We start from the raw sequence: 144,179 nt of genomic DNA on the forward strand, positions 1-144,179 counted from the left end.
TTAGACCGCTCGGTTTATCCCGTCCTGCTATGTGAAGATTGTTCTTAGTTCAGTTCACGGGTCAGTATCGATTGTGAAGGATAACCAAACCTCTGGCTTATAATATTTGAAGATCGTTCTTAGTTCAGTTCATGGGTCAGCATCTATTATAAAAGAAAACCAAACCTTTGGCCTATAAGATGTGAAGGAGGACTTTTCAGGAACACACAAATGCAAAACTGTACCATCTGATGATGGGCTCAGACCTGAAACTAGTAATGGCGTAATAAAATCATTTCAAGAAATCTTGTGGCTGGTTGCAGTATTTCCCACAGTCTAAAATATTTTAAAAGTACTCATGAAATTTAATTTATGGTATATATCGTATTAGTAAAATGTGTATATACGCGTACACAGACGGAGAATTAGAAAGTAAAACTGCAAGGAATAAAGTCTGTCGAGACAGAACAAAACGGCTGCACAATACCTGCTCCGACGTTCTTCTCTTGCTGATCCCAAAGAAATGAGCTGCAGACACAAATCACTCACCACTGTGTGCGAGGTGCAATAGAATAATTGCGAATCGGGTAGGTATTTGGGTCAAAAGACATTTCTGTGGGCAGCAGCGAGCCAAGTGCTGTCTGGCAGAGGTCCCATACATGATTACCGCACACCGCGTGGCCCCAGGCCCGGAAGACGCACACGGGGACTGAGTCGGTTGTCGGAGACGATTATCACCCGACGCCACCGTAATTAAGTCGTCGACATTTTGTAAGGAACGTCGTTTACACAGTTTAATACATAAATTGCTGTAACGTTCCATGTGTTGGTTAAATAACAGTTAACACAGTTGTGTTTCTGTAAATGTATTGAATGAAGTTAGTGTTTATCAGTATCTGCATGTAATAGATACCTGTTATAGGATCCCGTGCCTAATCCTTATTACAATCGAGTATCGCAGGGTTGTCGTAATGACCCGCACACATTCAGTGTTGAGCGAAGACGTTATGACCATTGAAAACCACCGGATTATTTGCTGCCTGCTGGCCTTGTTGCCAGCTGACACGGTAATGGAAGTAAGTAAGCGCAGCAGAGATACACTAGTGAAGACAGAGGCCGCAAATAGGGAAGTCCACAGTCATAAAGACATTGACAAATTGCAGATTGTTAAAGACCGGCGGTTGGGAACCAGCTGCTCGGAAACGCCGAAGTTGGTCTGCTGTTGGCCGGCCGCGGTGGTCTAGCGGTTCTAGGCGCTCAGTCGGGAACCGCGCGACTGCTACGGTCGCAGGTTCGAATCCTGCCTCGGGCATGGATGTGTGTGATGTCCTTAGGTTAGTTAGGTTTAAGTAGTTCTAAGTTTTAGGGGACTGACGACCACAGATGTTAAGTCCCATAGTGCTCAGAGCCATTTGAACCATTTTTTGGTCCGCTGTTGGCGCGCTACTTTCGTGACCATTAGAACATGGCTGACGGATGTTGGAACCACGAATAGGCGGCAAGGTGTTGGACGTCGACGCCTCATCGCAGACCAAGGGGATCTGGTGCGTGACCACTATCTAAAGAGTGAAAGACCATTATCCCTGGTAGATCTGACGACAGAGTACAATGCTGGTGTTTCGGAGCGCACCGTTCAGCGAATATCGCTGGACACTGGACTTCGCAGCCGGCGACACTAAATGTTCCCATCGTGACCTCATGACGCACTCAGTTACAGTCACACTCGGCACGGGATGGTATGTAGGGTGGTCCATTGATAGTGACTGGGCCAAATATCTCACGAAGTAAGCATCAAGCAAAAGAACTACAAAGAACGAAACTCGTCTAGCTTAAAGGGGGAAACCAGATGGCGCTGTGGTTGGCCCGCTAGATGGCGCTGCCATAGATCAAATGGATATCAACTGCGGTTTTTTTAAATAGGAACCCCCATTTTTATTACATATTCGTGTAGTAAGTAAAGAAATATGAATGTTTTAGTTGAAGCACTTTTTTCGCTTTGTAATAGATAGCGCTGTAATAGTCACAAACGTATAAGTACGTGGTATCACTTAACATTCCACCAGTGCGGACGGTATTTGCTTCGTGATACATTACCCGTGTTAAAATGGACGGTTTACCAACTGCGAAAAAGGCCGATATCGTGTTGATGTATGGCTATTGTGACCAAAATGCCCAACGGATGTGTGCTATGTATGCTGCTCGGTATCCTGGACGACATCATCCAAGTGTCCGGACCGTTCGCTGGATAGTTACGTTACTTAAGGAAACAGGAAGTGTTCAACCACATGTGAAACGTCAACCAAGACCTGCACCAAATGATGATGCCCAAGTAGGTGTTTTAGCTGCTGTCGCGGCTAATCCGCGCCTCAGTAGCAGACAAATTGCGCGAGAATCTGGAATCTCAAAAACGTCGCTATTAAGAATGGTACATCAACATCGATTGCACCGGTACCATATGTCTATGCACCAGGAACTGCATGGCGACGACTTTGAATGTCGTGTACAGTTCTGCCACTGGCATAAGAGAAATTACGTGACGATGACAGATTTTTTGCAGGTGTTCTATTTGCCGATGAAGCGTCATTCACCAACAGCGGTAATGTAAACCGGCATATTATGCACTATTGGGCAACGGAAAATCCACGACGGCTCCGACAAGTGGAACATCAGCGACCTTGGCGGGTTAATGTATGGTGCGGCATTGTGGGAGGAAGGATAATTGGCCCCCATTTTATCGATGGCAATCTAAATGGTGCAATGTATGCTGATTTCCTATGTAATGTTCTACCGATGTACAAGATGTTTCACTGCATGACAGAATGGCGATGTACTTCCAACACGATGGATGTCCGGCACATAGCTCGCGTGCGGTAGAAGCGGTACCGAATAGTATATTTCATGACACGTGGATTGGTCGTCGAAGCACCATACCATGGCCCGCACGTTCACCGGATCTGACGTCCCCGGATTTCTTTCTGCGGGGAAAGTTGAAGGATATTTGCTATCGTGATCGACCGACAACGCCTGACAACATGCGTCAGCGCATTGTCAATGCATGTGCGAACATTACGGAAGGCGAACTACTCGCTGTTGAGAGGAATGTCGTTACACGTATTGCCAAATGCATTGAGGTTGACGGACATAATTTTGAGCATTTATTGCATTTGTGTGGTATTTCCAGGTAATAACGCTGTAACAGCATGCGTTCTCAGAAATGATAAGTTCACAAAGATACATGTATCACATTGGAACAATCGAAATAAAATGTTCAAACGTACCTACGTTCTGTATTTTAATTTAAAGAAACCGACCTGTTACCAACTGTTCGTCTAAAATTGTGAGCCATATGTTTGTCACTATTACAGCGCCATCTATCACAAAGCGAAAAAAGTGGTCCAACTAAAACATTCATATTTCTTTACGTACTACACGAATATGTAATAAAAATGGGGATTCCTATTTTAAAAAACGCAGTTGATATCCGTTTGACCTATGGCAGCGCCATCTAGCGGGCCAGCCATAGCGCCATCTGGTTTCCCCCTTCAAGCTAGACGAGTTTCGTTCATTGTAGTTTTTTCGTGTGATGCATATTTCGTGAGATATTTGGCCCGGTCACGATCAATGGACCACCATGTATATTGTGGTGTCCTAAGTTATCTATACGACGCCAGAGAGAACGCGTCCAGAGGTTGGCAATAAACCAGGTTAAGGCTTCGTCAATCCGCGGTCGGTTTTAAGCCACACCTCCTGATGTGCGCGCGACTGGCGCCACCACCGAGACGGCTTATGGAGGACGCAGCACCGATCTCCCCCAGTTTGTAGCTGAGTTCCTCGAGCTTCATTAGCATCGTAATCCACAATTTCTCTGTACTGTGATTGTTTAACTGTTTTCTGGAATACAACTGTACTTGCTGCGTTAAAGTTATGTAAACACTAGTGTCACACTGAGTACGTGAACTTCTAATTATACAGGGTGTTCCCGTCAGAGCGCGCAAAAATTTAACAGAACGTAGAGAATGCTCCACTGAACAATTTTAGGTAGTGAAGCTGGGGTGGGAGAAGCCAGCTTAAGGAGATAATAGGGATAAAATCCCATTACTGTGTGCTTTTTCATTGACAACTGCAAATCTCATCATTGACACAATGAACGTACCGTTTGTACTGCGTCTTACAAAATGTGCTGGAACTGACGGCCATCAATCTCAATGCAAGCATGACATCGGCGAACAAGACTCTGGCGCACCCTGACAAATATTCCTAGTGTGTTTCGAATCGCATCACAGGCAGCTATAATTCTGGCAACTAATTCCGTCTCCGCATCCACTGGGGTCTCATATACAAGTGACTTTAGATATTGCCATTGGAAGTAATCAAGGGGATGCGGGTCAGGTGACCTCTCAGGCCATGGAATAGGACCTCCCCTTGCAATCCAGCGACCAGGAAATAGGGCATTGAGGTGGTTGCGGACATCCACACTGAAATGAGGCGGTACACCGTTATGTTGTATCCACATCCCCTCACGAACGGCCAAGGGTACGTTCTCCATCAACTCAGTAGAACTCTTTGCACGAACCTCAAGTACAGGCGGCTACTTAGACGGCCAGGTAGAATGTATGGCCCAATGAGATTGTCGCCTACAATACCGGCTCAAATATTCACACCAAAGCTTGATGGTGTGACTCTACTACAGCGTGAGAGTTTTCCTCATCTCACCAATGGCTGTTCCTGTTGTTGCAAATACCGTCACGATCAAATGAGGCTTCGTCAGTAAACAGCACGATCTGGAGGAAACCTGGTCGATCAATCCACTGTTGGAGCAGTCACTGACACAATGCGACTCTTGGTGCATAGTTAGTCACAAGCATTGCATGGACTCGTTGAGAGTGATATGGGTGTAATTGTGCGTAGAGTACTCGCCACGCGCTAGCATTTCACGTGCAATACGACGGTCACTTGTCGTGGGGTTCGCTGTAGCACCTTCCAGCAGCCCCTCTTCAAAACTGGGCGTGCGAAAGGTCCTCGTGTTGCCAGGTCCCCCGTTTCTTCTTTCCATTGAATCAGCCTCTAGCATTCGTCGATCGAGATAAGTCAACACTAGTCGTGACGGATGATCCCTGTTAGGAAATAGTTGCCTGTACGACCTTTCAGAAGCGAGAGCATTGCAACGTACTTTCCCGTGCACAAGATGCATGTCAGTGAGTTCTGCGAAACTGTACCGGTACTGATCCATCGCATCGTACTGAAGTCTCTGAAGAGCACTGAGTAATGAATGTGTCTGTCGTTGATTCATTGCACGTTCTGACGTGAGATCGTGTAAATACGATAGAACAGAGCCACCTTATTGCCAAGTAAAATAAAGAAAACCTCATCATGACTTCCTAGTAATCAGGCTCGTTCTCCTTGTTGCCTTGCAAGAAATGAAGAATGTACACGTAAATTAACGGCACATTACATGTAAACCTGCACGCATATTAGTCGTAAATAAGCTGGAAAACAGTAATGTTAGAGAAAGCGGTGGACAAGTTTACTTCCATATTTCCTTGACCTGGCTTCTCCAACCCCAGGTTCCCTACCTCAAATTACTCAGTGGAGCATTCTATGTGTCCTATTACATTTTAGCACGGTGATACGGAAACATCTTGTATATGCTTTCTATCTAAGCATGCATCTACTCCTCAGCACCTACCTCCGGCGGATCGAACAGATATTGGATCGTGGGTCAGTGGAAACATGTCCCCTGGTCGGACGAATCACGTTACTTCTTACAAGTTGATGCTTCCCGCGCATTTCTTCACCGCCTTGCAGCCGAATGGGGCAACTTTCTGGACTCAATTGTCATGGGTGACGAAACCTGGGCGTACCAATTTACACCTGAGACCAATCAACAATAACGCCAGAGACGGCATCCTTCTTCGCAGCATGGCGGCGAGCTGGTATGACATGGGCATACAAAAACTGCCACAGAGTCTACAAAAATGCATCGACAGAAATGGTGATTATGTCGAAAAATAAATAAATGTTCAAGCTGTAAACTGATGTAAACCAATGCAGAAATAAATAGATCTATGTACTTATAAAAAATAGGAGACTTTACTTTTGGGATAAGCCTCGTACACCAGATAGGTTGTCGTGTCCGGATCACCTTCATCCCGGAGAAGAGCTGTTCGAAACATGCACTGCACCTCGGGCTCATGCCACTTGGAGCCAGTATTACGCTGTGGGGGACATGCACCTGGACTTCCGTGGGGCCTGTGGTTGTAATCGAAGGCACCATGACACCTATGGATTACGTGAACGTTTTTGCGGACCACTTGTGTTCCTTAATATTTGAAGTCTTCCCCCACGGGAATGGCATTTACAGTAGTGTAATCATCCGTGTCACAAGGCCAGAATCCCGCTGCAAATATTTGAGAAGCATGATTGTGAACTCTCATTGATAAGTTAGCCACGAAACTCGCCCGATGGAACATATCTGGGCCGCTACTGGGGGCCAGGTCGTTACCCGCAAATCACCGGCCTGTGATCTGCTGGAATTGTGTCAGCTCTGCGTAGACATACACAACTTCGAAAACCACGCAGAGTTCATGCCGTGTTGAATTTTAAAACTGACCCAACACTCCGTTAAAATGGTGCTCATCAGTGCCTACACGAAAGAAAAGAAAAAATAAAGAAAAAAACGACGCGCCACGAAGGAATTGTCCGAAGAGGATGGAAATCGGTAGATATGATGTACATGTACAAAGAAATGGGATGATTTATTCCAGAGAAAAAGCTTTACAAAATCAGAAAGTCAATAACGCATTGGTCCACATCCGGACCTTTCGCAAGCAGTTATTAACCTTGGCATTGATTGAGGGCGTTGTTGGATGTCCTCCTAAGGGATATCGTTCCGAATTCTGTCCAATTGGCCCCTTAGACCGTCAAAATGCTGATCTGCATGAAGGGCCCTGCCCATAATGCTGCAGGCTTTCTCAGTTGAGGACAGATCCGGCGACCTTGCTGGCCGAGATAAGGTTTGGGAAGCACGAGAGAAAGCAGCAGAAACTCTCGCCGTGTGCGGGTGGGCATTATCTTGCTGAAATGTAAGCAGGGGAGGTCTTGCTATGAATGGCAGCTAAATGGGGCGTATAATGTCGTCGACGTTCCGCTGTGTTGTAAGGGTGCCGCGGATCACAACCAAAAGTGTCGTTCTATTAAATAGAAATGGCGCCCCTGAAAAGAGCATTCCTGGTGTCGGGCCGTATTTTTTTAATTAATTAATTTATTTATTGATTTATTTAAGTTGGCAATACTAGGGCCATCAGGTCTTCTCTTACATCTAACCAGGCATTCTACTTATTTTACTTTCATATGTTTTGGTAGGCATGTTAAACAACATGTAGTACGAAAAGTGAAATAAACGATTACAAATGGAAACATACAGAGACAGATTTTAGATAGGAGTGCTAGCAGCAGGGAGTATGAGGGAGACTGATGGTGAAGGGAGGAGAAGAATAGAGAGATAATGAAACATAATTAAGGAAATACAAAGGAAAAGAAGATTGCGTGGGTAATAGAGATAGATGAAGAGGTGCGTGGGTAATAGAGATAGATGAAGAGGAAGAAGAGAAAGGAGCAAGATAGGAGACACTAGCTTTGCTATTTGACAGAGGGGAGGATTGGCCTAGTACATTAATTTTGTGGAAAACGTTATGAGAATGATAGCAGAAAATGCTTCAACTTCTTCTTAAAAGCAGAAGGGGATTGAATTTTTCGCAAGTTAAGGGGCAGTTTGTTCCAGAGGCCGACAGCAGCAACTGAGAAGGAGCTTGCAAAAGTTTTTATTTTGTGAGTGGGCACATACCAAATAACAGTGACCTCGTGTTACGATTCTGATGGCATGAAAGGTGTTTAATCTCTGAAAAAAGGTACTGGGGTGCTTGCACGACGAGGAGTCGGTAAAGTAGACGTAGAGTGTGGTAGTCACGCAATTTGTCCGGCCGCAGCCGCCCTAGCTGGGAATGTTGCAGGTGTAACGCACACAGGCATCCATGATTAGTTCTAACCGTCTTTTGTTTTCAATACTCATGTCTTGTTGAATGACATCACAGTAGTGGAGGTTCGGTAGAACGAGTGCTTGCACGAGCTGGCGTTTCACGTTCTGTGGAAATACGTTCCGAAACTTTTTGAGAACATAGAGACAAGCGGACGTCTTCCTCCATGCTGCGACTGTATTCTCTGCCCAGCTGATATGCTCATCCAAAGTTACACCCAAGCTCTTAACTGTTTTCTGATGTTGTTGTTGTTGTGGTCTTCAGTCCTGAGACTGGTTTGATGCAGCTCTCCATGCTACTCTATCCTGTGCAAGCTTTTTCATCTCCCAGTACCTACTGCAACCTACATCCTTCTGAATCTGCTTAGTGTATTCATCTCCTGGTCTCCCTCTACGATTTTAACCCTCCACGCTGCCCTCCAATACTAAATTGGTGATCCCTTGATGCCTCAGAACATGTCCTACCAACCGATCCCTTCTTCTGGTCAAGTTGTGCCACAAACTTCTCTTCTCCCCAATCCTATTCAATACTTCCTCATTAGTTATGTGATCTACCCATCTAATCTTCAGCATTCTTCTGTAGCACCACATTTCGAAAGCTTCTATTCTCTTCTTGTCCAAACTATTTATCGTCCATGTTTCACTTCCATACATGGCTACATTCCATACAAATACTTTCAGAAATGACTTCCTGACACTTAAATCTATACTCGATGTTAACAAATTTCTCTTCTTCAGAAACGCTTTCCTTGCCATTGCCAGTCTACATTTTATATCCTCTCTACTTCGACCATCATCAGTTATTTTGCTCCCCAAATAGCAAAACTCCTTTACTACTTTAAGTGTCTCATTTCCTAATCTAATTCCCTCGGCATCACCCGACTTAATTAGACTACATTCCATTATCCTTGTTTTGCTTTTGTTAATGTTCATCTTATATCCTCTTTTCAAGACACTGTCCATTCCATTCAACTGCTCTTCCAAGTCCTTTGCTGTCTCTGACAGAATTATAATGTCATCGGCGAACCTCAAAGTTTTTATTTCTTCTCCATGAATTTTAATGTCTACTCCGAATTTTTCTTTTGTTTCCTTTACTGCTTGCTCAATATACAGATTGAACAACATCGGGGAGAGGCTACAACCCTGTCTTACTCCCTTCCCAACCACTGCTTCCCTTTCATGTCCCTCGACTCTTATAACTGCCATCTGGTTTCTGTACAAATTGTAAATAGCCTTTCGCTCCCTGCATTTTACCCCTGCCACCTTTAGAATTTGAAAGAGAGTATTCCAGTCAACATTGTCAAAAGCTTTCTCTAAGTCTACAAGTGCTAGAAACGTAGGTTTGCCTTTCCTTAATCTTTCTTCTAAGATAAGTCGTAAGGTCAGTATTGCCTCACATGTTCCAGTGTTTCTACGGAATCCAAACTGATCTTCCCCGAGGTTGGCTTCTACTATTTTATCCATTCGTCTGTAAAGAATTCGTGTTAGTATTTTGCAGCTGTGACTTATTAAACTGATAGTTCGGTAATTTTCACATCTGTCAACACCTGCTTTCTTTGGGATTGGACTTATTATATTCTTCTTGAAGTCTGAGGGTATTTCGCCTGTTTCATACATCTTGCTCACCAGATGGTAGAATTTTGTCAGGACTGGCTCTCCCAAGGCCGTCAGTAGTTCCAATGGAATGTTGTCTACTCCGGGGGCCTTCTTTCGACTCAGGTCTTTCAGTGCTCTGTCAAACTCTTCATGCAGTATCATATCTCCCATTTCATCTTCATCTACATCCTCTTCCATTTCCATAATATTGTCCTCAAGTACATCGCCCTTGTATAGACCCTCTATATACTCCTTCCACCTTTCTGCTTTCCCTTCTTTGCTTAGAACTGGGTTTCCATCTGAGCTCTTGATATTCATACAAGTCGTTCTCTTATCTCCAAAGGTCTCTTTAATTTTCCCGTAGACAGTATCTATCTTACCGCTAGTGAGATGGGCCTCTGCATCCTTACATTTGTCCTCTAGCCATCCCTGCTTAGCCATTTTGCACTTCCTGTCGATCTCATTTTTGAGACGTTTGTATTCCTTTTTGCCTGCTTCATTTACTGCATTTTTATATTTTCTCCTTTCATCAATTAAATTCAATATTTCTTCTGTTACTCAAGGTTTTCTGATATGGTATTGGAATACCGTCGAACAGACTAGGAGGCAGCCGTGCGCTGAAATCTGAACTTATTCATTTCTGATGGGCTATTAAGATTACTTGTGTCTTTTTTGCCCGCCGGCGTATGGCAGGCGACAGTCGTATTGCTATCCCACCGCTGGCCGGGACGTCTCCAGACATGTCTTAGGCCTGGAATCTCATTGACAGACGTAGAATTGTCTTCAGTGATAATTCCTGCTTCGAACGGAACTCCGATGACGAGCGAAGAGTTATCTGGAGACGCCCCGGACAGCAGTGTGATGCCAATATGACTGTCGCCTGCCATACTGCGAGACAACCAGGAGTGATGGTCTGGCGTGCTCCTTCTTTTCATAGCAGGACCCCTGTGTTGTTAACCGCGGCACCCGTACAACAGAGCCGTACGTCGATGATATTCTATGTCCCGTTTTGGTGCCCTTCCTGGCAAACCATCCTGGGCTTAGATTTCAGCAAGGTAATGCGCGCCCGCACACGGCGGGAGTTTCTATTGCTTGTCTTCGTACTTGCCAAATCCTGTCTTATCCAGTAAGGTAGCCTGATCTCTCCCCAATGTAGAACATTTGGAGCATTATGGGCAGGGCTCTCCAACCAGACCTGGATTTCGACGATCTAACGCGCCATTTGGACAGAATTTGGCACGACATCATTGGGCAGGACTTTCCACAACTCTGTTAATCAGTGCCACGCCGAATAACTGCTTGCTTAAGGGCCAGAGGTAAACCAACGCGTTCATGCGTTATTCATTTTGTGAAGCTCTTTCTCTTGAATAAATCATCGAATTTTTCTAAAATGTAATCATTCGTTTGTCCGTACATGTGCATCACATCTACCGATTTCAGTCCCATTCGGAAAAATCCTTCATGGTGCATTTTTTTTTGTCTTTGACTGTAATATGTAAATGAGCTAGTAAATTTGTTTTCAGCAATATACTGAAGGCTTTCCCGGTTAGCCGTGCGATCGAACGCCACGAATCCGCCCCGCGAACTTGGGTCGAGGTCCGGTGAGCTGGCCAGTCTGTGGAAGGTTTTTAAGCGGTTTTCCATCTGCCTCGGCGAATGCGGGCTGGCGATTGCTGCGCAAACAAGTTCTCCACGTACACGTTCACCACCATTACTCTACCTCGCAAACATAGGGTTACAATCGGCTTGTGTGAGACGTTCCCTGGGGATTCCACCGGGGACCGAACCGCACAGTAACCCTGAAAGAGTGGTTCGGTTTGTGGCGGCAGAGAGGTGAAGTGGACTGCGGTAGTCGTCGTGGGGTTATGGACCACTGCGGCTGCGGCGGGGACGGAGCCCCCGGTTAACATACAATACAATACAATATACTGAACGTAAGTTTCATGATCAATGAGCTGTCTTAGCAGTTAAGGGTTTTGCTAAAGGCCTTCAGTCCAGAGCGTTATTAGTAGTCAGCTCCTTAAATAAATTTATTTACTTTTCCAGCAATTAGTATAGCACGAAATTTTCGTGTTGTCTAACTTAACTATTGTATCTGTGAACAGGACTTTATGTGGCTTTGTACAAAGTATCCCACTGTTGAATTGTGATTTTCATTGCAAAGATGTTTCTTGTGTCATTGATAAAAGCTGTTTTTACAGTTTCAGTCAGGTTAGAAACAATAAAATTGTATCGATAAGCGATATTGAGCAGCATTTGGATTTCCATTTATAAGAAAACTGAGTCACTGTAATTACGGTACATATTATAGCAGCAGCCTTCTTTCAAAATAAGCAGAAGTAGTATTTCTTTAAATTAAAGTAGCTTCATATCCTGCAAACTAACTCGTTCCACGCCATTTCGATAAGAAAAGTCATGCAAATGCTCTTTCGAACATCTAACCAACCAATTACCTAACGAAATCAAACAAAGAAATTTTCTCTTTGTATTTAAGACGCATGTACGTAATAATAAATGGGTGCGCCTAAATTGACGTTGAAATACACTGTTGGAAAAAATCCCAGCAACATGAAATATATAATGCAGAGTAATGAAATTTCAGGAATGGTTGTTCAATAGAGGGACGGTTAATGCTAATTGTGGGTGAGCTGGTCCGATGATGTTTCTTTGGACATATGACCATGTGCAAAATGGTTCAAATGGCTCTGAGCACTATGGGACTCAACTGCTGAGGTCATTAGTCCCCTAGAACTTAGAACTAGTTAAACCTAACTAACCTAAGGACATCACGAATATCCATGCCCGAGGCAGGATTCGAACCTGCGACCGTAGCGGTCTTGCGGTTCCAGACTGCAGCGCCTTTAACCGCACGGCCACTTCGGCCGGCTGACCATGTGCAGACTTCGTCACCTACGTCAGTTACAACACACTTCAAAATTATTTAAACTCTTTTTAAATTGTCTCTGAATGGTTCTTGAACGAAACTGTAAAACATCATTTGAGTCGTATGCGCAGAATTACGTCACTCAGGCCAATTGGTTTGCACAAAGTTTTTCAATTTAGATGTCGTTTGTTTCTTCTCAGAAATTATATTAACGCAAGTTCTCTGATTTAATAAATATTAGATCCACATTGCATGAACTTTCAAGACTCAAACTCGCGATGAACGTTGTCAAAATTAATGATCTTGTCAAATATATTATTAATTCATTCACATAATTCTTCATAAATAAATTCTCGGAACACGTATTTAAACTTTAGTAGCATCCACTAGTTTATTATCTTCCTACATACAGACGTGAACCTGAGCCTTGACAAGATAGGACTGAACATTTACAACAAGATTAAACTTTCTATGACGTTATTGTTGTAGAAACATTAAAAAATCTCAATTTTTCAATTTTCAGAAGCACGACGCAACAACTCGGTTTCAGGATCTTCTGTTGCTCTTTGGCTGTCGACCCGCGACGTATAGTGGCCAGCAAATTTCTCTCTGGTCCCGGCAGTGAAGATGCTGTCTCCGTTCGTTGCGCCGCCCTCTCCGTACATGAAACATAAAAAATAAATACAAAACTTTAGACAGTTCACAACCATTACAAATATTACAAAAATACATAAACAGAAAAATAAATTAAACGTATATTCACCTACAAACTGGGCTGACACTGGTGGATGGGTGACGCTTCAATTTCGCTTCAATCCCACTAATGCTAATTGTGGGTGAGCTGGTCCGATGATGTTCCACGTGTGCAGACGTGCATATGGAGCCAGATCTGGCGATCGTGCAGGCCAAGGAATCACTCTGCAGAGCATGTTTGGCTACAATAGCGGTGCATGGGCGAGCTTTAATCTGTTCGAAAACACCCCCTGGAATGCTATTCATGAATGGCAGTACAACTTGTCGAATCACCAGACTGACGTACAAATTTGCAGTCAGGGTTCGTGGGATAACCACGTGAATGCTCCTGCTGTCATACGAAATCGCACCGCGCTCCAGTTGTATATCCGGTATGTGTACGCCAGTTGTACGCGTATATCCGGTGTGTCTACGCAGCAGACAGATTGCTTACACACGATCACCTGGGCTCCTTCTAACCAACACAGAGCAATCACAGGCACCGAGATAAACCACCTTTTACCAGAAAACGCAACAGTCCTCCACTCCACTCTCTAATGAGCTATCGATTGACACCACTGAAGTCGGAAACGGCGGTGGTTTGGGGTCAGTGGAATGCACACGTCTGGCTCGAAGCTGTTCTTGAAGCATTCGATTTGTAACAGTCCATTGTGTCACTGTAGTGCCAACTGCTGCTCAAATTGCTGCTGCAGATGCAGCACGATGGGCCAGAGTCATAACCAAACACGATGGTCTTTCCTCTCTATAGGGCCACGTGGCCGTCCTGAACCCGGTCTCTTGTGCTCGTCCTTCCCGTGATCATCGCTGCCAGCAACCAGGTTGGGTGGCTTCATTCCTGCCAAGTCTTTCTGCAACATCGCGAAAGGAACATCCAGCTTCTCGTAGCTCTATTATACGACCTCGTCCAAACTCAGTCGGCTGTTGGTAATGACGTCTTTGTCGTTTTAAAGGCATTAATCACTGTCATCAACTCACTACGTCCAATATTAAAGGTAACTAACGCTCACTACCATTACAGTGTGTATTTAAGGCAAAGCTCTTTTGCATCCTCGTAATGGCGCTACGAACGCCACTCTCATGCGACTGGCCGAAATCCGAGTAGACATCATCTTTCAGATGTAGAAACACGCCTACCAACTTTTGTTTATCTCACACAACTCCTTGGTGATGGGACTTTTTTGCTGCCAGTGTAAGTAATTACTTACGAAAGGGAACTGTCTGTAGTAAGCTGGTGACCGTATTCTTTGTTATTATTCTCTGCAAATAAGTCCTGCACTACAGTCTGGAACCGCGCGACCGCTATGGTCGCAGGTTCGAATCCTGCCTCGGGCATGGATGTGTGTGACGTTCTTCGGTTACTTAGATTTAAGTAGTTCTAAGTTCTAGGGGACTAATGACCTCAGAAGTTGTCCCATAGTGCTCAGAGCCATTTGAACCATTAGAACCTAAGCAGTTTGGTCCCTTAGGAATTCACACACATTTGAACATTTGAAACCTCGTATGGTGCGCATTCCCAAGCCTGCGTGATCGACAGTGACCGCACCGACATTTCCGTCGGCGTGGCAAAATCGTAGTCCGTGTCTGGTGTCAGGAAGTATTCTTTCGCTCACCGCGTCATTGACGACTTTGACGTACACCGTACTGATTAACATGGACAAATGGATGTCCAAGATGTCGGAAGCTGGGATCTTGGCAACGTCGCGTAGGCAGCGCTCCACTTCCAAGGCCTTTGTTCGTGTGTAGTAGTTCCAGAAGCTGAATCGTAGTGTTGATTTTCTAAAACGGTTGGCCATGGTTCTACTACACGTAAGCGACACGTATGTGACGGCCGCTGAAAAGTAAACAGCGAGCGCGCTCGCTCCGCAGGCGGAAATAACAGCAGGTCCGCACTACACGGCTGCGAAAGCCGCACTACCATTGGCTATCCGTGCACGACTCACGGCCAGTCCATATATGATTGACGACATGTTGAAGTTTGGTTCTGGTTGTGAGTAGTGCACGGATAGCCAAATGGCGCCGACATAGATGGCTTGTGAGGCAGGTAAGGCAGTCGCTCGCAATAAGCGGGAAATCCGGGTTCGAGTACCAGCCTGGCACAAATTTTCATTGTCGTCATCCTATTCCACAGCTGATGGTAGTCATTATTGATTCAAATGGCTCTGAGCACTATGGGACTTAACATCTATGGTGATCAGTCCCCTAGAACTTAGAACTACTTAAACCTAACTAACCTAAGGACATCACACACATCCATGCCCAAGGCAGGATTCGAACCTGCCACCGTAGCACTCTCGCGGTCCGAGACTGCAGCGCCTAGAACCGCACGACCACTTCGGCCGGCCACGTAGTCATTATTCCCAACAGCGAATTCACTGATGTCATTCCTATAAAGTTGGGTTCCCATACGGTAAATAGTTTTCCGTCTATGCTGACTCAAGCAGAGAAAGCTTAATGATAACCACCCTGTACAGTGTTTGATTTCCTGATTGCTTCTGAGTCGCTATTGTTGATCTACAAGTTTGGGCCTAGAATTTTTCTTACGATTTTGCATTCCTCTTTCTCATTGTTTTTAATGTCAGTTTTACTGTTCAAAATTAGTGTTCCTGATACAGAAAAATGTCCTGTTTTAACTACTATACTGTCATGTCTTTGTCACGTGTGCTTAAAAAGTGGTTCAAATGGCTCTAGGCACTGTGGGACTTAAAATCTGAGGTCATCAGTCCCCTAGAACTCAGAACTACTTAAACCTAACTAACCTAAGTACAGCACACACATACATGCCCGAGGCAGGATTCGAACCTGCAACAGTAGCGGTAGCGCGGTTCCAGACTGAAGCGCCTAGAACCGCTCGGCCACACCGGCCAGCTATGTGTGCTTAGAGATACATTTCTTGTTGTTAACATTTTGGGGAAGTCGTTATGCATTTTCCACCGTTTCTCATCTAATTATGCTTGCTTTTGTTTCGATTCAATTTTCACCGAAATAATTAAATTGTGGGACTCGTTTAATTTTGCCATACTTCGTCTACATGAATTTCGGCGCTTCTTAATTGTAGGTCATGTATTCCGTCTTTTCAGAAGATTTCTGGAGACTGCCTTTTTCTGTGGTTTCTTCCGTAAGTTCAATCTGATTTTTGGCTGAAGAAATGTCGCGAGTTAAAACTGATGAGTCGTCTGCAAATGCTTAGTAATCTATAGATAACTAGCCTCTGCCTAAAACGATTCGTTGGTCAGTTTTTTTGACTGATTTCTATTCTTGTGTCACTTTCAGTGACACAGCTGAAAAGTAAAGGCGGCAGCCCATTTCCTTGAGTTACCCCCGTTTTGATTTGGAAAGGACGTGAGAGCTCCTGCATAAATATAAACTTGGACTCGCATCTGTCAGCGTCTGTTTTATGATTAAAAATGTTTCAGATCTACATATTATTGTTGTAATATCTCGAACAATGATACGAGGTCAATTGACTAATACGGTTTCTTGAAACCGACAAATGTGCAGTCTAAATTTTCCTGTTATTTGTATTCTTTATAATAATTCTTTTGTTCTTTTTTATTTCGGCCATTAGTGATGACTTCTGCTGTTTCAGAATCGTAGTGATTTGCATTACATTTATCAAAATTACCGCAGCAGTTTTGCTTCGAGGAGAGTAAAGGAGGAGACTTTAATTTTCGGCTCTTGGCGTACATTTCCCAACCTCGTTTTCGCTGTGTTTCAAACCCATGTTTCTTTTCCCAAACTGTTGGGCTTACAGTCACACAGTAATTGTGAAGAAACCGATCCGGCTGTGGTTGTGTAGCAGCAGTGCATTATCGTTGTGACCGCATTTCCTCTTAGCTGCACCCTTGTGTCGCGCAACGCCTATAATTCTTTTTAAGAAATTTATGTTCATCCATGGTGACATGATTTGCTGCTTTTACTTCGGTGCCTGTCTACTCTGCTGTGTATCGTTTTTCTCGCCTGCCCCATTCATTATTCGCGCACATTCTTGACACCTCGGCTCCCTAGAGCTTAGTGCCAGTAGGAAGACAACACCTACGTGTCATGCACTTTCGGATATTTATGAAAATTGAAAACAGTGAAATGGGAATATATACGAGGGGTCACTTCAACAAGGTACACATTACCATGGCAGGTCAACGCAGCACTAGATGCCAAAGTGACAGATGCGTGACTCCATTTTTCAACATAGTTAACAAGTCTGTAAACAAGGATCACAATGTTCTACCAGTCGTTGAATTCCTCGACGACATAGATCGCCTCCTCCACCATGGAGCCATTCAAGAACGGCTGGGTGAACTTTCTCTTCGTTGGAAAATTTCCACACACCCCCTCTCCCGCCCAGATGTTTTTTTTTTTCAGCATACCCAAAAAATGTAAATCTTGCGGTGCAAGATGTGGACGCAGCATCACCCACGTTTTGTGGCCTTGGCCGAACTTTTGACACCATTTCACTACGACTGGGCGCGATACTGCATTTGGTCCACATACTGCTAGAATTTCACGGTGAATCTGTGTCTGGAATTTAGACCTTTGCACTCAAGAATCGAACCGTCTTGCGTACATCCACTTTGGAGTACGTTTCCAGTTGCCACGCCATTTCAGTTGCGCACTATGGTGCACCTGTTATCTGAACCGCACCAGAACGGTGTCTGCAGGAAACTGGAAACACGTACCCTTTTCTGTCAATGTGTCACTCTTGTGTCGCATGCATAACTCACTTTGTAAAGTCCCTATATATCAGTACACTGAGCCGGCAAAAGTCATGGGATACCTCCCTATATCTTGTCGGCTCTCCTTTTGCTCGGCGTACTGTATTCAACAGCTCGTTGGAAGTCCCCTGCAGAAATAATAAGACATGCTGCTTCCGCAGCCGTCCATAATTACGAATGCGTTGCTGACGCAGGCTTTTGTACACTAATAATCTCTCGATTATGTCCCATAAATGTTCGATGGGATTCATGTCGGGCAATCTGAGTGGTCAGATCATTCGCTCGAATTGTCCAGACTGTTCTTCAAACCAGTCACGAAAAATTGTGGCCCAATGACCTGGTGGACTGTCATCCACGAAAATTCCGTTGTTTTTTGGGAACATGAAGTACATGAATGGCTGAAAATGGTCTCCAGATAGTCGAACATAATGAAATGAAATGATCGTATGGTATGGTTGGCCTAGAGGCCCCATACGGGGAAGTTCGGCCGCCGCAGTGCAAGTCCTTTTTTTTTAATTTTACGCCACTTCTGCGACTTGCGAGTCAATGATTATGAGATGATGATGAGGGACACACAACACCCAGTCATCACGAGGCAGAGAAAATACCTCACTCCACCGGGAACCGAACCCGAGACCCTGCGCACAGGAAATGAGAACGCTACCGCAAGACCACGAGCTGCGGACATTGAAAATAATCATTTGCAGTCAGTGATAGCTTCAGTTGGACTAGAGGACCCAGTCCATTCCATGTAAACGTAGTCCATACAGTTATGAAGCCAGCACCACCTTTGAAATTTGGTATTCTTGGTACGCTCTTGACACGGAGGATCTGGCAATATCGAATTTCCTAACGATTACCGACGTGATATTGCCCATGCGTCTAGGTCCAGGGGTCAGGGATTTTCAGCTGCCTCGAGATGACTGGGTTTTTGTGTTGTCCTCATCATTTCATCATCATCATGAAATTGGCGAGATTGGGCAGAGCAAAAGTTGGGAATTTGTACGGGCGCTGATAACCTCGCAGTTGAGCGCCCCACAAACCAAACATCATCATCATCTAGGTCCAGCTACTATCCTGCGTTCAAATTGCGTTAATTCACGTCGTACGGCCATAATCACGTCGGAAACTTTTTCACATGGGTCATCTGACAACAAATGACAGCTCCTCCAAAGCACTGCCTTTTTAAACCTCGTGTACGCGATACTATCGCAATCTGTATATGTGGATAACGCCATCCCACGGCTTTTATCATCAGCCATTTGACATGATCAGCCATCTGACATCGACTGCCATATAAAGGCATCCTCCAGTTTCTCCATGCACTGCGGACTTCAGCTGTTCGCATCAGTACTGCTTGTGCAAACTTTCCAACAGAATCTACCTTTAGTAACGCTCTGCCCATGTATGTGAGTACCACGAGTCGGTTGCTGTGACAACGGCGAGAGACCGAAGCAGTGAGTGGTCCACGTCAAAAATCGTACACAAATCCGAAAGATCATACTGAAAATATTCCAAAACGTGGAAACCAGGAATCTACAACAGCGTACAGACAGGTCAAAACAGGAAAACGAGAGAAAAACCAAGACCTAGCGAGTAACTGTTTAGGAAGTAACATCGGCGATCGGAAACCTTCGAAAAATCAACACAACTGGACAAGGAAAGCGCGCACACTTTCGTCTCAGCTTACGAAGAAAGAAGTTCTTGCCAACTGACGCTAAGTCCAATGCCGCCTGCTCTGCGAACGCGAAACCAAACAACTCTGGAAGGCCAACGCTGGCGTGTCCATCTCCATCTCGATGTGAGAGTCCGGCGGGTATACGCAACCACCCACCTTCAGTTAGACAATCTCGGTTTTCCTTCATATTTTGGTATCCATCAAGGAAATTACATGGCCTATTTGGCATTCGATCGTGTGGCGTTTCCCACCAACTTTCATTTCATTTTTACACAGGTATTATTACGTCTTCCATTCTGCTCTCATCTCTGGTCCATTAGCTCCCTTTCTAATCTCTCTTCGCAGTTCCCAACGCATGTGTCATAATGAACCGAAATTTACAGGAAACTTCCAGAGACAACCGACATTTACGATGCCAAATCCTTTTTCAGCAATGCTTTAGTTAAATTTTATCTTCAAATTAAGTGATTCACATTTTACAGATCTTTATGTTATACGCTGGTACATTTGATAAAACTTTCCATCTTTCCAAGTTGGTACACAGCATAATGGTAATTTTGCACATTTCTGTGAATTAATCTCATGCTAAGAAAATCAGCTAGGCTACAAATTCTACCTAACACGAGGTACCAAAAGGGCACATATTGACAATAGATCAGTTATGCTGTTAGTAAAAACTGTTTATTCTTTAAGTAAAAATTTGTATTGTATACCAGAAGCAGTCTTAAATTCTCATAAATACTGTCACAAGGAAGGAAAGCCCAATACTCCAAGTCTTGAGCACATAGCAGATTTCGAAATCTAAAAATTTGTTTTTAAATTGTTTAAAGCAAACTAAGCTGCTAAATTTATCCTCGCATTTTTGTAAGCTTCAAACGATAGAGCTTCGCTTAAATTAACCACTACTGAAAAACAGCATATGGAAATATTCTGTAACCTGAATCATTACCGTTCGCGGGACATTCTAGAAAGAACTGTTGTAAGAGACAGAACAAACAGCGCACCACCATCGTCAGTCGTTGCACGGTCGTTGTTGAGGCAGCATGTAATTTATCAGTCAAGCACTTTTTCTTCATTTCATATAGACTTCGGAAACGTGTACGTGAAAAGATTTCTTCTCTTATTTGTGTATTTGATTTCGTGAACAGACGTTAAGATAAAAAAAAAGCTCTATTTAGAGCTCTCGAGTGACCCATCCTCGAATATTGCTCAACTGTGTGAGATCCTACGAAATAGGAGTTACATGGGATATTCAACGTATACAAAAAAAAAGGGGCAGCATGGATGATCGCAGGTTTGTGTGAGTCATGCGATATGAGGCCATTAACTAGCAGATGCCTGAGGACTGCGCGAAGTTTCAAGAATTAGTTTTAAGCGAGAAATCTATTAATATTTTCATCCGTCGATATCACTCGCGTAAGAAACGCGAAAACAAGTTTAGACATATAACAGCGTACACAGAGGCGTTAGACCGATCATTCTTCCCGTGCTTCACAATCGAGTGGAACGGGAAGGAGCCTTAATACACTACTGGCCATTAAAATTGCTACACCAAGAAGAAATGCAGATGATAAACGGGTATTCATGGGACAAATATATTATACTAGTACTGACATGTGATTACATTTTCACGCAGTTTGGGTGCGTAGATCCTGATAAATCAGTACCCAGAACAACCACCTCTGGCCGTAATAACGGCCTTGATACGCCTGGGCATTGAGTCAAACATAGCTTGGATGGCGTGTACAGGTACAGCTGCCCGTGCAGCTTCAAGACGATATCACAGTTCATCAGGAGTAGTGACTGGCGTATTGTGATGAGCCAGTTGATCGGCCACCATTGACCAGACGTTTTCAATTGGTGAGAGATCTGGAGAATGTGCTGGCCAGGGCAGCAGTCGAACATTTTCTGTATCCAGAAAGGCCCATACAGGACCTACAACATGCGGTCGTGCATTATACAGGACCTACAACATGCGGTCGTGCATTATACAGGACCTACAACATGCGGTCGTGCATTATACAGGACCTACAACATGCGGTCGTGCATTATCCTGCTGAAATGTAGGATTTCGCAGGGATCAAATGACGGGTAGAGCCACGGGTCGTAACACATCTGAAATGTAGCGTCCACTGTACAAAGTGCCGTCAATGCGAACAAGAGGTGACCAAGACGTGTAACCAATGGCACCCCATAACATCACGCCGGGTGATACGCCAGTATGGTGATGACGAATACACGGTTCCAATTTGCGTTCACCGCGATGTCGCCAAACACGGATGCGACCATCAAGATGCTGTACACAGGACCTGGATTCATCCGAAAAAATGAAGTTTTGCCATTCGTGCATCCAGGTTCGTCGTTGAGTACACCATCGCAGGCGCTCCTGTCTGTGATGCAGCGTCAAGGGTAACCGCAGCCATGGTCTCCGAGCTGATAGTCCATGCTGCTGTCAACGTCGTCGAACTGTTCGTGCAGATGGTTGTTGTCTTACAAACGTCCCCATCGGTTGACTCAGGGGTCGAGACGTGGCAGCACGATCCGTTACAGCCATGTGGATAAGATGCCTGTCATCTCGACTGCTAGTGATACGAGGCCGTTCGGATCCAGCACGGCCTTCCGTATTACCATCCTGAATCCACCGATTCCATATTCTGCTAACAGTCATTGGATCTCGACCAACGCGAGCAGCAATGTCGTGATACGATAAACCACAATCGCGGCAGGCTACAATCCGACTTTTATCAAAGTCGGAAACGTGTTTGTAAGCATTTCTCCTCCTTACACGAGGCATCACAATCACGTTTCACCAGGCAACGCCGGTTAACTGCTATTTGTGTATGAGAAATCGGTTGGAATCTTTCCTCGTGTCAGCAGGTTGTAGGTGTCGCCACCGGCGCCAACCTTGTGTGAATGCTCTGAAAAGCTAATCATTTGCATATCACAGCATCTTCTCTTGTCGGTTAAATTTCGCGTCTGCAGCACGTCATCTTCGTGGTGTAGCAGTTTTAATTACCAGTAATGTACAATGAGTACTATCCCGTATCACTTCACATTGGTTGGCAAAGTATTAGATTTAGATTCAGTTTCGGTGAACTGTCTTCTTCCGCAGAAATTCCCAAAAAAGATTCCTCTCTAAACGAAATATGTTAACATTAGATGAAAAAAATAGTAATTAAAAACTTTCGAATCAAAATGACGGATAAGAGCAGTGCATGTGTCCTTGTCAAGTATCAAAGTTATGTAAGCGTAGTTGTCAATGATGCAGCGAGAAGCTAGTATATAATCCCCATTCAGTCGTAATTGTGCTACTTACCCATGTTATTACACGGGTAAAGGGAGTTCTGTTACAATTAAATCATGATAACTTGAAGTTAATGTCATTACTTGCAGCTGAAAATACTGACGTACATGATTCTACAAATGATTGACGTACGTTGATAATTTTTCTGGATATTAGTACATTGCAGTTTCCAGATGACAGTCAACATCTCGAACAAAGGTCACGCACGGCCGAGTACCGTTGAGTTAGCTGCATGTACCGAGGAAGCTGCTTCCTGTCCTCGACTGCCGCGTTGTGCATTCAGATTCACGACGAAGATTACTGCGGCAGCGCGGAAAACGCAAAAAGCTTTTCCCTGTGCGTGGGCCTAAGTAATCTCTGCTGCAGCCAAGTGATCCTCGTATACTGTGTATGGAAAGCAGGCAGGCGGTCAGCGAGTTTTAAAAACTTTAGCTAGAGTCCGGGCAAGCTCACGTATAAATGTGGCCCGCGCCGCTCCTTATGTTTTTGCCCGTGTGGTATGTTGTTAAAATGCTCCCGCCTTCGCCAGTTTTCAATCTAATACAGGTGGGCCGAAGTATAGCCCACGAGTTTTCAGCAGTCTGCCAAAAATATTGGCTGATGTTTTGATACTGCATACTCGTTGTTATAAGAAATTATTATTATTTTTTTATTGTTATTGGCAGCTTGCATGACTGAATGGGAAATCCTGTCTGATTGCCGCATGATGGTTTAAGTCTCCGAGGTCATCAAGAATTCCTATTTAGTGGGAGATGCGAAGCTACTTGAAAAAGGAATAGCAGCGCCGATTCGAAAAACCGACTTTGGTGAGTGGGAGAACGATGAGCTGACGGCATGCCACTATCATAATAGCATTATATGGTTCCTTGTGGCAGAGGGTTAGCAGATAATCGGTTGGCAGACCAATGGGTTTGGGATGTTTGGGGAAGGAGACCAGACGGCGAGGTCATCGGTCTCATCGGATTAGGGAAGGATGGGGAAGGAAGTCGGCCGTGCCCTTTGAGAGGAACCATCCCGGCATTCGCCTGGAGTGATTTTAGGGAAATCACGGAAAACCTAAATCAGGATGGCCGGACGCGGGATTGAATCGTCGTCCTCCAGAATGCGAGTCCAGTGTCTAACCACCGCGCCACCTCGCTCGGTGGCAGACCAATGAAACGCAGGGAAGTTTTCATCGTGGAGTTTAATCTAGTTTCGGTTTTTTATTTTAAACTGCTTTGCATCGTGATTTACGGTGACTCATTATTTAACTAGCCTATATTTGATGTCATTTTGACTATTTTTCGACCGTGGCTGTCTCAAGAAATATGTAAGGTTTTTTTTTTTTTTTTTTTTTTTTTTTTTTTTTTTTTTTTTTTTTTTTTTAAATCCACTACCAGTCACAAACTTTGTCAACTATTGTATTACTTGAAACTTCCTGGCAGATTAAAACAGTGTGCCGGACCGAGACTCGAGCTCGGGACCTTTGCCTTTCCCGGGCAGCTGCTTTACCATCTGAGCTACCCAAGCACGACTCATACGCGGTCCTCACAGCTTCTGCCAGTACCTCGTCTCCTACCTTCCAAACCTTACAGAAGCTCTCCTGCGAACCTTACAGAACTAGCACTCCTGAAAGAAAGGATATTGCGGAGACATGGCCTTGCCACAGCCTAGGGGATGTTTTCAGAATGAGATTTTCAGTCTGCAGATTAGTGTGCGCTGACATGAAACTTCCTGGCAGATTAAAACTGTGTGCCGGATCGACACTCGAACTCGGGACCTTCGGCAAAGGTCCTGAGTTCAAGTCTCGGTCCGGCACACAGGAAGTTTCACATCAGCGCACACACCGCTGCAGAGTGAAGATCTCATTCTGAATTGTATTACTTATTTATTTAGCGACATGTTTCGAGGTAATACCTCATCTTCAGGCTAAATGGCATTACAAAGATAGCTTTAAAATAAGACCATACTGATGTTACATAGTCTTTTCGTAAATTCTGTGGTCATCCTGTGGAAGAATAGAAAACTTAGTAAGGGGTGATGCCACTTTGGAAGCTGGACTGATTTTTGCCTGAAAATGTTTTGTAAAAAAAAAAAAAAAAAAAAAAAAAAAAAGTGAGTGACCATTACAAAACATGTTCGTACAAACATCAGTCCAGCTTCCAAAGTGACATCCCCCCTTACTAAGTTTTCTCTTCGTCAACAACAGGATGACCACAGCATTTTCGAAAAGGCTATGTGGCATCAGTATGGCCTTATTTTAAAGTTGTTTCTGTAATGCCATTTAGCCTGAAGATGAGGTATTACTTCGAAACATGTCGCTAAATATATAAGTAATACAATAGTTGACAAAATTTGTCACTGGTAGCGGTAATTTAAAAAAAATCTTTACTTACAGCCTATATTTGCTCGGGCTAACTTCAATCAACCAGTTGCCACTGCAATATTCGCAAATTGAGGCGTCTACTGTAGCAGCTGCCAAGGTGCAACAAGCAGGCACCAATCAAAATTTCTCCTAAACCTAAGGTGATACATTGTGTATGAAACAGAGGAATGGAAAGGAAACGGATAGGGTGGGTGGGAAATTGGTGACTTCCAGCCGCACAGGACATTGTGAGAATGCAATGGCGAAATTTCAAAATTTGTACTCGACCGGGATTCGAACCCGGATTTACGGCTTCTCATCGCGGCACAGTCTCTGACCATCCCAATTTTGTAAACTTATCGCACACCGAAATAATGCAACATTAACCCCCTTCTCGCTAACTATTGATTCCAGTAGGAGCAAATGTCATGGACCCTTCACGCCGTAACTAAATAATATATATAAGAGTAGTGTCCGTTCTGTCTACGGGACTACAGCCCACATTTTCGTGTTCTTGTCTGCAAGGATCTTGGACACTCCTTAGCTTACTAGAACCAGTACTAGGGACGTGAAGCGTCTTGGGACACAGTGCTTTGCTCAAAACAATAACATTTTTGAAGATATTCAAAAAGATATTAATAATGAACAAATCAGCACTGGTTTCATCCCACAGCAGCTTCATTTTGCATAAATTTTCCTTTAATTCTTTTGATAATCTCCACTCGACTTTAATTTCATTACTCATGATATTACAGAACTTTAATTAGACGGTGATGAATAGTACTTTTCTTTCTATGCTTTCGTCACAAATTTATTCTCTTTATGCAATATATTTGCTACCAAACGTTAGAACAGCGGCATATGATCACTATAACTGGCTGTACTCGTCCATCATAAATGTCTTCAAACTCTTTCTCCATTACTGATCTGTACGTCTAGTAAAAGGTCATGTACCCCAATCAAAGCAACGTTGCGTTTAAATACAGCTGAAGTACTTCCATCTATCACACTACTACCTTCCCTCCCCAAAATTATGGCAATGGCCATTTTTTTTCCAACGATCAAAAAAATGCTCGTTTCTTCTTCCAGTAATACATCTTTCTCTTTTCATTTTTTAATCACTCACCTCTTCCACTCACTATGAAATGAAATGATCGTATGGCATTGCTGGCCGGGATGTCCCAGTCGGGTTCGGCCGCCAAGTGCAAGTCTTATTTCAGTCGGCACCACGTTGGGTGACGATGAGGACAACACGCAGTCTCCGAGCGGAGAAAATCTCCAACACGGCCGGGGATCGAACCCGGGCCCAGTGCATGGGAGGCAAGCACGTCACCACCCAGCTAAGCAGGCGGACTTCCACTCACTAGTGATATTCCACAGCTTCCCCACGTTGTTCTGTGTTTCTCCTTACCATAGTTTTCACCGCTTGCGTTGCTGTCACGACGAGAGTCCTAAGTCCACCTACCTGAAAGATATCTCGATCACGATGATGTTGAAGAAGTAGTACGGCCCGGTGCCTGGTGTGTCATTGTAATTGATGCCACTTCTTTTCTTCCTATTCTTAATCAGGTGTCTTCACTAGATCGGCGTATGTCCCCCCCCCTCCTCCCCCCCCTCCCGACACCCTCCGTCTCCCTCATCATTGTCCTGTTGAAAAATATCACCACGATACTTGTTGTATTTCAGATTTTATAAGCGAAACACCGTAGGCCTTTACCGTCCGAATGACGTCAGGTAAGGTGAAATTATTTATTTTTAAGTATTACATGGTATTCTGTATGTGTCTTTTCTGTTACAATTATAATTTACGAGTTGCTAACAAGGTGGTCCGGTGATGCTCTCCCGACGCGAAAAGAGGCAATGTAGCCGACAGATAGTGCAAAGAATACATACTGGAAGAGATTGTCATGAATTGTCTGAATTGCTATTGCGTAAAGAACTAAGTGAATGTGTACTGAGATAGTAAGACTTCTGTACGAGAACTCGAAGTGTGCACATCAAACCTCTGTCAAGCGTATATGTTGTCACGTACGTTACCGAATGAAACTTCTTGGTAGATTAAAACGGTGTGCTTGACCGATACTTGAACTCGGGACCTTTTTACCTTTCGCGGGCAAGTACTCTATCATCTGAGCTACCCAAGTACGACTCACGACTCCTCCTCACAGCTTCTTTTCTGCCAGTACCTCGTCTCGTACCTTCCAAACTCCATAGCAGCTCTTCTGCGAAACTTGCACAATTAGCACTCCTGGAAGATGTCTGGAAGGTAGGAGACGAGGTATTGACAGAATTGAAGCTGTGAGTACGGGTCTTGAGGCGTGCTTTGGTAGCTCAGATGGTAGACCACTTGCCCGCGAAAGGCAAAGGTCACGAGTTCGAGTCTGGGTCCAACACACAGTTTTAATCTGCCAGGAAGCTTCATATCAGCGCACACTCCGCTGCACAGTGAAAATCTCATTCACGTTCATGCCTGTCTTGAGAGCTACGAACCCAGCAGCAAATGAAATGGCTAAAGAAATATTCTGAAATTTAAATTTTTGCTCATGCACTCGTTTTTTTGCAGATGACATAGAATGAAAGCGTTAGTTAGTCTATTTTGACTGCTGTCAAGTAATAACTGAAGCTAGTTGCAACGAGAATTACGCTAAAAATAATTGCGAAAATTGGTATGCAGTAATATCTTTGAAAGATATCGATACTGAAGACGACGTTTGTTTGTTTCTCAAATACTAACAATTTGAACATTTTAGAGGTTACAAGACGAGTGTCCAGTCTCTTCAGACTTAGGGAAAAGGGTTTGCTGTACATTATATTTTATTGCAAGATTAAGAATTCAATCTGCTAAACATCAAGTGAGATAAGAAACAGAGAAAACTGTCATGAATGTGGCGGAAAACGTCAACTGTCTAACTGCTTTGAATTGAAGATACCCTTGGCCTCTCCCCCTGAAGCAAGAGTTTCCTAGTAACACCGCATGATGACGCAGTGTGTTCGTGACGTTCTTTTATCCCGTTAGAGTTCCCTCAGTGCCGGCAGTTGTGGCCGAACGGTTCTAGGCGCTTCAGTCTGGAACCACGCGACCGCTACGGCCGCAGGTTCGAATCCTGCCTCGGGCATGGATGTGTGTGATGTCCTTAGGTTAGTTAGGTTAAAGTAGTTCTAAGTCTATGCGACTGATGACCTCAGATGTTAAGTCCCATAGTGCTCAGAGCCATTTGAACTAAGTTCCCTCAGTGACCATTAGGTGTGACCTGCAGTCATACCCGATGGCTCCCCACACCATAACGCCAGGTGTAACACCGCTGCGCCCTCCAAAACATTGCAAGAATCAGCTGAGACAGATCAATGTTATCTGGGTAGCGCAGAACAGCAATTCATCGCTGAACATATTGTGACGCCATTCATCGCTGGTCCACGCTTCCCAGTCACGGAACTACTCGAAACGAATCCGTCTGTGCTGTGACAACGGCAGTCTAACCATGGGACTAGAATTCCCTGGTCCATCATCTGCTAGCCGCCAGCCGATGGCTCTGGATGACAAAGAATCTTGAAAAGAGTTCATTATTTGTTCCAGGATGGCAGGCGTAGATGTGAAAGGGTTTAGCCGTGCACAATATGGCAGTCCTCCCCTGTGGTGGTCAGACGTGGTCGACCGATACCTTGGCGGCGAGTAAGCCTGCCCTCTTGTTCCCATACAGTCCATCATTGAGCCATTGTCACATCGAAATGTCCCACAATTCTGGATATTTCACGACTGGATAAACTGGTCAAATGGAACATGAGGCTCCATATATGAAGGGATGCTGATAGGTTCTTGACTTTATACAGAAAAAATGCTGTTAAGCATTTGAAAAATATTTATTTATTCAACATATTCCCCTTGAGGTCAATACATTTATGGCATCTTTGCTTCAGCTTCTAAAACTCACCTACAAAAATATTTCGATTGTGCTATAAACCAGTCATCCTCAGCCGTTCTGGCCTGCTCACTGTTCAGAGCTCATTTTCGCTTAAGATCTTTCTTGGTGTTTGGGAATAGATAATAGTCTGAGGGCGCAAATTCAGGTGAATAGGGTGGATGTTTGAGAATTTAAAAGTGAAGATATGCCAATTTTGGCTGCGTGATGGCCGCCTTGTGAGGTGGGACATTGTCTTTCAGGAATAAATCCCTTTTCTCAGCTTTCCTCGGCGTCTGCAAACCAACTGCTGTTTCTGTCGAGAAGTTCAATATATCACTCTGCCGCGATGGTTTTTGGATGTTGTGAATAGTCAACAGCAGGATTCCATCCTTATCCCAGAAGACGGATGCTAGCAATTTTTCTGATGACCTTTGTGTTTTGTTCATCTTTGGACGTGATGAACCACTGTGTCTCCATTCTTTGGACTGTTCCTTTGTTCCTTGTATATCCACGTTGGCGAGACGATCCATAAACCCCACAGAATCCCAGCGAAATTGGACCAAAATGAAACCATTTGTTCACACTTGTTGTCTGCATTGAGAATTTGGGAATCCATTTGGCTAAGAGGTTTTCCACGTTCAAAATCTCATGAATAAGATGATCCATACGTTTTCGGGATATGTTCAGGGTCTCTGCTTCCTTTTTAGCAGTCACCCTGCGATCGTCCAGGATCATGGAATGAACAGCATCGACGGTTTTCAGAACTTTGGTTTCAATTGGCCTTCCAGGACGCTCTTCGTCTTCAGTGATGAAACACCCTGTTTTAAACGCACGAAGCCAATTCTTGGTAGCGGAGTAGGAAGGCCAGTTATCACCTAGTGTAACAGACATATTATCATACATTTGTTTGGGCGAATTCCCGTTTAAAAATATTCAAATGTGTGTGAAATCTTACGGGACTTTACTGCTAAGGTCATCAGTCCCTAAGCTTACACACTCTAGCATTCTGCGTGGTTTCTGTTGTTCTATGTCGTGTCTCCCTACCACTTTCGCGCAACGACGCTCTGAGCGTGTTTTTTAGGGAATTGACTAGTTTGAACCTGGTATCTGTTGCTGGTAAGGAGACGACAGACCACACATGACATGTAGAGTTCAGAAGAGTTCAGTGAGACTAGCGATGATATAACCAAATACTTACTGATTTCAGCGTCAGCTCCACTGCACTCCCTGTAAAAGAATCTTAATACTAACTAAATTCAGTGGAAGGGGTTCAAGGCTTTCCTATTTTTAGTTAGCTGGTAAAATAACGTCGAAAAAGCAGTTAAGTTTACCATTGGAAATTTTATTCTACTCACAAAACATTGTTTATAAATTGCACTATTGATAAAAGGAAATGTTTTAATACAGGATGATAAAAACCAACTGCGTTCAACAAAAATGTGAACGAATATTCCCTGAATGGGTTTCCAAGTTCTACAATGGATCGAAGCATGACCTATGCCATATCACATCTATAACCTAGGTTTAAATTAAGTTTCACAAAAAAGATAACTATCAAATGGTCTACAGTGACCCTCAATTATCTTTCATTACTTATCTAACTTGTCATAAATTACAGTGGCTGATGTGGCTTCTCAATAACCATATAACAGAAAAATCATCGCGTTTCAGATTTTAACTTACATAGCAAATGTGAAAACCATGAGCTTCAATTGACGGTCGACACTAGTATTACGTAAAAAGGGGATGTAACAGATGAGACCTCTGCAGTTCTGAGTGAAGCCTTATGCGCTCAAAAACGCGGCATCGCGTGCGTTCATTACCTTGTCAGTGTTCGTCAGGGGGCGACGGGCAGCACAGCTCCGCTCACCTCGCCGTCTCGGAAGCAACTCTTTTCTAACTTCTCCTTACTACAATTTACCGAAGTTAGTTTAAAAAAAGACTATCTGGCTTTGTTTTCATCTGACCATGAGGGTCTCAATGTTAACCTTAAGCTCGGCCTACAAAAATTCTGTCTATCCAATGAGAAATGTTATACGTTTCGTGGTGGGGCAATGTTTTTAAAGTTTGCAACGTAACAGAGGCGCGAAAAAGTCTCACGCTAAAACTTGCAGCTGGTGTGGCCCTTTTAGTGTTATCGTAAGATCTATACTGTTTTTCTGGAGGGCTCTATCTTTTAACATGGCCTGTGGGGATGGTCCTGTCGGTTACTTTTCGTGGTGGGCAATGTTTTAACGTTTTCAACGTAACAGAGACGCGAAAAAGTCTCACGCTAAAACTTGCGGCTGGTGTGGCCCTTTTAGTGTTATCGTAAGATCTATACTGTTCTTCTGGAGGGCTCTAGCTTTTAACATGGGCTGGAGGGTGGTCCTGTCGGTTAGCTGGCGACGTGGGTGTCCGTCCCTTATCGTAGGGCCTTCTAGCTTAACACGGTTCTGCTCTCGGCTTCTGTTCTCGTTTCTCCCCTCGGAACTGCGTCTGTCTCATGGTGGGAAGGTATGACATGCATTTAGGCGTTCTTGTGTTAGTCTGTGGTATTCCATTTGCTCACTCGTTACTCGTATTACTTTGGTTAATTTAATGTCACGATTTATTCGGAGCTATGTGACGTACTACTGGATTTGCTTATCATGTCAGGGTTTTCATGGAAGGTGTTGGATTTGCCTGACACCTTGCATATCACCACCCTTCGAACTTAATTATTGCACGGAAGTTAGGCAATGATTGAATCGTTGTCTATGTCAGTCAAAAATTATTCCTTTATCTAAATTTTGTTGCCTACTGTTCAGCCACGTTATTCTGGTTCTATGCTAATTTGTATTACTAATTTATATTTTTATATTCTTCCACATTATTCTCAAAAATATGTTTATATTGACAAGAGAAGAATATTTTTATATTATTATTATTATTAATTTTTAATTATTTTCTTTCTTTATTTAAGTGTGAAGTTCGTTTTTTAAGAAGTTTGCTATCGAAAGTGAGGAGTCTTTCACATCGATTTTCTTAGAAATATTTTTTTTATATAAATGTAGTAATTAAGTAAAATCTATTCCTAACACATTTTCTAAATATCATGTACAAGTAAAATGTTTTTGTTTCTAGTCAGATGCTGATAACATAGTCTCACATGAGTGCGCGGCGTCTCTGAGACCTTTCACGCTGATCAGTCAACATCTGAAGCTGTTCACATTCCTTATATACACAGTTGGGTCAGGTAACTACACTAAACGCGAAGAACACTAGTGCACTCGGGATACCATTTACCTGTGATTTCCCTAAATCGTTTCAGGCAAATGCCGGGATGGTTCCTTTGAAAGGGCACGGCCGATTTCCTTCCCCATCCTTCCCTAACCCCGAGCTTGCGCTCCGTCTCTAATGACCTCGTTGTCGACGGGACGTTAAAAAACACTAACCTAACCTAACGATACCATTTACCTGTTACAGAAAATTGCAACTCTAATCAGTGACATACCCGCCGATGATGTGTACATGCACTTACTTACATTGGCATCTGGGTGCTTCAACTCACCTCGAAAACTTAGATCCAAAAACTTGACGTAGAATTTAAACGTCAAAACTCATGTTATGTATTTTCGTATACTGTCTATCGTGAAAAAATTATTTTTTGTTGTAGCATTAGTTGTAATCAACATCTGCGTTTTATACAATTTTAGCACTAATATCCTCTTCCAAATAATCGTTCACCCCGAATTTCAAGGTATATCAACGTCAATAAACGTACATTTTTTTAGAAATTTTCCGGTTACGAGGGTTTTGCACAACATATTTCGTAGTAAATCAACGTTTGTCATTTAGTTACTGTAGCAAATATTATAACTAATAAATCATGCTACATTTAGTTCTGTTGCATTTATGGAAATCTCATTTTGTTTGCTAACTTCTACGTTAATCAAGTGGATCAATAATACTTTTAACTTAACAGAGTGGTAAATGGAAAGAGAACCAACAAGCTTACTTTAATGTTATTTATTTTCTGTTCTGTGAAACGCTCCACCAGCCACATTCCAGCCTAACTATGAATGCTGTTCTCGAGCCGGGGATAAGTTAGTCAACGTTCGTAAGTAGCTGGAAAAGCGCTCTGAATACTGTCGAACAGTTGGAAGCTACTGTGAATGGATCTATGGGAAACAGTCCCGGGAATCATGTACCAGATGTACCAAAGGTACCTCAAGTATTATCCTGTTTACCTAGTCTCCTCTACAGGAAGTATTAGACCTACCACTGCTCGTCAACTTGACTGAGTGGCATGTCGCTGGTAGGGCTAGGCGCCCAGTACAGACCAGGGAAGATTCAGGGTGTTACACCCATCTCTCTAACCATATCCTCGAGGTGCCGACTTCCACTGAAGCCTAAACTGAACCAGTGAGACTCACTTCACCTGTTGGGAAAGCTACTGTACCCTGTATCAAGAGGAGGCAAACACAAAAGAAACAACAGCTCAAATGTATGGTGAATAATGGCACCCTTTAGGGAACTGGCTGCAAGGGATGGGAAGCAACATCAGCTGCACTCATTGCGTATGTCTGGGGGCCTCATTCAACATACTGAAGAGGTGATTCCAGCAGCCATTGAGAAAACAGGATGTAACCAATTGCAGATTGTAGCGCACGTTGTAACAAACGATGCCTGTCGTCTAGATTCCGTGGTCATACTGGTATCATTTCGGAGACTGACAGAGAAGGTCCAGAAGACCAGCATTGCTCATGGAATTTCAACGAAATTCACAATTTTCAGCATTGTCCCCAAAAGAGGAAGTGGCCCTCTGGATCTTGAGTCGAGTGGAAGGACTGTACCAGAGACTTCGTAGGTTCTGTGACGTCCTGGACTGAGCAATAGAACTGTAAGCCCCCTAAATTGGTCAGGTGTGTACTACATATCAAAGGCTGTTTCCGAGTTAGCTGACTGTGTGTGGCTGCGCAAAGAATTTTTTAGATTAAGCAACTCTCCATCCAGTCCAGATAACGATAGTTGTAGCGCACACCTGGAAGCATCAATATAAGATAAAAAAAAGACTCTACGGGCGAAAGTACTAAAATACGAGTGATTAATGAAAAATTTAAGAATATGCTAACGGGATAGGGCAGGGAAAATGGAGGTTTTGTACTTGTCGCAGTACACAAGAAACTCAAATTTATCGAGACATAAGTTGAATCTGAATGCGAGATTGCCTGGGTGAGACTCAGTATAAAGGGTGTACAAAAATTATAATTGGGTCCTTTTATCGACCACCAGACTTACCTACAGATATAACCGAAACTTAAGAGAAAATCAAAATTCAGTAGTACGTAGATTCCTTGATAATACTACCACCACAGCAGGAAACTTCAGTCATACAACAAACAATTGGGAAAATTACCCTTTTGTAGGTTATAGGCGTTACAAGACATTCTACGAAACATTACTACATCCGTTTTAGGGGAACTACCTAGGGCAGATTGTTAGGAATTCCTTTGGATAGAAATATATTGGATCTAATAGCAACAAATAAACCTGTTCACTTTCACATGCAAACTGGTGTCATTCACCATGAAGCAGCTGTAACAAAAATAGTTACCAAAGTACAAAGAGTAACTAAACCAGGTAGAAGAATTTATATCGCCAGAAAATTAAATTAAAAGTCATAGTGAATCTCGATGAGAAATTCGAAACATTTATATTTGGAGACCAGCATGTAGAAGTATGGCTTAAGTTCACGATGGGAGGGTCTCTCCACAGCATAAAGTCGCCATAAAAAAGCTTCTGAAGAAACAGACTATTGCATAATAGATGTTAAACAAAATATAGGGCTATAAATAGGGATATGCTGAATGAAACGTGTTTTGCTATCGAAAGCTCTGTCACGAAACCCAGAGAGATTTTGATCATATGTAAAGGCTGTCAGTGGTACCAAAGTTAGCGTCCAGCAAAACCAGAAACTCTAAACTCCATTTTCAAACATTCCTTTACAAATGAAATTCCAAGGGTATTTCGATCATCGCACCACTGCAAAGACGAGTGGTATAAATATTAGTGTCAATGGTGATGAGAAACGACTCAAATTGCTCAAACTGAACAAAACTCCATGGCCAGATATTATTCCTGTCAGCTTCTATACCCAATTTATGGTTGAGTTAGCGTGTCTTTTAGCCATAACCTAACGTAGGTCCCTCGAACAAACAACGATGCCCAACAGTTGGAAGAGTGCGCAAGTCACACCCGTCCACAGGAAGAGTAGCACACAAAACTACCTCCAGAATCTATTTCTTGTAAAATCTGAACTCAAACGTAATGAGATGACTTGAACAGAATGACTTCCTCCATTCCAACTAACATGGTCTCCAAAATCATCGATAATGTGGAACACAACTCGCACGTTTTTCACTTAACATACTGAAAGCCATGGCTCAAAACCGTCGGGCACGTGAGGTACTTCTCGATTTCTGAAAATCATTTGACTCGGTATCACACCTCCGCTTCTTATAAACTTGTTTCTGAATTGAGTATTTATAGATAGGGAGGATATAGCATGTCGTCTCGGGTAGAGAGTCATCGACAGATGTTGAAGTAAGTTCAGGTGTATCCTTGGGTAGTGTGTTGCGGCCCTTGCTCTTCGTGGAGTATATTAAAGCCCATGCACACAATATTAATAGCAACTTCAGACTTTTCAGAGGTGATGCAGCTGTTTATAATGAAGTACTTTCTGGAAAAAACTGTGCAAATATTCAGCCAACTTGGTAAAAAATTTCAAAATAATGCAAAGTTCGGCAACTTCTTTTAGATGTTCAAAAATAAAAAAAATATGCTCTTAATAAAACTAATCCGGCCTTGTAACGTCGTCCAAAACTGCATAGCTGTGCTGGCAATGCGAACGGCTGATAGCAAGGGGAGACTACAGCCGTTATATTATTTTTCCCGAAGGAAAATGGTTTTTCTGTATGGTTAAATGATTATGGCATCCTCTGGGGTAAAAACTTCTGCAGTTAAAATAGTCCCCCATTCAGATCGTCGAGCGGGGACTTCCCAGGAGGATGACGTCATCCTGAGAATCAAAACTGGCTTTCTACGGATCGGAGCGTGGAATGTTGTATCCCTTAATCGCACAGGTAGGTTAGAAAATTTAAAAATGGAGCTGCATTGGTTGAAGTTAGATGTAGTGAGAATTAGTGTAATTCGGTGGCAGAACGAACAAAACATGTGGTCAGGTGAATATAGGTTTATAAATACAAAATGAAATAGGAATGCAGATAAGCTATTATGAACAGCATAGTGAACGTATTATCGTAGACAAGATAGATGCGAAGTCCACACCTATCACAGTAGTACAAGTTTACACGCAACTAACTCCACAGATGATGAAGAGATTGAAGAAATGTGTCATGAGATAAAAGAAATTATTCAAATGGTTATGGGAGAATACTCTGTTCAAGAATCACAAGAGGAGGAGGTTTACTTGGAGGAGGCGGGGTGATACGGGAAGATTCAGTTAGATTATTTCTACGTCAGGCAGAGATTCCGAAATCGGATACTGGACTGCAAGGCGTACCCAGGAGCAGATATAGACTCAGATTACAATGTAGTAGTGATGATGACAAGCTGAAGTTTAAGGGATTAGTCAGGAAAAATCAATACGCAAAGAACTGGGATACGGAGGTACTCAGGAATGACGCTATAACGCTTGAAGTTTTCTAAGGCTACAGATACAGCAATAAGGAATATCTCAGTACGTAGTACAGTTGAAGAGGAAGGGACATCTCTAAAAAGGGCAATCACAGAAGTTGGAAAGGAAAACATAGGTACGAAGAAGGTAAATGTAAAGAAACCATGGATAACAGAAGAAATACTTCAGTTGATCGATGAAAGAAGGAAGTACAAAAATGTTCAGGGAAATTCAGGAACACAGAAAAACAAGTCGCAGAGGTACGAAATTAATAGGAAGTGCACGGAAGCTAAGACGAAATGGCTGCATGAAAAATGTGAAGAAATCGCAAAAGAAATGTTTGTCGGAAGGAAAGTCAGAAGAACCTTCGGTGAAATTAAAAGCCAGGGTGTAACATTAAGAATGTAACGGGAATTCCACTGTTAAATGCAAAGGAGAGAGCCGATAGGTGGAAAGAGTACATTGAAGATGGAAGATTTGTCCAGTGTGATAGAAGAAGTAACAGCAGTCGATTTAGAAGAGGTAGGGGATCCATGTAATAGAATCCGAATTTTAAGAGAGCTTTGGAGGAATTAAGATCAAACCAGGAAAAAGGGATAGATAATATTCCACCGTAATTCCTAAAATCATTGCGGGAAGTGGCAACAAAACAACTTCTCACGTTGGTGTATAGAAAGTTTGAGGCTGGTGACATACCATATGACTTTCAGAAAAATCTCATCCACACAATTCCGAAGTCTGCAAGAGCTGACAAGTGTGAGAATTCTCGCGCAATCAGCTAAACAGCTCATGCATCCAAGTTGATTACTAGAATAATACACAGAAGAATGAAAAATAAAATTGAGAGTGTGTTAGATGACGGTCAGTTTGTCTTTAGGAAAGGTCAATGCACGAGAGAAACAATTCTGCCGTTGCGGTTGATAATGGAAGCAAGACTACAGAAAAATCAGGACACGTTCATAGGACTTGTCGACCTGGAAAAAGCGTTCGACAATGTAAAATCGTGCAAGATTTTCGAAATTCTGAGAAAAATAGGGGTAAGCTGTAGGGGGAGACAAGTAATATATAATATGTATAAGGTTTATGAGGGAATAATAGAGTGGATGGCCAAGAACGAAGTGCTCGGATTATAAAGAGTGTAAGACAGGGATGTAGTCTTTCGCCCCTACTGTTCAATCTGTACGTCGAAGAAGTAATGATGGAAGTAAGAGACAAGTTCAGGAGTGGTATTAAAATTCTAGGTAAAAGGATTTCAATGATACGATTCACTGATGACATTGCCATCCTGAGTGAAAGTGAAGAAGAATTACATGATCTGCTGAACGGAATGAACAGTCTAATGAGTACAGAATATGGATTGAGAGTAAATCGAAGAAATACGAAAGAAAGAAGAAGCAGAAATGAGAACACCGAGAAACTTGACATCAGGATACGAAAGAAAGAAGAAGCAGAAATGAGAACAGCGAGAAACTTACCATCAGGATTGATGGTTGCGAAGTAGTTGCAGTTAAGGAATTCTACTACCTAGGCAGCAAAATAAGCAGTGACAGGCAGAGCAAGGATTACATCAAAAGCAGGCTAGCAATGGCAAAAAGGTCATTCCTGGACAAGAGAAGTCTGCTAGACTCAAACACAGCCTTCATATGAAGAAGAAATTTCTGAGAATGTACGTTTGCAGCCCAGCATTGTATGTGTGTGTAACATGAACTGCTGGAAAACCAGAATAGAAGAAATCGATCATTTGAGATGTGGAGCTATAGACGAATGTTGAAAACTAGATGGACTGATAAGGTAATCAATGAGGAGGTTCTGCGCAGAATTGGAAAGGAAAGGAATATGTAGAAAATACTGACAAGGAGAAGGGACAGGATAATTGGACATCTATTAAGACATTAGGGAATGACTTCCATGGTACTAGAGGAAATTGTAGAGGGGAAAAACTGTAGAGGAAGACAGAGACTGGAATATATTGAGCAAATAATTGAGAACGTAGGTTGCAAGTGCTACTCTTAGATAAAGAAGTTGGCACAGGGGACGAAATCGTGGTGTGCCGCGTCAGACCAGTCATAAGAGTGATGATTAAAAAAAAAAAAAAACAAAAACAAGACAGACGAAAATGGGAGTGTGATGCGGGGATGGAACTCGATAGTAGGAAGAGAAGGAAGAATAGTACGTCGTTATGAACTGGGGGAAAAGAATGAAAGTGAAAGCTGCCCGGTAGCATTTTGCACAGAGCATAATTTAATCTTGAAAGAGACCTGGAGACACCGAACGGTTTCAGATTGATTAAATAATGGTAAGAGAGAGATTTTGGAACCTCATTTTAATTTTTAAGACATTTCCAGCGATGGCTATGGAATCTGACCACAACTTATTGGTGAACTGTAGATTAATACCGAAGAAACGGCAAAAATGTAGAAAATTAAGGATGTGGGACCTGGATAACTTGGAAGCAACATCGGTTGTTGAGAATTTCATAGAGAGCATTAGGCAATAGGGGAAAGAAATACATTAGAAACCGAACGGGCAGCTTTAGAGATGAAACAGTGAAGGCAGCAGATGCTCAAACAGGTAGAAAAACAAGGGCTAAGAGAAATCCTTGGATAATACAGAAGAAATTGAATTTAATTGACGAAAGGAGAAAATATAAAAGTGCAGCAGATGAAGCAGGAGAAGAGGAATGCAAACGCCAAGAAAACGAGACTGACAGAAAGTGCAAAACGGCTAAGCAGGAATGGCTAGAGGACATCTAAGTATTTAGAATTATATTTCGATACGTGGAAGATAGATGGCGCCACAAGAAAATTAAAGAGGCCTTCGGAGAAAAGAGAAGCAGCTATATGAATATCAAGATCACAGATAAAAAATTATTCCTTAGCAAAGAAGGGAGAGCTTCAAGCTGGAAAGATTATATAGAGGGAGATGAACTTGAAGGCAATATTATAGGAATGGAAGAGAAAGTAGATGAAGAGGAGATGGAAGATATGATACTGTGAGAAGAATTTGACAGAGCGCTGAAAGACCTAAGATGAAACAAGGCGCCATGAGTAGATGACATTCCATCAGAACTACTGATAGCCTTGGGAGAGCCAGTCTGAAAAAACTCTTCCACTTGGTGTGCAAGATACATGAAACAGGCGAATTATCCTCAGACATCAAGAAGAACATAATAATTCCGATCCCAAAGAAACCAGTTGCTGACAGGTGTGAAAATTAGCGAACTATCATGGCTGCAAAATACTAACATGAATTCCTTACAGAAGAATGGAAAAACTGGTAAAAGCCGACCTTGGGCAGGATCAGTTTGGATTCCGGAGAAATGTAGTAACACGCGAGGCAATACTGACCCTACGACTTATCTTAGAAGATAGTTTAACGGAAAACAAATCTACATTTATAGCATTTGTAGACTTAGAGAGAGCATTTGAAAATGTTGAATGGAATACTCTGTCTGAAATTCTGAAGGTAGCAGGGGCAAAATAGAGGGACCGAAAGACACCAGACGGCCGTTTTAAGAATCAAGATGCTTGAAAGGGAAGCGGTGGTTGAAAGGGAGTGAGACAGGGTTGTAGCCTATCCCCTTTGTTATTCAATCTGTATGTTGAGCAAGCACTAAAGGAAACCAAAGAAAATTCAGAGTAGGTATTAAAATCCATGGAGAAGAAATAAAAACTTTTAGGTTCGCCGATTACATTGTAATTCCGTCAGAGACAGCAAAGGACTTGGAAGAGCAGTTGAACGTAATGGACCGTGTCTTGAAAGGAGGATATAAGATGAATGTCAACAAAAGCAAAACGAGGATAATGGAATGTAGTCAAATAAAATTAGGTGATGCTGAGGTAATTAGATTAGGAAACTAGACACTTGAGTTTCGCTATTTTGGCAGCAAACTAACTGGTGATGGTCAAAGTAGACGGGTCTAAAATCTAGACTGACAGTAGCAAGAAAACCGTTTCTGCAAAAGAGAAATTTGTTAACATCGAATGTACGCTTAAGTTCTAGGAAGTTTTTCTGAAGGTAATTGTCTGGAGTATTGCCATGTATGGATGTGAAATGTGGACAATAAACAGTTTAGACAACAAGAGAGTAGAAGCTTTTGAAATGTGGTGCTGCAGAAGAATGCTGGAGATTAGATGGGTTGATTATGTAACTAACGAGAAGGAACTAAACAGAATTGAGGAGATATGATATTTGTGGCATTACCTGACTAGAAGGGGGGGTCGGTTGGTAGGACAGATTCTGAGACATCAAGGGATCACCAGTTTAATATTCGAGGTAAGTGTGGACGATAGAAATCGTAGAGGAAGACCAAGAGATGAATGCATAAGGCGGTTCAGAAGGATGTAGCTTGTATTAGTTATGTAGTAGATGAAGAAGCTTGTACAGTATAGAGCAGCATGGAGAGCTACGTCAAACCAGTCTTCGTACTGAAGGCCACAACAAAAAACAGCAGTATGCAAGTACGAGGGTGTAGCACTCTGAAGAGATATAAAATAGAATGATCACATTGACCCATTGGTAGATAAAACAGGTGGTAGACTTCAGATCATTGGTAGCATAGTAGGAAAATGCAGTCAGTCTGGTAAGGACATTGCTTATAAGTCACTAGCATCCCCTGTCCTATAATATTGCTCTATTCTGTGGAACTCGTAACAAATAGGATTAACAGGGGAAATTGAACACATAGAGAGTAGGGCAGCACTAATGGTAGCACGTTTGTTTGATAGTGGAAGAGTGTCAGAGATGCTGAGGATATTTATTAGGCAGACACTTGAAGATATACCCAGACTACCCTGGAAAAGGTTACTTAAAAGGTTTCAAGAACCAGATTTTGTGATGAGTATTGGAATGTACTGAAACTGCCCATGTATCACCCCTGAAGCGGTTGTGAAGACAAGATCAGACTTATTGTAGTGTGAACAGAGGCATTTTAACAGTCATTCATCCCATGTTTCATGTGGTAAATGGGACTCGAAGAACAGAAAAGCGGTAAGTATCCTCTGCCATGCACATTTTGTACAGTATGGATTGTTACATTACTGGTTTTTACAACTCTGTCCCAAGATATAAGACCCTTTAGATTGGAATATTTAATCAACACCGAAAAATGAAATCCGTATTTAGTACTAGTGATTGTCAGTCGCTAGTTAGCTTTATTTACATTTTTATTTGTATTTACATGTTGGATGTAAGTATCAGGTCATTTGAGAACACAATGGACTGAGCTGCGAGCCCTCCGGTGAGCAGCAAGGTTCCAGGGGAGCCCCGGATCCCTGCCCTCTCCCCCAACCCCAGGGGAATTCTCATGGGGGTGCACTGGATAGACCATAGACCAATGCCACTCAATTGATCCGATTTCTATTTCTGAGTTGCCTCAATTCAATACCGGGCATCCCATAGGCAACATAGACATAATCTCCCATGCCCTAAGGCATTCAGCAACGACTGTCTTTACGACTCAAATGTGGAAAGAGGAGAGAAGCTGTTTTTGAGCCAGGTCCAGGAACGCACTATTGTGAACGAAATGTAGAAATCTGTGTTTCTTTGGAACGCACAGGATGCCACAGACAACAGCTAGAAAACAGAGTCAGAGTCTGCAGTCTGAGACCTCTTTGTGGTCGTGGGACGCTGCTGAAAGTTAGGTCCTCAAAAACGAAATGTTTACACAATATAAGAACTGCCGGGATTGGCCATGTAAATAAACTGGAAGTTACAGAAACCCTTCTCTGCTGCCGAGACTCAACTTCATTGATCGCAGAGAGAGACAGAGAGAAAGTGAGATGCCTTATTTCAGCACTAAATGGTAGTAAGCACGTTACTAGTTAAGCACCTGAAGAAAAACTCAGGGAAGAGAAGTAGCACATTTGAAGGAATATTTTTACTCGTCGGGGCTCAGAACGTTCGTAGTTCAGCCAGTATGAGCAAAATGAAGAATGCAAACCCAGGAATACGAGTTTCCTTTTTAAGAATCAGGCAGTACAAATTCATTCGATTTTCAGCATTTGATTCTTCGGCTTTGTCATCTCCGGGAGTCTTCACCACCAGACTTCTCCTATAGCGGCCTGCGACGCCGTCGGGGTCCATCTCTGAGCAGATGTGCTGTGGGACATAGGAAGATTTCTGGCTGATTTGAACTTAGCGACAGGCGTGGCTCGTTAGTGTGCCGCAAATAAAGACTTCTGCAGCCGTTACAGGCTTCGCATACAGATTGATTCGAATGACCAATTTGCTTCCAACTCCAGCCATAGATGCAATGCATTCCCTTCTCTAGTACTACCTGTCTTTTACACTAACTTCACAACAATCACACTACAATTTCAGGACTGCAACTGTTTCATTTTTATATGTGTTTATTTCAATATTGTCCCAGATCCTTTTGTCAGATGTGCCAAGGTTCTACTTTAGAATTGTTATTGCTTGTCAGATGATTCTGAGTCACTTTAATGTAATAAACCGAACTAATTGTGAGTGTTGTTTCATTTAGCAGTCACTGAATTCCTAATCCATTATTTTGGAGGATGTCTAATTGATGCATGTCAGGTTACAGGACCAGTTACATACTTAAAGATTAGACAACACGACGTCCTTTGCAGGATGCAGATGGAGGTTGTATTGGTACTTAGGAGAAACCAAGGATAACATGTAAGCGCCCGTAAAAGATGTATTTTGATACGCCGGAAGGCGAGAACAAATGATAAACACCTCATTCAATTTTTTGTCACCTTATGTCTTGAGTTCTCATGGAGAGAGGATGTGTTTAGATATGAGATCCGTGCAGTAGCTTTCACGGTATTTGAATAATAATTTCTCTCAGTGCAAAAATATGAGTCCTTTTTATTCTCTTCCGCGCACCACGAAAATTTGATGTCATACATGCTGCCTGCATATGAGGAAGAAGTCCGATAAATGAAAATTACTTTACCTACACGGTCAAGAATCAGAAGTTTTGCGGCGTCGGAAGAAGAAACACCTAACAGAAGTCTGTAGATCTCGACAACATGGAGGTAAGTTCAACTTAATTCGGACTCAAGGGAGAGAAGAGATAAAGTTACAGAATTTGGCCAGTAATTGTAAAACAAAGTAATTGACTTCTGGTTACACAAAAAATTAAATTCCTTATTTAGGAATTTTTATTATTACTACAATAAAAAAATTGCACAAGGTCAAGCATGAAATTACTTTAGGTCCGCAATAGTGTTGACGTAGTCCAGAGTTGTCGTGATGAAGCATAGGTGAGGTTTCCTTCCGTGTACTCAGTCGTCTTCATGACCCTTAAAAAAAAATAAAAAATAAAAAATAAAAATAAAAAAACCTACCTCATCAGCTGGTTCCATGACTTCCTTGCTAATTAGTTGTGAGTATATGCTATCTTAACCTGATTTGCATTCCCACTGACAAACTCGCTGAAGTAATTTATTCCACTAAGCTGCTGAAGTCAGTCTTGCCCAGAGGTGAGTAGTATGTTGCCATCAGAAACTAATGTTATTCCACACAGAAAATATTGTAAATATCTGGGTTATTCACTGCTTGGTATTTTACAGCCCCAGGTGAAAATCCACTGCATCGTGACCACTTTTACATGCATCGGTCAATCTACAAGATAACTGATCTTCATTAACACTGGTTTGGCAACTCCGACGAATAGTATAAATGATTTATTATACGCAGATGCAGAGACCTGTATGGCGCAATGAATATGTTCTACAGGAAGTTTTATTAATCTTAGCACATTATAAGGTCTGACTTGTTACTATGTTTAACTTTATACTGATTAGTAATGTACTGAACTACGTTCCTTCCGTGCAATAGGATACTTGATAAAAGTGTACGACCAAAATAGTGCAGCTGTGCGATTAATAAAGAAAAATAAGACACCTGCATATGACATTGAGTACAAGATAATTCAAATAAGGGAAGTGCAGTTGTATACTGGGATGTGAAATGTTTGCGTAATTTTGTTTCCGAAGTTTTTTTTTTTTTTCCTCAAGCCTGAGTGCCTCTATTTAAAACGCTCGTTTCATTCAGACGTTTACACAGTTCGCTAGCAATCACTATGAAATACGACTACGGAATAGCTCCATTTTATATCTCTGATAGCATTTCTGTTACATAAGACGTGGCCTTGACTTGGGCGTCTCTCTGTCAACCGTGTTAGGATAACGAGCACGGGCATAAGGTCCGCTGACTTCTCATCAGAGCAGACTGCGCGTAATTACGTCCTTTACGAACCGGTCTCTGCAGGGTCAAAGAAAATGTTTTCAAACAGTGCTCCGACAACCAACTGCTTGCTTTTTTTTTTTATATAGTCAGAACTGCTAGTAAAGGAAATGCATTGAATACAGTTACGCTAAGACTGCATTTAATAACTTGAAGACGAATGAAGTGATTTATTTTTTTGTAAAAATGTATTTTCAATCAACTATTTAGTCTTCTGGGATGAGTGATGTGAAATGACACAAGAGACACTCAAAGCGACAAAGAGTGGCTGCATTATACGACGAACTTGTCTTGTTGACTATGTGTACATAAAAGTGATGGATTTTCCCAGGAGAACGACCTATTTGGTAATTCGTGTCGAAAGGAGTTGTGTAGTTCCCTCTGTTGACACACACGCCGCATGCTTAATGTGCTCGCACAGCAGTAACCTGGTGATTTTAAGGAGCTACCGGATTGACTGTGAAAGTGTGGAATGACATGTATGTGGACGTCAGTATATTAACGTTACGTGACTTTACTTCTCCCGTTCATTGATGCGACGGAGCAGCTGGAGTAAAGTAAGGTATTGCTGCTTACCTCTGTAGTTTCAACTTCCAATCTTCAATTTCAGTGCCAGTAAACATTCTACTTCCACTTTTCCCGCCTTACTTTGTACAGTACTGTAGAGAATATTAACTGAACTGTAAGCGAATTACGAAGCTGCTAATAAATTCACTTGCGGATCGTCTACTATTGGTAGCTCGCATGGATCACAAACCTATCGTAATTTACTTAAATTTACTATAGTTCACCCTGTTCAGCTATTGTTGGACCAGTTATATAAACCTTGGATTACTGAAGTTGGAAACAGAAGCGTCATTGTCGTATTGTGGAGACAATCATCCAGGAGTCGGAATAGCACTCATCTCGTTTCCGCTAAATGAGGAGAAAAACAATGCAACAAATAACGTTTTTCCGACGTAAAAAAAAAAAGTACTTGCGCGATCGCTTCAGCAGGCTGTGGTGTTTTGCTCCGAGTTTTGCTTTTGCATTTGTTTTGTTCGCCCAACGATTTTGCATTTTGATAAGAGTTCTCTCATTTGCTGTTCATTTCTGTTAACGATGAGGATAACTAAGTTTGGACTCTGTAGGCATGTGCGTGTGCGAGCGCCAGCCCAGAATCTACGATATTTCCTAACCCCGGGGCAAAAAGTTAAGTTAATAGTGGCTCCTCCCCCTCCCCCCCCCCCCCCCCCCCACCCTCGAACGTTTGCGATAGGACGTCAAAAATAAAAAATAAAACGATTTTTCAAAAATATGTTGATTTTGTAGCGCACATCTTTCCGAAAAGCTCGATATATAACACATATATGTTCGAGGAAATGTGAGACGGGTCTTTAGTCTGCCAAAATGCAGTGCCATGCCTCTTCACATAGCATTCTTTTATCGCACGTCACTGAACTTCGCTCTGTTGAATTCAAACGTGTGTATTTTGTAATGCAAGCCATCAAGCCTATATTCAGGGCAGTGGAAATTAGTGTCCTGTGGTGCCTTTGTGGTGCTTCTCCTGCTCCCAGTCGGTCGGTCTTACATCTTCCCCCTTTAAGAAAAAATTCACAATTAATACTGGATGGGATTATTTGTGACCGGGAGGATAAAAACTCGTCAGAAAATTTCCACTCTTTATTGTCTATTAGCTAACAACTTTCTCTTTTTTGCAACACAAAATTAAATATAGGAAACGTAAAATACAAAACCAGTAAAGACAAGAGACAAGCAAGGCAGTACACATTTCTTTAATCCTTTGGTCCCAACATTTCTTTCTCTCTAATCTTGCTACAGTTTTACACGGCGTGGTTTCCTACCTGCGAAAGAATCGATTTGCTCATCAAAGTTCGTCAAACGTTTTGCTACACGAAAAATCAAAATGTTGTCTAATACTGAAAAAAACTGTTAGTATGAATAGAACCCAAGGATGGTGTGGTTTCCCGATTTGATTAGGTTCATTTTGTCACTGTCTGCTACAAAAAACGAAATAAGCGTTTCTAATATTTCAGCAATTGTAGCACACACCAAATAAGCGAGACTGTTTTGGAACAAATGGTCACTTTTATCGCCGGCCGAAGTGGCCGTGCGGTTAAAGGCGCTGCAGTCTGGAACCCCAAGACCGCTACGGTCGCAGGTTCGAACCCTGCCTCGGGCATGGATGTTTGTGATGTCCTTAGGTTAGTTAGGTTTAACTCGTTCTAAGTTCTAGGGGACTAATGACCTCAGCAGTTGAGTCCCATAGTGCTCAGAGCCATTTGAACCATTCACTTTTATCTACCGCATTTACATAAATAATAAGACAGAATATAACAGACGAAGTACCAATATCATGAGATCTAAAAGTATTAGTAGTAGTACGAAATTTTTATGTAAATTTGAAATCATTTTAAATCTTTCATACAATTCGTCTGACGCCTCCGTTTCTTCTCCTTCGTCGTTCTAACAAACATTCTTGTCATCACTAATTCTGTAACTATTCTTGCCGTTGTCAAAACCTATTTTCCGGTTAACTTTATTAATCCTGCCAGAATCACCGATTCAATTATCCCGCGTTAATTCTCCGGCTAGGCGTCATTAGGTGTTCCTACAACACGCTTTCCGCGCTTTTCCGAGAATGGAACTTAGCAGCTGCTTCCCGGGAACGATACAACTGGCTCTTAGTGGTGTAGCGTTCTGGCAAAAATTTTTCTGTCAGTACTTCATTTTGCTGGATACACCGAGAAGATAATGTGGGGTCTTTCTTACCTGTTATTCCTGTTAGTCGTTTATTTCTAATCTGGTAGTCCGAATCTATGGATTTCGCTAGTGATTATAATAACGCTTATCATTCCCACAACCAGTCACCCACATAAACAAACAGCGATTGGATTCAACCGTTTGGGGTTATTCGGCTCAGCTCGTAAAACCCCATCCCCTTTTGTCTGCGGGAGAGTTTTTTATTTCGGGATGCGACGGGAATTCCCCTGGCAGAGACATAACGTACACGATGCACGCATTCAAGAATCAACTTATGATTGGTTCAGAAATCAACTTAGAATGTGTTCAAAAACCAACAGTGATGTGTTTCAAAATCATATGAATAATCGATGGATCAACGTGCCCCACATGCCAGGCGCTTTGTGAAACAAAGCTTTTTTCTTCAAGAATATGAATTTGGTGCCCCCTGAAATTGCCGCCCGGATCAGATAGCACGGTGTGTATGTGTGTGTGTGTGTGTGTGTGTGTGTGTGTCAAATGGTTCAAGTGGCTCTGAGCACTATGGGACTTAACTGCTGCCATCAGACCCCTAGAACTTAGAACTACTTCAACCAAACTAACTTAAGGACACCACACACATCCATGCCCGAGGCAGGATTCGAACCTGCGACCGTAGCGGTCGCGCGGTTCCAGACTGTAGCGCCTAGAACCACTAGGCCACACCGGCCGGCTGTGTGTGTGTGTGTGTGTGTGTGTGTGTGTGTGTGTGTGTGTGTCGGAAGACGGAAGAGAGAAAGAGAGAGAGAGAGAGAGAAGAGAAAGTCAGCTGCGGCGTTTAGACCAAACTGTTAGGTGTATCGAAGACATATGCAAAAGCGCCGAAGCCGTGCTTTTTAATGATGGGTAAGGTTACTACGCAGTCAGGTTTCTCACTCGCGTCGTGTCTGTATAGCTGACGATCAGAATAGCGTCTTTCCTTATGACGCGGAGCTGAATGTGAGCAGAAACGCTGTGAAAGCTTGGCAAACTATCGTGTGAAACATTTTGCAAAAGCAAACACAAATCATCCTCGCTACCACACAGCTCTGACTTGCTTCCATAATTTATGTAATATATGTGTAGCTTTCTGACGACGAAGTGATCGCTTTGGCCCCACTTGCAGTTGTAATAATAATAATAATAAGAGATAGTAAAACGTGATATTTGATCTGAAGAGAGACACAGACACGTATAGACTAACAGAGCCAAAAATGAAAGGAAAAACTTAAATTTGATCAATCATGAAGGCACACGGCCAAGTGCTTGGCATACTGTGTTGTTCAAATAATGCCGCAAATTTATGTATGCAGATATCTATCTTACCAGGAGACGGGGCTTCGAGTAAAGATTTGTTGAAAACCGTTTCTTTATATGAACACATATAAACAATAAAACAAAATTGAATACTGATGTCGAGCAGTTGGCGCATGGCGTCCCATCGTTGTCTGTAGAGTATAAAACCCTCGTCTTGGCGATGGCACTCCAAAGCAAAACGTACAACCAGATAATGTGGTGTCACCGCCAGACACCACACTTGCTAGGTGGTAGCTTTAAATCGGCCGCGGTCCATTAGTACATGTCTGACCCGCGTGTCGCCACTTTCAGTGATAGCAAACCGAGCGCCACCACACGGCAGGTCTCGAGAGACGTACTAGCACTCGCCCCAGTTGTACGGACGACTTAGCTAGCGATGCAACACTGAAGAAGCCTCGCTTATTTGCAGAGAAGATAGTTTGAATAGCCTTCAGCTAAGTTAATGGCTACGACCTAGCAAGGCGCCATCACCAAGTTATATTGAGATGATAATACTGTATCAACAAGACCAATGTTCACCAATTGTGGATTAAAGTTAAGTATTCCAGCAGCTACGTACTTTTCTTTATAGCATTCATTACGTATCCTGTTTCAGACCTCACGCCAGCCTGCGTGAGCTTATAGCGTGCATTTCGGCTTCCTCAAACAACACGGTGTTGGCACTTCTGTCGACACTTCAGATAGTGACCATTCCCTCTCCGTGTATGAACGATGATGTCATCACGATAGAATGCAAAATGCGGGAATGAGAATTTGCCTCGCTCAAGAGTCTTGAGCAGTGTGCCCAGATTCTCGAGAATGGTTGACCCGATATTCAAATCAGTGTCCAGCTCTCTAGGAGTGTAGCTATCAGCTTCAGCCGTGCATCGCTTCACGGGTGTCGCGATCGCAAAGGCGGTTGTCATGCTCCCAAAACGAACGTCCAGACATTGCACGTATCGGCATACAGCCGAGCCCACGAGAAAGGCGGGATGTGGCAAGTACGTCACACCACGTGACACTGCAGGTCTTACGAGGCAGCCGTCTAGAGCAGGGAGCGAGTAGCTATTTCAGAGAAGTTTAATAATTCTTGACTGCTCGTTCAAATGTATGTCAGCTTTGGACAGCACACGACAAAGTTAAGACCTTTAGTGGGTACCTTTTCAATTACATATTAATTTTCCGTGGGCCCTGCACGGAGCCGAGCCTTCGCGAAGTGTGGCGGACAAGACGATGAGTGTGACGTCAGAAGTTCGTTGCAGGGCCACTATATCTCGTTGGCCCTGAAACGCAGCTTGATGATGTCGCATTTTCGAGTGATCTGATGTAACATCTGCTTTGAATTACACATAACTAAACCCATCTAGGGTGGTATTAAGAGAAAAATATGCATTATCTTATTTTCCATTGGAGTACGTTATGACTAGTCTTTTTTGCACACTTTGTATTCAAAATAATAATTGCTTGGTAAAAAAGAATGAGAAAATGAAAGAACAATTTTTTCTATATGACCAGTAAGGTAAAATACCCCTGGGGTGTCCTGGGGAAGCATAACAGTCCTCTTGTTCTCTATGTACATAAACGATGTGACGGACAGGGTGGGATGCAATATGAGGGTGGGATGCAATCTGCGACTGTCTGCTGATGATGATGCAGTGTACGTGAAGTGTCTATGTTGAGTGACTGAAGGAGGACGAAATTTATATCTGGTGGGATGAATGGCAGCTTTTTCTATAAAACTAAGTTAAAGCAGATGAGCAGCATCTTGTGATTTTCGAATACAATATCAGTGGCGTGCTGCTTTATAGGTCGCGTTGCTTATATATCTAGGAGTTACATCGCAAAGCGATATGAAATGGAACGAGCACGTTAGATCGGTTGTTGGAAAGACGAATGGTCGACTTCGGTTTATTTGGAGAATTCTAGGAAAACGTAACTCATCTACAAAAGAGACAACGTACAGAACACATGTATGGCTCCCTGTTCAGTATTGCTCTGGTGTTGGTGATCCTCACCGGGTCGCATTACACGAAGACATCGAAACAATTCAGAGACGAGCTGCTGGATTTGTCCAGCACGCAAGTATTACGAAACTGCGGGAACTCAAACTGGAATCTCTGGAGGGGAGAAGTTGAGGGTAGAAGTTCTCTTCGCGAAACAATACTGAGAGAGTTTAGAGAACCGACACTTGCGGTTCACTGTAGAAAGATGCTACTGCTACCTAGATTCATCTCGCGCAAAGACGGAGAAGACAAGATAAGAGAAGTCAGGGCTGGTATGGAAGTATATAAACAATCGTTTTTCCCTCGCTCCGTTTCCTAGTGGAAAACTTCCACCATGCACCAAGTAGCACATAGATTAGATGAAACTTACAGTTCATTCACCTTTTGATGAAAAAATATAATTTTTAAATACAAAAGGTATTACTTAGTTCTCTCTGATTTTAACGTCGAGCTTGGAACATGCATGCCTGCAGCCCGGACATGTAGAGCTAATTCATTCACAAAGCATAGAGCTGAGTCAGTGCTTGTTAGGGGAACAGAATAATATGGCCAGCAACCGAAAGTCTGAAGAAACAAAGGGCAGCATGGTGTCTTCATATATTGAGGACAAAAGTGCGTGAATGTTGTAAGACAGGATACAGATTGGAAACACGTAAAGTACACTTCACTGTATAATGTAAGGCAGCTTTCCAAGCACACTGGGTGTCCCGGGATGACTGGTCAGTATTCGGAGATATGACAGGAATGATCATTCGAACCAAAAAAGTATAGTAAAGATGGGCGCTAAAATGCGTACTTTAATAGCTATGAGCACTTGTTCAGCAGATGACAGATGTTTCAGAACTGCGAAGATGAATAAGTGCTCATAGCTCAAGGTATTCATTTTAAGGTCCATGTTTGCTATACTCTCTTGCTTCGAATGATCGTTCCTGTCATTTCCCTGAATGTTGACCATTCGTCCTGACACACCCGTTGCATGTAGATTAAAAGAACGACACAAAACACACTGACACGAATGCACGTATTTTACAATTTGTGGATGGCTGATTTTCGCATTTTCATCTCTTTCTTGATGTTGATACCGTCGCGATAACTCGTACTCCAATACAATTTTAAACCTTAATAAGCCTCGGCGTCTTTTCAGAAACATTCAGTGACTATTAAATGAAAAGAAAAGAGAAAACCTCAAGTGTCTGCATGCTTGTTGCTCGTATAAATCGACGACTAATTGTAATTGAGACAGTGTTTCATTCTTAATTATTTTCCCTATTTTACATCATAATATAAAAATTACAGCATCTAAAATCGCCAGCGGCTCACGATGATTTGTTTCCAAAACGCCACAAAGACGATGTTATATGTGTGCGAACATTTTTGCACTCCCAAAAAAAGTAACGGAGCTCATCGTGTCAGATAAAGCTGATTTAAAACTCAGACATTTGCACACAGTACAGTCCATCAAGATGATTTCTCTGCAAAATTCTGCACATATGTACAATTGATGTTTCAAGGTTAACGAATCCGGTGACAGGTGAAAAATAATATTGTTTAACAGGCAGTTCAGAACAGCGGAGTCACAAGAGTTAGCATGTATTATTTCAGAAAACGATAAACATGATATTTTGAAGAAATTACAGTGTTGGACCAAAACATTTTGACCAACTATGTGAATATATGATTTCCTTTCGGACATGTCCGAAAGAACAGACACCACACAGAATCAGCAGCTCTTATATATATTACGTAAATGGAGGTTAGAAGGGGGAGAAAGGAAAGGCACTTTATGAGGAATCTCCGGCAATGAGTGAAAATGTGTGCCGGTCCGGAACATGAACCTGGGATCTCTTGTTTACTATGCAGGTGCGTTAACCACTGTGCCATCCAGGCATAATGTTTATGGTAAATGCACGAACTATCTCGGCACGCTGTCCGGCTGACCCACATCCCCACCCAGCGCCACTTATCCGCAGTTCCCGTCCATATTCTCCATTCCATGGTCTCTGATTTTTGATTTCCGGTGGAGGTAGAAGGACATCGTGCATCAGCACTGGAGGTTACGGATTCGTTGCCCATCGAGGCGAATATGGTATATCAGTGAGTGGTGTCTGTTCTTTTGGACATGTTTCCCTCCCCTCCACACTCCATTTACATAATATGGACCACAGCTGCAGATTCCTCGTGGTGTCTCTTCCTTTGGACATGTTTCCCTCCCCTCCACACTCCATTTACATAATATGCATCACAGCTGCAGATTCCTCGTGGTGTCTGTTCTTTTGGATATGTTTTCCTCCCCTCCACACTCCATTTACATAATATGTATCACAGCTGCAGATTCCTCGTGGTGTCTGTTCTTTTGGACATGTTTCCATCCCCTCCACACTCCATTTACATAATATGTATCAGAGCTGCAGATTCCTCGTGGTGTCTGTTCTTTTGGACATGTTTCCCTCCCCTCCACACTCCATTTACATAATATGCATCACACCTGCAGATTCCTCGTGGTGTCTGTTCTTTTGGATCTGTTTTCCTCCCCTCCACACTCTATTTACATAATATGTATCACAGCTGCAGATTCCTCGTGGTGCCTGTTCCTTTGGACATGTTTCCATCCCCTCCACACTCCATTTACATAATATGCATCACAGCTGCAGATTCCTCGTGGTGTCTGTTCTTTTGGACATGTTTCCCTCCCCTCCACACTCCATTTACATAATATGTATCACAGCTGCAGATTCCTCGTGGTGTCTGTTCTTTTGGACATGTTTCCATCCCCTCCACACTCCATTTACATAATATGTATCAGAGCTGCAGATTCCTCGTGGTGTCTGTTCTTTTGGACATGTTTCCATCCCCTCCACACCCCATTTACATAATATGTATCAGAGCTGCAGATTCCTCGTGGTGTCTGTTCTTTTGGACATGTTTCCCTCCCCTCCACACTCCATTTACATAATATGCATCACACCTGCAGATTCCTCGTGGTGTCTGTTCTTTTGGATCTGTTTTCCTCCCCTCCATACTCCATTTACATAATATGTATCACAGCTGCAGATTCCTCGTGGTGTCTGTTCTTTTGGAAATATTTCCCTCCCCTTCACACTCCATTTACATAATATGTATCAGAGCTGCAGATTCCTCGTGGTGTCCGTTCCTTTGGACATGTTTCCACGTAATATGTATCACAGCGGTGGATCCCGCATGGTGTCTGTTCTTTCGAACATGTCTGGAAGAAGAGACACCGCACATTCATGTACTTGATACACCTCGAAGGGTAATGAATTCACAACCTTCAGTGTGGATGCACAATTTCTTTCGATCTCAATCACGAATCAAAAATTAGAAAGAATAGAGAATATGAACAGGGACTGCGAATAGATGGCACTAGGTGGGGATATCATTTGGCCGGGAACATGCCAAGGTGATCCGTGCATTTGCGATAAACACTGTTTTGAATGGTGAGAGGTAACACAATTGAGAAGCAAGCAGGAAATCCTGGGTTTGAGTCCCAGTCTGGCACACATTTTCAGCCGTCACCGACGATTCTGTATAAAGTCCCAAAGCAGCTGATATCAACAGTTCCATCCCTTTTCTTTTCTTTAACCCGCCTCCCCACCTTTCCTTTACATAATATGACCCATGTCCACTGTGCCATCGCGAGAAGGACTCGCCTGGTGGAGTCGCGGACACGTGGAAAGTATTGGATCATTATACTTAAACTTTAAATCTTTAATGCAGTATAACACGGAAACTAATTACTGTAAGAGTACCAAACTTGGTAGCATTAAAATCAATGATCTGGGGAAGAGAAATAATGCAGAATCAATTCAATGGAAACCCTTTTAATTCTGCTACGACACATCACACCATTACATACCAGAACCGTTACTGCTACAAATGGGGCGTAATATGGCACCTGTCAGTCTGCAGAAGAATGTGAAAGGGCAGGATTGCATTCTGCACAACAGAACGAAGAATATCCGTAGGCATGCTGGCTACCCTCTTGATACGCTGCGCTTGAACTCAGCACATGTGTGAATGTTCCCCTGGTAAACCCTGTCCTTCAGGTATCCCCACAACCAGAAATGACAGTGAATGAGATGGTGATCGTATTTGGAAGCAATCAGCTGATAATTAAACCGTTTACAAATGTGTTTCGGAGAAGCAGGTGAACTTCACGAGCCGTGTGCGGTTGGATCCCATCTCGCATGAAAATTGTTGATTTCGATGCGTTTCTCTCCTGTAGGAAGGGTATGACATGCTGGTGCACCATGGTCACAGTAACGCTGGCTAGTCAAACTGCATATTTTTGGTCCTGTTCAAAAAAAGAATGGGCCAATAATGAACGTAGCCGTGAAGCCACACCATACAGAGGCACTTCATGCCCAGTGACTGAAGATCCTCACACTCGGCAAGTTTTTGTGTTCACCTCACGCAACAGAGAAAAATGAACTTCGTCTGTCCATAGGATGGTCCACGGCCAGTCCTTATCAACTTCAGTCCTTGCGAGAAAGTGCAGAGGGAATTCAACATGTCGTACGTCTTGTGATGCTAGCTACTATGCGATACGGATCTTGTACGGACACCATCTGAGAATGGTTCGAAGCATCTTCCGTACAGTCGACTGCGGGATGTTCAGCTATCATGACACAGCACTTACACTGTCTGACGATCGGGAATTGCGCGCAGCGTTGTCTGCCATGGCAACAACGATTTCATGAACCACCTGTGGTGCAACCGGTCGCCAGCCTCTTCCTGGAGCGACGCCCAGTTTTCCAGTTGATTCGAACTTTTTCATCACGCTCCGCACAGCAGATGGAGAAAGAGGACCCTTCCTTAATCTTTTCAGCCAGCGATATTCTCGAAGTTCAGCTACAGCATTACTGTAGTTTTTATAAGACAGCTTCACCAATAATGTCCTGCTCCTTTCGTCCAAACTCATGTTGACACGTCAACAAGTTCAAGGCCGTAGTTAGAACTGGACAATGGGGCTGTGACGTATGGAAATCATGCACCCCATACTCTGGACGTTAACGCTACCGCGTTTGTTACTCGTGAGGTAATTAGTTTCCGTGTTATAACGTGTTAAATGGGAAAAGTTTGATTATACCACCCAGTATGTAAGTGGAGCAGAGAGGAATGAAGAATCATTCTAGCGGGGAAATCCACTATCGTAAAAGACGCCTAAGAACGAGCATCTCAGAAATGGTGAAGCTGTTTGCATGCTGCAGACGTCAGCATATAAGGAAAGTAGTTGAGAAATGGTGAAACCACGAGCAGACGGCAAGCTTTTGGAAGTCCATGTCTAATCGAAAGGATAAGATTGGAAGCCTTCCCAATCTGTAAAGCAGGATGGACGGCGATCGGTAAAAAATCTGACGACAGGCTAGAGTGCTGGTGTCGGCATAAGCGTGTCAGAGCACACACACCGGTTAGCCCACGGTGTTGGACATGTGGTTCCTCAGCAGACGACCTCTACGTTTCCCATATTTACCCAGTGGCATCGTCAATTAGGATGGCAGCAAACACGGAATCATCGATCTCCCGTCGGGTAGACCAGCAGCCTCGTGCGAGTCGTTTTAGTTGACGCCATGTCGCCGACATGCGTGTCGATGAGGATGCAGTGATGATGAAAACAACACCCACTCCCCGAGCGGAGAAACTCTCGGATCTGGCCAGGAATCGAACCTGGGCTCCTCGCATGGCATTCTGACGCGCTGACCAATCAGCTATGGAAGCGGACACCTTCGAAATTAGACTGTGTATCAGTGGGAATGTGTCTCCTGGTCGGATGAGTTTCCTCCTTGTTACACCAGGTCGATGATAGTGTCTGGATACGCCGTCAGCCAGGTGGAGGACTGCTCGAAACGTACAGAGTCACCGATGCAAGCTGGTAGGTTAGAATTACGCTACGGGGAACGTCCAATTGGACTTCCGTGGGTCCTCTGGAACCATTTGAAGACATCATGACAGCTCTGGATTAGGTGAACATTAATGCGGACCAGCTGTATCTTATCATGCATGTTGTCTTCCCAGACAGCGATCTTCCAGCAGGTTAACTGTTCGAGCCTCAGTCCCAGAAAGATCCTACAGTGGTTTGAGCAAAATTGACGGTGCGTGGTACTGTTGCAGCGTTGCACAACTCTGAACAACTGTACGCTTTTCGTGTTTGTGGCAGTTTAATTAATAATTAATAACGTTTTGTAATGGACCCAAAAACCACTGCCGGGTGCGAAGCAAACTCAAGGGGTTTGCCCTCCTAAAGGCAGCTCCCTGCAGAGAGGGCGGCCCATTGCACTTCGGTCAGGGACGAACTGAGGCCTGTCCATAGCAGCAGGTTGCATGCGCGCGAGGCCCACGCATACGCGCCAGTGACGTCACAGGGTGTTGCTGTCGGCGTGCAAACTCCCTACTAGAAACAGTTCCAAATGCCCCGACAGGTAGCACCATCCTACTGAATACACGTTTCAAAAATGGTTCAAATGGCTCTGAGCACTATGGGACTTAACATCTATGGTCATCAGTCCCCTAGAACTTAGAACTACTTAAACCTAACTAACCTAAGGACATCACACAACACCCAGCCATCACGAGGCAGAGAAAATCCCTGACCCCGCCGGGGCGTGGGACACGTTTCCCGGGTTTCTCTCCTGCCTCAACGTTGACTTGCTATCAAATCCGCTAGGGTACCCCATTCACCATCCACAATATTGCCGATATTGACATTTCAGCGGCAATCACAATAATTTTGTTTGATTCACTAACTTGTTCTGACGGCAGAAATTCAGAAGAAATGTTTTCTCAGTAGCACAATTGCGTTTTATTTTTGTCACTCGTACATAAAACTTAGATTTAAGGGGGTAGATCAGGGTGCCGCTCGATTTCCGAACAAATAGTCATGATTTTTTTCAGTAAATAACAAACAAAACTGCAGAACTAGACCTTCATTGTACACCCTTAATATTGTATTATGTACTTTTTAAGTAAAAAACTTGCACCTGGAGGACACTACATGACACCGAGAAAAGGCCTTTGTGGATTGCGAGGGTGGTTGGCGCGACCTTAAACGCCATAATTTTAAATCTAGAAGATAATTTCAAAAACTGCTTTGCTACTGATGATATAATGTAACGTACTACGTAGGAATATTTAAAAAAAATTGTTTTCAACAAAATGGCGTCACTCTGAATTAAATGCCAATTTTTTCGACAAAAAAGTCGTTATAAAAACATGTAACAAACATCGAAATTAAAATATCTCGCAAAAATTCTACTTACCACAGTATAAAAAACGCCGACTCACAAGTTACAAAAATGTGTAATGTAATTGCCTGTTTCGTTCATGAGTTAAAGATTCGTATCCTGAAAAATGTTGTTTTGAAAAAACAAGCGTTTAAAGTTTCACCTTGGGGTTTTTAATACTGAAACTGAATAAAACTTCAATCAGCAGTACCACAAACGCATAGTTGACCTCTTCTTCGACGCCGATCAAACACTGTCAGTTTGAAAAAATTATATCGATTAACTAGCCTGAGCTTGCAAATCGAAGTGTTTTTTGCACTATTGAAACTATTTTTCGAACCTTTTCTATCCGTATAAATACGTTTGTTTATAATTTTCTAACACTCACATTTTATTTCCTATAAAACATCAAACGAAATGAGAAGTTACGAGAACGCGAGACAAGTGCGTGCTATCAAGCTGTTTAACATAAACAAACATGTTAAGAAGAAAAATCTTTTTGAGAACAATATTTTAGTTGATACTAATACCTTCTGTGATAATATCCAAAACTAAAGGGACCGCTATTCCGTCGGTTACTATGCCCCTGAAAAAAAAATTATTACATCCTTTTAGTGGTTTCCAATTCACTCAAGATTTATTGTTGCTACAGCGCATATGGAGTGCATGAAGTGATTACATTTACGGATCAATAGTAGAAGCGGTTCTGAGGTACCAGGTATCGACCCATGCTGAAACGCCTCGTGATGACTGGGTGTTGTGTGCTGTCCTTAGGTTAGTTACGTTTAAGTAGTTCTAAGTTCTAGGGGACTGATGACCATAGATGTTAAGTCCCATAGTGCTCAGAGCCAGCCACGCTGAAACATTCATCTTAGTATGTGGTGTAGTCACCATGGGTGACAATGCAGGTGCTGACTTGTGGGATCCAGTCGATGGTACTCTCCTGGGATACGTTACGCCAAGCTCCCTCGACCTGTTCACAAAGTTCTGTAAGAGTTGTTGGCTGACTAGTCGCAAGAGTCACTTCTGGTTGCATCATATACCACACCTGCTTGCTGGGGACAAGTATGGAGATCTCGCTGGCCAGGAAAGTTGCTGCACGTCTTGCAGAGCCCGTTGAGTTTCACAGGTACTGTATGGGAGAGCTTTTTTCTGTTGGAACAACAAATCACCTACCTGTTACAAGACTGACAAAAACTATGGGTCTAACAACATTCTGCACATCAAGCGCCAGTTACCGTCCCCTCCAGAAACGCCAGGGATGTACTTGAGTTGTAGCTTATTGCACCCCATACCTTAAGGCCTTGGGTGGTGCCACTGTGTCTTGAATGAATGCACTCTGAGAGACAACGCTCACCAGGTCTATGTCGTGCTCGCAAATGACCATCATCTGCATGCAGACAGGTCCTGTTTTCATCACTGAAGACCAAGGTGCGCCATTCAATCTTCCGAGTGATCCTCTTACAGCACCAGTCGAACCACGCACATTGATGCTATGGCGTTAGTGGAAGACAGACTAGAGGTTTGCGTTCTCGTTGGCCCACTGCTAAAAACCGGTTCACAACCGTTCGTTTTGACACATTTGGGTTCATATGCCTTTTTGTCTGTGATATAATATTGCACCATCTCCCACTGCTGCTCTTACAATATAACGATCCAGGCGGGCCTCTGTGTTGCGTGGACATCCAGAAACTCATCAACGGGTGTGAGAATGTTCATGGGATCACTGACATCAGCATCATTGCACAACTGACACAGCACGTCCAACTTCCGTGGCAGTTCTCCGAAGGACTACCCCACTACTTGGAAGGCCATAATTCAACCAATTTCATTATCTCTCAGTTGGCTGTAGGAAATATGACTGTGTCTCCGTGACGTGGTTGCCTTTGTAGCTCTCACTGCCAAATGTAGATGTTGGCGTGCAGTGGAGGAATGTTGTATGTGGATGGAAACTGTCAGGATGCACCGTATTCAAACTCTGCTGTGATCTCCAAGTGTTTTATTATTCCCAGCTACAGTGCCGTGTTCCTCTCTGTCTGCATCACACGTTCCCGTGATGCCGAGGACACCACTTCGTTGTCTGCAAAACAGCGTGGCGCAGAAGGGCTACCTCAGCGAATCGTGCAACATACTGCGGCGTGCCGGCCGTATACAGCCACAGTGTTTTGATGACATCAGGATGCCCCGGCAGCCGACTCAGACGCCTTCGTCCCCGTTCCCTGAGCGCCGCTCCCTGGGAGCCGCAGGCCGCCGCTGTGTGTGCTTCTTTGCTGTCGTGGCTAAGACCACGGGCGACCACAAGTGCCTGCGATCCGACAGCCAAATCTGCGGCCCTTGCCTCGGGATGCCTCCGGCGAATGTTGGGAGCCATCAAGACTGCCCACGATAGCGAGCCGTCAGATGGCCCACTGCCTGCTGACTACGGACCCCGTGTTGGTCTCAGAGTGTTGAACCGGCGACCCGCCGTGGAGTGGAACGCTGGCGCCCCATCTGCTGCTGCATGTAGCCAGTGATGTGACACACCCTGCCGTCCAGGAGAGCTGCCACACTTGAATCGCCCTCGTTAGAAAACCGGCACCTATTTATACGCGGATGTGCACCTCTGTTTTGCTAATGCGCTACTCTGAGTCATTTACTCATAACACCTAGTTTGGGCCAGTGAGCAGCTTCTGCCTGTAACTTGCGGCATGCAAACCGTTGCTTTTACTCTTTTCAGCAGTTCGACGGCCCTGTGGCCTCCATTCTACTTCGCAGCCGCTGGTAAGCAGAACTTAATGTCAACAGTCCTGTGCCTGGCTGTAACTTGTGCGCTCAGAACTATTGCATCGAATGTAACTTTCTCCTATCTTAAACGGTGGTGCCACTACACCTTCTTAGTTCACACATTTGCACCACATCGAGGCTTCTGGCTGTGAGAATTTTCTGTTGAAGGGTAGACACATAAAGCGCTCTGGTAGCTAGCTATACCACTATGCTGTTTGTTGCAAACGACGTTGGTTCAAAATGGTTCAAATGGCTCTGAACACTATGGGACTTAACTTCTGAGGTCATCAGTCCCCTATAACTTAGAACTGCTTATACCTAACTAACCTAAGGACATCACACACATCCATGCCCGAGGCAGGATTCGAACCTGCGACCGTATCGGTCGCGCGGTTTCATACTGTAGCACCTAGAACCGCTCGGCCACCTCGGCCAGCCAAACGACGCTGGTCTTAATGTTTTCGCTCATTAGTGTATGTTAACACATACTTAAAGAATTATATTTCAGAAAATAGAACGTGCTATGTTGTAGCACATAGTTCCCTCATTCGTTATCGAAGAACAGATCAGTAATTTCAATGAAGTAACAGTAACACGGCAGAATGGAACAGTGTTCATACTTTACAGTGCCAACATGTGGACATGCTACATGATTTTCAGTGTATCCCATATCGAAATCACAGTGCTAACATTATGAATTGATGCAGCCGGAATGCCAACGTCTTAACCAGATCTTTGCCCCACATATGTTAACATGGCTCTGTATTTCGTCACAGAAAGTTGGTTGTAGATAACAAAATAATGAAATATCCACCAAGTAACATCAATTGCGGTTTGTCAGTTTGTAAATGTAGAAAATCAATAAGACTTCTGGAACAGAGCTTGAAGTGCTTCTAAAAAAAGTAGTTACTATTTGACTGTGTTCATCTTCAGCTACTTTAGATCTATTACCTTTCAAACGTCGACTGTAAGCAAACAGAGCTCTGTTAATAAATTATCTTTATTGGTGGTTGAACATACACATCTCAGTATTGAAAATCATTAAAGAGAAGATGCCTGGTGGAATTTTTCGTGGATCTTCGAGTGGCGAAACATACACGTCGTATTTCATTCCGTAATGACAGCTGGTGTTTCTGAAAATTGATCAACTGTTGTATAAATTGGTGCACAAAGCGGAGAAAACGAAATAAAATTGCTGAAGACTAGCGTTTTCGCGAAGATCACGCGTTATCATGAGGCATAGAGAGGCAACAGAAATATATAAACATCGTGAAATTTTTATGAAAAAGGAAGAGATAGTTAATTATAACATGGATGCCGACATCGTAAAAAGAGAGTAACAATCGATTACTTATAATCGGGATTGATGTCACTAGTCAAAGATAACTACGCATGTGGAATCACGTGATGAGCTATGAGCCCTCTATACAGCTCATTATGCTACTTTAAATTCGGGAACCATAAATCTTTCGACGCAGTTGTCAGTTTTATCTCTGACGATGTCTTCTTGTGGATGGGGACGAAGCGTTAGTAAATAGTTTTATACATCGACCACGGCCTCTCAGCTCGGAACTTTTAACTCAAGTAAACAGCATCCTTTAAAGCCTTCATTCGTATTATTGAAGCGACCTCAAATTGCAATACTCTTTTTCTCAATCCCACTGAGAAAAACATTACAGTCACTATTATGGTTTTAGCAGGATGTACATTCCACGATGAAGTAGATAGTGAACACTAAACAACTACTCGTAATTGTATGACGTAATAGGTACATAGTACGAATAGACAGGTTCACACTGACACAATGAGAACGGACGATACTTCTCACACAGACGTTTGTGGCTGTTGTTCAAACGTTCGGAAGCATGCTTACTTTGTTGATATTCGTTATGTAAATTTTGGGCTTAGTTATTTACAACACCAATTTGTTAATTGTTGGTAAGTTAACACTTAAAATGAATGGAGAACACATTTTCAGGGACTCCGGTAACATACATATAAAAACGTGAAAATCTCTAAATTTTGGCAGGGAGAACTTGTAAACAAGCAGACGTAAGAGATTTTCTGGTAAAGTATTAAATTAAACAAATAAATTTCATCAAACTGAAGTACATAGAGTACACAGTTCATTGCGTCATTCCGAGTATTAATCAGTTCTTTTTCACTTCCGATATTACGTCAGTTCTGTTAACGTCGTTTAATACTTTTTAACTTTTATATCAAAGCCCTCATAAGAAATGGGAAGAAGGGAGTCCATGAAGACATATAACTGAAAATGAACTACCATCTAAATGTTACGCTGCATGCAGATGATGTAACTGTATTTTAAATACAGAGGTAGACTTACAACACTCTGTGTATAATTTACATGAGTTCGGAAAAAAACATTACAGACTAAAAAATCTGCTACTAAAACAAAAGTTATAGTCCATTACGGAAAATTCCCAATTCGATCTAAGACTGTTATCGAAACCAATATATTGAGCAAGCCTCCAGTTTCAGTTATTAAGGCAGTGACAGTCTGGACATACACAAAAGCGTTGGAAAGAAAACCAAGAAGTGTTAACGTATTTGTGGAACTGTAAACGAAGTTTCATTTTTTTAAATTAGAAAATGACACAATATTGAATATGTATAAAACAGTGGCAGTGTGTGTGATGATTTACAGCAACGAGTCCTGGTTTGACAGAAAAGGAGATAAAGGTAACATACAATCAGTAGAAACGAGATTTTCAATAACCGTTAAAGACTGCTTAAGGGGGACTACGTAAAAATTACGACATCCTGCCAGAATTGGAAATTTATAATTTAATTGAGAAGATTGAAAAATACAGGGAAGAATGAGGGCAACACTTCAAGGGCATGGGTGAAGACAGAGCTCCAGTTGTTGTAAACAAGTATAAGCCATCAGGAGGAAGAGATGCAAGACGACCGAGAAAGAGATGTAGTTAAGTTAATGATGTCGGAACAGGCACACTGCCTAAGCCTTGAAGTGTAGAAGAAAAAGAAGAAGAAGAGGAAGACGAGAACAGACGATGGTACTCAACGAGCATCGAGTCTAGACTAACCAGTAAGTGGTTATGACGTTCGATAAACAGTATACTTAGTAAACAAGGATAGAGAACGTCTCGAATGTCACGGCAAGCATTGAAGCTTACCGGCAAACCATTCGTAAGGGGTGGGAATTCTTCTCTCTCGAGCGTCTGCTGAAAAATGGGAAAATTCTTGAAAATGTCATGGAGAACTTTGAGAGAAACTGAGCTGCTCTGAACTCTGCTCATCGTGTATGCGAATGGGAATATACTGTTAGTACAAGCAGTGCTCTCTAGAAGCGTCAAAGGCGGGTTACGTTTAAAGACAACACTTACCGTTTATCTACCAACGTACACTCAAATTATTTGCTTTGACTTCATTCTCAAATGAATGTTAACTAAGCTGATTTATTCATAAAAAGGAGTTACGTTTATCGAGTACTGGTAGAGATGATCCCCAGAAACAAGCGCATTGTAAGGTTATCCTCTGAATTGTGTGGTGCTCTTCCTTTGAATCATTTCTCGTCTTCTCCGCCCTGTATTCTTTCCTTGTTCTCATTCTGCTTAGTCACATCGACTGACCAATGTACTTAGCTCACACTGCACATGCAACTCTTGATTAAAGTAATATGACATTGCATTTTTATGGAATATTCCGTCGGTACTTGGAGGAACAGACACATATTACTGGTTCTTAATAATATTTATTTTATATTTTGCTGTCAACGGCTTTCAACTTGTATAGTTCAACATTTTTAGCTCAGTCAAACATTGGGTTAACGGATTTATGCTCATATCTTTATAATCTAAAACATTTAGCACATCGTTACCCAATGTTTATTGTTTTGTACCCATGGTAAATGAATTTTGTGTGGATGCGAAATTTTTGGGAGTAGCAGTATTTGTACATCTAGAAATTCTCGTTGAAGTGTGGTGTGGCTGTTCACTCGTAAGTTGTCTGATGATGACCTAAAAAGCCGAAAGCCGATTAACAATAAAATATAATATAGATATTATTGTGTAACGGAAACATGAGTATTTTAGTTTTTAATATAACATCTACATTATTTATTTTTTGGTATGAAGAATAAATTTGAGTGCGCCGCAATATTGCTATCACTTTTCTGGAACAAAACGTTGCTGTCAGTTTTTTGAGACACTGGTGATGTAACTCAGAGCGCCATTATTTCTTCTTAGTTGCCGTAAAAATGCAATAACCATACCCCCCTGCATAAAAATAAAATTTTTAATGCGGTAGGGTTTGCAGCTGCGATGAGTTTTCTGGAGATTTCGTGATGCCTTCAGCTGCCATTCTGTTTATTTCATGTACAATTGTACAATTTCGAGCTTTGCAACAACTGCTCGAAAGTAACGTGCTCCTGAAATACCGTAAGACATGTCGGATTTGAGCACAACATGGAGTCACAGGCGCAACGACATACCATGGCATAATTTTCTACTAAAAAATCATCCATAAAATACTTGAAGATGGCTTTAAGGCCGAAATTTTACAATTGTACGTAAAATAAAGAAAATAGCAGCTGAAGGCATCACGAAATCTTTCAAAAAATAAAAATCACCAGGCTGATGCAAGGCTCTCGATTTGAACATCGGTTTCACTGTTAATTTTCTCAAACATCTCGTCATTTGGTCTCGTGGGGATGAGAGAATCCCATTCCAGACTTTCCCACGACATAATAATCTAAGACAGGCTCTGGCAATCGAACCTCAGATTTCCTCATAAGAAAGAAAAGAACCGATAGTGTTCCACATACATTTTATTGCGTCACACCCTGTCAGCTTGCGAATATACTATTCTCTGTGGTCAGAAGCAAAACATCCGCTTCTGACTCAGCTAATTGCTTCGCTGGGTAAGAAATCAAGGCCTGTTGCTCTCAGTGTACCGCGTAAACGTGACCTAAGAAGTGTGCTTATACTGTCGGGTGTCTCAAGAGGCACGTCTTATGAGAAACTCATCGAGAAGTTCTCAAACTCCTCGAGACGTTTCCCATCTACAACAATTACTAGCTTTAAAGCCGTCAACCGCATGCACGTAACAAAATTTTCGTGCTCCATGTCATTTCATCACCGTCTTATTTCTCCAACTTCTGGAGATTCTTCGTAGGATCTGTTTTATCTCGCCACGTCTACGCTATTATTGGTCAACTCCTTCTCGACTTCAAAGAGGCTTGGAGAGGTGAAGCAACGTATAGATATGCGCCAAACAGGAAAGTATGGTTAAATTCATAGTTTAAAAGATTTTTCTTAGAATATATCCGGATAGGATTAGAGGTATTAAGATGAAGAAAGTACTGTAGATATAAATGTTGTATAAAGCAAAGATACTTACACCACGATCCCAAAAATATCATGATTACACAATGATTTTATGAGAATATCGGTAACATATGTACAGTAAGGAGTAGTTCAATTAGAAAAAATCGACAATTCAAGGTCTCATCGCCCGCATCTCGTGGTCGTGCGGTAGCGTTCTCGCTTCCCACGCACGGGTTCCCGGGTTCGATTCCCGGCGGGGTCAGGGGTTTTCTCTGCCTCGTGATGGCTGGGTGTTGTGTGCTGTCCTTAGGTTAGTTAGGTTTAAGTAGTTCTAAGTTCTAGGGGACTTATGACCACAGTAGTTGAGTCCCATAGTGCTCACAGCCATTTGAACCAAGGTCTCATCGACCTAAAAGTATGAGTAATTAGATTGAAGCCACGAGCTTATCTAAACAATAATAGGCAAGGAAACGGTCGCCATTGTGTTGAGGGAACTCCACCAGCAATAATCTGTAGTGATTTGCAAAAACTACAGGAAAACTAAATATAGTTGCTGGACGGGGGCGTGAAATCCGCTGTTCCACTCTGCAGTGCCTGTAATACTGTTTCCATTTATTACTGAAATGGATTTGAGACTCGTTCCTAGTTCCTTCTAGCAGCTACTTAAACTTTGTTGATGACGTCGTCTGATGCATTGTACTGATGCATGACCGGTGGTCAGCCACTTGCAGACTGTAGGATCTCTTGAGATTTTTGTAGTATTCCAGAAGTCGCTTATCGGTTACTGAAGCAAATATGCTGCTTGACGACGGTTTCCTATTTTTGCGGATTTCTGCCGACTCAGAAGTGGAGCGAGATGCGGCGGTGGAGGAAGCGAGCAAGAAAGATGGAGAGACTTTTAATTTACCTACCCATCCAACAAGTACTTTTGCAGTTTCCTCCTTCTGGTTGTACGGTCTAAAGTGTAAAAAAAAACAAAACAAAGAATAAGCCTTCTGTGGTCGATTAATAGTATCATGGGAGTTGTTAGTCGCTGTGCTAGTTTAATTAAATAGCTGTATTCAAGTTGATGAAGAGCAATAACACAGCTTTTGGAAATTTTTAAATTTTTTCCAAGTTTGAGTGAAGAGACGCTTATTCAAAAATATAAATACCTTTGACGTTATGACAGTGACTGCAGCATATTACGAAGACACTTTCACCAAATTAAGAAGATTTTAAAAAATGTTTACGTAAGAGTACAGATGAGTGCAGACAGTCAAATTTGACTCTCTTCTCGACGGAGTACGATGCTGCTGGTACATTGATTTCAATGACACCATCCATGAGTCTCCTACACTGAAACCAAAGAAATGCAAAGTAAAATTACAAGAAATACAGTTTCTGGAAAGGGACATCTTATTAACTCTTAATCGTAGCCTTTTTTCTTTTATTTCCAGTTAATAAATTATGTACTTTTGGTTATTTTGGGTGTGGAAATGAAAATTTTTATTACACATGTACACTGACTGTTATAAACAATAAGATATAGGCATTGATTTACTTTCAATTTTTAAACAGTTTAGGCAATACATTAATTGTTCACTACAATTTTACGTTTTTTTAGTGCAATATTTTTCATCCATCTAGCTCATTTAAGTAATATTTTCCACTGTGGTTGTTGTGGTCTTCACTCGGAAGTCTCTCACAAATTTGCAGTGTTATCGGCAAATCTTAATGTTTTTATTTCTTCTCCCTGAACTTTACTTTCCATTCCAAATTTTTCTTTGGATTCCAAATTCAAATGGCTCCAAGCACTATGGGATTTAACATCTGAGGTCATCAGTCTCCTAGTCTTAGAACTACTTAAACCTAAGTATCCTAAGGACATCACACACATCCATGCCCGAAGCAGGATTCGAACCTGCGACCGTAGCAGCAGCGCGGTTCCGGACTGAAGCGCCTAGAACCGCTCGGCCACAACGGCCGGATCCTTGGGTTCTTTTACTGCTTGTTCAGTTTGTAGATTGAATAATGTCAGGGATAGGCTAAAACCCTGTCTTACTCTCTTCTCAACTACTATTTCCTTTTCATGCCCTCGACTGTTATAATTGGCGTCTGGTTCCTGTGCAAGTTGTAAACAGCCTTTCGCTCCCTGTATTTTAGCCCCGCTACCTTCAGAAATTGAGAGTGTTTGAGTCACAATTGTCAAAAGCTTTCTCCGCGTCTACAAATGCTATAAAAGTAGGTTTGCCTTCCCTTAATCTGTCTTCTACCACGTCGTAGGTCATTATTGTCTCATGTGTTCCTACATTCCTCCGCAATTCAAACTGATATTCCCCGAGGTGGGCTTCTGCCAGTTTTTCCACTCTTCTAGGAAGAACTCTTATTAGTGTTTCGCAACCATGACTTATTAAACTGATAGTTCCATAATACTCACATCTCTCAGCACCTGGTTTGTTTGGAAATAGGATTGTTATATTCTATTTAAAGTCTGAGGTATATCACCTGTCTCATATTGCAGACCAGGTGGAAGAGTTTTGTCATGGCTGGCTCTCCCAAGGCTATCCGTAGTTATGATGGAATATCTTCTACTCCCGGTGACTTGTTTCGACTTAGGTCTTTCAGTGCTCTGTCAGATTCTCGCAGTATCATATCTTCCATCTCAACTTCTTCTAAGTCATCTCCCCTTTATATAATTTTGCCTTCAAGTTCATCTCCCTTGTATAGACCCTATATATACTCCTTCCACCTGTCAGTTTTCCCTTATTTGCTTAGAAATGGTTTTCCATCAGAGCTGTTCATATTCATAGAGCTGCTTCTCTTTTCTCCAAAAGCATCGTTAATTTTCATGTAGGCGGTATCTATCTTTCCCCTAGTGAAATAGGCTTCTAAATCTTCACATTTTTCCCTTATCCATTCCCACTTAGCTATTTTGCACTTCCTGTCAATTCTTGTTTTAGACATTTGTATTCCCTTTCGCCTGCTTCATTTGCTGTATTTTTATGTTTTCTCCTTTCATCGATTAAATTCAGTATCTCCTATATCATCCAAGGCTTTCTACCGGCTTTTTTTTCCTTTCTATTTGATCCTCTGCTAAATTCACTACTTCATCTCTGAAGCTACCCATGCGTCTTCTGCTGATTTCCTTTTCCCCATTCTAGTCAACTGTTACCTAATGCTCCCACCCAAACTCTCAACAACCTTTGTTTCTTCCAAATCAGCCAGGTCCCATCTCCTTAATTTTCTACATTTTTGCAATTTCTTCAGTTTTAATCTACAATTCATAATCAACAAATTGTGGTCACAGTCTACATTTGGCCCTGAAAATGTCTTACAATTTAAAATTGGTTCCAAACTCTCTCTCTTTCCATTGTATAATCAATCTGATACCATTCGGGGTCACCAGGTCTCTTCCATGTAAAGAACTCTCTTTCATGATTTTTAAACCAAGCGTTAGCGATGATTACTTTTTTGCTCCGCGCAAAATTCTACCAGGTAGCTTCTTCTTTCTTCCTTACCCCCAGTCCATAATCACGTACTATTTTTCCTTCTCTTTGTGGTCTTACTATCATATTCCAGTCCCCCATGACTATTAAATTTTCGTCTTCTTCAACCATCTTAATAATTTCTTTTATCTCATCACATAACTCTTCAATCTCTTCGTCATCTTTAGGGCCAGTTGGTATATAAACCTGTACTACTGCACGGGCGTATAGGCGTGGGCGTCGCATCTACCTTGGCTGAGATAATGCGTTCCCTATCCTGTTCATAGTAGATTACTAGCATTCCTATTTTCTTATTCATTATTAAACTTACTCCTGCATTACCGCTATTTGACTTTGCATTTATAACCTTGTAGTCGCCTAACCAGAAGTCCTGTTCCTCCAGCCACCGAACTTCACAACTTTCCACTATATCTAGATTGAATCTATCCATTTTCTTTTTAAATTTCCTAACCTGCATGCCCGATCAAAAGATCTAATATTCCAGGCTCCGACCCGTAGAACGCCAGTTTTGATTCTCCTAATGACGACGTCATCCTTAGTAGTTCCTGTCCTGACATCCAAATGGGGGACTAATTTTCCTCATGAATGTTTTACCCAGTATGACACCATAATCATTTAACCATATAGTAGACATGCATACCCTCAGGAAAAATGATGGCTGCAGTTTTCAACCGTTCTCAGTACCACCACAGTAAGGCCGTTCTGTTGTAGTTAAAAGGCCAGATCAGCCAATCATCCCGACTGTTGTGACCTCTCAACAGATACCACTCACTTTGAAACTTCCTGGCAGATTAAAACTGTGTGCCCGACCGTGACTCGAACTCGGCACCTTTGCCTTTTGCGGGCAAGTGCTCTACCATCTGAGCTACCGTAGCACGGCTCACGTCCGGTCCTCACAGCTTTACTTCTGCCAGTATCTCGTCTCCTACCTTCCAAACTTTACAGAAGCTCTCCTGCGATCCTTGCAGAACTAGCACTCCCTCTATGAGGGAGAGGACTTGTCTCATGACGTGACAGAAGAAGAGACATGAGTTGATGGGGAAGAGATAGGAGACACAGTATCAGAGCCAGGATTCAAAAGAGCTTTGGACGACTTAAGACCGAATAAGGCATAAGGGATAGATAACATCCCATCAGGATTTCCAGAGTTATCGGGGAAAGTGGCAACAAAACCCGACTGGCGATATACCATCTGACTTTCGGAGAAATATCATACACACAGTTCCAAAGACTGAAATAGCTGATAAGTGTGAGAATTATCGCACAATCGGCTTAACAGCTAGTGCATAGAAGTTCCTGACGAGAATATTATACAGAATAATGGAAAAGAAACTTGAGGATGTGTTAGATGACGATCAGTTCGGCTTTAGGAAAGGTAAAGTCTCCAGAGAGGGAGTTCTGACGTTGCGATTGATAACTGAAGCAAGACTGAAGACAAATCAGGAGACGTTCATAGGATTTGTCAACCCGGAAGAAGCGTTCAACAATGTAAAATGGTGCAAGATGTTCGAAATTCTGAGAAAAATAGGGGTAAATTATATTGAAAGACAGATAATATACAATATGTGATACAACCAAGAGGAATCCATAAGACTGGAAGGCTCGTATTAAAGAGGGTGTAAGACGGGGATTAGTCTTACGCCGCTACTGTCCAAAATATACGTCGAAGAAGCAATGACGAAAATAAAAGAAAGGTGAAAGGATGTAAAGATAAGATTCACTGATGACATCGTTATCCTCAGTGAAAGTGAAGAAGAATTGCAGGATCTGCTGAATGGAATGCCGTTTACTTCAAACGAGAAAAACGGTGGCTAACGCAGAACTACCGTTTCCCTGGCTGTGCATCATGCGATCTTTGATTCGAAACAGTGTATTTTCTTGCCTCGCGAGCTTAAATTAAAAATAATTGAACACGGTTCTTAACCTCCATGAAGTTGTAATCCAGTCAGACATCTGATCGGCTTATCTGCTATGAGCCAAAAACAACACAGAAACTTTTGACATAACCCAAGCGTCACTGTATCGTCAGGTATGTTTCGTGAGAAAAATTCATTCATGGTGTATGAATGGTATGATTGCTTCTTGTGAAACAACATTCCTTGACTTCTAAAAATTCTTAACCAGATTATCACATAGACTGGCCACAACGAAGCCCATACCTCATTACATGTGATGTTTATTATAGAGGTTCATAACGGGTATTGTTTCTTTTTACGGTTACCAAATACTAACAACCTGAAGGATGCTGTGAGACAAGCTTTTATTCAGGTTATACCATCAATGTTCCGGCAAATCTCGCACGCAACCTGGCAACGTATTATCTCGTGCCACGCTAATGACGGTACACAGACTAATACTTTGAGCAAACAATAGTTCATATCTCAAGAAAAATCCTCTAAAGAGCTTTTTTCATGTTATTTATTTAAGTTTAGAAGTTCATGTTGGTTGTTATAGGAGTATTGGGAGTTTCTGGCCACCCTGTATAGTAATAGTTCTATGTACTGTTTTAAATATTTTTATTTCAGTGTTATTTGTTATGCGCTTATCCCATATAGTTTTATTCAACATAGAAATATTGATATTTTCCAAATTCAGCATCACTTGTAAATTTCGTCTGTAAGTGTTTATATACCCAGTAACAGCTATTGATCTCATTATGTCTTCCAACTCTAAAAGTTTCCTCCACAGATCAACATGTACACCGTGACGATTAAAATTGCAACACAGTAAAGACAGCATGCAACAAACTCTAGATTGCCATTAAGTGTACTACATACATGGATACACAAATGACAGGTATTTCAGCGCACCTGCATAATGTAAGTAGGACTAATGTCAGCTATATTCTGTATGCAAGGAAAGATCACTCAGCAAGTTTCTCATTAAAAGAAAACGCATTTGAATATTGTTTGTATGCGAGATGATTGTTTAAGCTTCATATGAGAAGGATAAACGACTACTGCAATGTGTCGAAATTCGACAGCGGCATGAACGTAGCCTATCGAGACTGCATTTCATCTTCTTATGATATTGCTGCGCTCTTTATTCGGGATCCCAAGACAGTCAGGCGAATACAGAATCAACGGCTTCTGGAGGCCAAACTCAACACCTACAGGATCTCAATGACCCCACGCGTTTAACGCCCGAGGAGACAGACGTTCACTCAGTCAGGCAAGATCATACAGCATCGTCACATACCTTGAGTCAGGAAATGGACTTCCTTGAAACAAGACTAATATCCACACAGACAGAGTGACAGCGATGGAGATCCGCGGACTGTCAGCATGGCGGTAATTTTTGCTGTTTAATTTGACACGACAGCAGGAGATACACGCCAACAGTGGTACGCTCATTGACAACACTGGGTGCAGGAGTGTTAAGAACAGTTGATGCATGAGTGGCACCAACACTGGGTGCTCGAGTGGCACCAACACTGGACTCATGACTGGCATCAACAGTGGATGCATAGTGGCGCCAACACTGGACACGTGATTGGCATCAACACTGGATGCATGGGTGGCACCAACACTGGACACATGATTGGCATCAACACTGGATGCATGAGTGGCATCAATTCTGGATGCATGAGTGGCACCAACACTGGACACATGATTGGCATCAACACTGGATGCATGAGTGGCACCAACACTGGACACATGATTGGCATCAACACTGGATGCATGAGTGGCATCAATTCTGGATGCATGAGTGGCACCAACACTGGACACATGATTGGCATCAACACTGGATGCATGAGTGGCATCAATTCTGGATGCATGAGTGGCACCAACACTGGACACATGAGTGGAACCAACACAGGACGCATGATTGGCATCAACAATGGATGCATGGGTGACACCAACACTGGACACATGACTGGCATCAACACTGGATGCATGATAGCCACTAAAACTGGATGTATTATTGTTACCAACACTGGACACATGACTGACATCAACACTGGACACACGATAGGCACCAAAACTAGATGCATGTGTGGCACCAACACTGGGCAAATGACTGGCATCAACAATGGATGCATGATAGGCACCAACATTCGACACATGACTGGCATCAACACTGGACACAGTATAGGCACCAACACTGGATGCAAGAGTGGCACCAACACTGGATGCAAGAGTGGCACCAACACTGGATGCAACAGTGGCACCAACACTGGATGCATGAGTGACACCAATAGTGACTGTATGAGTGACATCAAAACTGTATGCTTAAAAGGCACCATGATGTCTTTCCAGACGTATCTGTTCGTGGGGTCCTGAAGAGGAAAAACGATGCCGGACTGCAGTCGATATCATCATATGGGCTCTGCAGTTGGGTTTGCTGGTATGAGCTGCTATCAGGCACAGAACTCTACTGTTAATACATTCGGTAATTTGCTCTGCAGGTGTTACATTTACGATGTGTTAAAGTTGGTGGCTGTGCCCTATCTGCAATGTCTCCATGTCGATACCCTTCAGCACGAGAATGCAAGACTGCATACTCTCCTTACTTTCATGACCCTTCTCGATATAAAGGGAGTCCGACTGTTGCCTGGCCAGCCCATTCGCCAAATCTCTCACTCATAGCGAAGAGAAATTCCATTTTTCACTCTGGCAGCCTTAGTACCACTGTCAAATACATCACTATCAGTTGATTTCGGTTGTTAGTTATTTTCAAGTGCTTATTCGTACACTGATAAAATTAAACAATGGCTTGGCATATGTGCATATACATAAAACTCACCTTACTACTCCCACACAACATTGTCCTACCAAGTTTGATTCGACTCTGTCCAGTTTACAGTAAAAAGCTGTTGAAAGATATACTGACTGTCACCACTGCGCATCTAGTGGCGCTTATATGTATATGCCTTACTATTGTATAACTTCTGTCGATGTGTCTATGGTGGTGTGTTTAAAATTATTGGTACGAGTGTATGTGTATTCCACCTTCTACATCGGCCGGAGTAGCCGAGCGGTTCTAGGTGCTACAGTCTGGAATCGCGTGACCGCTACGGTCGCAGGTTCGAATCCTGCCCCGGGCATGGATGTGTGTGATGTCCTTAGGTTAGTTAGGTTTAAGTAGTTCTAAGTTCTAGGGGACTGATGACCTCAGATGTTAAGTCCCATAGAGCTCAGAGCCGTTTGACCCACCTGCTGCACACAAGTATGTTCATGCTTACAGCATGTAACATAGTAAGTAATTGTATAAAATTAAGTCAAAACTTTAAAACAGACATTATCAAGCTGTGACATTAAAAATTTTCACAAGCTTAAGAACGATTTAAGTTGTCATATACTAACACACATGTAATTGCAAACTGCCTCAGCACTTATATAGAATATTTATGCAGTTCCACTGTGTAAAAGTCCGATGCTTTGTAATTCTATTTGTTTGTTCAGCATATTGTCCCACACTATTTTAACATGTGTGTATATTTTTATCTCCTAGAGAGCATCCATTACTCTTCCTTTCGTGCTTGTGTGGTTGTATCTGAACGGCTTTGGTGTCCTGTGAAATGGTATGGGTCGTCTGTTGCAAACATGTTGTTACTGTGGAACTACTGCTCTTAGTTCACCCAGTGTTGTTTTTAAACATGGTATTTAAAATTTTTGGCAACCGTCACGTCTAATTTAGCAGATCGTAGATATTGACAGTTGGTGGCACGTCAATCAGTGTGTGTATACACCCACGTTTCTTCAGTTCTTGAAAGAAACCCTGTGACGTCAAATTAGTCGTTGCACCTGTGTCAAGCACAATGGATATAGCAAAGTCAAATAGTTTGGCTGTAATCTGTGTGGCACGTCAATCTACGCAATATACGCTCAATACAGAAACCGGTACTTCCTTGAGCTTTTTTTTTTTAAAAAAAAGGAAGAACTGCAATTTCATTTGAAACTTTTCCAGTATACGGTACCGCTCTACATTTATTTAATTTATCACTGTGTATTTGTGGTTTAAAACAGTTGTTTTGAGCTATCTGTCACAACAATCCTTTATCTATCTCAGAGTTTCTAACGCAATGATAACAACTCGATGCAACATGGAGCGAAAATATGCCATTTGTCCATGTTTCAGTGCCATTAATTATGATGGATTATGACAGCCGTTGTGGTAATTTTAACGATTAGGGAGGTTATATTTTTATGGTTCCCATTTTCCATTACAAATTTCATTCCGTCATGTACGCTATTAAGCTGGGTATGAATGGTGGTATTTAACAATACAGAAGTACACAGACTAGCAGTATAAATCAGCTGATCATGGTATAAATGACAGTAATCGTGTAGCAGTCAACGTCAAAAATGCAATTGTCCTTCAGTTAATTTGTGGCTGTCGCATGGGAAATGAAAAATATTTACGTCAGCCATATCTCCAAATCATCTGCAAATTTAACCATGTATTCTTTCTGCTATACTACATACATATAAGTAAAAGTATTTCGTTGTTCGCTATCCTTCCAAATGTTGCAGTTTCCTTGGTCAGTAGTGTGTTACATTTTACTTATGTTTAATCAAGACTCCACTTTACATATTATTGTATCAATTTTCTGGTCATATACTCTATACCTGTCTTACAACCAGACCACTTTCCCAACTACAAAAATCTTAGGCTACGCTACATATCAGTCTGTTCAGAAAATAGCAAATCGGTGCTGGTGCTAGTTTCAAAAACAGGCGCATGTTTCTGAGACCTCAGGCATCATATGCTTTGATTGGTTGACAGAATTAAATCGAAGAGACGCCAGATTGAATTTCAATTTACTGAAACTAGAATGCCGTATTTTATGATCTTCGTATCTAAAATCTTCGTATTTAAAATTTACATGTCGTCAAACGTACTTCGAAGCAATGGCAGCTTAAAGGTATCTCAAAACACGTCGTTGTTTGTCCGACTTGTGGAACGAAAACGCTTGAGGTCGCGATGTCGGTGCATCGTAACATTGGCCGCTGAACCACAACGATCCTTCTTAACCCTTGACAGATGTCATACGTCTGTTAGACGGCTATCGAATTTACTGGTGGACATCCTCTCCGTCTCCTGAATCGTTTCGCCTTTTCCCCACGTGTAGTGCTGGCTTCTTGCTGTTGAAGGTTGGGTGCTGATCGCATTATTTGACCTTCAGTGGAAATGGAAATGATCGTATGACGTCAGTGGAAGGGAGTTCCCAGGCGGGAATTTTGGCCGCCAGGTTCAAGTCTTACTGAGTGCGACGCCATACTGGGCGACTTGCATGTCGACAGTGGGGATGAAATGATGATGAGAACAGCACGACGACCAGTCCCTGAGGCGAATAAATCTCCCATCCAAGCCGAGAATCAAACCCAGGCCCCCGTGCATGGCGTTCCAACGCGCTGATCATTTAGCTAATGGGGCGGACTGAGCCGGCCGGAGTGGCCGAGCGGTTAAAGGCGCTACAGTCTGGAACCACACGACCGCTACGGTCGCAGGTTCGAATCCTACCTCGGGCATGGATGTGTGTGATGTCCTTCGGTTAGTTAGGTTTAAGTAGCTCTAAGTTCTAGGGGACTTACGACCACGGCAGTTGAGTCCCATAGTGCTCAGAGCCATTTGAACCATTTTTTGGGGCGGACTGACCTTCAGTAAATCCACGGTAAAGTGGACGTCCCGCAGACGTACGATACCAGTTGTGTGATTCTTACTCGATAGAAGCGTTTATCAATTTTTGGAGTTTACTGCAATAATTCTGGTGGTATATACTGTTCTTATCGTTGACAGTGTCTCGTAATTAATTTGCAAAGGTCTGTCTCACCATTCAAAACAGCCTGAACGTGATGGTTATTCTCAGAGAGTTCTGAGACTAAATGAATCAAACTTCGAAATGCATTTGTAAGAACTGATTAATGAAGTTTTGCACGACACTAATATTGATCTACATTACAAGATAGAAAGTGACGACGATACAATTCAAAACAGGAAATGGACGATGGTGGTGACGACGGAGCGGAAGGTTCCTACTTTTATCCCAGGGGAAACTGCTTCAAATGGAGAAAATCACAATCTTCAACTATTGTCAGAACAAAACAACCTTACACAGTGTTTGCAGATTCCTTTTCTTCGACTCGGGGCAAATGCATTTAGTGGGAATGCAGATACTGAACAACTGTGGGGGTCTACTATATACACATGAATACAAGTAAGACGTCCTGCTAAACCCGCAGGACAGGACAGGAACTTTAAATTGTGGAAAGGGGCCAAAATAAGGGGCTATCAGTTACACTCGAACATACAACTTTATTATCTGATCAAACATTACAAGAGCCCAAAAGGTAATTTTTTTTAAACACACAGCTTTAATCTTTGGGACTTAATTACCAGCTGAAAGCCACTTTAATTTAAAAACGGCTGAAGGCCAATAACTTAAAACTCAAGCATAATCAGAAATTTAAAAGGCAAGCCTTATCTTACAACAGTTGTTTATTTAGGCCGAAGGCCCAAAGAACCCGAGATTTTCAAAGCAAACAATTTGAATCCAAAAATCGGCTGAAAACCCAACACTTAAGGCTACACAACATTAATTTTTTTAAAAAGAAAACAAAGGCCTTAAGTAAAACAGTTTTAATTAGACAAAACTCAACCAAAACAGAAATTTAAAAGGCAAAGCCTTATCTTAAAACAGTTCCTCAGTTAGGTTGAAGGCCCAAAGAATCAGACATTTGAAAAGCAAACAAGTTAAATTCAAATCGGCGGAAGGTCTAACACTTAAAACTCCATAACATTAATTTTCTTTAAATACCAAAGGCCTTACGTGAAACAGTTCTTTGAAATAGGCTAAAGCCCTAAAGAATCTTACGGCTTAAGGGCAAAACAACCTAAATTTTTAAAAATCGGCTAGAAGCCATACAACCGCAAACAACAAGAACAAATAGAAAAAAAAGGCAGTACACACAAGGTCGCTCAGGTGTTCGAGGGTCGGCCTGGGATTCAAACGCTAACGCTCGCTTAGGTGAGACAGGCAGTCGGTCCAACCTTTCACGATCCGACGACAACCCAACCGGCCGACAGTCAGCGGACCCACCGACAAGATAACTTCCACTTCACTCGACCAGGGCACAACAGGGAGTTCAACGGAACAACGTAGAAGATATTGGCGCCCACAACCAATCATACATGGAGCTGTCAAACTAAACACCATGCTAGACAGCAACAACTACCTGAAATTTACGTCAACGGCCAGGGCGGGTAACCAGAACGATATCGGACACAAGGCAGAAGGTTCCGTTGGTGCACTTCAATTCAAATAACCAAATACAGTGAAACTTCACCGTAGGGTGGCTAGAATTTTCCAACTTGAAAACCTCGTTGTTGCTCGCAGGAATATCCTAACAAACGACAACGAACTCCAAACGACACAATGTGATCAGTTTTGACTTGCTGGTAGATTAAATCAGAACTCAACTTTCGTGTCCAGGGCCGGTGAGCCACGGACCTCCTAGCAATGGGAACAGCCCCACACACTCCGACACCGCATAGAGACTGCCAGCGGCCCCGGCCAAACGATGTCCTGCGCAGAATTGCTGGCTGCCCCACACCAACCGACCGGCTCCCCAGGCCCGGAAGCGGTGAAAGGACCAAATATATGTCGGCCGATGAGACGACCAACCGAACGACTAACCAACGGTCGTCCCACTCCAATCTCCCTCCATCGGACAGTTCCTGTGTGTCGCCAGCGGTCGGCGATCACTGGCTGTCGGCGCCTCACCGGTGCTCCGTTCCCCGACTTCACTGCTGCTGCGTCCCGACTGCACTGCTGGTCCGTCTCTGAACTGCCTCCAGACACACCACGACCCAGACGCTCCAGAGATGGTACGACACTGCACTTATCGATACGCGCTGCTGCTGCTCACGGACAAGTAAGACAGGAAGTTAGTGTCGCCAGTAAATGGAATAGGAAAACGAGGCTGCAGAACCGTAATAGAAGATGACAAACAATAAATGGGATAAATATAGGCTGTGCACGGCTCAACAAGATTCTACAGAGGTCGAAGAAGGTAATCGGAAAAATAAAAGTGCTCTCTGAACATGTCTGAGTAATATTAATGTACTTGAACTAAAACCTTTTTGTGACATATTATTTTTCACAGTACTACAGCAAAAAGTTTTCGTTCACATCGACAGCTCTTATATTTGAGAACTCAAATGACGGGGCAAAAAGGAAAAAAGTTGCGACTGCTGCAGTTTCAGACCTGTTTTAAGAGATTTATTGTGACCTGTCAGTAGTGTTACTCTCCACGCTACTATGTGCTGTGATGAAATGCTTATTCCTTTCTGCAGTCGATGTAGATATCGGATATACCTGCCAAGAAAATCTGCAAAATGTGGTGAAAGATTATGTAAATGGCAGACACCAGGACCCAGTACTTGTATAACTTTGTGGGATCTGAAATTAACAAAACCTCTCTCACACCGGCCTGATTTAGCTTGACTGATCAGGATAGTAAAAAACATGCGTATATTAAGGGAATTTTCATTCACAAAGCAGGCTTATCACATTCACACAGTTCAATACTGTTCCATCCTGATTAAATTGAGCTTAACTTAAATTCCATAAGGCAGTGAAGCAATTTCGTATTCTCGGCGCGACGAAAATTGTCAGTCGATCTCCTGAAAACATTTGTAATAATTATTAACTTTCGGTGATCACATGGGGAAGACCGGAGATCTGCTGGTAAGACCATGTTAGCGCATTTAATGAAAGTAATAAACTGGATATCTTGAGCGTACAAAACTGCAGGTTCGTCCAGTGGAAATCAGACGTTCCCCACTGATCCCGTGCAACACAGCGTAGTAAGCAGACACTGTCAATAATAATCAGTCAAATAATACGCGAACACACTTACTTTAGTTTAGTTCATGTATTAAATTCCTTCTCATACAGAATCTCATCAAGATGGCGACTTGCTCAACAATACATACATACACATCTTCGTTCATTCACGGCTAATCGGCAAGATCTGAATCATTCTTTTTATAAGAGAAAGCATAGATAGCAGCGAAGCTATTTCATGGAGTAAATGCACGCTCCAAGTAATAATAGGGCTTGAAACTACTTTGCATTGATAATCATCGTATATTAAAGTTTAGGAATCGGTAAGATAAGAAGAGATATTTCGAGATATGTACTGAGTTATATAATTTATAAAATTTCTGAAAATATCGCGGAGAGACCGCTGCAAGAGACATTACACTGTGACCGCTAAAAAATTTTAAAGTTAACATTAAAATGTGAACTTATTCTTGCAATATTCCAGCAGTTTTCTTTCTGTTTCTAGTTCTTAGTCATCGACAAAGACTGGTAAAGCTTGGAATTAATAACTATAGGTTTTATTTCTGTATTAGTGACAAACGTAGAAAAGTCCACTTTTTCGGATCGTCACCTGCGTATTTTCTTCTTGATTACTAATATTCTTTGTGTTACTTCGGTTTCGTGTGTTCGAAAACGTATTGTAGCTTGCTGTGTCAATATTGTATAAATCAATTGTAAACTTCTGGAGTCCGACAGACACCTCGATACCAGTTACGTTACAAAATCGTATGATACCAGTTAAAGCTTAATTCTTCTCGGCTAGCAACGGGCGCGACACTCTAGGGTGTGACTGCGTTGGCCTCCTCCAACATCGTAAACAAACCGAGTGCGTGACTCAGACTGGGGCGGTAAACAGACGGACGGCGTCGGCCCTCACGCAGCGACGCTACGCAGCGGCCGCCCGTTAAGGAGGCAGTCGCGCCGCCCCCGCAGGCTCTGACGTCACGTGGGCCTCTTGGCTGACGTCAGCGGTCCCCCGCTGCAGCCTCCGCCCACGCGCGGCGGACGCAGGCCCAGCTGCAGATGCGGTGAGCGACGCGATCCGAGCGCGCCGCGCTGCACCTAGCCGATTACTCTGCTGCGTGGGACCCCGCTATTTGTCAACGCTCTGTGACATTACGTGCCCCTGTTCGAGGACTGCAACACGACACGACGGGAATACGTTGCTAGTGGATTAACGAACTCGGCTCGGCCGGTCCTGCCTGCTAGCCAAAGAAACGGCCGTGCTAGCAGCTGAGACACCGAGGAAATTGAAAGTGTTATCCCGTTAAGCACCAGTCCGATATTCATTGTATGGAGACGTTCATCACATAACGGCCATTAAATAAGCTTCCAATCTGTTCGGGATGCCCATCTTCAACATCAGTGTGAAATGTAACCACCTACAGAAACAGCCAGCCTGCGAATGTCGTGTAGTAGAATTCCTTGCCACTCCTGAAACACGTGGCGTGTCAGTTCTTGATAGTTGATGGATGGAGGCTAGTACTGACAAATCAGGAGACCACACAAGCTGGTTAAGGATTCTTACATTCCTCAAGGTTTTTGAGTAAGATGGAGAAGATAAATTAATCGAATTTTTACACCTTTCGGCTCCATGCACTATGGCCGGCCGGAGTGGCCGAGCGGTTCTAGGCGCTACAGTCTGGAACCGCGCGAGCGCTACGGTCACAGGTTCGAATCCTGCCTCGGGCATGGATGTGTGTGACGTCCTTAGGTTACCTTAGGTTTAAGTAGTTCTAACTTCTAAGGGACTGATGACCTCAGAAGTTAAGTCCTATAGGGTTCAGAGCCATTTGAAATTTTTTTTTTTGCTCACTATGGAATAAAGGAAAGATGGTTGTCTGTCTTTCATGGTTGGATCGGCTAGCCGGAAGAATGATGGTTCAAATGGCTCTGAGCACTATGGGACTCAACTGCTGTGGTCATAAGTCCCCTAGAACTTAGAACTACTTAAACCATCACGAGGCAGAGAAAATCCCTGACCCCGCCGGGAATCGAACCCGGGAACCCGGGCGTGGGAAGCGAGAACGCTACCGCACGACCACGAGATGCGGGCGGAAGAATGATGGCTCTTTGAGGCATTTAAGTTATGATGAGCCCACTCGTAACCATTTGTATCTGTTAGGTTGGTGCATAAGTTTACAACGTTTTTGTTGTGCATGTTGGCATTCCTATTGCTACGAGTTATTTGTCGATTGTCTTTTCTTATTTGCAGTTCACTGTTGGTATTTGTGTGCTCGTATTGACATTTGGAGATTGTGAGTGGAGCTGTGGACGCTAGAAAATGGAGTGCCAAGTGAAAAACTCGGAACATTTCCGACATATTCTCCTGTTTGAGATCAACAGAGGGGTGACAGCAGCGGAGGCAGCCAGAAACCGCCGTGTATGGAGACAATGCCATTGGACAGAGCACGGCAAGGAAATGGTTTTCCCAATTTAAGGCAGAGCGTTTTGACATTACTGACTCTCCACGTTCAGAAAGACTTTTGGGATTTGATGAAGATCGTTTAAACGCATTAATCGACGAAAAAGGAAAGGAATGATTGAGCCCAAACAAAGCAAGAACTACCCGTTCGAAGACCTGCACAGCGGTGGTGTGGTGTAGCACGAACTGTTTCTCCGATGTGTAACTATCAATGTTGACATTTATTGTCAACAATTGAGACGTCTTGCAGACGCAATCCAAGAACAACGACCAGAATACTGTATGAAGTGATACCACTCAACGATAACGCCCCCCCCCCCCCCCCCCTCCGCATTCTGCTAGACTGACAAAAGCATTATACGAAGAACACTGACAAAAAATACGGGGTTGGGAAGACATTCTGTACCCATCTTATTCACCTGATCTTGCGCCCTCAGATTTCCATCTTTTCCGCTCTCTATGAAAAACCTCGAAAGGAACTTTCTTTCCGAATGAAATTGCACTCCGTACATGGCTAGACGAGTTCTTCGCCTCAAAAGCAAATGATTTCTACAGTAGCGGAATCGAAAAGGTACCTCAGCGTTGGCAGACTGTTGTAACGAGTCAAGGAGAATATACACTCCTGGAAATGGAAAAAAGAACACATTGACACCGGTGTGTCAGACCCACCATACTTGCTCCGGACACTGCGAGAGGGCTGTACAAGCAATGATCACACGCACGGCACAGCGGACACACCAGGAACCGCGGTGTTGGCCGTCGAATGGCGCTAGCTGCGCAGCATTTGTGCACCGCCGCCGTCAGTGTCAGCCAGTTTGCCGTGGCATACGGAGCTCCATCGCAGTCTTTAACACTGGTAGCATGCCGCGACAGCGTGGACGTGAACCGTATGTGCAGTTGACGGACTTTAAGCGAGGGCGTATAGTGGGCATGCGGGAGGCCGGGTGGACGTACCACCGAATTGCTCAACACGTGGGGCGTGAGGTCTCCACAGTACATCGATGTTGTCGCCAGTGGTCGGCGGAAGGTGCACGTGCCCGTCGACCTGGGACCGGACCGCAGCGACGCACGGATGCACGCCAAGACCGTAGGATCCTACGCAGTGCCGTAGGGGACCGCACCGCCACTTCCCAGCGAATTAGGGACACTGTTGCTCCTGGGGTATCGGCGAGGACCATTCGCAACCGTCTCCATGAAGCTGGGCTATGGTCCCGCACACCGTTAGGCCGTCTTCCGCTCACGCCCCAACATCGTGCAGCCCGCCTCCAGTGGTGTCGCGACAGGCGTGAATGGAGGGACGAATGGAGACGTGTCGTCTTCAGCGATGAGAGTCGCTTCTGCCTTGGTGCCAATGATGGTCGTACGCGTGTTTGGCGCCGTGCAGGTGAGCGCCACAATCAGGACTGCATACGACCGAGGCACACAGGGCCAACACCCGGCATCATGGTGTGGGGAGCAATCTTCTACACTGGCCGTACACCACTGGTGATCGTCGAGGGGACACTGAATAGTGCACGGTACATCCAAACCGTCATCGAACCCATCGTTCTACCATTCCTAGACCGGCAAGGGAACTTGCTGTTCCAACAGGACAATGCACGTCCGCATGTATCCCGTGCCACCCAACGTGCTCTAGAAGGTGTAAGTCAACTACCCTGGCCAGCAAGATCTCCGGATCTGTCCCCCATTGAGCATGTTTGGGACTGGATGAAGCGTCGTCTCACGCGGTCTGCACGTCCAGCACGAACGCTGGTCCAACTGAGGCGCCAGGTGGAAATGGCATGGCAAGCCGTTCCACAGGACTACATCCAGCATCTCTACGATCGTCTCCATGGGAGAATAGCAGCCTGCATTGCTGCGAAAGGTGGATATACACTGTACTAGTGCCGACATTGTGCATGCTCTGTTGCCTGTGTCTATGTGCCTGTGGTTCTGTCAGTGTGATCATGTGATGTATCTGACCCCAGGAATGTGTCAATAAAGTTTCCCCTTCCTGGGACAATGAATTCACGGTGTTCTTATTTCAATTTCCAGGAGTGTATTATTGATGCTAAAGTCTCTGTTATGTGTATATGTTGTTGCCGTCCGCTGTGGCCGAGCGGTTCTAGGCCCTTCAGTCCGGAATCGCGCTGCTGCTACTGTCTCAGGTTCGAATCCTGCCTCAGGCAGGGATGCGTATGATGTCCTTACGTTAGTTAGGTTTAAGTACTAAGTCTAGGGGACTGATGACCTCAGATGTTAAGTCCTATAGTGCTTAGAGCCATTTGAACCGTATATGTATATGCTGTATTTATTAAACATATGGAAAAACGCTTCGCTCTTATGCACCAACTCAATATAATCATCGAGTTGTCATCACCCACCGCGAACTGTAAGTGTGCTTAAAACACTAGTACACAGGGCTCACACAGTCTCAAACTCGGTTAGTAAGCTTACAGAGCTCGGCCACCTAAGAAAGTGTTAAGGGAAAATTGATATTCCGGGCGGTAGATCAGCAGGCTCTGTCAGTTGAAGCCAAGAACCAGGAAGTGGACAAAGGAGAGCACATCGGGAAAAATTTCTAGCTTTCCTTCCCTTGGTTGGTAACATTTCTTTTAAAACAATAAAAGTCCTTCTTATTTTTCAGATGAAAGTGGTTTCCCATGCACCATCTAAGACTGGGAATCACCTGGAGTGGGTGTAGGACTTATTTATCGCGGAAGGCTGGAATTTACAAAATATTTTGAGGGTGTTGTAGCATTGTTCGGCTTATACAGGGTGTCTCGAGCCTTTTAGGTCAAATTAAACGGGTGATAGTGTGTCCACAACCGATTATACTGAGATAGGGAACCAATTTGTCAGCATGTATATTTCTTGTATTATGGACGTACGAAGCGTACACCGCAAAACGAACAGCATAGCTCATAATAATTGTACAAAGCGACGACCGCTAGTCTCAATGCGCGTATTGTAACGGCGCGTGTAGTTCTTGTAGAATGTACCCCTTATTGTCCACGAAGGCATGTTGTTTGAACACTACGATGCACCAGCCCACATCGATGTTAATGCCCAAGAATACCTGACTGCATCTCGCCTTTTGTAACCAAGCAAGACTGTTATTACCGAACATTATCGTACATTTAAAGGAGAATAATAAGATAACAATTCTGATCACAGTAACATCTTTGGGACTGCGTTATTATACTACCCGTGGAAACACACTTGGACGGAAAATCTGATGAACCGTGACAGTGGTTACCAACTAGATAAAGAGTGGAAAGCTACCACCTCTACGATTTGCTCTAATCGAAGACGAAAGAGTACGTCTACGACAGCGGCGGGCGGCGCTGCTAGAGACGGTTCAGTTCCGCAGTTCCACCAGCGAGGGCGCTGCCGCCGTGTAGTGTGATCAGTTTGTACGAGGGTCGTTCAGTATGTAATGCCCCACATTTTTTCTCAGAATATATTTATTGTTAAGAGTTAGAATTTGGTGACAATATACATCAACATGTCTTGTCCATGCCCCATTTTTCTACGTAGCCTCCAGCACGTTCTACGGCCGTAAGTCAACGTTGTGGGAGAGCATGTATCCCCTGCTGGTAAAAGCTCTTGTTCTGTAGGCGTAGCCATGTTCTCACTGCATGACTGACGCTCTCGTCATCTTCAAAGTGTGTTCGCCGTAGAGAATCTTTAAGCGGCTCAAAGAGATGGACGTCCGAGGGTGCCAGGTCTGGAATGCAGGGTGAATGAGGCAATGATGTCAACCCAATTTGGTGATGTGTTCCCGGGTTCTCAGACTTGTATGTGGGCGTGCATTATCGTGTTGGAGCAAGATTTCTCCTGGAATCTTGTCCGATCGAATACGTCGGAAACGGTTGTTGAGTTTATTCAGAGTCTTCACGTATGCCTCTAAATTGATGGTTGACGCTCTTGGCATCACGTCTACGAGGATGACGCCATCATAATCACAGCAGACTACCGCCATGACCATTCCCGCAGAGGAGGTTATCTTGAATTTCTTCTTTTCTGGCGAAGGAGGGTGATGCCACTTCATGGACTGCCTTTTTGTTTCCGGCGCGAAGTGTGCATCCAGCTTTCGTCCCCCGTGACGATCCGTGACAGGCCGGCCGGGGTGGCCGAGCGGTTCTAGCCGATACAGTCTGGAACCGCACGACCGCTACGGTCGCAGGTTCGAATCCTGCCTCGGGCATGGATGTGTGTGATGTCCGTAGGTTAGTTAGGTTTAAGTAGTTCTAAGTTCTAGGGGACTTATGACCACAGCAGTTGAGTCCCATAGTGCTCAGAACCATTTGAACCATTTTTTAACAGAAAGACCGTCGGTCTCAAAACGCTCCTACAATTCAGGTGAAATAGTCTTTCTTTGAATCTTATGGTCCGCTGTGAGCATTCGTAGAACCCATCGTGAGCATCTCTTTGAATATCCGAGAGTCTCGATCTTTGCACACGCACTTTCAATGCTGACCGACAACTGTAAAGCCAGTTGTCTAGTTGTGAGGCGCCGGTCGGCACGATTCAGCATGTCTGGAGCAGTGGCTGTGACAGGACGTCCCGAGCGTGGCTGATCATGGAGCTCTGTTTCTGCATTTCCTGAGGCTGTAATTTTCTTTGCCTATCGCCCAACCGCACTCCTATCAACTGCAGCATCGTCATAAACTGCACACAAACGTTTATGCATGTTCACTACGGTTTCTTTTTCTGCACACAAGTATTCAGTAACAGCACGCTGCTTGTAATGTGAGTCGTATATAGACACCATTTTGACGCTGTACTACGGCTCTGCCATCTGCCATTTGCCAGAACGGTTCGAAACTTCACCAGCGCACAGAACAAACATCAAGTGTGAAGCACCAACAAGGACGTTTGTCTATGTATATTAATGGCTTTTTTAAAAAATGTGGGGAATTAATTATTGAGCGACCCTCGTAGAATCCTGACGCATGCGCGTAATGCTCGGAGCATGCTGTGTTATGTATTGCGGAAAGGAGGACGTCGTCGTCAGTCTTCGATGGTTCAGCTGAGGCTGACTGGCAAGTGTCAAGTCGACATATTGTGGAGGGTTGACGACAACCGACTGCAAGCTAGAAATTTCTTTGAGCATTCAATTCACCAGGAGAAATTTTGAATTTCATATCCCTCAATTTGTCTGTAATACTAACTGCAATATGGGATAATCAATTATCGTACGGATATGGACTATTAAGAATCTCCACTGCGGAGACTAACATTGTTACTAACAAAAATGATTTTAGCAAGAGACGACGATGAAAAGAAAAACAGTCGAGTACCTATGAAAGGTAATTGAACAAAATTGTTAAGAAAAATCTACCCTCGATGAAATGATGCACAAAATGGAAAGAGCACACAGATGAAAAAAGATTTTTATAGGAAAAAGTGGGTCTCGGGAAATCTAAAATTAACACCACAAAGTTACAGACCAGTACCCTTAATATCGGTTTCCTGAATAATTCTGTAGATACTCGGAGTTCGAGTATCATACATTTTCTTCAAACCGAAAAGCTTATGTCCAGGTATCAGCACGATTTTAGAGAGCATCGCTCATGCGAAACTCGTATCGCCCTTTTCTCACATGATACACAGCGAACAATGAACGAAGGTCAAAAAATGTTTCAAATGGTTCTGAGCACTATGGGACTTAACATCTGAGGTCATCAGTCCCCTAGAACTTAGAACTACTTAAACCTAACTAACCTAAGGACATCACACACATCCACGCCCGAGGCAGGATTCGAACCTGCGACTGTAACAGTCACGCGCTTCCGGCCTGAAGCGCTTAGAACCGCTCGGCCACCGCAACGGCTGAATGAAGGTCAACAGGCAGATTCCATATTTCTAGATTTCTCAAAAGCATTTGACACGGTGCTCCACTCCAGACCGTTAACGAAGATACGAGCATGTGGACCAGTACATTGTCCTCGCCGGCGAGTATTCATCAGAGATAAGGGAATCGTCAGGAGAGCCCCAGGGGAGTGTGATAGCACCGCTATTATTTTCTATATATAGATAAAAGATTTGGTGGATAGGGTGGGCAGCAGTCTGCGGTTGTTTTGTTGATGATGCTGTGTGTGTGCGGGAAAGTGTCAACATTGAGCGAATTTAGGAAGATACGAGATGAATTAGACACTATTTCTAGTTGGCACTGTGACTGGCAGCTAGCTCTAAATGTAGAAAAATGTAAGTTAACGCGGATGAGTAGGAAAAACAATGCCGTAATGTTCGGATACAGCATTAGTACTGTCCTGCTTGACACAGTCACGTCGTTGAAATATCTGGCGTAACGTTGCAAAGTGATATGAAATTAAACGAGCGTCCAAGGATTATGAAAGAAAAGGCGAATGGTCGACTTCAGTTAATTGGGAGAATTTTGGGAAAGTATGATTCATCGTTAGAGTAGACAGCAAATAGGACGTTTGTGCGACCAACTGTTGAGTACTGCTTTAGTGTTCGGGATCCGCACCTGGTCAGATTAAAGGAAGACATCGAATCAATTCAGAGGCGGGCTGCTAGATTTGTTACTCGTAGTTTTGAACAACAGCCAAGTATTACGGAGATGCTTCGGGAACTGAAATTGGAATCCCTTGAAGGAATGCGGCGTTCTTTTCATGGAACACTATTGAGAAAATATAGAGAATGGTATTTGAAGCTGACTACAGAACGATTCTACTGCCGCCAACATACATTCCGCGTACGGACCACGAACGTAAAACACGAGAAATTAGGGTATACACGGATACTGTTAGTCGTCTTTTCCATTCTCTGTTTTCGAGTTAAACATACAGGAAACGTCTAGTAATGGTATAGGGTATCCTCCGCCATGCACCATACGGTGGCTTGCGAAATATATTTGTAGATATAGAACATATTACGACTGAAGTGAAAACCAGAGAAACCAAAACATCTGGAAATAGAGATCTAGGAAAAAATGACAAATCATAGGAAAAAAAGAACATAAAGTATATGCCAAAGAAGAATGATGTTTCTGGACATTTATAAGAATGAACAAAAATAGGCTAACAAGAGATCAAGTATCTCGGGGACAAAAAAAAGAACAAGTTAATAAAAGGATTAAAGATACAAAACGTAAAAGAAGAAGATGCAATAGAAAGAGCTGCAATCATGATTCCAAGATTAAGAGGTGAGAGAAAGATCCGAAGTGGTTTGAAGAAAGAAAACGAGGTATTGTGAGGAGATGAAAAATATTTAGGAAAATGTAAACAGAAAATCGTTTCCCTCGTACCCTGTTCCATTTATGAAATGTATTTGTGAAGAAAAAAAGCTGGCAAGTGTTCCTACGAGCTTCAATTTCCCTGATATACTCGACGTGGTCATTTCGCACCCATATGCGGGAGGAAGTTACAAATCGTCCGCCTCATTTTGGAACGTACACTCCCCGAATGTCAGCAGGAGAACTCTCCGTGATTCACAACTGCTCTAAAGACTATAGTTTTTTGAGCATCTCTGTAATGCTCTTGCAATTACACAACATTCCATGAAGAATCGCACCAATCTTTGTCGGGTCTATCCCTTATATTAATCCAACCTGGTACGGGTCCCACACTCATGGGTGGTAGTCAAAGAATCATTCGAGCGGTTGTTTGAAGGCAACTTCTTTCGTGGTTGAATTAAAATTTTTACTGCCCTTTCAGTTAATCACTGCCTTGCATCTCCTTTGCTCGATCTAGTTTTGTACAGTCGACCCACTTTAGGTCGCTCCAGACGGTTAAACCCATGAATTTTAAGGTATCTACTGTTTTCCGTAATTTACCGCGTAATCGAACATTAATGGACCCCTTCGCTTATTTATGAGCAGTACATTACGTTCCATTATGTTCAGCGATAACTGAGAGTCTACACACCAGCTGTCGTTCCTCTGCAGACCTTCCTGCATTTCTCGACTATCTTCTGGCGTTAATATCTCCTTTGGCATCCTATTCCATTTATTACCCAATCTATAAACTTTCCTACTTATTGGCTGTAATGTCAGATGGAATACTGCGGCATTCTTTCTATTGTCTACCCCATTTCTTCCTTTACGGAAGCGGCTTTTGTATGTATCTGTTATGCAAATATTCTTTTAAATTCTCAAGGGAACTGGGAACTGAAGATCGTTGAGGTGACTAGTAACTGCAGGGCCATTCTCAAGCTACATAATTTATATCTTTATTTTAAAAGCTTTCGAGCAACCACATGGATATTATGTGGGCCTCACTTTTCTGAACTTCGATTCATTTCTCACTAGTTGTGGACTCCTGTGTAAACACTTTATATTTTGCATTTACTCATAGTTTCATCAGTAAATTATAAGTTCAACAGCTACAACCGTGGAAACATACCTCTGCCACGTCGTGCTTTTATTCTTACTTTGCCATTCTTCGTTGACTTTGTGCTATACAGTAAACCGGTGGTAGTCAGCCTGGTCCGAGCCACGTGCCAACTAGTCGGTGTTTCAACTTCCATAGTGGGCTGTAGACGGTAAGGGTTTCGAAAACTTTTCGTTAAGTTTTCATAAAATTTTGACATAAACTACACTACTGGTCATTAAAATTGGCCGGCCGAAGTGGCCGTGCGGTTAAAGGCGCTGCAGTCTGGAACCGCACGACCGCTACGGTCGCAGGTTCGAATCCTGCCTCGGGCATGGATATTTGTCATGTCTGTAGGTTAGTTAGGTTTAACTAGTTCTAAGTTCTAGGGGACTAATGACCTCTGCAGTTGAGTCCCATAGTGCTCAGAGCCATTTGAACCATTTGAGCCATTAAAATTGCTACACCAAAAAGAAATGCAGATGATAAACGGGTATTCATTGGACAAATATATTACACTAGAACTGACATGTGATTACACTTTCACGCAATTTGGGTGCATAGATCCTGAAAAATCAGTACCCACAACAACCACCTCTGGCCGTAATAACGGCCGTGATACGCCTGGGCATTGAGTCAAACAGAGCTTGGATGGCGTGTGCAGGTACAGCTGCCCATGCAGCTTCAACATGATACCACAGTTCATCAAGAGTAGTGACTGGCGCATTGTGACGAGCCAGTTGCTCGACCACCATTGACCAGACGCTTTCAATTGGTGAGAGATCTGGAGAATGTGCTGGCCACGGCAGCATTCGAATAGTTCCTGTATCCAGAAAGGCCCGTACAGAACCTGCAACATGCGGTCGTGCATTATCCTGTTGAAATGTACGGTTTCGCAGGGATCGAATGAAGGGTAGAGCCACGGCTCGTAACACATCTGAAATGTAACGTCCACTGTTCAAGGTGCCGTTAATGCGAACAAGAGGTGACCGAGACGTGTAACCAATGGCACCCAATACCATCACGCCAGGTGATACGCCAGTATGGCGGTGACGAATACACGCTTCCAATGTGCGTTCACCGCGATGTCGTCAAACACGGATGCGACCGTCATGATGCTGTAAACAGAACCTGGATTCATCTGAAAAATGACGTTTTGCCATTCGTGCACCCAGAGTTCGTCGTTGAGTACACCATCGCAGGCACTCCTGTCTGTGATGCAGCGTCAAGGGTAACCGCAGCCATGGTCCCCGAGGTGATAGTCCATGCTGCTGCAAACATCGTCGAACTGTTCGTGCAGATGGTTGTTGTCTTGCAAACGTCCCCATCTGTTGACTCAGGGATCGAGACGTGGCTGCACGATCCATGCGGATAAGATGCCTGTCATCTCGACTGCTAGTGATACGAGGCCGTTGGGATTCAGCACGCCGTTCCGTATTACTTTCCTGAACCCACCGATTCCATATTCTGGTAACAGTCATTGGATCTCGACCAACGCGAGCAGCAATGTCGCGATACGATAAACCGCAATCGCGATAGGCTACAATCCGACCTTTATCAAAGTCGGAAACTTGATGGTAAGCCTTTGTCCTCCTTACACGAGGAATCACAACAACTTTTCACCAGGCAGCGCCGGTCAACTGCTGTTTATGTATGAGAAATAGGTTGGAAACTTTCCTCATGTCAGCAAGTTGTAGGTGTCGCCACCGGCGCCAACCTTGTGTGAATGCTCTGAAAAGCTAATCACTTACATGTCACAGCATCTTCTTCCTGTCGGTTAAATTTCGTGTCTGTAGCACGTCATCATCGTATTACCCGGAGTGATGGTACGGGGTGCCATTGGTTACACGTCTCGGTCACCTCTTGTTCGCATTGACGTCACTTTGAACAGTGGACGTTACATTTCAGATGTGTTACGACCCGTGGCACTACCCTTCATCCGATCCCTGGGAAACCCTACTGTTTAGCAGGATAATGCACGACCGCATGTTGCAGGTCCTGTACGAGCTTTTCTGGATACAGAAAATGTTCGACTGCTGCCCTGGCCAACACATTCTCCAGATCCCTCACCAACTGAAAACGTCTGGTCAGTGGTGGCCGAGCAACTGGGTCGTCACAATACGCCAGTCACCACTCTTGATGAACTGTGGTATCGTATTGAAGCTGCATGGGCAGCTGTACCTGTACACGCTATCCAAGCTCTGTTTGACTCAACGCCCAGGCGTATCAAAGCCGTTATTACGGCCAGAGGTGGTTGTTCTGGGTACTGATTTCTCAGGATCTCTGCACCCAAATTGCTTGAAAATGTAATCACATGTGAGTTCTAGTATAGTATAATTGTCCAATGAATACCCGTTTATCATCTGCATTTCTTCTTGGCGTAGCAATTTTAATGGCCAGTAGTGTAACTCTCCTCGCCATACATCGCAGGGCAGAGCAGTCGTCATGGTCGCACGACTATTGCTTTTAGACGTATCGCTCGGTATAACACTTACCGCCAAATTTCTCATGGATCGTCGATTTTGGCCTCTTAGCCGCTGCGACTGTCCAACGAGCTCGGATGAGTCGTAAGCTGGGACACTGTTGTCTGTGTCCGCTACGTGGAGGCGGACCATTTCTTTCCCTCTTTTTTTCTTTTTTGTTTAAGTAGCTTTTTACTTCTTTAAAATAAAATAACACCTTTATGAAATGGAAATATAGTCAAAGTCTTTCATAATTCAGAAGAGGAAGAAACGGTATATGGTTTAATGATAATTATTAGAATCGTCGCCTTGACGTCTCACGATGAAGATCTCGGTATTTGTCATCGCGCCGTTGACACCCCAGAGTCCTCACTCGATTATGTGTTTGTGGTAGGGTAATTTGATTAAGCTAGATCCAACTCTTTGGGTATAATTTACAAAGAACTAACCTTATACACAGGTTTATAATGCCTTACATGATAAAACACGGGCGCTTTTTAAGGTACTACCTTATACATAATTGTAAAGTGACCTTTCGGTAACAACGAAGTAAGGTACCACCTTGATTGCTCATAACTTACCAGCCGCCTACAACTCATTGAAACTGGTCAAAGATTGGTACAAAAATGGACACAACTCCCGTATTGGCGCGCCAGATATGTTCAATAACTGATCAGCTGACGAGCGTTGCGGCAGCACCCTAATGACCTTGGAATGTCCTAAGCCCATACTGACACAAATAGAAGTGAAGCGGTGGTGCATTTTCTCGTCGGAATTACCAGTCCTTCGCGAGATGCGGTTTGCTATGAAACGGATGGACGTTGGCGGGCAGTAAATTTGTAGCGATACGAAAATTTTGATTCCTCGTCACAAACCTGGACGTGTGATCTTGAGGTAATGTTAAGTATTTATAGATATCCTTCCATAAGTTCTCCATGACATGAAAGAAAAAGGTGGCACAGGACTGGCGACTGCGTACTTTGGCAACACGTGTCTCTTTGTCGCAGCCGGCCCGCGTGGCCGTGCGGTTCTAGGCGCTACAGTCTGGAACCGGGCGACCGCTACGGTCGCAGGTTCGAATCCTGCCTCGGGCATGGATGTGTGTGATGTCCTTAGGTTAGTTGGGTTTAAATAGTTGTAAGTTCTAGGCGACTGATGACCTCAGAAGTTAAGTCGCATAGTGCTCAGAGCCATTCGAACCATTTGAACCTCTTTGTCGCGCATTGGGAAAAACGATCTACGACCGCAGCTTCTTGAGACAGGAACTGAAAGCGATGCTGTTAAGTCAAAACTCGGCAAAGGACACAGAGATATTGTCAGTCTCAGGCTTCGTGCAAAACTGAATTTACCAGGTAACGTAAAAGACATAAATTCTTCTGTCGTTCCCGTGGGAATTGCACGCCTACGGTACCGGTTGTGTCGGCAGACTGGAAGGAACCACTATAGCAAATTTTCTGAAGCCAACCGCGGATGGAAGGTCCACGGTTCACTCAAAGATGGACAGTGTAAGAGAGGAGACCTTCGTGCGGCCGTGCCCATTATGGATGAGCCTCTGTTTCCCTGCTTTCAACGCCTGAGCCTCTGTTTGTCTGCTTTCAATGCCAGATCCGTGTGGCACTGAGGACACTGTCGCCGATGCAACCCACGTTGCAGTGTGAAAACCCTGGCGAAATCGTTCCTCTGATTTCTCCCACACTCATTAAATTTCTGTGGACTTTTATCTTTATAGCTGTGCACTGAAATGTATCAAGAATTGCAGATCGTGTATTGCTACACCACACCCATCATACAGCTCTGGGAAAATCCACGGTCACAATAATTCTGTCCGAACCTGCAAATAGGATGGAACCGATGCACTTTGATCCAGAGCATTTGTATTTTGACTAAGGTACGCGGTTGTTCTTTCAGAAGAATCGTTGAATGATACTACAAGGGGCGCCCAGTACGTAATACAACAGTCTTTTTCTGAAAGTAGGTTGGTTTTATTCAGAATTCCAGTACACCATATTATTCCCCACTCTTTAGGCTACAAAATACTATTTCTTTCAAAATGCTATCCTTTCAGTGCCACATTGCCTTATAGGGTGGGCCTGTATGCGCGCATGCTACCATTCTGCTGGTCGACGTCCAAGCTAACGTTAAGTTTGCCTCTTGTCCAGTTGAGCATCCAGGTATTTGTGATACGTCGATCACCTCTAATGAGAGTGTCCGCACGTTTGCACGACATTGTTGTGATGATGACAGATGCGTCGCCCAACGACTCACCCTTGCCCTGGTTGCTGTCGATCTCCGTAGACATTCTGCAAGGGGTTATGTATATCTACGATGCTCTGGTTTTCCGCCAAAAGAAACCGGATGGCAGATCTATGTCTGGAGTGCCATTCCGTTACAGACGCCATTTTGAAGGCCACGTATAGCGCCGTCCCATATCGGAAATTCATAAAACTATAGACACAAGCGGAAATATTCCACGATATCCCACAACAAATTCTGCATTTTTTTCAACCGAAATCTGCCGAGGAAAAAAATATTGCATTACGTATTGAACGTCTTTCGTAATATGGTGATTGTATTTTGTGCATTTGTTTCAGGTGATAATACAGATACAGTGCGGGTAATACATTGATCTTAGGAGGCGATCGACACTGGGGTACAACGACAGGTTCTAAAATAGTTCACCAATGTAAAAAATGGTTCAAATGGCTCTGAGCACTATGGGACTTAACATCTGGGGTCATCAGTCCCCTAGAACTTAGAACTACTTGAACCTAACTAACCTAAGGACATCATACACATCCATGCCCGAGGGAGGATTCTAACCTGCTACCGTAGCAGTCGCGTTGTTCCGGACTTAAGCGCCTAGAACCGCATGGTCACACTGGCCGGCTCACAGATGTAGTATACCAGCGGATGTATCACGTATCGCATTTTAATCTGTACAAACACCTCTCACACGAGAATATATGCGCTGCCAACATGAACGTTACACTGTTGGCAAGGGGTATTCATTTTTCAGCGTGATGGTTAACCAATCGCGCCTCATCAGTCCAGCGCAACCCTTTCCCCAAGTGCTTGCATTTCATCTGTGTGGTAGCGGAACAACAAATTCTACTGCCTACCAGCAGAACGTTAAACGTACTAGTCCTTCAAGAGGATCTTCATTTACAGTACAAGCATGAGAGAGTGCACCTAATAACTTCATCGTTACTTCCGACGTTAATGTTTAATTTTTATCTGATTAACATTAGGTGGCGCAGTAGACCGAAGGAACCTCCAAAGACACGAACAAGATGAACTTTTCCTGTTCTCTCTGCTTTGCACACACTTCTACCGGACGTTTTCTCTCATTGTATTCCTCAAGTTTTCACCTTACCGTTTCTGTTTTTGATATGATACAGGCGCGGCGTATCCGCTGGAAAGTTGCCGCCATTCTACGCTAGTTTTAGTGATCAGTAAACCTAGTTCTCTTCATGAAATCATACAGTTATGAATGCCGATGTAATGCTACGTTCGAATTTTTGTGGATTATCTTACATGGCGAACGCTGACTCTGCTGTACGCTGTCGGAGTGTCTGAAGCAGCATATTACGTGAGCAACAGCACATTCTGTAGAAGAACTAGCTGACCTCGAGGTTCTCGAGAAAGATGGTGCAAAACACACTGAAATACGAAGAAATGTCTATTAACGCTTCACCGAACTAACACTTCGGAAGAAACAGGAGTGTTGCTGACGCAAAAGTCAATGGAAAAGGAAACCTCACAAAGATTGACACAAGTACTACAACAAAAAACACATATTCTGTTCTGAGTCTTATTGTATTCCGTCGTCACCGGCAATTTTAGAAACGTCCAGTGGACGTGTGCAGTGTATCACGAGTGAGGATAAGTAACGTGCCAAGAGGTTTCGCCGTCTCAGACCAGACGGCCCTGGGGTTTGTTACGTCACGTAAGGAGAGGACATTTTTGCCCGAATGGCGCACTTCATAAACAAAGTAAGAAAACTACGACTGTTGCAAAAGAAACAGATATTACACGAACTGAAGCTGTTAAGTCTCTGTGTTAGAACTGTTCTTGTAACGATAATTTGTTTATTAAGCTGAGGATGTTTTTCTCTGATTTTCTGCATCTAGAAAGGGCGACATTCACATCAGAGCTAGAGTTATACTGGAGAAATCAAGAGTGCCTTCCGCAACATACGATATAAGCAACTACACGACCGTACAAAGTGGGTGAGGTACCCAGAAGGGGAAAAGTAAACGGGATAGGAATCGAAAAGAAGTTTCGCTGGTCGAGAAAGTGTGTGATGTTATTTCAGTGAATACAATATCGAGTGAAATTTACGAAGCCCACACCTCTGGCCCGGAAGCGTGCACTGAATCCGTTGGGGAGGCTGTCATTAAGCCGCGGTATACTCTCCTGAGGCAAGATTTTATTAGGGACAGATCTGGAAATCTTGCTGGTCACTGTGTAGGGAAGCAGCATACTCACGCCTTATAAAATTCACATCAGTCTTTCCATTGTGTGCCAACCTAGTCCGCTGTAACTAGCTCTGACGTCATAAATATTGCGCAATACTTTAAAATGAAGTAAATAACCTGAAACGTTTCTAGCATGTCAGGAGTAATACAAAATCAATATGTGTTGGATATCAGTTCATTAACTTTAACCATTTTCGAAATTTTGATGTTTTTATGTAAAAATCATTGGCGCAACAGAAAAGAGCTTAAAACTTAAAAATTTATATTTAGATTCCCTTTGCATAATAATTTAGTAGAAACAGTATTCTGGATCTCACAAATTAAAATTTTAGTCGAAATGCATGATTTTCTGGTTTTTGTCTTAGAAATTAAGGAAGCAAGATAGATTAAGTAGGTGAATAAATAAAGCTAGGATGTTTAAATTTAAGTAGAAGGGAGATCCGCTATAATCATAAAAATGTGAGAAGAGTCAACAGAATAACTATAAAACTATAGCTATAGCGTATCTCCAAAGAGCAAGTTCAGAGCTCGTCTACTGCGTGTAGTATAGTTAAATTAATTCTCTCGCCCAAAATATTTGACTTAGCCACGTCAGACTTTTATTATGATTACTTACTTATGTGCTGATTGCACTATTAAATTGAAACCTTCATCGGCCATCAGCAAAGGAAGCAATGATTTAGTCGATAACTTAAGTAGTGCATTACTAGCCCAGCAGCTAGTCGGGAGAGCGCATTTGATCAAGCGTTCCCTCAGCCGTCCGCGCCGCGGCTTTATATGTAAGAACGCTGCGCGAGAAAGGGAAAGCCTAGTTCTCTCCACACGCTGAATAGCGCACCACCTGTGCCGGGAGTCGCGTCGCGTCGCTATCGTTGATATAAATAGCCTCGGATGCAGTAATAAGTTACTCGGGATACGTGTAACCATGAAATCGTTTTCGAGTGAAGTGTTAATTTTGGGATGATGTAAATGATCTATCTTTAGTTTGCGTATGTCGTATTTTCACGTGCCGCCGCAGGTCAGACATTCTACCATTATTAGCGTGGCGTTTGATGAACATTATCGTCAAATTATGGCGAGCATTCACTTAAACATTTAATTTGAACAGTTATAGTTGCATCAGCGCATTAGACTCTGAATTACTCTGGTAGTTGGATTGTGTGGATTCTTTTTGGTCTGTGACTTTCAGAATATAGTGAACATTTTAGAGAGAATGGTTTTTGATTTTGAATCCCAGACAGTCTCCTAATTCCTCAGAGCTATAAGCTGTAGCTATAAATGTATTTCTCAAATGAAGTGGGCACCAGGAATTCTAATTACAGGCCTCACGTTTTGCTAATCACTTTCTGGTTGCCAATATTGTAGTTAGAGAGCCAGTGTTGAGAACAGCAAACAACAGCATTAAATAAATAGTAGGAACATTAACAATTATTCCACCCGGCGCCCCACAGCTGGAATATCTCAATATCACTCCAACGGTTCATAGTAGGGCTGTTGATAAAATATAGATATATCGATATATCAAATTTTTTTAAAAAATATTTATATACCATAGCGTTATTTTTACTGGATATATCGATATTTCCATATCAGAGAGGCTACATCGAGTGCCCATATTTCTTTTTCTATATTTTTTTCACAATTGTCGGTAGGTATTTGAAGTTGTTCTTTTGGAACTGTAGTAAACATAATTTTACTCTCACTGGAAGAAGTCTTACTACTTTTTGGGTTTTCATTATGTCCAATCTTTCTCTTTGATTGTGTATGTGGCACAAAAGAAGAAGTCCCATCGCACTGAAGGGTGGCGGTGTGAATGGAATAACAAGATTTTCGATGTGAAGAAACAGCACACCAGCTGCGTCAAAAAAACTTTTAACGCAACTACTGTGCTATTTCTTCACATCGGCATTCTTCAAAAACAGGTCCGGAAAATTATGAACAAAAATCTAAATGACCAAAATTTGTCTTTGCGATGGGTGGAGTCGCGTGAAGCTAAATGCAGACGTAATTGGCGCTTGGTGCTACCGACAGAAACTGCAACATTTAGCTTCACCAACCAATTTTGACACTACAACTGCTGGGCCACTGGGGTTTGCAGAAATGCAAAAACAGGGAAGTCGACATGAAGTAAAAAATGTGTGTGAATTCCTCTTGGACCAAATTGCTGAGATCATAGGTCCCTAGACTTACACACTACTTAAACTAACTTAACACTAAGGACAACACTCACATCCATGCCCGAGGGAGGATTCGAACCTCCGGCGGGAGGGGCCGCACGATTAGTAACATGGCTCCCCTAAGCGCGCGGCCACTCCGCGTATCGACATGAAGTGTTCCGGACAAATCCGATATGTGACGATATCGATCGCCGGACCCATCGGACACCTTTTATTGTGTCACTGACATGCAGTTACTATTGTTGGCAAAGCGGTTGGCGCTAAACGTGAACGTGCATAGTTTTCCTTTCAATTCTTGCTCTAAGAGACATAAGCAGGTTGCTAGTTTCTTGATGTACATAATATTTAATAATAAATCAATACTTAAATATACATCTCTAAAACCGGCTGTATATTTAAATGTGAAGCAGATATTTTTATGGGCCGGTACGCCGGTATCTTTTTCCGTCGATATATCGATACATTTCTTCATTATACCATTAGTACACATATCTTTTTAGATATCGATAGATCGGATTTCCGATATTTTTGAAGATACCAGTAGTCCTAGTTCATAGAGACACGCGCCATGTGTGGACGAGCGTTGTTCTGTTGCAAAATATTGTCACATACCCGTCGTATCAGTCGTAACACTTCAGTTAAAAGAAGCCACCGATATCAGCTGCATTCGGGGTTGAAATCAATGCAGAGACGATAGGAGAAAATCTGCCAAACCGGGACTCGAACCCGGATTATAGGCTTAACGCGAGCGGTCGCCTTGAAGGGCTCGGTTATCCTACCCAAATTTCTATCCTGTCAGAGGCACGTACAGAAATTGCAGAGTTATATGCCTGAATATCTTCATGTCTATGAGCACGACGAGGAATGTAGATATTTTTAAAAGTGTCATGTATCCGGTATATCGATATTTATAAAAGAAAATCATTGTCGGCTCTCGAAATATCGAGAAAAAAATATAGATGTGTCAGTCGAAAAAATATTGACTTACATGCCTAGAGCCAGCCGGAGTGGCGGAACGGTTCTAGGCGTTACAGTCTGGAACCGCGCGACCGCTACGGCCGCAGGTTCAAATCCTGCCTCTGGGATGGATGTGTGTGATGTCCCTAGGTTAGTTAGGTTTAAGTAGTTCCAAGCTCTAGGGGACTGACGACCTCCGAAGTTAAGTCCCATAGTGCTCAGAGCCATACATGCGTAGAAAAATATCGACTGCGCATTATAAATACACAGTCACTTTTAGAGCTGTATATTTAAGTATTGATTTACTGTTAGATATTCTGCACATCGTGCTAGCAGCCTGCCTATCCCGAAGAGGGTTGGACGTCAAACGGGCCGTCTTCGAGCACGAGAGGCACCACAGGACATTTTCATTTCCACTCCCAATACTTTTACAAATAAATTCATAAAACTTGCTCAGCATGACCAGGAAGTATTCAGAATTCACACAGATAGCAGTGGCAGTTCAAAGACACAGCAAAATAATTTTTTTTACATGTTAAATTTCATCATTTTTTCACTTATTATTGGCTGCATTTGTTGCTATAGATACACTTTCCTTCATAAGTAAGAGAGATTCTTCGATGAATTTTGCACGGCCTACAAACCTTGTTTACAGGTTTAGAAACTCTAGAATTTATTTAATTTATAAAAAAATGAATGAGTTTCATGTTTAGAAAAACTCAAATTTTATAGTTAATCATCTCAATTTTTATCACAGTTTTAATAGATTTGGAAAATTTTAGAGTTGCGTACACCTGTAAGTATGGTTTGTATGCTTTACAAAATTCGCCGAGAAATCTCTCTTACTTATGAAGAAAAGCGTACTATAGCAACAAATGCAGCCAATAGCAAGTGAAAGAATGATGAAATTTCACACGTAAAAAAAATTATTTTGTTATGTTTCTGGATTTCCATTGCTATCTGTGTGAATCCTTCCTGGTCATGCTGACAAAGTTTTATGAATTTATTTGTAAAAGTATAGACAGTGGAAATGAAAATGTCCTGTAGTGTCTCTCCTGCTTCAAGTCGCCCCGTTTGACGTCCTACCCACCTTAAAGCAAGAATTGAGACGAAATGGTAATTGCACGTAAGTGGCACAATAAAAGGTGTCCGATGGGTCCGTCGTTCAGTTTTGATACATACCGGATTTGCCCGTAACACTTCATGTCGACTTCCCCGTTCTTCCATTTCTAGCAGCTGTAGTGTCAAAATTACTTGGTGAAGCTAAATATTGCAGTTTCAGTTGATAGCGCCGCGCGTCGATTACATCAGCATTTTCCGTCACAAGGCTCCGTCCACCGCAAAGACCATTCTTGTCATTTAGATATTTGTTCATCGTTTTGAGAAACTGTTCTTGAAGAATGTCGATGTGAAGAAATAGCTCAATAGTTGCGTAAAAACTTTTTTTTAACGCGTCCGGTGTGCTATTTCTTCACATCGGAAATCTTGTTATTTCATTCACACCGCCACCCCCAGTGCGATCGGACAACTACTTCTTTTGTGTCACATATACTTGCTTCAGAAATTCAAAGTAAAAAACTGAACGTGATGAAAGATCAAAAAGTAGTCAGGCTCCTTCACACAGTGAAAGTATAAAACTATGTCCTGCTACAATTTCAAAAGAACTTCAAACATTTACAGAAAATTGTGAGGAAAAGATAATGTAAAATAAAAATAACGGCACTCTATATAGCAATTTTGGTATCGATATATCGGTGGAAAATGTCACAATTTATATCGACATCACTTTGGAAAATATCCATGTACCGATATTTTAGTAACCCAGATGACCCTATAATCCTTCCAGAAGGATTGAATGCCTAGAAGTACAATAATTAAAATAACTAACATTGTTGGAGTTTTGGAACATTTATCAAACAATGAAACGTAAGTTTAAAGTCCATTGTTGACAGAGTGTAGCTAGACAGTGTCATACTGGTGCCACAGTCGTCTGTGTTGTGCTTTGAAAATCACTCTTCTGCAGCAATGGATGAACTGCCCGACATAACTCTGCATGGCTGAGTAAACTTTATTATGAATGTTTATTCTTTATATTATTTTTATGTTAATAACATCATACAGTGGCAAAAATGTTATCTAAGAACAGTTTCATGGGTAGTATTTAGGGCCATACTTCTAAACATCCTTCCAGAAGGATGGTAAGGTTATGTGACATCTTTCCTATTTACTTCCAGGAAAAAGATTACACTAAATGAACTAAACGAAATTCTGTACAGCAATGATGATTTATCAAATAATGCTATAGATGTGGCCCGAACTCCTCCTTGGAATGCCACAGGTGACATTAGCGACGAAGATTCAGGTGCTGAGGATAATCCTTGTATAGATAACTTACCTGCAAGTCAGCTAAATGCAGATGTTTTGATTAATATATATATACGATGGTTGCATATACCAATCAGTATGCAGCGAAAAAAAAGATTGGGAGACTGCACTAAAAATGAAATGCGGGTTTTTGTAGCTGTTCTTCTCCTTAGTGGGCATGTAAAGGTCCCGAGGAGGAAGATGTACTGGCAAGGAGGAACTCACAGCCATAATGAACTTGTCTCCAAGGCCATATCAAGGGACCGATTCGATTTTATTATGAACAATCTTCATGTTTGCAGCAATGATGAACTGGATCCAAATGATAGAGTTACAAAAATCAGAAGACTGTTATGGATGCTCAGTGAGAGAGTTATAGCACTGGCACCACATGAGCGCCATCATTCAGTTGATGGATGGTGCCATAGTTTGGACGACATAGGTGTAAACAGTTCATCACAGGTAAATAACTCATTCTAAAACTTACATTATGTCCAAATAAATTCAAATGTTTTCATAATGGTATATGTTTCAGGAAAACAAATTCGATATTCATAGATGTTTTGGTGTGGAGGAACCAGTGATGGATACCTAATACCCCAGGAACCTTATGAAGGACTGGAACTTGCAGCGAGAAGTATGAGGGCAAGTTTCGGGGGTATGGAGTTATATGTACATATGCTGATCACCAGCTGCAAAATATTCCATACCGATTTTTCTTTGACAACCTGTTTATCAGCGTTCACGTTCAGCTTCTGCAAGATCCCAAGAAATGAGGCATTGAAGCTACTGGGACAATTCCCCGGAACAGAATACCTAAAAGCTGCATTTTGTCTCAACCAGAAAAATTCAAGAAGGAGAAAAGAGGGAACACACGAGTCCTATTCAGATAAAATTCTGGTAAAAATCTAAACGTATATGTTAAAATGTTATGCTCTGAAATAAATCAACATGTTAATTAACTTTCTTTTATTTCAGGAATATTAATTGTCATGTGGAATGATAGCAGTGTCGTTACTTTGGCTACCAATTACGAACAGGCTCTGCCACTGGGACCGGTAGTCTGATTCTCTAGGGAGAAGAAACAGAGTGTCAGTGCCTCAACCTAGACTGTTCCAAGCATATAATAATCATATGGGTGGAATAGATCGCGCAGATCAAAATATATCCGTATATAGAACATCCATAAGAGGAAAAAAGTGGTATTTTCCTATAGTAACATATCTAATCGATGTTCCTGAACAGAATGGTTTTAATCTGTACAGGCATAATGAGGGGCCAGTTGATCATCTCACATTTAGGCGCCGTATTGCCAGTGACATACTTGGACAGAAATAAGAGGATTGTCCAAAGCACAGGTAGGCATTTCAGAGTAAATAAAATTGAATCACGCTATAATGGGAAAGAACATTATGTTGGTGATTTACCAATAGATGTCAAAACAAACAAGAAAATACAACTGCAATGCAGAATGTGCAAGAAGAAGACCAACACTGTCTCAAGTTTACATCAAAAAACTAAAAACCCGCCTCGATTGCGAAAAAAGCATCTAGTGTTGAGTGTTAACCCAGGTTTCGGCGTAGATAACTACACCTTCTTCAGAACAACAATAAAACCCACAAGTGCCTAAGAAGACCTTTGTCAATGATTAAAATAACACCATAGCTATGCATTTATAAACGAAAAAGAAAAGGAAAACACAAACTGTAGATATGTACAAAGTCAAAAGCACTACTTAACTTGACCGAGCGAGGTGGCGCAGTGGTTAGACACTGGACTCGCATTCGGAAGGACGACGGTTCAATCCCCCGTCCGGCCATCCTGATTTAGGTTTTCCGTGATTTCCCTAAATCACTCCAGGCAAATGCCGGGATGGTTCCTCTGAAAGGGCACGGCCGACTTCCTTCCCCATCCTTCCCTATTCCGATGAGACCGATGACCACGCTGTCTGGTCTCCTTCCCCAAACCAACCAACCAACTACTTAACTTGATGGTGTACGCTCCACCTCACTACGGCCTATGTTCGATGGGCCATGACCCGCCATAAACTGCAGCTACAAATGGTCAGTCACTTACAAGCCTGACCCGCTATCTATGTACATGCGCAAGACATGGGAAGTTACTTGAATGAGCATGCGATACGAATACGAGAAAGTTTATACATGGGTCGGGGCTAAATAGCCCATATATTCCGAACTGTGGATCAACGTATATCAAAAAATGGAATGGATAGAATAAGAGACGAGCAAAATGGGAGATGAAACCCAAAAACAACCGCATACGGTTGCTTATGCTAGAAAAGAAACTTATATATGAAGCTACATATGGCAACAGGAGGAACTCTTAAAAACTATACCTAAAGCCAGTAGTTAGCCTGGGGGGGGGGGGGGGAGCGGGTGGCTGAGGGGAAGTAATCTAAAGACGTCGTGGTGATAAAGATATAGGGATAAAACGTGAGGTGTTCAATGGGCTAAAATCACCTTTATCGTAAAAGGAAAATGAGGATAAAAAGAAAGAAGATGAACAACTTGACCAACCGCGCTTGCCAATCAGCGCGCACATGTGACAATCCCCAGGTCATCAGATTTACAAATATGAAGAACAAAGTAAAGGCGCGAAACCTTCAAAAATATTTCTATTTCTTAGTAGGGGTTGGTCGTTAAGGATATTGTTTTTAACATGTTGCAGATGCTTAAAGATCTGCATTTCTTCCAAAACATCCAGTTTTAAGCCCTTAACCTCGGCATGAAGTAACTCGATATTAACTGGAGGGCTCGGCGCATGAGCAGTTTGCACAAGGTGTTCCGCATAAGTAGAGCCCTTAATACTGCCACCGCTTCTAGTAGGAACACCTTGTGCAAACGGCTCATGCGCCGAGCCCTCCAGTTTTAGGTTTCATCTCCTATTTAGCTCGTCTCTTGTTCTATCCATTCCATTTTTTGATATACGTTGATCCACGGTTGGGAATATATGGGCTATTTAGCCCCGACCCATGTATAAACTTTCTCGTATTCGTATGCGCATGCGAATTCAAGTAACTTCCCTTGTCTTGCGCATGTGCATAGATAGCGGGTCAGGCTCGTAAGCGAGCGACCATTTGTAGCTGCAGTTTATGGCGGGTCATGGCCCATCGAACATAGGCCGGTGTGAGGTGGAGCGTACACCATTAAGTTAAGTAGTGCTTTTGACTTTGTACATATGTACTGTTTGTGTTTTCCTTTTCTTTTTCGTTTATAAATGTATAGCTATGGTGTTATTTTAATCATTGACAAAGGTCTTCTTAGGCACTTGTGGGTTTTATTGTTGTTCTGAAGAAGGTGTAGTTATCTACACTGAAACCTGGGTTAACACTCAACACTAGATGCTTTATTCGCAATCGAGGCGGGTTTTTAGTTTTTTAATATATTAACCAACGATCGCTGATGCGCTGCAATGTTGAAGGTTCTTACTGTCTCAAGTGTGATTTGGTTCTCTATTTTTCATGTTTTCTGTCTTTCCTACAAAACTGTAGTTGATGTAATATTGTTGACAATGTAGTGATATTATCCTGTCGTCCTTCTAGAAGGAAGACCTATTGCGACTAGACTATAAATGTAGTTGTTGTAAAATTTGTTTTTTGTGTTTACAACGACAAATGCTAAAAAATATCAGAATATAAACCAACACTTTTTAAAATTTTATTTTAGGAACATGTGGGTTAACAGCCTTATGGTGTTGCAACTATTTCACTGCAGAAGCACATTGCGTCCGAACACTTGTGGGAATCAGGGAGCGCTGCCAGCAGGAGGAGAATGGACAGGGACGCTGCCCGCGTGCGACAGAATGGGATTTTGGGCCGGATGGGAAGCGTTCCAAGACAGAAGAGCCAGTGAAGGCGACCGTTCGCGTTAAGCTGGTAATCCGGATTTGAGGCCGGCTCCAACACAAATATTTCTCCTTTCGTCTTTGGAATTATTTCAAAGTCCAAACACGGCTAATGTTGATTTCTGTTAATTCATGTAATTACCAGCCGCTGTTTCACGCAACGCTGCTTGTCGGGCATGGCCGGCACAACGGACATCACGCATATTTATGTGTGTACATCTTCACGTAACACATGAGGACGCAGGATATTCGTGACCTGCCATTGTGATGTCAGGATACTCTTGATAACCAGCCGTGACATGATGTCACCAAGCGAGGTGGCGCAGTGGTTAGCAAATTGGACTCGCATTCGGGAGGACGACGGTTCAATCCCGCGTCCGACCATCCTGATTTAGGTTTTCCGTGATTTCCCTAAATCGCTCCAGGCAAATGCCGGGATGGTTCCTTTGAAAGAGCAAGGCCGACTTTCTTCGCCGTCCTTTCCTAATCCGATGAGACCGATGACCTCGCTGTTTGGTCTCTTCCCCCAAACAACCCAACACAACCCAACATGATGTCACATCCAGTTGCTCCCCACACCATGCTGCCAGGAGGAAGAACACTGCGCCTCACTAAAACATTGGCCGAATGGTAAAAACGGGACGTCTGTCCAGGTCGCCGATATACTCACTGACGATAGCCATCCATGGTAGTGCAGAAACAAAGTTCATCGCTGAACAAACTGCGACGCCAGTCATCAGCAGTTCATGTTTCACGTTTTGTCATGGTACCACTCCAAAAGCAGGAGTTTGTGTTTTGGTGTTAAAGGCAGCCTACGCACTGGACCTGCCACTCGCGACAATGTTGCAGAGAGTCCATTACTTGTTCAGAGGCAACAAGCGCAGATCTGAAGGGGCTACGTTGTCCTTGATGCACAGTACGACAACCCCCCCCCCCCCCCCTTGTGGTGGTCAGACATAGTCGAAGAGTTCCTTGCTGATAAGTATGCCTGCCTTCACGTTCTCGTTACAATGTCAGGTGACTGTCACATCCTAATGCCCCACAAATCTGGATATTGCATGAGTCGACAAACCGGTCAAACAGAGACCCAGATCGGGACCCTTTTCAAACTCTTGTGAGGAGCTGATAACGCAGTCTCAGACAAGTATGGGTATCTTCGTGTACTTCACAACAATGTCTTAACATCTAATACTGTTCACGTCTCTCACACAATCTACGAAGCCTGATAACACTGAACAAAAACAACACTAATGCACTTGGTGGCCGTCAAATCTGTGACCTCCCAAGTGATAAAAAAATATAATTATAGCATTCATTCACATTCAGCGTAACCTACCAACAGATAATCTGCGTAACCTTCCAATAATAAAAATGTGACTAATCTCTCAATTAAACTGTGGCCCACTTAAAACCTTTCAATAGTTGACTGTGAATCTAAACTGGTAAATTTGGACGTCAGCAGTGCTGCGTCATGGCCCTGAAAGATCATACTGAATAAATTGAAAAATCTTACCTCAATAAGGTCGCTGGATAACGCGTATATATCTAATCCTATAAGAAATTTTTCTGGCACAGCCCAGTGCAATGCTGGCCGATAGATTTGTCATGTATATAAAAAAAAAACCTGATTTTTCTTTACAATAATCGGGATGACCATGGATTGGAGAAATTAGTAAATTCTTTAAACTGAGATGAATGATTGTCAAAAGTTAATTTTTATAAGAAAGATTATTATTAAGAGATTTTTTTAAAAAAGTTTACATGGGACTTGATATAACAATACCACATATGCGCGAGGCTGCTTTTACCTTATACTACAACGCTCAGGCTCCGCCATCGCTCCCCTCGACCGGCCCAGCCAACTCGATACACCAGACTGCTAGCTACTACTTACTCATACTGCTGCACAGTTCCTACTGCTGACAACACTGCTCTCTGGTCTGAGATTCTCTTATAGCTTACATATCGCAGGCAGCGCGTGAGCAATTCATAGAAATTACATCTGCTTTATTGCGCTAGCAATAAATTCCTTAGGCATGGACCTCTTACAAATCTGTCACAGAGAACTGCGACTTTAAATCGTTTACATATCCTCCTATAGAGTGTACATATACAGAGGTACAATGACAGCCGACAGCGTCTTCCGGGAGCTCCAGTTTTTTTGCCAGGTAGTGTATTTCAAAATGTCACACCGCTCCGTGACCACACGCAGATGCATTAACGATCGAAAAAGTAGGCGATACTACAGTACAACAGCTGGTGAAGAACTGGCTACAAACACGTCAGGGGCACAAAAATAGTCAATGCAGGAATAGACTTTGTTTCCAAATTCTGGACTACATAGAAAGGAAATTGTGATTGTATTTTGACGTGGAATAAAGTGTCTAATGTTTAGAATTAAATAAAATACTTGATAGATGATACGAAAGTCACTGCTTTGACATAAGGAGCTAATAATCGGGAAGATTTTTATTCGCGTGACCAGTTTACATATTGCAGCAAGAGCTTCATTTCATAGCAACTGTCGAAGCGGCGGCCACAAGTCTCGCTCCGGGTGCTCCTGACAGAGCAGATCTCCAGATTTAGTATCTCTTGGCCCTATCCTTGCACACGCTGCTTGAGAGACGTGTGTAATTGCTGCCTCATCACAAATTTTCAAGTCGTAATCTCAGAAATAGGAGTTTCAATTGTACGTTGACAAGTGGTTATTGAGGAAGCTTCTCTCAGATTCAACAAAGGACAAATTTTGCTGTGGGAACAACTATACCTCGTGAAACGCGGTCATCTTCATACGGTTTCAGAGACCCGCTTCATGTAAATGGCTATCTAAGACGACAAAATTCTCCCAGCCTGTTGCCAGCTTTTCGTTTCAGCACTATTTCCTGTTGCACCAGACACTAACCGCATGTCTGGACATCTCGTTGCGAGAATTGCTTCGACAACCAGTCATTAAGAGTAAACACTGATATCCACTACTGGCCATTAAAATTGCTACACCAAGAAGAAATGCAGATGATAAACGGGTATTCATTGGTCAAATATATTATACTAGAACTAACATGTGATTACATTTTCACGCAATTTGGTTGCATAGATCCCGAGAAATCAGTATCCAGAACAACCACCTCTGGCCGTAATAACGGAATTGATACGCTTGGGTATTGAGTCAAACAGAGCTTGGATGGCGCGTACACGTACAGCTGCCCATGCATCTCCAACGCGGTACCGCAGTGCATCAAGAGAAGTGACTGGCGTATTGTGACCAGCCAGTTGCTCGGCCACCATTGACCAGACGTTTCCAATTGGTGAGAGATCTGGAGGATGTGCTGGCCAGGACAGCAGTCGAACATTTTCTGTATCCAGAAAGGCCCGTACAGGACCTGCAACATGCGATCGTGCATCATCCTGCCGAAATGTGGGGTTTCGCACGGATCGAATGAAGGGTAGAGAAACGGGTCGTAACACATCTGAAATGTAACATCCACTGTTCAAAGTACCGTCAATGCAAACAAGAGGTGACCGAGACGTGCAACCAATGGCACCCTACACGATCACGCCGGGTGATACGTCAGTATGGCGATGACGAGAACACCGCGATGTCGACAAACACGGATGCGACCATCATGATGCTGTAAACAGAACCTAGATTCATCCGAAAAAATGACGTTTTGTCATTCGTGCACCCAGGTTCGTCGTTGAGTACACCATCGCAGGCGCTCCTGTCTGTGATGCAGCGTCAAGGCTAACCGCAGCCGTGATCTCCGAGCTGATAGTCCATGCTGCTGCAAACGTCGTCGAACTGTTCGTGCAGATGGTTGTTGTCTTGCAAAAGTCCCCATCCGTTGACTCAGGGATCGAGACGTGGCTGCACGATCCGTTACAGCCATGCGTATAAGATGCCTGTCATCTCGACTGCTAGTGATACGAGGCCGTTGGGATCCAGCACGGCGTTCCGCATTACCCTCCTGAACCCACCTATTCCGTATTCTGCTAACGGTCATTGGATCTCGACCAACGTGAGCAGCAATGTCGCGATACGATAAACCGCAATCGCGACGGGCTAGAATCCGACCTTTATCAAAGTCGGAAACGTGATGGTACGCATTTCTCCTCCTTAACACGAGGCATCACAACAACGTTTTACCAGGCAACGCCGATCAACTGCTGTTTATGAATGAGAAATCAGTTGGAAACTTTCCTCGTGTCAGCACGTTGTGGGTGTCGCCACCGGCGCCAACCTTTTGTGAATGCTCTGAAAAGCAAATATTTGCATATCACAGCATCTTCTTCCTGTCGGTTAAATTTCGCGTCTGTAGCACGTCATCTTCGTGGTGTAGCAATTTTAATGGCCAGTAGTGAACTCCATCGCTGAAGCGTCAAACACGAGTGTCTTTCTCAGTATCGCCACCCACGGCAGCCAGCTATACAATACGAAACATAACCCGTCTACAGACACCTGTCTAACTCCCACTGTTTTTTCAAGCCCTCGTATCGCCTTCATTTCCAACAATTACTTCTTCGTTTCAAAATACTATACTTAGTTGTTTCTCCCACTGTCTGCATGGTTTTGACCACAACATTTTCAGACACAAAGTACACAAAGCAATTTTCCTCAGATTATCACGACGTAGTTGCCTTGTCCTTGGTTTAGGCACCTATAGATACTTCCTAGGCTAATCAGACCGTCATCGAATCATGTAACTGAGTTATTTTAAGCAGTCAATAAACTACAAAAAGTCACTAAAGAAATCTTTATCTCTCATGATCTCTTAACTGCACAACTCCAAGTTCGACATAAGCATGAAATGTCTCTAGCCTTCACTACAGTTCAATAAGGTAGAATTTTAATACTTAAAAACTTTCATTTATTGTAAAGATTAATCTCTAGGAGCGCAGACATCTTCAAGTTCTCGTAACATCAGTTTAAAGACTCCCTGGAAGACAACGTTGACTGCTCGTGTGCGACAACAAGCGGGTGGAAAACGATTGAACAAACTTTCACTCTTTCTCTGTATGTTGTCTTTACTCTCTTAATAAAAGATGATTAAGCTGTCTTGAGTTGGGAGGTCAGATAAAGTAACCTAGAATTTTCAGAGACGCATCAGTACACAGATACACAGAAATTCTCCAGCGACGCGCGTACTAGAGACACTGCCCAGCACATACGTAAGGTTATTGTGGAAATTCAGAGAGCGTGCGTTCGACGATGAGTTGAGCAACATATTAGTTCCTCCTACATCTCTCTCGCAAAATGATTACGCGGAGCAAAGTCAGTGAAATTAGAGCTGCAAGTAATATAGGCTCTATACTATATTTTGGGACTGTAATACAGTTCTTATTTAGACCATAAGAATTTCGCTTTATTTCAGAGCATCTTCAATAGTCACTGTAACAATTTGATTTTTCTCACAAATCTGGTGGTCAAGACAGAAAACAATTCTCATGTTTTACATTATTACTGTGAACCAGTATTAAATTGCAATGGTTACTCACAATTTCCTACTGCATTTCTAACGTTTTTTTCACTTGTAAGTGCACGATTTTGGAACAGTGCACTTCACTGACACTGAATAAGCCTATAGCAGGTGCTTATAATTAAAGAGCAGCTAATTACAGAGGTCCATTGTGAGCAGTAATTATCGTGTAGCAGCGAAACCTGATATATTTTCTGACGCGTTAATGCGGAACCATTTACGCTGGGAAGATGTTAGTTCTAATTTTGGTCACAAGATGCAAATCTGAAGCTATGAATGCAACAAAGACGTATAGAAATCTTTCCATATGTAATGGATTCAGAATCTAACGTGGGCAGGATAGATCAAACAAATTAGAAAGGAATAATGTTGATTTTATTATCAACGGCCACTTACACAGTTTGTACATCATGAACACCAAAGACGCCGACGAGATATTGTGCAGCACCTAGTGCCCAAAATTGAAACTAACTTTATTCCAGCTTAAATAGGTTCCACATTAACGCGTTAGCGTGCCTACCAATTTCCGCTGCCATACGATAATTACAGCCCGCACTAGACCTACGTACCTGCACTCTAGCTGTAAACACACGTCCGCAGCTCGTGATCGTACGGTAGCGTTCTCGCTTCCCACACTCGGGTTCCAGGGTTCGATTCCCGGCGGGATCAGGGATTTTCTCTGCCTCGTGATAACTGGGTGTTGTGTGCTGTCCTTAGGTTAGTTAGGTTTAAGTAGTTTTAAGTTCTAGGGGACTGATGACCATAGATGTTAAGTCCCATAGTGCTCAGAGCCATTTGAGCCATTTTTTGTAAACATACGGTATATAAATTTACGTGATTTGTGGAGGTATAAACACTTCGTGAAGCTTGTTCTGATGCGAGATTGATCGTCGTCTGTTTTGTTGTCGTGACTGAGGCACAGTATTTTGTCTGTGGAGCTGAGAGCTGCTTGTTTTTGGGAATGTTGGTGGTTTGCTGAATGGTGTAGTACTGTGTCTGGAGTGGTGTTTTTCTAAAGCGCTTATTATGTTTTTTCGTAGTTTGCTTAGTGTGTGGTAATTCCGTCTTTGTTTTTGGTTTACGTTACAGTCTCAAATGCAGTGTATACTTATATAACTGTGACTGCGGAAAATAGGAGGCCTAAAACTTAAAAAAAGTCGACATGAAATTAGAGCGGAAATGTATCATCGGTCGGTCTCCCCACGCACCATTCGCATAGGGAAGATGGAAGGGGGAGGAGGGGGGAGTGAAATGATAGTAGTAGCTGATATACACACCGCCACGCACCATAAGGTGGCCTCCACATTGTAGGTGCCGGTATAGGTGGTCACTGGTGCCGCTGTCATATTTTGTGTGTAGCGACCAAACACGACACTTGCGACGGCGCGCTTGCCGGTTGGTTATCGCGAAGTGCCGATAAGCTTTCGTAATTGGCACAGAGTTAACAGTAAGGGAAACGTGCCGTGTTGCGCAGCCCACGGACAGAGGAGCTGCGAGGTGGGTGGCGTGCAATCAGCGCTCCTGTCAACAGCAGGCGCCGTCTGCAGACAGCCTGCCGCTCGGCGCCTGCACCATGTGGTCGGGGAGCGGAGTCAGTTGTAAATATTCACCACTCGCCGGAACATCTTTCTAAACAGCTCTCGACAGTTCGTCAATTGCGTTCAGTCCTTAGGAGTATGGGACATCCACTTGACCCCATCAGCAAATACACTGCTTTACACAATTGGTTTAAAAAAAAGACAATAAATAAAGAAGAATTATCTACCAAATCGGTCAGTATAAACAGTTCGACACATAACTGTTTTTTCAGTTATCATCATTTTTGTAATCTGTAATGTGTACAGATAGACCTTGAGTAAAAAGTCATCGATTCCGTATTTCTGGATTTCCGGAAGGCTTTTGACACGGTACCGCACAAGCGGCTCGTATTGAAATTGCGTGCTTATGGCATATCATCTCAGTTATTTGACTGGATTTGTGATTTCCTGTCAGAGAGGTCACAGTTCGTAGTAATTGGCGGAAAGTCATCGAGTAAAACAGAAGTGATTTCTGGCGTTCCCCCAAGGTAGTGTTATAGGCCCTTTGCTGTTCCTGATCTATGTAAACGATTTGGGAGACAATCTGAGCAGCCGTCTTCGGTTGTTTGCAGTCGACGCTGTCGTTTATCGACTAATAAAGTCATCAGAAGGTCAAAACAAACTGGAAAACGATTTAGAAAAAATATCTGAATGGTGCGAAAAGTGGCAGTTGAACCTGAATAACGAAAAGTATGAGGTCATCCACATGAGTGCTAAAAGGAACTCGTTAACTTGGGTTACACGATAAATCAGTCTAATCTAAAGGCCGTTAATTCAACTAAATACCTAGGTATTAGAATCGCGAACAACTTAAATTGGAAGGAACACATAGAAAATGTTGTGGGGAAGGTGAACCAAAGACAGCGTTTTATTGGCAGGACACTTAGAAAATGTAACAGATCTACTAAGGAGACTGCCTACACTACGCTTGTCCGTCCTCTTTTAGAATACTGCTGCGCGGTGTGGGATCCTTACCAGATAGGACTGACGGAGTACATCGAAAAAGTTCAAAGAAAGGCAGCATGTTTTGTATTATCGCGAAATATGGGAGAGAGTGTCACAGAAATGATACAGGAAATCGTTAAAAGAAAGGAGTTTTTAGTTGTGACGGAATCTTCTCACGAAATTCCAATCACCAACTTTCTCCTCCGAATGCGAAAATATTTTGTTGACACCGACCTACATAGGGAGGAACGATCATCACGATAATATAAGGTTGGTTGGTTGTTTGGGGAAGCAGACCAGACAGAGAGGTCATCGGTCTCATCGGATTAGGAAAGGATGGGGAAGGAAGTCGGCCGTGCCCTTTCAGAGGAACCATCCCGGCATTTGCCTGGAGTGATTTAGGGAAATCATGATAGTATAAGGGAAATCAGAGCTCGTACGGATAGATATAGGTGTTCATTCTTTCCGCGGGTTATACGAGATTCGAATAATAGAGAATTGTGAAGGTGGTTCCATGAACCCTCTGCCAGGCACTTAAATGTGATTAGCAGAGTATCCATGTAGATGTAAATGTAGACTGATTCGAACTGTATACGTTCATGTTGTTCACATTTAAATTTCCAGTTTTAAAACGCTGTAGAGTGACAACTACTGCTCATAATGACGTCAGATTTGAACACCGTATTATTGACGCAGGGTGAAATGTCATGGAACAAAAAAAAAAAAAAAGAAAAAAAAAGAAAGAAAAAAAAAGAAAAAACTAACAAAAATTTGAGCAATAGACGGATTTGTCAGAATATGCACACCAACTGTCGCACTGCACACGGCTTTTCCTCAGTTTGCGTCCGAGATGCCCAATATGGCTGTCAAAATAAGAATCGCAAGATGCTGGAAAACACTTTTACACGAATGGTAACTGTACACCATTAGCCCTGCAGAAGTTTCGTACACTCAAGGGTGTGAAAACAGGCATTTATATGATGTCCGCTAAAGATCCGGAGAGAATGGTTACAAAATTAGAAAAGACAAATCCTTTTTAAGTGCTGTATAGCAGAGGGAGGAAAGCAGTTGATCCGACGTCTGTCGAAGATGTGGCCACAGCATTGCAGGAAGGGTTCCGCGGTGGTGTACGGCGAATTCCCCGAACATTGGACAGCCCTGAGAGTACGTTGCATAAAGTCATACGAAATATCCTGCATTACCACCTGTACAAAACCACTCATGTTTAGGAATTGCTTCCTGTGGACCTGTCAGAGAGACAAACCTCACTGTCGAATTTCTTGCTCACGTGTTAGTAGACAATGAATGGCCATGGAACATTCTGTGGACAGACGACGGCCATTTCTATCTCCAAGGACAAGTCAGCACGCAGAATCGCGGAATATGGGCAACGCAAAATCTGCACGCACATCATCCACCACCAGTTGATTCTGGAAAGGTGACTGTATGGGGCGGATTGATGGCATCGTTTATCATAGGGTCGTATTTTTTGGAGGCTCCTGTTACCTGTGCGGTCACTGGTAAACGCTACGTTAGTCTCTTGAGCACCAACTGCTACGGAGTAAAGTCAAGCACCGGCATGCCAGTCTGGAACGACAGGAAAGAGAAGGCTGTGAGAAGAAGTCAGCCATTCGCATGCTCACCGGACCTCCTGCAGGACGACAACGCGACTACAGCGGCTCCTGTGTGAAGAGGACATAAGCGCTGCGACCGACTAGTGACAGTTGCTCCAAACCTTCGCCCTTCCTATCAAATACGTCCGTCTTTCCCAACGTCCTTCCTATGTCACCATCCATAACACAGATTCCTACACCTTCTACCCCTCCGCCGGTGTGCCCCAAGGTTCCCTCCTCTCCCCGCTTCTCTACCTGCTGTATACGGCGGACATGCCATCACCTTCATCCCCCGTCCACCTTCTCCACTACGCCGATGACACCGCCTTCCTTGCCCTCGCCCCCACCCTGCAACGCTCTCAACACCTTCTTCAATCCCATCTTGACTGGTTCACCACTTGGTGTAACCAGTGGTTGCTCAAGGTCAATCCTTCAAAGACCCAGGCGATCATTGTAGGCAAAACCACCCCTTCCTTGCGTCTCCTCGACTTCTATATCACCATCTATGGCCGTCCTATCACCCTCACCCCCACCCTCAAGTACCTTGGTGTCACCCTTGACCGTCGCCTCTCCTGGACCTCCCACTTCTGGACAATCCAAGCCAAGGCACGCTCCCGATTCTGTCTCCTTAAGCTCCTTTCTGGCCGCACATGGGTTCTGCACCCTTCCACCATCCTCCATACCTATAAATCCCTCATCCACCCTATCTTCTGCTATGCCCATCCCACCTAGATCTCCGCCCCTCCTACCTTTTACAAATCCCTTCAAATCCTGGAACGCCATGCGCTGTGCCTCGCCTATCACATCCGCCTCGCCTCCCCCACTCAGATCCTGTATAACCTAATTCTGTTCTCGTACCTCCTCCTTTTCCTCGAACGGATACGGATCCTCTACACCTCCTGTAAACTTGATCCCACTCAACCACTTGTCTCTCCCATCCTTTCCCACCCCCGTCCACTGCTGCACTTGTATTTCCACGTCCCACCCGCTCTCCATCTCTCCACTCTCCATACCCTTACCCAAGGTGGCTTCCGCCAATTCCCCCTCCCTGATGATGCCCTCATCCCCTCCATCTACCCCTCCTACCAACTCTGATCCTCCCCTTCCACCCCCTGTGTTACCCAAGGGCACCCTCTCTCCCTTCTCTCCCTCCTCTCTTCCTCCCTCCCTTCTCTCCCCCCGGGCTTCCATTAACCCCCCTACCTTCTTTCCTCCCCCTCCCTGCTCCTCTGTCACTGGCATCTACACACTCCCCCTCTCCCTCCTCCCCCACCTTTTCCCCTTTGGCAGGTCCCCGGAATCGTACATGAACAGTGAACATTCGTACGCCGGAGATCATTGCCATCGGTTTTTTGTGTGCATTTATGTTAGTGCCTTAGTGTTTCACCGTCCGCGCGCCATCGTTCACGTGTGTCATTTCTGTCTTCTATGTTCGTGTACGAGTGCTGAACGTTTTTTAATTCACTACGCCTGTGAACGGCTACATGTTTTTTACTTTGTGTGTCTACTGTTTTTTATCCACCGTTCTGTTTTGTTTTTCTTTGTCTTCATATGTACTAATTGTAATATCTGTGGCCGAAGAGCGGCGAAGTTTGCCACTGCCGGCCTACCTGTATCAAGTATCAAAATAACAATAAAGAAAAAAAAACTGGTGACGACCCAGTTCAATAGTAGCTTCACGCCTAGCCAGTTGGATAGCATCTTCTATATTATCGACTTGGATAGCAGCGTCAAGGTTAGGCACTTCGATAGCAGTTCAGGAAACACTTTCGTCAGTTAAAGATCAACAGTCACTGCAAAAGCTGATTATTTCGTATGTTGCTTGCGACACAACTGTGTAATTGCCAGAGTTAAGTATTGTAATTGTTCTTATTGTTTCAAAACTCGTTAATACGAGATGTTTGATTGTTTGTCTAGCGAACCGAGTATGCAGGCTTCCTAGACACCACAAGACTGACGACGAGGCTGGACGAAAGACCAATGTCATTCCAACGTTCAACAGCGTGGGTGCTGGGTAGGATAATTTTTATGCAATATGACGCTCCCCCATACACTGTACAGCCAGTGTAGCGGCTCCTGCAGACACATTTCGAAAATGCTAAAATTATCAACCGTCATTTCCTTACAGCCTGGAAGTCCAGATCACCTGCTCTTAATCCGTGGACTTCTGGCTGTGGATTATGTGAGAGATGTTGTGTCCAGTGAACCAGTTACGAACGTAGCTGAGTTGAAGGCAGGCATTGCATCTGAATGCGAACCCCCAGAAAGTTCGAACTGTTGTGGAAAATGCTGTTTCTCGATTTCATGTTGTGGCAGAAAACGGTGGTCAGCGCATTGGAGATGTCTTGCGCTACTCTCACAACAATTAGAGATAGACGGCATTTTCATTTTTATGAGGTTTTTGAGCTCAGGACAATAAGAAAACCGATATCGTTTTGCTTCTTATGTGGTTTTTGGCTCCAGGACAATTAAAAACTGGTTTCACTTTGCTTTTTGTGCGATTTCTGGCTTCAGGACAATTAAGAACCGATTTTTTCTATTCGATGTTGTACGACTTTGTCGTGGTGGATGGGCTTACCTAACTAACAGCGCCGCAACTCTTGACTATCGAACTCGTGCTGTCATGAACATTAAACATTACAGATGGTGTAATGTGCAACACAAAGCTTAGCCGCCGTATTGCGAGTCATGTGTCATTTGTAGCCGACATCGTTTACGTTAAGACGCTTACAGAGCCATCTAGTGACAAAATTTTCGTTGCTTTTTTTTTTTTTTTTTGATGACGTTTCCCGCTTCGTCAATCACGTGGTGTTCAAATTTGACGTAATTCTGAGCATTAGTTCTCTTTCTACAGCGTTTTGAAACTGGAACTTTACTTACGAACAACTTGTACCCTGAAAAACATACGCTAATGGTACAATGTCCATTAGTCCTAATCAGGACAGCAGGTAATCCATAAATGAGAGAGGACACAGGCAAGGAGTTGCAGTAGCCCTACAACTACTCTCAGCGCATACGCTGACACCTGCACCAACCATAACGCTCTTTTTTCTAATTTCATTTGTTTTAGTTTTAATCCACAGAACTACGTACTTGTTTACAAGGACAATAATAATATCACTGCCAGATGCTACAATCAACAAAAGTAAACTCCTTTTTCCATAGAAACTCTACTATCAATCTCCATCGCATGTGATAGTAAGAAATTTGCTATCAACAGTGGTCATCACAGTGCTCTGACATCCATAATTTATTTTGCCTTCTCGGCTTAAGGACTGAGTCTGCCGTCCCAAAACAGTACACTTTTCTTGTGCAAACTATGCAGTGTGTCTCCCGCCCTAATATGTAAAAACATAAAATGAAGCTTACTAAATTGTTACGATTCCAAAAAGTGAGGAAACATGCTTCATATTATATACTACGAAACACAGAAGGTATTCTGCGAGCTATTTTAGTCTGCATGACGTATCCATGACTCGTATCTGTAGTGATTAATTTTTATGCCGATTTACGTTATTAAGTTAAGGAATGAAACTGAGGAAAGTGTGCTGTGAATTGGAAACAGAATAATTACCTTGGTACACACGCATCAAATAAAACAAACATATATGGTGTTAACATAGTCTTCTCTAGAAAAATAATCCAAATAAATAGTGGAAAAATAAAACTTGATTAACAGTCGAAGAATGAAGCTGTGCGTCTTGGAGACAATGGTTCATTCGCTTTCAATGCTTTACTGTACGGGAAAGTGCAGGAAACGGAAAAAAACTGTTAGGTCACTATATAGGCCTAATAACTGAAACGAACGTGTAATATATTTGCTACTGACACATTTTTCTACACAGCAGCGAACCAAATTAAAATAAAACTGTTGTTTTACGATATAATACCTGGAATTGGGGTTCAGATCACAACTGTAGGTTTCTTCGCACTGTTCTAATTTTCTCTTACTGCTCTCAGACATTCTACAATGCCCTCCCTCTCAACCAGAAATGTTCTTTTACTACGTTTTTTAAAGCGAAGCAAACCTTTCCGTTTGTCTTCTCAGTAGAACTGAACCACGTTGTCTATCGACACTTTTGCGTCTAAGCGTACTCTTGGATAACAAATTTGTGCGAGGACTATCCATCTCAGCAACTGCTAAGAATACGCAGTAGTAACGCGCTACGGCTATAACGTGACTGTGTGATGTCATGCCACGTGGGTCACTTGTGTACCGTCGAGTACTGTCGGATGTCTTTGGTGCCATCTGTACGTAAGCAAATTTTAGTTCCGCGTTCTGTTGTCGGCAGTTGTAAAAATGGTTCAAATGGCTCTAAGCTCTATGGGACTTAACAACTGAGGTCATCAGTCCCCTAGACTTAGAACTACTTAAACCTAACTAACCCAAGAACATAACACACATCCATGCCCGAGGCAGGATTCGAGTCTGCGACCGTAGCAGCAGCGCGGTCCCGGACTGAAGGGCCTAGAACCGCTCGGCCACAGCAGCCGGCGGCAGTTGTAAAATGAACAGATTATGGTTAGCAGGAAAACTAGGAAATCTAAAGCAAACCCGAAAGAAAGCCGAGGAGAGACAGTGAGTAAACAAGCAGACATAGGGAAAACAGCGTGCGAATGGTGCAGCGCTAGGCACTTTAGGTACCCAAGGGCTGGGGAGACTGGGCACACGTCCTCCGACCGTTCGCCATGGGACAGGCCACTCTATTCACTTCTATGCTCTGTGCTTGCGAGCAGGGTCCAGTACGACTGTCACATCCGTGAGAATAATATTCCAACAGTCATTATTTTTACACTTTGTTTACTTAGGCTACCAGTTTCGAATCCTCAATAGAGTCATCTTCAGGCTCTTTACAGTAAAAATTACAAGACATCAAACAAATACATGATAAGATGTCATACATAGTATTATACAAACACAACAAAAGATACATTTGGTGATAATGTTCTCTAAGCACTCGCCAAACGCTAACCCTTCCATCAGATTTCCACATGGTACAGTGTGAAGCATCATTCGTTTCCAGCCATCCAGTGTCCAGTGGTGACACTCTACAGCACCTCAAGCCTTGCATAGCACTGACTATAGAAATGAGTGGCTCATGAGGAGCTGCTCGATCATTGTATTCCATTGATTTTAGCTCTCTACGCACAATAATTGTGTAACAGCACCACCGTTTAGGATAGGGAAAGTTAGTTTTGTGCAATATTCTGAGCACGAGTTACAGCCAGTTGCAGGCCGGATTGCAGTGAGTTACGCATACCAACAGTTGCGAAGTAGAATAGCGGCCACAGGGCCGTCAAATTGCTGAAAGGGTAGACGTAGCAGTTTTGCATGTCGCAGACCACAGACAGAAGGGGCCGACTGGCCAACCTAGTGTGTTATGAGTACGTGACATGAAGCGGCGCATATGGCAAAACAGAGGCGCACAGCTGCATATAAATAGGTGCGGGTTTCTAACGAGATTCATTCAAGTGTGGGATCTCTCCTGGATGGTGGAGCGTGTCACACCACCAGCTACAAGCAGCAGCATATGGGGCGCCAGTGTTCCCGTCCACAGTGGGTCGCTGGTTCGACCCTCTGAGGCTGACACGAGGTCTGTAGCCAGCCGGCGGCGGGCTACTCCACAGCTCGTTACCGTGGGCAGTTGTCCAGGCTTCCGACAGGCACCAGTGACATCCGGAGCTAGGCTCACAGATTTGGCTATGGATCACGGGTGCTTGTTGTCGCTGTGTCCTAAGCCACACCAGCGAGGGAACATGGTGTGGACCATCTTGCAGTTTTCACTGGGCCACTCGGTGGCTCCTCAGAGTGGCACTGAGGCAACGAGGATGGGGACAGCTGAGTCGGCAGCCAGCGCATCCTGACGCCATTGGAACTCCACGGCTGGCTAAGGCAAGCTCAACACAGCATTGCATTGCACAGGCCGCTGGGGGTGCTTCCTCAGCATTGCGGGGCCCAGTAACACAGACTGAGGGGAACGGGGCACTGTAGTTGGAAATAATAAATCACTTGGAAAGCTCAACAAGCCTTTATGTGGTGCCTTCTACCTCTTCCTGCTACATTTTGTCATCCTTATACATTCGGTGGCAGATGTTGCAACTACAGTTGTGCTAGCTGGACCACTGGCAGCACTTTGGAGCTCAAGAGTGATTCCTTCCTTTGAGATCATGCGATTGTTTACAACCAACCTCTGCAGTGCTCAATGGTCCCTATCGCCACTACATAAGGTCTACCTTGACTTGGTTTAGCTGTGATTGTTCCTTGGCACGTCCACTTCACTGTCACATCACCAACGGTCGACATGCTTCAGAAGAGTTGAAACGTCCCTGGTGGATTCTTTACTCAGGTGACAACCAATGACTACCCCATGTTCAAAGTCACTGAACTTTCCTGATGGATCCTTTCTGCGGTTACTGCTTCTCTATTGAGAACACAGCACCCACCGGCTCCTTTAACGACAGATGGTTCATGATCTGGTAATATCTAGTGGTCAATTCCGTATTACATAGGTATCAGAGTTTGCATATTAACGGTGCAACAGAAAGGTACTGTCAAATTTTCGTGACACATCGTTTGTGCATACAACAAGAAAGCACGTCATTTTCAAAATGATTCGGAAATTCTTCACATCCATATTAGAAGACATGCAACTCTTCATCATACATCAACCACGGGGAACATACAATAACAAAACATATTAGCTGCAGTGTTTCCTGCTTCTGGGTCTCCTTCAGCTGCAAGTAACGGGCTTGAAAGTCTCACAGCTCGCAAGACAGCGCTCATTTACTTTCAGCATCTTTCTGTCTGGGCACCTTCGATCTGGATAAAAGCGTTAAGCTGAACCGCCTTTACAATGTGGTAATCTGTACATTATACAGTCATCTGCCATCGACACACTTTTCACATTTCCAGTTGCAGTACACAGGAACCAGCTCCGTGATGAACACTAGCGAGTTGTATCATTCCCACCAAGAAACGCAGAGTAGGTGATGCTAAGTGCATCTGAAGTAAGTAGCATGTCAACACAAGCAAGATGTGAGACCCCTGTCACCTTTGCCTTTGGTGAAATGTAAAACAAACCACCTAGAATTAGGACACACCCAGACGTCATCGAAAGTTTTTTTTTCAACATTTCACGCAGGGAAGTGTTTCATGTAGTATACTAGTGAATGTTATTCCTGCATTTTTCTCACTATCATGTGCTATGGAGAATTGTAAAAAATGAGTTCAGACTTGAAAACGAAGTTTTATGAACCATAACAGAGTGAACCCAACTCCACTGACAAATTTCTGAATAGTTTGGTGACAAGTACCCCTGGTCTTTGGTTTCTCGTCTCAAACTAGTAATATAATTATGATCCTGTTTGTTACCGCAGTTGCTTTTGCTTCTGTGAAAGTGCCTTCACAACAGTAGTAAAAGCTATAACATGCCGTCACCAAAACGTACAACACAGAATACAAATTAATGCAACATCCCACACATGCAAAATGATGTGAGTTGGATGCTGTCGCTGCAGAAACAGGGCAACATGGCGTCGTTGTACAAGTTCTTTCATTACAATCAATAAATCCTTACCCTCCCGGACAGACAGTGAGTCAGACTTTCTGACAGTTAAGTAGACGGTACAACTTCATCAGGTAACGATGGAAGTTCTTAAATAAAATTGTGAAATACCGAACACAGAGTTTTCACTCCGAAATAAAACAATTTTATAGCCATTTTGCGAGATTTTTATTAGTAAAATGTGTGTACACTTCTACCTCTATTTTTCTGGTGAATGTAGATACGTTAAATGTTTAGATTACCACGCATGCCCATTGCTAAACAGAAATTATAAAATAATTCAAATTTCGTTAAGAAATAATGAGTTGTATATAATATTCATTGCTTATTTACTCAATCAGTGATTAAATATAACTACTTTGGACGTCATTTTCGGGTACCAATAGTATGAATGACTTCTGAAAAAGAAAATGCCCATAGCATGCGGAACTTTTCACCCCACCTTAGAGCTGGTGCTATATCTAGATTTGGGGCGGTGGTCAGACTCTCAACATTTCTCTTCTGCTGGCAGCTGGCGCGCTGCACTCGGAATTGTCATTTCGCTCTCGGTAGTCGATGGAAGCTTCAGAGCTCTTCACTGTAGTGCAACTTCATGTCGCTCGATGAGGGCCGAATAATTTCACGGTGCGAGCACGCAACTGGAATCGAAAAATCTGAAGCCAGCGATGTATGACGCAATCACTACTGCAAACAGCACACGCCATGTGACGTTACAGGGAAACCGGGAACACAGCGACAATATACGGACTGGTCGCCGGATTTTGGCAACGTATTTTCATGTAAATTGGTTTATACAATAAAACGATAATGAATTTAAAATCTGGTCACCTTTCCGCGATCTTTACCCGAAATTATTAATATGCCTGAACTCAAGCGTCTGCTGAGTTGGTGGAGTCTCAGTATAACACGGAATTAAAACAGCAAATCAGACCGCTTCTGTGTCTGCGTCAATCACTGGAGTTTGTGTAACATCTATGTTGCGCTCTCATGCTTACTAAACTATCCGAGACGAAATGCGCCGGTCTCCGTTGGGTATTCTCTATCTCCTGTGTTAATAAGGTCTGGTAAGTGTCCCAGACTGTTTAGCAACACTCCAGATACTAATTGGAACAAATGTTTTTTAAGCCACTTCTTTTTCTAGTGGTTTACGCTGAGGCGACGAAAGTCATCGAATAGCGATAGGCACCGGTAGTACCGCAAACACAAGTTATGAAAAGGCAGTGCATTGTTGGAGGTGTCATTTGTACTCAGATTATTCATGTGAGAAGGTTTCCGACGCAATTATGGCGGCATGACAGGAATGAAGCTAGCTAGCTAGACACATGGGACATTACACTTCGGAAATCTTTAGGAAATTCAATATTCAGAGGCCACAGTGTCAAGAGTGTGGAGAGAATATCAAATTTCAGGTATTACGTCTCACAATGGACGATGCGATGACCGATGGCCTTCACTTAACAACCGAGAGCAGTGGCATTTAAGTGGAGTTGTCAGTGCTAACAGACAAGCAACAGTGCGTAAAATAACCGCAGAAATCAATGTGGGACATACGACCAACGTATCCGTTATGACAGTGCGGCGAAATTTGCCGTAAATGGGCTACGGCAGCAGACGACTGACGAGAGTGCCTTTGCTAAAATACGATATCACCTATGTTGCTTCTCCTGGGCAGGTGACCATATTGGTTGGACGCTAGACGACTAGAAAACTGTGGCCTAATCTGATGAGTACCAATTTCAGTTTGTAAGGTGGCAAAATAAATGGTCAGATTCGCACCTTACGTGAGACCTTTATACATCGCAACGAGAAGGTGAAGATACCTAACGTAATTCGGCTGTTATGACAACATTTTCCTATCAATATGGAATGCAAATCGACAGCCAATCGACGGTAATTAATACACCGTTCCTATATAATGCATGTCTTTGAGCAGAAGGTGGAACAGGCAATGCGAGTCGTTTTTAGTTTTGAAAAGCCAGCCGTACAAAGGTGTAGCGAAGGCGCACTGCAGGGGTTACGACGGAAACCACTGAAAGGGGTGGCAGGAGGAAGGTCAGCGACCCCAGGCCAGATGATATAGGCAGGAGGATCGCGTGTAGCGGCATATCTGCACAAGGGACAGAGAAAAAGCTTTAGAAAGCTGCGTTTCGGAATTCCAATGGGATACGAACAAGAGACAGTGACACATTTCGTCCAGTGAGTGCGACACACGGAAAGCTCAATGTACTTTAGGCGTCTAAAACAGGCACAAAACGTCCCTTTGGCGGAAACGCACTAGGAAGAAGAAGAATACTGAAGTTTCGACACAGTTTGATACAAAGGACATTGCAATTGGTAGAGAGAGTTTCTACAAAATAAGAGGATGCTCCTATTGGTCGAAAAGGGCCGTGACATGAAAAACGAATGAACCCAAGTGGGGGGCGGGGGCGGGGGGGGGGGGGGGAGGCAGTTCTGCCATGAGTAGGAGAAGAGAAAAATGTTTGGGGACTTTTCTCTAAAGTGGCATCAAGTACAGAACGGAGCTCTTAACAGGCCGTACGACACAGTGGCTGCACTCCAGCAAGAAATTAGCTGTAGCAACGTTTAGCTCCAATTGTGGAAAAACGAAACAGCCAAATTAGTTAATTGTTCTTGCGAGAACTGAGAGGGCACTATATTATGCACGCTGCTCCAACCACACATGTGTATTTAGCCACATACAAAGACTAGGGATGATTACGTATTTTCTTGCATAATGAGAAAGATAGGAAAGTTTCTGCTGGAAAGTTCAGCAAAGGCCAGATAAGTTTTATAGGAACTTCAGAAGGAGAGAGCGGCCTTGCAGACAGCAGCACGTCGCAGCGTAAGGTAAATACCGCGTGCAGAGATGTAAACTTTGTTGGTTCACCAGCTTGCGTCCACTGTAAACTCGAGTGGCCTTGGGTAATCTTGCACTCAGATTTGTCACTTAACTAACCACCCACCGTAGACTTCATTGTCATCCTAAATAGAACCGAACTTTGAACCGGAATCGGACTATTTTCGTAGTACTGACCAACATCATAATGTATGTGTAGGAGCAATTTTGTAAAGAAACTTCCAATTACACTTTCATAATATTGTGTTTAGGAGTAATGTTCTTTCAGAGAGTCAATATTTAACATTGTTGTGTATAAAATTATTTCACTTTTTGATGTTGGCAAGATGCATTATCGATTGCGGTGTTTTATGTTGTCGAGTTGAAAACTGGGATAAAAATTGCGACATTAAACTTATCATTTCACATTACACAGTTGTTCTCAATTCTAGAATAAGCAAAACCTCAGCTCACAAGTTCATAAGATCTGGTGGTGGGGTTCGAGTGTGCCACAGACCCCACGAAGCCATGGACCCAAGTTGTCAACAAGGCACTGTGCAAGCTGGTGGTGGCTCCATAATGGTGTGGGTTGGGTTTACAAGGAGTGGACTGGGCTCTTTGGTTCAGGTGAAGCTATCATTGCCTGGAAATGGTTATGTTCGGCTGCTTGGAGACCATCTGCAGCCATTCACGGACTTTATACCCGAACAACGACAGAATCTTTACGGGTTACAATGCGCCACGTTACCGGGCCGTAATTGTTTGCCACTAGTTTGGGGAACATTCTGGAGAGTTCGAGCGAATGATTTGACCACCGATCGAACATTTAGCGGACATACTCGAGAGGCCAGTTTGTGCACAAAATCCTGCACCGGCAACACTTTCGCAGTTATGGACGGCTGTAGAGAGAGCGTGGCTCAATATTTCTGCAGGGGACTTCCAATGCCTTGTTGAGTCCATGCCACGACAAGTTGCTGCGCTACACCGTGCAGAAGACGCGATATTGGGAGGTGCCCCATGACTCCTGACACCTCAGGGTACATTCCCTTACGTTTCTCCCAGTGAATCTCAGCTGAGTATATACTTTTCCTACTATTTGGTTTATGTGGTCATCCCAGTTTTTGTTGCTCCACATAGTCCTAGATATTTTACAGCAGATACTGTTCGCAGTGAATTGTAGCCACTGGTGTGATCGGACTGTAGTAGATCTCTTGGACTATTGAAGCACAATACATTACATTCATTTACGTTCAGGTTCAGCTACCAGTTCCAGACCAAACGTCGCTCCTTTCCTCATTTCGAGACAGTCTTCTGGCGTTGTTACCTTCCTACAGACAACAATATCGTCCTTGAATAAGCTCATGGATCCTATAAACTCATCTACTACACCATAAATATGCAGAGTCTCCCAGGAAGAATAATCAGTATTCAGGAATACGACAGGAACGATCGCTCGAAACAAACAGGTCTGGTAAACATGGGGTCTTAAACGCATCCCTTGAAGCTGTGAAAACTTCATCTTGGTTACTGTCAAACAAATCTCTTCCACTGCAGGTTCTTTGGTTTCCATATTTCAAGAGGTGGCAGTATGGAGCAAAACAAGGAAAAGAGTCCAGTATACATGGGCTCCAAAGTGCGTACATTAAAAGCTATGAGCACTGTTTCGTATACGCTATTATGGAACACTTCTCTTCTACAGAACAAGTACTCTTAGCTGTTAAGGTATGCATTTTAGAGCCGATATTCAGTAGACAATTTTTTTTTCTTGTTTTGGTCCATACTACCCCCTCCCACAATACATAAAGCAAAGAGCTTGCAGTAGAACAGATTTGTTTGACAGTATCAAAGATGAAGAAATGCACGTAGTTCTTAAATTATACATTTTAGAGCCCGTGTTTAGTGCACTATTTTGCTCGGAATGATCGTTCCTGTAGTATCCCTGAATGTTAACCATTCCTCCTGGAACACCTTGGATATTGTCAACAGTAACGGTCTCATCACGCTCGACTGGAACACTTCCGAAATTGCCTTTTACATCTGTCTGTTGAGAACTATGTGTTGGGTTCTGTCGGCAAGGAATGTTTGAATGCTATCACTACTCTGGTCAGACGCTCTAAAAATTCGTATTTTGTTCACTAAACAACAGTACGACAGTGCATAATATAAACCATTTCTTTCTTGAAATCTAGGAACACGTCATCAAGCTAGGCGCCGTTACCTACGGTGCTCTGCATTGCATAGTTTAATATATTTTTATTGGTTAGTTAATTAATTAAAAATTTTCTTTATTTATTTTTTATTTTAAATAAATATTCTTTATGTGTGCTTTTATTTTAATTATTGGTATAGTTATTGGTTTTAGTTGGTTTAGCTTAGTTCCTTGTTTCCTTTTATCTTTACTCTCCCAAAAACCTGGAAAGTATAAATATTTAGTTTCAAATACCACAAGAGAGCAAAAGATGTATTCCGCAGCTGCGATCTCGCGAAAATTCCTCATCGTTATCTGCTCCACCTGAAATCTGAAAAACCTTTACTCGCTACGCAGATCGTTCAGTACAACTATGTGCTATGTTGTTTGATGAGTCTGTATGATAGGTCCAACAATTTAGCAATTTAAAGTTTATTGATTCGGAGATAATCTCTCGATGAATTATGAACGTGGAAAATGCAGGTTCGCACTATCGTCCCAAACTTCACCTCCGAGCGATCTACGTCTCGTTATATCTGTATTGTGATACTTAACTAATTTCGGTATGGAGATACTATATACGCCTTGAATACTTGATGTTTGTTACAGGATTTTATTTTGTGCAAAATAATCTATCGAACACATACTATATACCGTAATGGCGTCTCACAACAAAACAATCTCTCTCGTCCTCTCACACGTCCGATCTCTCCATTTCCTTCACAAAGAGTCCCAAAAACAAAATCTTTGGTTCTGTAAGACGCAGAGATGCGTTCGTAGCACGGGACGTCCATTCTCGCAGCCGGTGTATGCCGTTCAGCACAATATTAATTTGTCGCGGTTTATATTCACGCATGAGGTCCCACCGCCACACCTTCACATGCCCATGTTAGGTAAAATTCTTCTGCGTGACTCATGTAGCACTATCACAGTCAGAGGGTGGTACGGGACCACAAGTCCCACCGCCACACCTCCAAAGCGAATTGCAGTGACGCAGTCACTGCCCTGTGGAAATTCACTGCCTCACCAACACAGTTAGACAGCAATAGACCGATGACGCTGTATTGCAACATATCACCCCGGACTACAAGTCCATTAAAATAAAAAAATAAAAAAATATTCAGGCGTCGCCCTGGCGTACGGGACTACAAGTCCCACCGCCACACATTCACCTGCCCATGTTAGGCAAAATTCTTCTGCCTGACTCATGTAGTATTATCACCGTCAGAGGGTGGTACGGGACCTCAAGTACCACCGCCACACCTCCAAAGTGAATTGCAGTGACGGAGTCACTGCCCTGCGGAAATCTACCGCCTCACCAACACAGTTAGACCGCAATAGACCGGTGATGCTGTATTGTAACATATCACCCCGGACTACAAGTCCTTTAAAAAAAAAAAAAAAAATATTCAGGCGGTTCTAAATAAATAAGAATATTACGACTGCATGACAGCATCCCTCTATTCTCAGAAAGGTGGAGGGACAATTCATGAGCGCGCAGCAGTATAAACAGCATGCCGGACATCTCCTCAGCCATTATTGCCAACTGATCACGTGGCTGAGTGGACCATTCTTCAGACCCACATATCTCAGAAAAAAGTACGAGGAGGTATTGATAACCGAACGCGGTCCCTTACGCAACAATTTTTCTTGTGTGCTTTCTCTGCCTGATTCTTCGTCGTTTTCTTCTGAAGTTCTATCGGATGTCGCAAGACATTTCGCAAATTCCACCGATAAAAACTTGACTCAGTTCTTTTAATTATCTCCTCCTCCTCCTTCTTCTTCTTTTTGTTCGCTTCTTCCTAGACTAAAGCCTGTTACTTTCAGTACTCCTCGGTCTACCATGAGATTGTACTCCATCTCTTCCTTGGACGGCCAATATTTCTTTTAGCAACTGTTAATTTATTTCTTACGATTTTCACAATCTCCCATTCATCCATCCTCTCGTTGTGTTGGTTCCATTTATGGTTTCTCTTGTGTACCCACTCATTAACTGAGTCCACTTTACATCATTTTCCAATGCTTTCACTTCTCTCTCTATCTCGCATTGATGTTCCTGTAAACATTCGCAAACTTTTCATTCCCTTGGTTTCCCAATGCACTTTTGTTTTTGATGTTTCCGGTCTTGCCTCACCTGTGTATGTCATAGCCGGTGTCTGTATTGTTACGTAAATTACTGCCTTTGTATCTTTTCCCAAATGCTTATTTTGCTGAGTATCCTGCCACTAAATTTTCTTTGAATATGACAAATGTAATGTTCTCCATTAGTTTAGAATTTTATTCCCAGTTATAACACTATTAACCAATTTGATTAATTGTTCAGTTAGTGGATATCCTCCATACTTCAGTAATACATTGGACATGCTATCTTTCCCTGGAGACTTCCTATTTTGTAACAGACTTAAAGCTTCTCCTACGTCTGCGTGTGAAACAGTTTCATCATCGTTCACTTGTATACTGAAAAAATGGTTCAAATGGCTCTGAGTACTATGGCACTTAACTTCTGAGGTCATCAGTCCCCTAGAACTTAGAACTACTTAAACCTAACGAACCTAAGGACATCACACACAACCATGCCCGACGCAGGATTCGAACCTGCGACCGTAGCGGTCGCGCGGATCCATACTGAAGCGCCTAGAACCGCTCGGCCACTCCGGCCGGCACTTGTATACTGATTTCTCTTCGTTTTCTGGCGATTTTGTACCTTTACTATTATTATTATTATTATTATTGTTGCTGTTGTTGTTGTTGTTTTTGTTGTTATTCATGAGGTGGTCTGTCTTCTGACCGAACACGCTGAGCCACAGTGCCGAGGCCGGGCCATTCGGCTGCGGAAGCGGTGGAGCAACACAATTGATCCGTAATCCTATAACCGATTGATGTCAGCGATATATACACTCCTGGAAATTGAAATAAGAACACCGTGAATTCATTGTCCCAGGAAGGGGAAACTTTATTGACACATTCCTGGGGTCAGATACATCACATGATCACACTGACAGAACCACAGGCACATAGACACAACCAACAGAGCATGCACAATGTCGGCACTAGTACAGTGTATATCCACCTTTCGCAGCAATGCAGGCTGCTATTCTCCCATGGAGACGATCGTAGAGATGCTGGATGTAGTCCTGTGGAACGGCTTGCCATGCCATTTCCACCTGGCGCCTCAGTTGGACCAGCGTTCGTGCTGGACGTGCAGACCGCGTGAGACGACGCTTCATCCAGTCCCAAACATGCTCAATGGGGGACAGATCCGGAGATCTTGCTGGCCAGGGTAGTTGACTTACACCTTCTAGAGTACGTTGGGTGGCACGGGATACATACGGACGTGCATTGTCCTGTTGGAACAGCAAGTTCCCTTGCCGGTCTAGGAATGGTATAACGATGGGTTCGATGACGGTTTGGATGTACCGTGCACTATTCAGTGTCCCCTCGACGATCACCAGTGGTGTACGGCCAGTGTAGGAGATCGCTCCCCACACCATGATGCCGGGTGTTGGCCCTGTGTGCCTCGGTCGTATGCAGTCCTGATTGTGGCGCTCACCTGCACGGCGCCAAACACGTATACGACCATCATTGGCACCAAGGCAGAAGCGACTCTCATCGCTGAAGACGACACGTCTCCATTCGTCCCTCCATTCACGCCTGTCGCGACACCACTGGAGGCGGGCTGCACGATGTTGGGGCGTGAGCGGAAGACGGCCTAACGGTGTGCGGGACCGTAGCCCAGCTTCATGGAGACGGTTGCGAATGGTCCTCGCCGATACCCCAGGAGCAGCAGTGTCCCTAATTTGCTGGGAAGTGGCGGTGCGGTCCCCTACGGCACTGCGTAGGATCCTACGGTCTTGTCGTGCATCCGTGCGTCGCTGCGGTCCGGTCCCAGGTCGACGGGCACGTGCACCTTCCGCCGACCACTGGCGACAACATCGATGTACTGTGGAGACCTCACGCCCCACGTGTTGAGCAATTCGGCGGTACGTCCACCCGGCCTCCCGCATGCCCACTATACGCCCTCGCTCAAAGTCCGTCAACTGCACATACGGTTCACGTCCACGCTGTCGCGGCATGCTACCAGTGTTAAAGACTGCGATGGAGCTCCGTATGCCACGGCAAACTGGCTGACACTGACGGCGGCGGTGCACAAATGCTGCGCAGCTAGCGCCATTCGACGGCCAACACCGCGGTTCCTGGTGTGTCCGCTGTGCCGTGCGTGTGATCATTGCTTGTACAGCCCTCTCGCAGTGTCCGGAGCAAGTATGGTGGGTCTGACACACCGGTGTCAATGTGTTCTTTTTTCCATTTCCAGGAGTGTACTTATACTTGGATGGCCCTGTCCGACGAACGACAGTTATCCAGGCTTCTTCCCAGTTGCTAGGTATCATTCGTTACTCTACTTCGAATTATTACTCTTAGGTTTTCTCTCATATCCCCTAGAATCGCACATCTCTCTCATACGGTCCAGATGGATTTCGCGCCTTAACTATGTGTTCGATGCTACTTTCTGACAAACCTTCACTGAAATGCTTGAGGCTTATTTCTGACTCTGAATTCTTAACAGGACGAAATTAGATTCTCCCCGAAGGCGGCTGCAGCTCGGCCGTCCTATGCGTAGCAGTGTGAGGCAGTTGGTGCGTATCACATCAACTGCCTCCCCTCCCCCCTACCCCCCCCCCCCTCCTCACCAAGACCACCCACGCGGCGCTTGACTCATCCCTCTGTCCTTCTCCCGTAAACTGACCCCTCCTCCTCAGTATCTTCCCAGCCACAGCAGCCTCTAGTTCAAGCCGGCCACCAAATATCCGTACTGATCTGCGTATGAAGTTTGTGGCAAGCATATTTAGATTTCCGTTCTTTATTACACGATCGCCGATTACGAGCCTTTGCCCGGCTGCCTTTTTATTCCAAGCTAATATCAAATAGTATAATGAATCAAATTTGTTGACTTCTGGCTTTCGATTATTTTTAAGCTAGGTTTTTGCCGCGACTTCGTCCGTGTACTCGTATGTGAGGTGAAAAGTCATGGGATACCTCCGAATATAGTCTCGGACTTCCTTTTTCCCTGCATAATGTAGTAACTTGACGTGCGATGGACTCAAGTGTTTGGAAGCCCCCTCCAGAAATACTGAGCCATGACGTCTTCCTATCTGTCCATAATTGCGAAACTGTTGCCGGTGCAGGTTTTCGTGCACGAACTGACCTCTTGATTATATCTCAGGAATGTTCGATGTGATTCTTGTGGGGCGATCTCTGTGGCCAAATCATTCACTCGAATTATCCAGAATGTTCTTCAAACCAGTCGCATTGTCATCTATAAAAATTCCATCGTTGTCTGGGGATGTGATGTCCGGGAATGGTTGCATATGGTTTCCAAGTACCCGAACATAAACATTTCCAGTCAATGATCGCTTCACTTAGACCAGTGGGCCCAGTCCATTCCGTGTAATCTCAGCCCACAACATTATGGAGTCGCCGGAAGCTTGCACAGTTCCTTGTTGACATCTTGGGTCCATAGCTTCGTGAAGTCTGTGCCAAACTCGAACCCTACCATCAACTCTTACCAACTGATATCGAGTCTCATGTGTCCAGGCCACAGTTTTCATGTCGTCTAGGGTGCAACAGACGTAGTCTCGAGCCCAGAAGATTCACTGCAGGCGATGTCGTACTGTTAGCAAAGGCACTCGCGTCGGTCATCTGCTGCCACAGCCCAATACTGCCAAATTTGGCCGCACTGTTCTAACGGATACGTTCGTCTTACGTCCCACTTTGATTTCTGCTGTTATTTCATGCAGTATTGCTTGTCTCTTAGGACTGATAACTCTTCGCAAAAGCCGCTGCTCTTGGTCATTAAACGTTGTCTGCGATGAGAAGTAATGCCTGAAATTTGGTGTTCTCTGCACACTATTGACACTTTGGATCTCGGAGTATCGAATTCCCTAACGATTTGCGAAATGGAATCCCCCAAGCTTCTAGCTCCAACTACAAGTCCCATAGTGCTCAGAGCCATTTGAACCATTTTTTTGAACATAGAGAGCAGCTTTGGGGAGACAAGGTTGTCTCTCTTGTACCCCAGTCACGAGACCATTGGAGTTTGGTCAGAAATTTGCAAAACCCAAGGCCACCTAACCGAGCGATTCAGTGTCTGGCGGTGCTGATTTACGACCCATTGGGCAAGGCAGAAACGTTTGTGACCACCTTCTAAACTCAGCACACAATCAAAGATTTGGAAAGCAATGCCAAGATTGAACGAGCCCGCCACAACGCACAGCAGATTTGGGACATCAGGCTACCAATTGAACCGGTACTGACGACACTGGCAGAGGTCAAGAAGCTAATGAGAAACCTGGGAACTCACTCATCCCCTGGTACAGACAGCATTCCGAGTGTGCAACTGGAGCTTGTTCTTCATAAACCTCTTGTGCTTCTTACGAGGATTTACAACAGTTGTCTGCGGCTTCCAAAACGTAGCAAAGACTCAACCAGCCAGCTATAGACCAATCATCCATTTATCAACAATGACACGAACTGCTTATCTTGCTCCGATTACGACCTTTCATCACTGATCTTGACATCATCTGGCCTAATCGGTTTGCATTACAGCCTTCACTGTGTCCAGAACTCCAACTCCTCAGGTAAAGGAATACATCACCTACAATCTCAACGTGTCTAACAATATTGTAGCAGTATTATTAGACATCGGAAACGCGTACGATAGCACATGGCGAGATAAGTTGCTGTTCAAATCTGATGATCTCCAGACCATCCCTGACTACTGCCTTAAAGTGATTAGAAGTTTTTTTACAAAAGTGATGGATCATGGTTAATATTTGATGGACAACAGTCGAGCTACAGACTACTGTAGAAAGGTCTCCCAGAAGGACCGGTCTTGTCGCTGAAACTCTTTATCTTATAAGCAAACGATTTACCAGTGCAGCAGCCAAGTCATCCTCGCCCAGTTTGCAGGCGACACCGCCCTACTTGACGAGCAGCAGTCGAATCATCGCGGTCATAGAGGAATTACAACGTCAACTTACTTTAACGGAAGAATGGGCAGCAACGAACCAAATTAGACTCACGCTCAGAAAACCAGAGCGATCGTGTTCACTAATCAACGTGTACTGATTGGCAGACTTACTCTCCGCAGCCAAGAAATCACCTGGACCAGCCGAGTTAAATATCTGGGAGAATGTTTGGATAGCAAATTAACTTTCAGACGTCATGTGCAGTCTAAGAGAGTACAGTTATTACATTTCCTACACTGACTGTGCCTCCTACTGGCCAGCATGCAAATGACTGTAAATACAAAGCTTAGACTATAAGGCAATGGTCCTACCCGCATTACTCTATGGCTGCTCAACATGGGGATCATTAACACCACGAATCTCAAACCCATAGAGGTGATCCAGAAGAGGTGTTCAAGATCCGTACTTGGTGCCCTGAGACGGGCTCGAATCGACGACTTAGACCAAGAACTCCACTCGTTACCGAACTGCGAGCAAATCAGCATTAAAATCCAAACTCTACTGGACAAAATCGACCCGCTATGGCCAACCAACAGACACCTGGATTACACAGGCTCAGTCGCCCGAGAACAATGGCACCATATAGAAGTACCTCATGCAATTGTGGAGGCACCTCAGTAAAGCTACAAGCTACTCACATATAATAAGGCTTAGGAACCATGAGCCCAAGCCGCTGCTGTTGCATAAATAAAGCCAAAATTCAATCATAAACTTCCGTTACCCCAGAAGTCCATCCTAATGGAAACGTAGTCCTTTGGATGCACCACCCACAAATAAAAGAAGCTCCGCCTCACATTATCCTCCGACTACTTTCCGATCACACCGAGCCTATGGACCACAATGGAGTGAGATTTTGCCAACCTATCACGAAGCCAATGAGAATTCCCAAACCTAGTTCGACCCGAGTGATTTTCTGATTGTTACCGAATATTTATAACCAGTACTAGTGGGCCGAGAGAGAGAGAGAGAGAGAGAGAGAGAGAGACAGACAGACAGACAGACAGACTGCAGGTAGGCTACAGGATAAAAGGTTGCTTGTACACTATGCTGTATATATTATAAACAAATACATTCATGTTTTAATCATTCTACAGTGTCTGACGTGTTCTACAGTTTTCATCCACCTCGTTACACCGACGGACTCAACAACAATATATATGGATATCACCGTCTTCACGCCCTGAACTCATCCGTAAAGTGTTTTGGAGAGTTTTATCTAAACAGCATTTCTTCCAAACAATCATATACGCACTTAACTTGGTTGCCATTATCATCCATTGTTTCTGTAACTTAACAACTCCCATCGTTTTCGACACTTCACGAACATTGTATTTTTGTAAAGTTTTCAAGGTCTCACTTATGAGCCTGGTTCAGTATAAGCTTATACCGTGTTTCTGTGTGTCTTTCTACAAGGAATGAGCATCCAGATGGGTAAAGGTACGACAAAAATACTTATGGCTAGCTATAAAATAATGAAAAGATGGTCTTTCAGTACCCATCGTTATGGAATAACACCTAAATAAAAGTATTTCACATAATTTGGTTGAAATTGTTCCAGACGTTCAGAATTGGGTTAACATATTCACCACCACCTCCTCACACAGAGTAGCTATGACTGTGTTATCCCAACACTTGTAAACTTAATTTGGTTGAAACTTCTCCACAGATTTTATTTAGGTGTTATTCCAGAACGTTGTTGTTGTGATCTTCAGTCCTGAGACTGGTTTGATGCAGCTCTCCATGCTACTCTGTCCTGTGCAAGCTCCTTCATCTCCCAGTACCTACTGCAACCTACATCCTTCTGAATCTGCTTGGTGTATTCATCTCTTGGTCTCCCTCTACGATTTTTACCCTCCACGCTGCCCTCCAATGCTAAATTTGTGATCCCTTGATGCCTCAGAACATGTCCTACCAACCGGTCCCTTCTTCTAGTCAAGTTGTGCCACAAACTCCTCTTTTCCCCAATTCTATTCAATATCTCCTCATTAGTTATGTGATCTACCCATCTAATCTTCAGCATTCTTCTGTAGCACCACATTTCGAAAGCTTCTATTCCCTTCCTGTCCAAACTACTTATCGTCCATGTTTCACTTCCATACATGGCTACACTCCAAACAAATATTTTCAGAAACGACTTCCTGACACTTAAATCTATACTCGATGTTAACAAATTTCTCTTCTTCAGAAACGCTTTCCTTGCCATTGCCAGTCTACATTTTATATCCTCTCTACTTCGACCATCATCAGTTATTTTGCTCCCCAAATAGCAAAACTCCTTTACTACTTTATGTGTCTCATTTCCTAATCTAATACCCTCAGCATCACCCGACTTAATTCGACTACATTCCATTATCCTCGTTTTGCTTTTGTTGATGTTCAGCTCATATCCTCCTTTCAAGACACTATCCATTCCGATCAACTGCTCTTCCAAGTCCTTTGCTGTCTCTGACAGAATTACGATGTCATCGGCGAACCTCAAAGTTTTTATTTCTTCTCCATCGATTTTAATACCTACTCCGAATTTTTCTTTTGTTTTCTTTATTGCTTGCTCAATATAAAGATTGAATAACATCGGGGAGAGGCTACAACCCTGTGTCACTCCCTTCCCAACCACTGCTTCCCTTTCATGCCCCTCAACTCTTATACCTGCCATTTGGTTTCTATACAAATTGTAAATAGCCTTTCGGTCCCTATATTTTACCCCTGCCACCTTCCAGAACGATGGGTACTGAAAGACCATCTTTTCATTATTTTATAGCTAACCATAAGTATTTTTGTCGTACCTTTACCCATCTGGATGCTCATTCGTTGTAGGAAGACACACAGAAACATGGTATAAGCTTATACTGAACCAGGCTCATAATTTACGTGCTACCCGTCCTTACCATCAACCCCACCATTCGGACTTCAATGTCATCGGATCTGTGACCAGTAAGCCCAACTACAGCGAGAACGATGGTTTCGAAACTAAAATATTTCGTTTACGAATAGTTTTACAGGTACCCATCTTCACATCTCCAGATCACGTGTAAGGATACGTGGGATGTCTTACTTCAACAGCACATTTTCCAGATATAATCGTTTCATGAAGGGCAATGGCCGTATACAAGTCTTTCAGTCAGACGCCATTTCGACGACTTGCGTGTATCTAATCTACCCCGATTACTCAACTTCGGAAAGAGAACCTGCAATTTAACGTGGAATCCGAACCGATCCTGGTGACTGTTCAGATCGTTAAGAGATAAAGGCTGGATTAATGAGAGACGGAAAAATTCCTTGGTCCGACCGGGATTCGAACTTAGGACCTCTTGGTTTCCAGGTACTCACTTCGTCAGCAGACCACAAGTCCCGAGATTTCTCTTTTCATATGGTTACTCATATACGTACCAGGTTTCCAGAAAAGCAGCATAGTGTTGCAGGCGATAACAGTGATCTCGTTTTATAATACACTACGTGATCAAAAGTATCCGGACACACCCAAAAACATACGTTTTTCATATTAGGTGCATTGTGCTGCCACCTACTGCCAGGTACTCCATATCAGCGACTTCAGTAGTCATTAGACATCGTGAGAGAGCAGAATGGGGCGCTCCGCGGAACTCACGGACTTCGAACATGGTCAAGTGATCGGGTGTCACTTGTGTCATACGTCTGTACGCGAGGTTTCCACACTCCTAAACATCCCTAGGTCCACTGTTTCCGACGTGGTAGTGAAGTGGAAACGTGAAGGGAAACGTACAGCTCAAAAGCATAAGGGCCAACCTAGCCTGTTGACTGACAGAGACCGCCGGCAGTTGAAGAGGGTCGTAATGTGTAATAGGTTCAAAATGGTTCAAATTGCTCTAAGCACTATTGGACTTAACATCTGAGGTCATCAGTTCCCTAGACTTAGAACTACTTAAACCTAACTAACCTAAGGACATCACACACATACATACCCAAGGCAGGATTCGAACCTGCGACGGCTTTTTGCCGATTTGTTATGAATATAGTGCAGGACAATAAGTTGGGAATGTGGGTCCCACAGGTGGCGTGCCAGAGATAAGTCTTTGCAGTCGCACTATCCTCTCTGTCCTCAGTGGCTCAGATGGATAGAGCGTCTGCCATATAAGTAGGAGCTCCCGGGCTCGAGTCCCGGTCAGGGCACACATTTTCAACTGTCCCCGTTGACTTATATCAACGCCTGTTTGCAGCTAAAGGTATTCATTTCATTGTAACCTGTGCAATGCCCTCAGTACGTTGCAAGTGTCAGTCGTGGTCAGAAGAGTGTTCTGTGATTGTTGTGAGAGAATCGTGTAGGAGCTAAATCAATTCAAACGTGAGGAAGTTGTTGGTGCTCATATAGTGTGTGTTCCCAAAAACATCATCCACTAAGTCACAACGCGAATGAAAGTGTCACATGAGTGATCGTGACGGAGGGTCATTGAAGAAATTGTGACGAAAAGTAAGAGATGACGGCTGCAAAAATCACTGCGGATCTGAATGTCGCACTCGCAAACCCTGCCAACTCGAAAACATCACGAATGGAGTTCCGCAAGCATGGAGTTGCAGGGCGAATTGGAATTCCAAAACCAATCATTGATGCAAATGCCCGTAACGGGAAAACGTGGCGCCAAAACCATAGCCTACTGAGCGACGGAAGAAACTAACTTTGTCGGATGCGCCTTGTTTCCCACTGTTCCCAAATTCTGGCGGAGTTGACGTCACAAGAATGAAACATGGGGAGGGGGGAGACGTTCGGTAATGATTTGTACATCCATATAGTCGCATGCCATGGACCCCATACAAGGTCGCATTACTGCCAAGGATTATGTGACAATTTTGGCCTATACAGACCGTAGCAAACTGCAATGTTTGTTTCCCAATGGCGATGCAGTGATCAAAGACGATAAGATTCCTGTTCCCACAGCTGGACTGGTTTTGTGAGCACGAGGACGGATCTTCCAACTGCACTGACCACCATATCTCAATATTAGGAGCCTTTGTGGTTTCCTTTGGAGAGAAAGGTAAGTGATCTCTATCCCACTTCCGTCCTCTTTATCTGAACTTGCCTCTGTTTTGCAGGAAGAATGGTATAAGGTTACCTTTAAAATCATACGGATCTGTATTTATTCATTCCGAGACTACTGGAAGCTCCTTTGAATGTCATACTTTCCTATACTGTATTAGGCATCGTAATATGTTATTGTTGTTTCCATAGTTATTTCCAATCCCAGTATATGTGTGTGTATATACACTCCTGGAAATTGAAATAAGAACACCGTGAATTCATTGTCCCAGGAAGGGGAAACTTTATTCACACATTCCTGGGGTCAGATACATCACATGATCACACTGACAGAACCACAGGCACATAGACACAGGCAACAGAGCATGCACAATGTCGGCACTAGTACAGTGTATATCCACCTTTCGCAGCAATGCAGGCTGCTGTTCTCCCATGGAGACGATCGTAGAGATGCTGGATGTAGTCCTGTGGAACGGCTTGCCATGCCATTTCCACCTGCCGCCTCAGTTGGACTAGCGTTCGTGCTGGACGTGCAGACCGCGTGAGACGACGCTTCATCCAGTCCCAAACATGCTCAATGGGGGACAGATCCGGAGATCTTGCTGGCCAGGGTAGTTGACTTACACCTTCTAGAGCACGTTGGGTGGCACGGGATACATGCGGACGTGCATTGTCCTGTTGGAACAGCAAGTTCCCTTGCCGGTCTAGGAATGGTAGAACGATGGGTTCGATGACGGTTTGGATGTACCGTGCACTATTCAGTGTCCCCTCGACGATCACCAGTGGTGTACGGCCAGTGTAGGAGATCGCTCCCCACACCATCATGCCGGGTGTTGGCCCTGTGTGCCTCGGTCGTATGCAGACCTGATTGTGGCGCTCACCTGCACGGCGCCAAACACGCATACGGCCATCATTGGCACCAAGGCAGAAGCGACTCTCATCGCTGAAGACGACACGTCTCCATTCGTCCCTCCATTCACGCCTGTCGCGACACCACTGGAGGCGGGCTGCACGATGTTGGGGCGTGAGCGGAAGACGGCCTAACGGTGTGCGGGACCTTAGCCCAGCTTCGTGGAGACGGTTGCGAATGGTCCTCGCCGATACCCCAGGAGCAACAGTGTCCCTAATTTGCTGGGAAGTGGCGGTGCGGTCCCCTACGGCACTGCGTAGGATCCTACGGTCTTGGCGTGCATCCGTGCGTCGCTGCGGTCCGGTCCCGGGTCGACGGGCACGTGCACCTTCCGCCGACCACTGGCGACAACATCGATGTACTGTGGAGACCTCACGCCCCACGTGTTGAGCAATTCGGCGGTACGTCCACCCGGCCTCCCACATGCCCACTATACGCCCTCGCTCAAAGTCCGTCAACTGCACATACGGTTCACGTCCACGCTGTCGCGGCATGCTACCAGTGTTAAAGACTGCGATGGAGCTCCGTATGCCACGGCAAACTGGCTGACACTGACGGTGGCGGTGCACAAATGCTGCGCAGCTAGCGCCATTCGACGGCCAACACCGCGGTTCCTGGTGTGTCCGCTGTGCCGTGCGTGTGATCATTGCTTGTACAGCCCTCTCGCAGTGTCCGGAGCAAGTATGGTGGGTCTGACACACCGGTGTCAATGTGTTCTTTTTTCCATTTCCGGGAGTGTATATCTAGATGAAGCATTGCTGTTCCTCAGGAATGGAATCAAAACCCTGTTGACATCTTGAACCATCTCTAAAATAACAATCCCCATCAATGCCAAATACGCATGTGTGGCATCTGTGGAGAAAGTGTATACCTTGTTAACTGCTTTTCTGGAAGGGATGTACACTATGCGTGTGCGTGCGTCTACTGGTTTGTGAGTAGAGCTCCGTGATGTCCTCAATGTGCGCGAAAAGATGCAGTTTTATGTATGAGTCCTTGTTAACAGAGTGGGCGAAGAAAGTATTGAACTCGTTGCATCACTCTCCTCCAAGAGTGCCGGAGCAGACTCACTCGGTAAGTATAAAAGACTAGGGTCGTTAAAACAACGCACAACTTTTTCAATGTATTTATTCACAGACTTATTTCATCTGGCAAAATTAGGATTCTCGACACTGTCTTTCATCTAACCAGACATCCTTCGAGAGAACTCCATGTGTTGTTGTATCTACAGGGAGCATAAAAAAAGGAAGTTA

General features: G+C 43.5%; 1 protein-coding gene across 1 annotated transcript; it reads left to right on the forward strand.

Annotated features, from left to right (window-relative positions):
• Positions 1–73,301: 73,301 nt before the first annotated feature.
• LOC124613433 (putative per-hexamer repeat protein 5) lies at positions 73,302–74,195 on the forward strand. The gene has a single exon (XM_047142135.1). The coding sequence runs from the start codon at positions 73,302–73,304 to the stop codon at positions 74,193–74,195; it is 894 nt and encodes a 297-aa protein (XP_046998091.1).
• The last annotated feature ends 69,984 nt before the right edge of the window (positions 74,196–144,179 follow it).

This window comes from Schistocerca americana, chromosome 4 (assembly GCF_021461395.2).
Source record: "Schistocerca americana isolate TAMUIC-IGC-003095 chromosome 4, iqSchAmer2.1, whole genome shotgun sequence".
Classification (NCBI taxonomy): domain Eukaryota; kingdom Metazoa; phylum Arthropoda; class Insecta; order Orthoptera; family Acrididae; genus Schistocerca; species Schistocerca americana.

What these genes read in the sequence shown, in the direction of transcription:
- LOC124613433 (XM_047142135.1), top strand. Translation starts at nt 73,302, where the DNA reads ATGCATGAGTGGCACCAACACTGGGTGCTCGAGTGGCACCAACACTGG.